General features: G+C 49.1%; 4 protein-coding genes and 1 long non-coding RNA gene across 13 annotated transcripts; 2 read left to right on the plus strand and 3 right to left on the minus strand.

Annotated features, from left to right (window-relative positions):
• Positions 1-3,847: 3,847 nt before the first annotated feature.
• LOC113918231 (core histone macro-H2A.2) lies at positions 3,848-53,912 on the plus strand. 2 transcript variants are annotated; one of them, XM_027586492.2, is made up of 9 exons: positions 3,848-5,693; positions 23,832-24,062; positions 39,886-39,992; positions 41,263-41,460; positions 42,498-42,608; positions 44,095-44,194; positions 48,796-48,885; positions 51,773-51,947; positions 53,530-53,912. In XM_027586492.2, exons 2-9 carry the CDS (start codon positions 23,891-23,893, stop codon positions 53,693-53,695), a joined length of 1,119 nt encoding a protein of 372 aa, XP_027442293.1. In that variant the 5' UTR covers positions 3,848-5,693; positions 23,832-23,890; the 3' UTR covers positions 53,696-53,912. The 2 variants fall into 2 exon arrangements, with proteins under 2 accessions (XP_027442293.1, XP_027442301.1); XM_027586500.2 differs by lacking the exon at positions 3,848-5,693 and adding an exon at positions 15,967-16,135.
• Positions 53,913-54,317: 405 nt separating this feature from the next.
• Positions 54,318-70,312, minus strand: AIFM2 (apoptosis inducing factor mitochondria associated 2). Its single transcript, XM_035724337.1, is given in 12 exon segments — positions 54,318-54,617; positions 55,860-56,034; positions 56,199-56,399; positions 57,556-57,708; positions 58,628-58,735; positions 58,820-58,821; positions 60,246-60,337; positions 61,055-61,155; positions 61,158-61,173; positions 62,667-62,782; positions 63,141-63,334; positions 70,187-70,312. Coding segments are annotated over 10 exon segments (1,119 nt in total). The 5' UTR covers positions 63,319-63,334; positions 70,187-70,312; the 3' UTR covers positions 54,318-54,617; positions 55,860-55,882.
• On the plus strand, positions 68,463-82,706 carry LOC113923809. 3 transcript variants are annotated; one of them, XR_003520420.2, is made up of 7 exons: positions 68,463-69,879; positions 76,080-76,149; positions 76,556-76,674; positions 77,720-77,908; positions 78,646-78,825; positions 79,704-79,822; positions 81,627-82,706. It is a non-coding gene; the product is annotated as an uncharacterized LOC113923809 (long non-coding RNA). The 3 variants fall into 3 exon arrangements; XR_003520419.2 differs by lacking the exon at positions 81,627-82,706 and adding an exon at positions 79,945-81,206; XR_003520421.2 differs by lacking the exon at positions 81,627-82,706 and adding an exon at positions 79,945-81,206 and having other exon boundaries at positions 76,556-76,670.
• Positions 77,995-86,849, minus strand: TYSND1 (trypsin like peroxisomal matrix peptidase 1). Of its 5 annotated transcripts, XR_003520418.2 has the most exons (5): positions 84,559-86,849; positions 82,725-82,855; positions 81,325-81,510; positions 79,416-79,581; positions 78,745-78,878 (listed from the first exon to the last, which is right to left on the minus strand). XR_003520418.2 is itself a non-coding variant. In XM_027596937.2 (4 exons), exons 1-4 carry the CDS (start codon positions 85,734-85,736, stop codon positions 78,661-78,663), a joined length of 1,713 nt encoding a protein of 570 aa, XP_027452738.1. In that variant the 5' UTR covers positions 85,737-86,849; the 3' UTR covers positions 77,995-78,660. The 5 variants fall into 5 exon arrangements, 4 of the variants coding, with proteins under 4 accessions (XP_027452738.1, XP_027452741.2, XP_027452740.1 ...); XM_027596937.2 differs by lacking the exon at positions 79,416-79,581 and having other exon boundaries at positions 77,995-78,878; XM_027596940.2 differs by lacking the exons at positions 78,745-78,878; positions 79,416-79,581 and adding an exon at positions 79,600-79,708.
• Positions 86,850-88,041: 1,192 nt separating this feature from the next.
• SAR1A (secretion associated Ras related GTPase 1A) lies at positions 88,042-103,484 on the minus strand. Of its 2 annotated transcripts, none has more exons than XM_027596947.2 (7): positions 103,357-103,484; positions 98,746-98,819; positions 98,501-98,620; positions 98,009-98,074; positions 95,386-95,489; positions 92,244-92,375; positions 88,042-90,378 (listed from the first exon to the last, which is right to left on the minus strand). In XM_027596947.2, exons 2-7 carry the CDS (start codon positions 98,801-98,803, stop codon positions 90,262-90,264), a joined length of 597 nt encoding a protein of 198 aa, XP_027452748.1. In that variant the 5' UTR covers positions 98,804-98,819; positions 103,357-103,484; the 3' UTR covers positions 88,042-90,261. The 2 variants fall into 2 exon arrangements, with proteins under 2 accessions (XP_027452748.1, XP_027452747.1); XM_027596946.2 differs by having other exon boundaries at positions 98,009-98,140.
• Between the last annotated feature and the right edge of the window lie 376 nt (positions 103,485-103,860).

Below are 103,860 nucleotides of genomic sequence, written 5' to 3' on the forward strand. Positions count from 1 at the left end.
GTACTTTTTTTATTTTATTCAAGTATTACCTATTTTTAAAATGTTTGAAAACTAAAAAATAAATTAAAAGTAAGTAAAATAAAATAAGACATTTGGGGGGAAACCTGGTTTAGCTAATTTTAAGAATGCTTTGGAAGAATGCTTGTAGGAACTGGTGTCAATTTAAGAAAGATGTTCAGAGACAAGGTAACTCCTAACCCTTGTTAACAGTTTCGCATTGATAATTTCTGTACCTACTGCCATTCCCTCGGTTATCAGATAGATGGCAAGCTTCCTGAGAATAGAAGATGCCTCTTTGTACTTCTCGTGTGACCTGGCCCGGTTTCTTGCAGAGAGTGCCCGTTAAAAAATATGAGGTTCCATTTAGAAATAAATATTAATAAATATTCACTTGAGTGCCACCTCTGTGTACAGGAGATGGGAGCAGGGGGTCTTCCCTCCTCTTCCATATCCCTCTCTCCCAGCCTAGAGTCCTTGTTCCTTTTAGTATTACTAGTGAGATCTAATTTCCAATAAGGGCCATCAGTGGTGCCTAGGGATCAAGTGGCCAGGGTCATTCAATAATGATTTGTCCCCTTGTCCTCCAAAAAGGAATCCAATGCTTGAGTGCAAGCCCATGTCCCTACCACCACCCATCACAGCAGTGAGCTACCACGTGCCCAAAGCTCTCTGCCTACTTTTATTTGGATTTTTTTTTCCCAGAAGAAACATGTGTTTTTCATGCAATAATCTTAATAAATGCAACTGGGCTCCATTTCTTGGCTTCGAGGTAATGAAAATTAATTACCATACTTTACAAGTAATAGTTTCCACTCACAGCACTCCTGTGGAAGTAAATATATCATAAATAGTTACTATTATACCAATGGCTGGTGGAATGGGCAGCCTGTCGTCCATAAATCCTTTTTCAACAGACATGTTATTTCTTTTGGGGGAACAAACAGATTTGTTTTAGATCAGAGAGTCAACTGACAGATGGCCTTTGTAAAAACACACCATTTGTATAAATAAATTACAGTTTTACTATGGTATTCTGCTTTTGTGGATTTGGAAAATCTGTGCCCCCATTCTCTAGAATGGGTCTAAATTGTAAAGAGCAATTTTGTTTGGGTGTGAGTCCACATTGCATAGATCTCCCAACACAGATGCTAAGGTCCAGTCTCTCTAGAGGCATGCTGCCACTTCCCATCACAATCGTGGCAAAGAGTTCTGCCTGGAGGTAAGGGGATGGTCTCCCAGAGGAGCTCTGGCACCGAACACAGCAAGACCCCAACTGGCACACTCCCCTTAGCTCCGGGTTCTGTTTCCATTAATAATGACACCCCGCGCCTTCTCTTCCTAACCACAACTTTGCATCTTCAGGGCTGATAACATATTTCTCTTAAAAACCTGCAACACTTAATTTTCTTTTACAGGACAGTTCATCATCGGTTAAATGCTAAACATTTGGTAGAGTCCTTTAAAATCCAAATCACCCTTAACTCTGAGCCTACTGCAGTAGCAGTCATGACCCATCTCATAACATAGCCACACATAACACACACACCAAATGTTTATAAATTTATAGAGAGATGTGTATACATAGATATTCATCTCCACACACACACACACACACACACACACACACACACATACATACTCACTCATATAAATCCCCTTCTCCCGGAACCAAATGGCCAGGGCTTAGCATCAAAAAGGACATATTTTGTTGCTGTTTTAAAAACCTGGACTATTAAGATGTTCTTTTTGTGAGGAGACGAAGATGTTCATTTTAACCAGAACTACTAAGAATAGGCTTTGTTGGCATAATAAGTGCCTATGTGTTTCTTTAAAGACATCATTCCCCTTCATAAGTGATGAAGATCCTAAAGCCACCAGTTTTGATTAAGGAAATCAAATGCTTAATTAAATGTTAATCAAATGTTCGCTATTCAAAATATAACACCGGGGAAGACTTTAATTATTTCTAGCTAGTAAAAAATCTTAATTCAGATTGCCTAGTATTTTTCAGGTTATAGGGTACATTTAAAAGCTGTGTTCGTTTCCTAGAATGGTGGGGTACTTTTTAGCCTGGTGCTTTGTCTGCACTCATAACCTCAGGCCTCCGAGTTACTATTTAGAGTTATGCCAGTTGGTGCCTTGATGGAATTAATACAGCATCTAGAATTGCCAAACTTACATTCAAAGAAGAGCTTAAACCAATGATTTCCATCTGTTTTTATGCTACTCCCCGGGAATCTCAAGTTACTTCAAAGAGGATCAGAAATTCTCAAATGAAATTAATCTGGATATATAAATCTTATACACATAATACACATACACTCACGTAGGCCAGATATAAATATATACCCACATGATACAGTCCTTCTGGAAGAGGCGAGGGTCAGGAAATTAATAGGGTAATTGCATACCAAGATCTCAGAAGGGTAAAATGATCACAAATTATAATAGGTGTCATGAACTAGATTAGAACAAATCATGGAAAATAAACATCCACTCAATTCACATAAATTGGGATCACGAGAAAATAAAACTGTTTGGGGGGCCAAAATCGATGAAGCTATTTTTAAAATAGATGTTTTTATGAACGAATGACTAGTAGCCTCCACAGAATATGAATCTAGTTGCATGGCTGGTTCTTCCCCCCCCCATCTCTAAATCATGCTACATGACTCCCTACGTGGAGAAGCAGTTCATCCTGCATCTCAATAAAATGTTTGCTAGACATCCTTGTCGCTGATGGAGTCAACTCACAATCAACCCGTTTATTCATAATGTTATCCACATATACAGGTCGGAGTTTAAGAAAATGTTTTCAGTGCAGTGGTAATCAACCGAACCTCCTGAAATTAGGTTTTTCACTGACTCCTTGAGGATATGTATTGGGAATGGTCAAGGGACTTTCCATCCTGTGACCAATCACAAAAGTTCTTTGCCTAAAGTGAATGCACACACCCCTCACACCAGATTAGCACAGGGACTAAGAACTGGATACCACCACTTCCTAACTCCATAACTTCAGGCAAGTTTTGCATACACTCTCTGCCTCAGTTTCTCCATCCATACAGAGAAGGAAATAGTGCCCAACCCATAGAGTTGTTGTGAGGATTAAATGAATTAGTAAGGGTGAAAGTATGGTGCATTCTGGAAAAATTCCTAAGTGTGAACTCTCGTTATTACTATTTATTATTCTCCTTGTCTGCGATTCCCTGAGCTAGAGGCCACTGCAGAACTTACAATTACTGATGAATTTCTAATTATGTTGACCATTTTAAATGTATTTTAACTACACAATATTATCTGGGTTAAGTTTTTGTTCATGTGTCAAATGTCCACTAATAAATATGTATAATTTAACTAGCTCTGCATGTTAGGTTGCTTATTTGTCCCCTATACATCCTCTGAAGTTTGGAGCTGGGGGAAACCGCTTTAGGCTGGGTATCCGTAAGCGCACTGGAGTTTCACCCACGTGGCCTTGACTAAGTCACCTGACCCACCTGAATATCAAATTTCTTCCTATAACATAAAGGCAGGTGAACTCTATGATCCCTTCTATTCAAGGAACAAGAAGAGTCTTATGAAGCTGACACCCCCCCTTGACTCCCTGAGTTGTGACTACATCATCTATCGGAAGAAAACAACCGGTAGGAAATGGGAGAATGCTGACCAATAAATTCTTAGACCAGCCTTTCTCAGGATAGCACAGAACAAAATGCTAGGATGAAATGAGTTACATAAAATGCACATAAAAATGACCACACGTACCATTTTTATTGCGAAGTTACAGGGAGAATGTGAATTTAATATATATTGATGAATTATTCAACTATATCTCAGTCAGCCTGGCTGAGTGGGTCACAGGGTAGGAGTATTTTTCAAGCACTCCCAGACAGCTCCTGAACCCTTTTGAATGTTGGCCTGGAGGTTATTTCTGATCAAGAATGGACACCAGAAATCTGTATGAGAAGGGAGATAGGCACTTCCTCTAGAACAGGGAAGTGGAAATCATTTGAGATGCTCCAAGGGATCATTTGAAACCCTTTAAATATATGTCCCGGGAAAAGAGGACTTTATCCTGACTAGATTTCTGACCTGGAGAGTACCTTCAAAGACAAAGAACAGTGAGGTCATAACACAGAGAGGGTAAAAGGGACAGGCAGAAGAGTGAAGGAAGTCTCCATAAACTGAGACCATTGTGTCCAGGATAGTTTGAGAAGCCATATGAGATTTAAACAAACGGAGATTTGTTTATACCTTTCTGATACATGCATGATCTTTTGGGAAGTCGATAGATTTCTCAGCAAAACACTTGTTCAAAATGCATATGGTCTAAAGCGCTATCTACTAATTCCATCAACAGCCCCCACTGACTAGTGTAAATCCAGAGGGCAGCTGGGCATTTGGGTTCTTTCCCACTCAGGCAATTGGAGGCTCTCAGTCACCCCAATATTCCCCACTGCCTAAACATTTGCAGGTTTATAGGGGCAAATGTACACAATATTACCAAATGGGAAAGGCTCTGAAAAGCACCCATTTGATCAATGTTGGAGAACTGTGTTCTCCTGTCGGTTTCTCTTTTTTAAAGAGGTCAAAATTTTGCCTCTCACAATCCTTTGACTCATGGGTGAGAAACCAGAGGAAGCATGGATGGCCCATAGCAAGTGAACATTTCTCCCAGCAATAAACACATTCCTTTGACTCACCCCCAGCCATGGAGCCCCGGGGTTGCATCTCCAGTTACAAAGGACAGCACTGGCTTCCAGTAGAACAGAGCTACTACTAATCCCATGATCACACCTGATATTGTCCGCCACATCCCTGTAAAAATACATTTCCCGGAAACTAACATTTGGTCCTTAAGACAATAGCCCCGTGCCAATCTCAATACCTGCTTCGACATTACAAATTAACACACGAGAAAGCAACAGAATTTAAAATTATGTCTCACCCACCAAAACATACATCTGCGAAAATTATGCGACGCTGGAATCTAAACTGGTCTGAATTTATAAAAAGCCAACAGGCATGGATACACATTCTCAGTTCTCGTGGCCGTGGCCATCCTATGCAACAGCCCCAGTGGCAGACACGAATGTTCCTGTACAGTATTTGTTATTATTTGAGGACACGAGACCATCGAAGGGGGCCGTTTGGGCTTTAACCTTCTAAGGCTCTGCCCAGGACTGCCCGATGATGAACGCCCACGCCGTCTTCTTCCACCAAAGGTGGATCCTGCTATCCGGAGCCTCCGGATCGTGACCGTAGTGCTTCTGTCCCCGGCTCTGGGGAAAGCCTCATCTTAGCAAGTGGCCCTCAGCGCATCCGGCAGATCCGCCCGCGACGCGGAGGCCGCGGCGGTTTCATCATTAATGCTCCTGAAGGACAATAGCTCATCAAGCCCCACCGAAAGCCCCGGACCCGTCGCGGAGCCTGGGCTGGCGGGGGATGAGGCTGAGCGACTCCTCCTAGAGGTGGTTATGTGGAGAAGGAGCAATCCCTTCTCCCTCCTCCTCCTCCCCCCGCTACTATCCGCGGCCCGGAGAACTGCCGCTTGCCGCCATTGACAAGCACCGATAGAACCCAAAGAAAGGCAAAGAGTCCTGCCCGGCACCGGCGCCGCGCGGGCCGAACCTGCGCCCCGGGAGCGGCGCGCCGAGGGCACCGGGCGCCCGGAGCAGGCGGCGCAGCACCAGGTGAGCCCGCCATGGCGATGGCATTATTGTTCAGGGGGCTCCGGGGGCTGGAGACAAAACGCGCCGCGGGGGCAGTGCCGGGGCCGGAGAGAACCCCTGCCTCTCCCGCCGCCCGGCCCCTGCGGGCGCACCCCGATAGCCGACCCTCCCCGCAAAAGAAAGACAGAAGAATTAATAAATCAAGCTGCCCAACTTGCTTCCTCGCGAAATAAAGGCGGGGGGCGGGGGGGTGCGAAAGAAGCGGTAAAATTGCCGCGGCCGGCGAGGAGCGGGGGGCATCCTGGGCGAGGAGGGAGGAGGCGGCGGGATGCCGGGTCCAGCGGCGGGCCGCGCCGAGGCCGGCCCAGGAGGGAGCCGAGGGCTCCCGGGATGCGGAGTTCGGGGCGCCGGAGCGGAGGAGGGAGGCGCCCAGCCGCCGCGGGGACTGCTCCGGGGCGGTGGGCCGCTCGGGGGTGGGGGGGGGCCCCTCCGAGGGTGCGGGGCTGCGCGCCGGCCCGCTCCGGGCTGACAATGGAAGGGGCGCGGGGGCGCCGGCCGGAGGGAAGGGGCCCGGGGCCGGGGGCCGGGGGCGGGCCGCGCCGCGGAAGGTCAGGCCGGGGACGCGGGCGGCGGGGGCGAGGCCGGGAGCTGCTGCGCGTAAGCCGGGCGCCGCGAGCCCCGTGAGCCCCCGGCCGGCGCGGAGGAGGGCTCGGGGCCGGGCACTCCCCTCCGGTTCCCTTTCCGGGGCGCCCGGTGCCGCCGCGCGCTGCGCTTTCCCCGGGAAATGGCGGCCCCTCCGCCGCTCCCTTGGGCAGTCCCCGCTTCCCGCTTTGCGCGGGAAAAAAAATATATAATAATAACAATAATAATAATAATAAAAGGAAAAAAGGGGGATAAAAGTAAAGTGGCCGCGACGAAGGAAAGGGCTGCGGCGGGCGCCAGACGGCGCGCGAGGCGCGTGCGGGGCGCGGCGGGCGGGACCGGCCCTGCCTCCCCGGCTCGCAGCCCGCTCTCCCCGAGCACCCGCTGCCAGCTTCGCCCGCCGCCTAAATCTTGCTGGTCGGTGTCCTTCCCCGCCTTGCCTCATGGGGGCGCCCTCCGCTCCTGCCCTCTTTGTTCCTCCCAACAATGGCCAAAGGACCCTGAGCCCCCAAAAGGCCAAATGCACCTCCCCTCCAGGAGTTTCCAGTCTCTGATTGCTGCGGCCGCGACCTGGGCCACCGGGGGCTTGATTTCGGCCCGGTCACTGCTGGGGTTTGGTGACAACCGTCCCATGGTGCGCGAAGGGGTGAAAAGGGCCAGAAGATGCGAGCTGAGAAACGAAAGTGCGTGTCCCTGTGTGTCTGGGGCGGTGCAGCCCCGACGGTAAAGAGGGTCCCCGCACTCCAGCGGCGCAGGTGAACTGTGCCGTGCCCGTCCAGCCCAGGGGAATTCCAGACAGGGCCCGCGCCTACGCCCCCCACGCCCCTGGAGGCGGTCAGTCCACCCTAGCAAACGGTTTCCTCACTTTCCTCATTTGTGTTTGTGTCCAAATACAACTGTACCCGACCTGGGCTGCACAGTTGCTATTGAAACAGTTCAGTGGGCGAGAGCTAGGGAAACGTTATCAAGAGTGAAATGCGCCTCGGTTTGTGCTGTTTCTTATTTAGCGACACGCAATTCTCAGTTCGTTCATATTTAACTGAAAGTTATCTCTAGCCCCTTTGGAAAACTCCTTTTTTTCAAATGAGTGTTCAGACGGCAAGATTTGGAACCACGCTCATGGATTTTTAGAATCGCTTTAGCCCAAGATTATCATATAAATAAATATAGGCTCTGCCTGGAGGAAAAGTTTATCTTGCATCCAGTAATTCACACCTCTAAAACCTCCCTTTCCTGGATCCAAATTGAAAATACATTTATTTCCAGTTCTCCACTCCAGTTCTGCTAGCCTGTCACAGGTCTTCCTCACCTGGGTCCATTTATTGCCGGGGTTTGGACATTATTAATAGTTTCCTCTATTTCAAAACTCTGTAAAAGAATTTCCCTCCTTGGATCCAGAATGTTCCAAAGAGTCTGACCTTACTTCCTCCCCATCCCATCTTCTATCTAGTTCCCAGGGATTCTGAGGCTTTTCCCAGTGGGTGGGACACCCTGCTAGCTATTGTCTGAGACAGCCAGGTCTGTTTTCACTGCCTCCTACCAGCAAGAGCAGGAGGGAATCCTGTTTTCAGCAGGCAACTTTAAATGAAAGATATCCGTAACTTGTCCAGGGAGAAGGATGTACAAAAATCCAACCAACTTTTTAAAAAATGTTTTTCATTCTTAAGAAATCACCTAAAAGATGCGCTCTGGGTAAATGTGCTTTTTTTTGCACAGAGATGAGCAAAGGTTGTAGTTGGAGATCACTCCACAAACATTTACTGAGAACCAATTATTAAACACCTCTGTTTGGGGGAAAAAATGCACATATGGGGAAGTCATGGGCCCTGCTCTCAGAGAGCTTACATTCCAAGCCTAGGAGATAAAATATATATGCAGGTAAGACAAGGTAAAAAGTGATTAATCTTGGCAAGCTGAGTGGGAAACCGGGTACTTTCTTACACTGCTAACAGGTGTGTAAACTGGTACAGCCAATTTGGAGGGCACTGTTAAAATTAATAATGTGCACACTCTATGACCCAGCGATTCCATTTCTTGGTATGTATCCTAGGGAAGCAGGCACGTGTATGCTCAGATTAGGTAATTCCCTCCCATTGTAGAGTTTTGGTAGTTTTGAAACTGAAAGCAACCTAATGGCCATCATAGGGAATGGCTAAATAAAATCCAGTACATCTATCTTCTGGATAGATTAGGCAACAGTTAAAAAGAATGAAGTAAGCCCGTATATACTGAGACAGAAAGGTCACCAAGACATATTATTAATGAAAAAGACAATTGCAGAACAATACATACTGTATGGTACTATTTATGTAAAAAAAAAAAAACCAAAATAATACTATGCATTTCTGTAAGTAAAAATGCACGCATAAATAGAGAGGAAGGTTATAAAGACACCCACTGAAAGAGACGAGCGCTGGAGGAATTGTCAAGGAAGAGTTTAGTCATACAATTATTCATACCCATCTGTAACCATTGTTACAACATTTGAAATTTTACAATTTGAATTAATTTCTGTATTACTTGCATAACTAAATACAATTAAGAAGTTACAAGTGATTGATAATGTGTAATAACAGCCGCAATAAAATGCTACAACAATTTTTAAAGGGAGAATAGAATTTTAAAATGGAAGAGAGCTGGGAGTAGGCTTCAGCAGAGAACGCAGGAGGATTGGAGGAGATGGGGAAAGGGTCCGAGGCAGGCCAAGGAAGCCTGACCACCCAGAGTTCCTCCTCTTTCTTCAACGTCATCACGTCATCACGTAAATTCCCTCGCCAGGCTGAGGTCGGCCTGCGCTGCTGAGGTTCAAGTTGAGGAGCGAACTGAACCTACAGTTTACAATTTGTTTGATCGCTATGCTTCTGTGAATATCTTAAATTAGATTTAGAAGAGAAAAAAAATGAGCCAGTAGAGGACGTAACTTCTAACAACGATATTGGAAAGTAGTATTTTAAAAAAAGGAAACTAGTGAAAGCTTCAGGATGGAGGGTTTTTTTTTTTTTCTCCTGGGTGCACACTGGAATGTATATTGGGAATTATGTTGGAGGGAAAGATGAGTGTTTGAGAGGATAATTCATTTCTCCTCCCCCCAAAAAGTCACAAAAGGAGCCCCCCAAATGCTTCTGAGTACATAACACTGCCAGGTATAACTGAGTGCAGGAAAAACAGCCCCAGACCAGGCTTCCAGAAGTGGGGGTGAGGGGGCTGGTGGTAGGTCTGGTCTCACATGAACTGTGTGGTCATGGACCAGCTGTTTACTGACCACCGCCCCTCCCATGCCACACCTTCTACGGTGGCTAAAATCAGGAGGGGGCACTAAAAATACTTGATCACTCCAGTCCCTTTCAGTCTTAGATCACGACTTTATGAAATCCTAGGATTCTAACCATGTGATGATTGTGAATTCCCAGACACGTGGAATTTGGGAATACAGGATTAGACTAGGAGGGGCCCCAAAGTGCCGCGCCTTGGGAAAAACAAAAGTACTCACTGTCTTGAAGTTCTCAGTAGATTGGGTAGCTCTCGGAGTTTCCCCAGGGTGGAAATTTAATTTCATCACCACCCCTTTATACAAGCTCCTAGGAAGATGTTGCTGAGCTCAAGCCTCGTGGTATACACAGAACACCCAGCGCTACGGTATTGTCATAGTTGCTTTTGAAATGGGAAATGCCAGCCTGCACTCCGTGAAAATCGTCCTCTAGAACTTTCTTCTGTGGAAATAAGTCACGATGGCTAATGTTTATTAAACGCCTTATTGCCTGCCAGGCACTGTTCCAGACACATTTTATGTATTCACCCCTTTCGTTCTTCCAACAGCGCGATAGGTAGGTACTATTATCAGACCCATCTCACGGAAAAAAAAAAGAGAGGTCAAGTGGGGCCCACAGCTGGAGGTAGACTTGGGACCGCAACCCAGGCACCCTCACTCTACAGCCCACATCCTCCCCTCCCTGGGGTGAGAACAAGGGGCTGCTTCCATCCCAGCGATTCTCAGATTATGTTCATTATGCAAAGTCTTATTTTAAAAACTTCCCTGCCTCACCATTTTACCTGCCTCTGTCCGATGAAAGATAAAGATTATCCGACTGAGCCACACAACACTGTACTTTAAACTGTCTTGTCACAAAGTATTAAATAAGATAAATTTGGTGGTTTCGCTGAAGCCCTTGCTGTTCATTTATCCATCCCACCATCCATCATACTTTGCCCGATTTATTTGACTGGCGTTGCCAATTTGGACTTGGAATGGAGGAAGTAATTCAAGTCAGAATTCTCATGCTTTGACAGAAGTGTGTATGTGGAAATCCGCGTCGGACCACCAGCCTCAGCACAGGGACGTTCGCTCCAGCTCATTCCGGGGACGCCAGGATTAGCTATGGCGACAATATTGTTTAACCCAAAATTGCAACACATGATCTGATCAGAGATCTGGGGCTTGTTTCTGGATAAAAGAGGCAGTCCTGATGATATAGTTTGGATACCTAAATTTGGGATGTTTCCATAACAACTGGACAAAAACGTAACAAAGTAAAATCGAACTGATCCTGGGAAACCCAGGCCCTGCGTTTACTGGCCTGGCCCTAATAATGGCATATATTATGCGACGTCTTTTTTGTGCTGCTTTCACTGTTCAATAAAGCCATTAAAATTAAATAGTGGTAGTAGAATATGAAAAGGTAAATTCCAATAGCTTTTATAATATACAACATAAACTTTAAGATCAGATGATAATTCACGGGGTCCCCCTCCAGTATGCTAAACTTGCAAATCTTCCAGTCTTCCAGAATTTCCGTGCTGTGCTAACCAACTCCAGCGTTGTTCCCTTGCTACAAAACTGGATTTCACCCCCGCTGCTCTTCAGTGAACACTGTAGATTATTGTCTTGGGGCGGAGAAGAGGCAGTTCCGGAACAAAGCAAAGTAGAATTTTCAAGTCTGGTTTTTCTTTTCTACAATTATGGATGACAAGATAGTCACTTCAAAGGAAAGATCATCTGGATATGACTTCATTCTACCGGGTTGTTCCATGTCTGTGGATGTAACAGAGGGGGGTCAGAAGGAGGGACCTTTTGAGCATCTTCATAGAATAAGAGCATCTTTCAGGGCGGAAAGGACCTCACAGGTCAGCAGGTGTAATGGCTGTCATTTCTCAGACGCCCAAAGCAGGAAAGGTGGGAACCCAGCCATCAAAGTTCTCAGGCACATCTCAACTCCATCCAGGACTGCTCCCCTTCCTTCCATCTGTTTTATATGTTGGAGCTCCTGAAAGATTGTTCTTTTTTGTTTGTTTGTTTGTTTGTTTGTTTGTTGTTTGAGCAAAGTTGGGAGGGTTGGGCAGGGAGGTTTTGAAAAAATCAATGAGTTTGCTAAGGGCCACAGGTGGTGGGTGCAAGACTGGAGCCCCCACCGCCTCACACCACACCCCCCTCCCTGCTCTGGTCCCCTGTACCTCCTATCTGCCATCGTGCTGCACCCTTGAGGTCTAGCAGCTTCCACCCATAGATGGAAAGGCACCTCATGGTTGCCCTTACCTGGTGCAGCGATACAGACTGCCAAGGCCCAGTCCGCACACAGCCATAACCAGGGAAGGACACTGCATATCACCAGCATAGAACACGGCGGTGGGAGCCACAGCCCCCCCAAGCCCCACTGCACCCACAGTGCAGCCCCTGCCTTAGGACTGGCAGTAAGGAAAACGGTGGGAGGGACAAGCAAGGGAGGGATGGAGGAAGAGGGGTTCCGGGGCCGCTGCCTCTGCCTTGAGTGCCCACAACCGTCCCCACTATGTACTCGGGCCCAGCACTCATGGATGTCTCTGGAAGCCCCTGGTGGATCAGGCAGCGCCGAGGGCTACAGTCTACTTGCTGTCTGGTACTGGTACGCTCAATCCCAGCCCCAAAGCAAACTCCCGCATCTCCTCACCCTTCATTTGAGAAGCTCATCTTGGCTCAAAGTCGGTCCCCTGCTCAGAGAAGCAAGAGGCCACCGTTGATAACAATAAACCTCACTACTAATTTGAAACTATTCGATTTTGAAGAAACAGGACAACTTGCCCACTGTTCCTGTTTGCAATTCCTAAGAGCAAAAAGATAAGAGACCAGGCTGGACCCCGTAAAGGGTTTGTTTTTTATTTTGTTTTCCATGAATAAATAGACTCAGGAAGACAATTTTCTTCTGGGCTGCATGACTAAGATCCAATAAGAATGAAAATTATTTTTATTCATTCACTTATATTCATTTCTCATCCAACCGATACCATAGGTAGCCAAATATACTTATATTAGACAATGGCAGGCTAATAACGAAGAGACTAAATATATATCAACTTGTCCTTTTGTCTTTTTTAAAAAGTAACTTGAGCTCGCGTTTAACAAAGGTAACAAAACCTGTTAAAAGTCACTGAGTACCGCCCTAGCAGCATATACCCTAAATCCACGCCATATCTGCACCCCCCACCCATGCTCTGCTCTCCTCTCCCCATCCCCTCTCGAAGGAGTTGGCCACACACGCTCTGACTCTGGATTATAAAGAATGCACTGGCAGGTGACTTCCTCCCAGATTATTCCAGGACATGACTTGAAAGACTTTTTAAAAAGGGAATGATTTGTAACCCAATAGTATAATTTAAATAAATTGGGTTAATGCTTGGTTCTAACGTTCACGGTTGGTTAATTTCGTTAATTTGATCTGTGTGTCATTTTGATGAAATTGCATTTGATATAGCTCTTTACATTATAAATTGTTAATGTGCTTTAACATATATGACGATAAAATTATTGACCATTCTCATTCACTTGAAGATGGCCTTGGATGAAAACGGTTTGGAAAGTATTACTTGTGCAATAATGATTTGCCCTTGGACTTCATAAATGGAAATGTAATAGAGCAGGTGATTTAGCTAGTGTTACTGAGAATGGTTTTTACAGCTACAAAATAATACTAACTATTATTTTAATACAGTACGTAGTAGGGTAACACATAACACACCAAAATACACTAGAATTCTATTAGGTGTGAGGCTAAGAGGGTTTTTTTTTTAATGTCCTTTAAAAATATATTTCTACATATAGTTAATACATTTGTATTGAATTCCCTTATGTCCTACCGAGTTTTATTTCATCTCATTTAATTCTCCCAAAGGAGAGTTTTGAACTGACAGAGTGAAGATGCTTCATTGCGGTGTCTACCTCATTTTTTCATAAATATTTACAATATGAGATATTCTGAAGCACGATACTACAGATTAGAGAAATATCATGGGGATGAAAAAATGAATACATCTCAGCAATTTTAAAACAGTACTTAAAGTTTTAAAAAAAAATCATTCCCATCACTAAAAAGCTACAAGACCTCTTATTTCCAGGTTTAAAGTAATATATAGATAAAGCATTTTGATTCATATACTTTTTTATGGGGACTCACTCTTCTGCTCACTTATTCAACAGAAACTTTGGGAGAATCTTCCAGGAGCCAAGGCTTCTGCTAGTGCAGGGATAGAACAAGGTCCCAGACTTGTTGATGTTCAGGGGTCAAGCCCCTCTCCCCTGCCAGCCCCAGGGTCCCACCTCACTAAAGAAGAGGCAGCTGGACCCCTGCTCTGCCTCAGATTTTTCCATCCCCCGGGAGCAGCCTGCAGGCAGATGGGCCCCCCCCAAGCCTGCCCCGTGAGCGTTTGCTGCTCCCCATCACCTTTTTGCTGCTCCCCATCACTTTTTTGCTGCTCCCCATCACTCCCTCCCTACAACCCCTGATCTGTATACTTCTGAAGAGAACAAGCTCAAAAGAGTACTTTAAAATAAGCTGTCTTGTAATTCCAGATCCTTTGTCAGGGTGGTTCTTCAGCCCAGCCAACCCTCACCTGTGACACGCGGTCCACAGTGACCGTTCCCAATCTCAAATGACTGCTCTCTCTTTTTAAAAGCCGCTTTGCGGCAGCTTAGCAGCAGAAAAATGGTTATTGAAATCAGGATTGCTGGCGGCTTCTAATGGACCGTCTTGCGGATTGGCTAGAGTGTGTCATATTCCTCATCAGTTTACATGTAATACAAATTTCAAGAAGTTGTCTGAGGCAGAAAAAAAATGGGTTCCTCTTGATCAGCTCTTTATGCTTGAGAAAGAACGTATTTAAATTAAAGAAAATACTAGTCCAAAGAAACCAGACTATTTTGTCTTTTCATGAAGGCAGGCAGTCAGGGTGTTAAGCAAAGTTTGCTGTTTCCCACCAAAAGCAGTTCATTCAATAAGGGCAAATGCTTGGGATTTTTCTTTTCTTTCTCCTCCCTTCTGGGATAACAGTATAATTATAAATATTGTTTATAGGAATCCCATATGCTACAGTCGGGCAAATACAGACACACTGAATTTGATTTGGTTATACTAAGGGGTCTCACATAATCTCTTGATATGAAATTTTATATTCCTCAATTATCTCAAGACCAATGACTCACCTGGTGATGAAAGTGATCTAAATTTTTCAATATGACATTATTATTCAATTATAAAACAGTTGAGCTTTTTCTCCTTACCAGCGTACTCATTTCTAGGCTGATTCCCAAATGATGTTTGCTAAGATGTTAAGTTAAAATGACACCTTCCACTTCCAGCTCTACATGATGGACAGAGCACAAGTGCTTCCCCTCTCTTGGAGCCCCCAAAAACAATGGTAAAGAATTTCAAGGTAAATAAACACCAAACAGCAAAGGGGCAGGGGGCTGGTGTGGATCTTCAGCAGGTGGGTGATTTCAACAAGTTTCTGAAGACTGAAAGTGCCTCGGACCATGCAGACAGTGTCGCACGGGAGGCCATGGGCAAGAGTAAAGGCAAGTGGCAGCTGCACTGAAGGTGGTTAGGGTGAGAGGCGGGGACTTGCTGAGAGTCTGCGTCCAGAACGGCCGGCTGAACTGGTCCCTCTGCCTCCCCTCCTCCCGGCAGGGTTTCTGGCAATCCCGCATTTATCCCCCCAACTAACAATCTGAGGTTTCCTCTCTAAAGAAGTTGAACAACTATGTGGGGTGCCTGGGTGGCTCAGCTGGTTAAGCGTCCACCTAGATTTCGGTTCAGGTCGTGGTCTCAGGGTCCCGAGATCGAGCCCTGCGTCGGGCTCTGTACTGAGCGTGGAGCCTGCCTGAGATTCTCTCTCCTTCTCCTTCTGCCCCTTCCCCCCTCAAAATAAATAAATTTGTTTATTTACAAAAAGGAATCTGTTAAGGCTTATTTTTTAAAAAAGAGAGAAATTGAACAACTACAGGGCAGGTCTAGAATTTCTAGGACGTCTGCAGCTCCACAAAGTAATGCTTTCTCATTCTGGCATTTGGGGGCTCTCAGTCCCTGACTGGGCGCGCAGGCAGTGCCTGCTGTATGGCAGGCCCTAGGCACGCACCCAGAGGTCCCAGGCAGGATCCATGCCTCGCTGACAACAGTTGAGAAAAGCTTTTCTATCTGCCTCTAATGATCAGCCTTGTCTTTCATTCTTAAACACGAAGGCATGACCAGAGCTCACCAGACATTGAAGGAAAGCTGACGTGAAAGAGAAAGATGAAAATAAATACATGGGATGACCGACTGAATCAAATAATTTCCAGAACAGACGATCACGTAAACACACCCTAACTAGTCTCAGAGAGACTTGAAGACATGGTGCGCTCATAAAAGAAGGGGCTGATGTGAAAAAGGAACAACCAGAGAACAAGAAAGAGCTCTTGGAAATGAATAATATGATTGCCAAAATTAGATGTTAAGAGGACTGAAAAAAAAAAATGGAAAAAGATGGGAGACTTGGAGGAGCAATCCGGGAGCTCCAACCCCTGGTTTACAGGCATTCCGGTAAGAGAAGGGACCGGCAGGAGGAATAAGGCGATGGGGCGGAATGATCAAGTCTGTAACAGAGAATGCCCGGAGTTATTAAAGACACCAGTCTTCTGATTGATTTAACAGGCTTTATCGCCAAGGGCTGAGCGGGGTGAATGGGTTCGGGGAAGACCCACGCCTAGATCCATCCTTGTGAAATTTTAGAACAGAAAGAGACAATCTAAAAAGCTTGGGGGGTTGGGGACACCACACTTATCTGTAACACTGGATGAGAAAAAACAATGGATTGATGGCTTCAAAATGTTGAAGCAAAATGATTTTGATGATAAAAATTATATCCCCTACCAAATGCTCTTCCAAAGATCATTCAGTAAAGACAGTCCCATTTGTGGAGAAACCAAAGTGTAGGGGCGCCTGGGGTGGCTCGGGCGGTTAAGCGTCTGCCTTTGGCTCAGGTCATGATCCCAGGGTCCCGGGATCGAGTCCCGCATCAGGCTCCTTGCTCAGCAGGGAGTCTGCTTCTCCCTCTGCCTGCCCTTCCCCCTGCTTGTGCTTTCTCTCTCTGTCAAATAAATAAATAAAATCTTTTAAAAAAAGAAAAGAAAGAAACCAAAAGGTACTTCCCTGTACTGTCTCTGAAGAATGACAGGAGGCTGACCCCAAGCAAACAAGGCAGTAAGCCGAGAAGGGAGGAGGAGGTTGGGTGAGGGATGAGCCAGGAAGGCAGGTCCCAGGTTGACCACCGGGTGAAGCGACCATTCCAAACTGGAGCATGAGGTCAGAGGTCAGAGGACTTCAGGATAAAAGATTCTGGGGAAGAGAGTGGCCCCTGCAAAGAACGATGACTGAGAAGCTGGGTGATTTTTAGGATGTGGTAAAGCCACACTTCTCTTTTGTCAACGAGAACGAAGGAAAGCACAGTTGACCCTCGTTACTCACAGATTCCATATTGGGGAGTCTGCCTGCTTGCCAAACTTTATTTGTCATCCCCAAATCAATGCTTTTTCAGTCTTGCAAAGACACACACAGGGCAGCAAAACATTTGAGCGGAATCACTCACCTTCCCAGCTGAGTTCTACTGAGGCTGGCCTTCCTCTTTCATCTCCCACTCAGGAAACCCGTGCCCTTTCCATGGCCTGTTTAGTGTCATGGTTTGCACATCTATGTGCTTTCCATGGGTGATTCCACTGTTCGAAATGGCCCCCAGGCACCATCCTGAAGTGCCGTCTAGTGTTCCTGAGCACAAGAAGGATGCAAATAAATGTGACTTCTGGGGGAAATACGTGTGTTAGAGGAGGTTCGTTCAAGGTTAAGTGAGAGTCGCTAATTCCTGAGTTCAATGTTGATGAATCAACAATACATATTATATCAGGTGTCTTTAAACAGAAGCACACTTAAAACAAGGTTGTGTATTGCTTCTGTTGATGAAAAAGTGGTGACCAGAGGCTCGCGGCCACCTAACCCTGTTTCCCCTAGGAGCCGTGTTCACTATTCACTAGTTCGGGGTTCCCGGCTGCTTCGTAGAACACAGCTACTGCCCTCCACCCAAGCCGACAGGGATTCGGAACTTGGGGGCGGCGGGGAGCCATGTAAGAAAGACAGGATCTAAACATGAAGCCACGTGAGATGTGGAATGATTTTTGAACAACACGTTTTCAGAACAAAGAGGATCCACTCGTTGATACTGAGACCCGAGGCGCCCAGTGCCGGACCACAGAAAGGAAATGAGAGCCAGCACCCACTCGATTCTGAAGGGCAAGTCTTTACAAAGTCTTAATCATATAAATGCTGCCTATGAGCATTTCATTTTCAACATCAGCCTAGAGCCAAAATGAAGATTTCACTGTGATTCCGGAACCAAACATAAAGCTTGTGCGTGGGACAATAGCGGCAGGGAGGGCAGAGGTAGGAATGGGGAGGGGGAAGGGAGTGGGGGTTCAGGGAGAGATCAAGGTGCACAGCCCCATCCTACATAACAGTGGCTCAGGAGGGAACACCTGAAGTTGGGGGAGTCAGCGCTTGAACTGTGTTATTTAAAGTGCCCAAGGTAGGGGCGCCTGGGTGGCTCAGTCAGTTAAGGGTCCAACTTGATTTCCGCTCAGGTCCTGATCTCACGGGCATGGAATCGAGCCCCAAGTCAAGCCCCGAATCGGGCTCCGTGCTCAACATGGAGTCTGCTTGTCCCTCTCCCTCTACTCCTTCCCCCCCCACCGCTCATGCTCTCTCTCTCTCTCTCTCAAATAAATAAATAAAATCTTTAAAAATAAATAAAGTTCCCAAGGTAATCAGCAGAGGAAATAAAAACAGCAGTATGCTGTCAGCAGCTAGAAAAGGGAGGAGAAAGTTCTTGCCCTTCTTAGGCATTGACAGACTGTCTAAAAGTGGAAATAAATCACAAAGTAAAAGGATAAACACTAGAGCTTGGGAGGTGACCACCAGAACTAAAATTATAAAACTGTTACAGAATAACCTCTGGAAGCGAGATTGGGGGTAGGAAGAGTGGGGTGGGAGACTATTGCTTTTCATTTTATGCATTTCTTTACCTTTTTGCTTTATATTACTTTGTGCAAATATTACTTAGATTTAAAGATAAAATAAACTCAAAATTTTATTTTAGATTTTATTTTTAAGTCATCTATCTCCACACCCAATGTGGGGTTCGAACTAGCAACTTTGGGATCAAGAATCACACGCTCTACTGACTGAGCCAGCCAGGCACCCCTAAACTCAAAATTTTAAATAACTTGTTTAACTTTTTTGTTTTCCTTGCTTCAGAGTGACCTTGAGCAAGTCATAATTATGTTTCAGCCTGTTGGTGATGGGCCCTAACAGGGAAGTTCCCAGACTTTCTCAGTTCACAGAGAAATTAGTGTCTCCACCATTTTTTCTCCAAGCGCCTAGGCCAGAAGAAATGCCTATCAGTTCTATTTATGAAGTGGTGACGTCCGAACAACTTAGTATTTATATCCTAACAATTAAGAGCTACTTGAAAAAAAAAAACTAATACGTGAATAAGAAGAAAAAAGAATATTTGTATCCCGTTCTTAAATAGCCACAATGAATTACAAAGAGGGTGTGTGCACCTGTTGGGCACTGCACAACTTCTCAAACCTTAGAATCAGGTTGGACACTGCCACTCTCATTTTCTGTTCCACATTGATTTTTCCCTGGCTTTTGCTTTAATCACAGCAGCAACCAAAAACTCAGCTTTGTAGGATATGGAATCATGAGAAAGAAGATAGTACAATCTGTCATGAACCCCTGGTAGGAACACTTTGACCTGGTTGTTGCAGGGTCCGACAGAGGTTGAGTATCACTCTATTTCCCTTGAAAACTTAAACACTTGCTGACTTGTCCCAGGGTACCTTGGTGCACAGTTTGGGAACAATGTCTCTAGCATCTATTTTGAAATTTTGTCACGGTCTATCTTGCAACTTCATTGGAAAATATTTGAGGACAAGGGCCGTGTATATTCCACAACTAATGTAGTTTCTTGTTCAATAATAAATGCTTCATAAATACTATCTTTCATTGAATTGATGATGTCATAGATTGGAAGATGCATACTGATTTCTAGAGATAGTAAAATGTAAAAAAAAAAGCATCATAAAATCAATGAAATACAGTAGTTATTTGAATAGGCTGGCATGAGTTTATTGCCCATGTTTGAGTCAACGCTGCAATTTAATATTTACCCTTTGTGATATCTGTAAAATCTAGCTCATCCCTGTCCTTATGGGCTTAAAACCCCATCATAGGAATAAGCCCTAAAACAACGGAGTCTGAATGTGCCCTTTGCCCAGCACACACAAAACCAGTCTTGTTCTTCCAACTGTGCTTTTGGAGGGAAAGGGAAAGGAGCAGGCAGCAAGGCATGTTCCGGCCTTCTTCCCCGAGTCCCCACTGTTAGCATGCTGAAAACTCTCCCCTTTGCTTTGCAAGTAATCAGGGGACTTTGTATCTTGGTTTTTCGTGGTCTCTCCGAGATGAAAGGACAGATATATTGCAGATCTAGGTTATCTCTGGTCTGGTTCCCAATTCCTCTTAAGGACTCCAGGATACCCCAGGATTGGCCTGGAGGGTGGGGCGGGTAGAGCTTGGCCACGTGCAGCCTCCAGGGGGCGCTCATGTGGTGCCTGTAACCACTGGGAGAGCTTCATCCAGCCATATTCTTGTCTTCAAACTTGTAAACAAACATAATGTACTGTAGTCCTTAGCTTTGCCTAATTAGAGAAGAAATTGTTATAGAGCAGAAGGTAAATAAATGTAAACATTTAAGTATTAGTCTGATGGAAACACATTTCTCATTGCCATAGTTCTTTTCTCTGTAGACGAGTGGCCCTCCACAGAGATTCGGAGATTCACAGGAAGTAGATAAAAACCCGTTCAGGTTTTTAACTGCTGACTTCCCAAGACTGGATAGAGTCTGGGGAAAGGGTGTCCTGGGAACGAAGAAGTTAGGGGTTACAACGTCTCACCGCTCCAGGCAGAGTCCAGCACGGGCTGGGGACAGGGGTGGTCTGTAAAAGCAGGGTCTTCTCTGGAGCAACGGTGGGTGCCAAGCACTTCCTTCCACCTGTGGGGTCCAGTAGGTGTGACATGTCAGCTCCGTCAGCATCCTCTGAATCCTTAGGAATTCCCGGATGTGGTCTGATTCTTACAATGTCCGGGTCATCCCAGCGTCCGGGCCCAGGAGTTGGGTGCCCAGCTTCTTAAGCTCAGCGCAGTGTCTACAAAGATGGGTTCCCCAGGCACGGTCTCCCACTGATACCTCAGACGGAGCCGCATCCCCAGCTCTAAGGCCCTAACCTGAAGGAAAGTCTGGAAGCCAAAAAGAAAGTCTGGTTACAAAACGCTATGCCTGGGGGTGATCCCTACATTTTACACTGTGCAGCTAGTATGCTCCTCTATTTGATCTGACCCTGGTTTTCCCTACTTGGTTGTTTTATCTTCATGAGTGCTTTAAGCATCAGTCCCCTACAGTCACCTGTTTTTAGGGAAATTTGTGACTCCTCTTGGCTGACATTGGGGGAGTCGCTAGGTGGCTTTATCCTGCATACTCAGTCACTCGCTGGTTATTTTCGTTTGAGAAAATATGGCAGGGTGGGGAGGGATGAGCAGGTCCTGCCCCTGGGGTATTTGTGCCCTGTGCGTCGTTCTCTCTCTCAGTATGAGAGATCATGACCATCTAGCGTGCATAGTATCCACAGGACGAGTCCACTCTGTGATGGACTTTTCAGGTGGTTTCCTTGGCAACCAGAGCTACTAATCTTCCCCCTCCCCCAACTTACCCGTAACTGCAAAAAGCACATAATTGGCCATTGCTAATACATCTTTATGAACCTGTACAGGCTCTCAACTCTTCGGAATTCATTTCCTAAAGGGACTAAAGCTTCTTTACCAGAACCATTTGAAAGTGCATTTCATGAACATTGGGGTGTTTAAGACCGGAATGACCTTCAGGATCAATGAGTCACCTCCCCATCTTACAGATGAAGCCCACACCAATGACACACAGAGCTTGCCCAGCTAGTTATGTAGAAGCGGGACCTGGCCCGGGGCTTCTTGCTCCCGATCCTGGGGGCTTTCCACTGTACCAGGAGCCACCTCCGTTATGGACACCACCACCGGCTAACAAAGCTGTCGTGTAGCGCTCTCTGGGGACAGGACCAATTCACATTGCTTAATGAGTCCCCTGTGCCCTGGGTCAGCGATGACCAACAGCAGGTACTGCAGATGTTGACGGATGCCTGACCTCGGCTTCCTTAACGTAAATAGATGGTTAGGACCTTAATATTGCAGTTGCTTCCTTTCTCCAAGGGAGGACGTCTGAGTGGCTTCACTGAGAGGTAGCAGCCTAGGACAGAGGACGCACAGAAAATGTGGAAGTTTTTAAAAGGGTGATATTGTTTGATCCCTGTGCCTTTCTATGAAAGAGATAATATTCTAAGGCTATTTGCTCCTCTTTGCTTGAACTTCACTTTGATGAATACCTGTATCTTTTGATGGCAAAACGACTCATAAAAGAGGAGTATAGTAAGTGCATATGAGCACGTAAAAAATAATGTATGTGAAGTACGTAATAAAATGCCTCAAACGCACATTATTCACCTTTGGGATAAGGAGACGTCGAGGGTGGGGCTGGCTGCCAAATCCATGGTGTTTACATAAAACTCTTCTGTGGTAACAGCGTAATCAACTACTTTAGGAACCTGAACTTTCTGTTCATTCTTCCACCCAGATTAAATAAATCCCAGCTTCATGTCTTTCCTATCAGCTGTGCCTCTGTGTCGCACTTTCTTCCATCATATTTTTCCCCACTTTCTTGGACCTTTTCATGGCCACCTTGGCTGTTGGTAAACTGGCCTAGCTAGCGTGTGAGACAGGCAGCCTCCGCAACAGGACCAGTCTCAGTTTCTTTTTGACCTTCTTATTTTGCATTCCCAAACGAAATGGCCAGTGAAAATGACATTGCCCTTGGAGCAGAGAACTTTGATTCATTAACGCATTTCCTAGAAATTTTGTTTCTTTTTTTTCCCCCTTTGGTCATGCCTGTTTGTCCTGTCTCATTTGCTTTTACTTATTCTGGAATATATCCCATCATTTGGTCACAGTACTTCCTCAACCAATGGGTGAAGCTCTATTATGACTCTCTGAATGAGCTTTTCGGAAGTATATAATTATCTTATCTTCATACAGAAGATAGCTTCCTGAAATAACAATGAGCTATAGGCGTGTCTCTCGGTGCATTGTACTTGGAAGTCTCCTCTTCAGGCTGATTCTGAAGTTTCTCCCCCAAATCAGCCTGGACTCCTCATTCCAAGGAGCAGAAGCTTGGGCTGCTCTGTAGCTTTTAATTTGCTAGGTTTGGTTACTCTGCATTAGCATGTTTAATAAACTGCATCTTCTGACGTATTTCTGTTTTTAAGAAGGCTATACGATTGGAGAATTTAGAAAAGCACTTCCATCCGAGAAACGCACAGCCCCTCTGGGTCATCAGTCAGCGCTAACCATGATAGGCGTTGCCCTATTAACTATTAACTAAGTCCTCTGAAGTCAGGAATTCTATTCATTCTCTTGCTGCTGCTATAATAAATTAGCCCCAATTTAGGGGTTAAAGCAATACGAATTTATTACCTGACAGTTCCGGAGGTCAGAAGGTGAAAATCAAGTTCTCTGGGCTAAAGTGAAGGAGTTGGCAGGGCTGGTTCCTTCTGGAGGCTCTGAGGGGAGAATCCATTGCTTCTCCCGTTACACCTCTTCCTACTCGCTCATCTCCGGCCCCCTCCTAAAAGAACCTTTGCAGTTACACTGGGCCCGCCCAGATACTCCAGGATAATCTCCCCATCTCAGGATCCTTGACTTCATATCTTCAAAGTCTCTTTTGCCATATGCAGGGGTTCCGGGCATCTTTGGGGCCATTGTCCTGCAGACAACAGCACCATGACCCCTTTCTCTAGTGACTTTCTTTGGCCTCTCCGCTTGAGGTTGGGCTGACTCAACAGGGTGGGGAGATGTTTGCAGGGTGGCTGCCGATGCCCTGCGAAGCCCCCATGCCCAGCTCCCAGCCCTCAGTGGCCTGCGGTGACAGCCAGGTCTCAGCTGCCTCCCCAGGACCACCAAATGTGTCACATTGTGTCCTGGTGCCCCATCACCATTCCCCAAATGCTTGCCGACCCACCTTCCTCACCCTGCCTTCTTTCCTTCTCAGCATCGTGTTAGTGCCGGGAGGCCTCCGTGTCAGCAAGCTGAGAGGGAAACTGAGGCAAGATGTCGGGCCGGAGCGGGAAGAAGAAAATGTCCAAGCTGTCCCGTTCGGCCAGGGCCGGTGTCATCTTCCCCGTGGGGAGGCTGATGCGTTACCTGAAGAAAGGGACCTTCAAGTACCGGATCAGCGTGGGTGCTCCCGTCTACATGGCGGCAGTCATCGAGTACCTGGCAGGTAACGTGTCACCCCTCCCGGCTCCCCGCCCCTGCCACCCCAGGACAGGGAGGATCGCTTCCCTCGGCAGCTGGCTCGAGGCTCCTGGGGGTGCTAATGGGGTTTCCGCTTGCCTGCTTGGCTAAGATTCATTTTACAGCCTTTAGGGGAGGGCGTAATGACAGGTAATCAACATGGAAAGAAGAGAACACGCCATCAAATGGCTTTTCTAGACCAGCCGTGGAAAAGGTGTGTCTTGCTTTAGGCAAACACAGCCTGTAAAAGTCTAGGTTCCTGCAGAAGAGAAACTCCAGGGAAGATTGGGGGTGGAGGATGCGGGGTGCTACTCATTTTGTAACAGGGGGTCTTTACTTTGCTTCGAGGTCCTCACTGAGCATTGGGTGTCCTGGTGTATAGGAACTAGGGCTTGTTGTCCGTAAATAGTGTTGACCCCACATCAGAACCAGCTCCAGCCGGGTCCATGAAGCCCATAATGTTCTAGTTGCACTCTCCTTTGTGTACAATGGTCCATGAGAAATAATTTCCCATATTGGTTGTTAACATTGTTTTTTTACTAAGATGAGATTTTTGCTGTGTGTGGTCTTTATATATTCGAGTAACTTCCTGTTTAGCTTTCTTTCTTTTTTTTTCTTTCTTTTATTTGATAGAAAAAGAGAGTGAACACAAGCAGGGGAAGAGGGGCAGTGGCAGGCAGAGGGAGAGGGAGAAGCAGGCTCCCCGCTGAGCAGGGAGCTTGATGCGGGGCTCGATCCCAGGACCCTGGGATCGTGACCTGAGCTGAAGGCAGACGCTTAACTAACTGAGCCACCCAGGTGCCCCTAGCTTTCTTTCTTTTTTTTTTTTTTAAGATTTATTTCTCTAAATAAGGAGAGAGAGAGTGTACAAGTGGGGGGAGGGGCAGAGGGAGAGAGAGAAGCCTCAAGCAGACGCCCCGCTGAGTGCAGAGCCTGACACGGGGCTCAATCTCAGAACCCTGAGATCGTCACCTGAGCCAAAACCAAGAGTTGGACACTTAACCGACTGAGCCACCCAGACACTGCCCCCTGCACCGTTTAGCTTTCTTATTGTTGTTCTGTCACAGTTAAACAGAAACCATACTTCAAAATCTCAAGGATGCTTTTAAAAGATATAAAAATATATAACATACTTATAAATAAAATATATAAAATATATAAAAATAAAAATATGAATAAGTAAGTGTGATTAGTTCCTTGAGGGGTCATTTTAGCCATGAGCAACAATGTCTTTGACTCTGCCCAAGGTTAACAAATCCCCCAGGTGCCAGGTTTAAATCCCTTGGGCAGTCCTCCGGGCAAAGCAAACCTCCCCAAACTGTTTCTCCCAGAAGCCGAGCCCCCTGTAGCCACAGCATGAGCACCCATGGGCGTGGCAAGGCTGGACCCAGTTTCTGGTCCCAGGTCCCTCTTCCCCTTCTGCTTCTCCCTCAAGAGCAATCTCTTCTTCCTCTTCGATGCTCGATCCTGTTCTGCCTTCTTGGTCCCCCATCTGTCACCAAGCAACGTTAGCAATGAAAGGTTTGCTTTGATCCACCCGTGGAAGCCTTCTCTCCCTGGAGCTTCCTCAGGCAGACCTTGGCATCTTAAGCCTGTCCCTTATTGTGAAATGAAAGTCTTGTCCCTGGGCTAAAAGTTGTTCACTGGCACCCTTTAGGAGGTTGGAGAGAAGGGGGGGAGGGCTGGGTAAGTTGGTCCAATCAAGTGTGAGAGAGCAGTGTTTTCAAAGCGCCAGCCGTCCTGGGGATCTTGTTGACAAGGTCTGGGGTGGGGCCTGAGACCCGGCCTTTCTAATGCGCTCCCAGCAGATGCTGATGCTGGTCCAGGGACCGCTCAGAGGAGTGAGACTCTAGCCAGGCTTGTAGTAGCAGCAGCCTAAATGCTCGAGGATGCTTGTTTAAAAGGCAGGATCCTGGTTGCACTCCCCCACCTCCACCCCACATACACATCCTGTGGTCTGATTCACTGGGTCTGGAATGAGACCTGCGAATCTGGTGGAGAAATCTGCCGGCTCAGAGAGGGAAAGGTGAATGAAGCTTTAAAACTACCTGTTAGGTCCACATCACCCAGTGAGACTGGGAGACACCGAGTAACCAGAGATCCTATAGCCTCCAAGCAGGAAGTGGGGGTTCCCTGAGGTCATTCGACCCTAAGCCACGGACTTCTACTACACTACATTGCCCCATTATAATGCTGGTATATGCAAACAATAGTTAAGTATATCCCTTGCCCCCACTCGGTGAAGGTCTAAACTTGGTGCATAACAGAACCAACTTTGGCCTTTTGAATCACTGGCATCTCTTAGTCTATGGTTCTGATAAAAGCTGATGTTTTCCTTTCATTCATTTAACAAATATTTGTTAGGCATCAACATGTCAGTGTACACAGCAAGTCCTTAGACTCTTCCCCGGTATTAGAATCAGATCACTGATACGATTTTTAATTTATCTCGGATTAGAGCCACCGGACCCCATAGCAATGCATACTAAAGCCCGAACGTCACACTGTGGACTTGGAGCCAGCACATCTTTAAAGATTTATAGTATCTCCCAAAGTAGAACCAGTTTTTCAAATTGATTACTCATCACCCTCCATTCACTCAACAATCTTTTATTGAACACTTCCTATATGCCCGGTGTTCTCGATGCTGAGGCTACAGCACAGACCCAGACAGGCGGGAATCCTTGCCCTCGAGCAGGTGCATTCTGGGGAGGAGAAGCAGCAAACAAATAAGTGAAGTGTGTGTGATTCTCAGATGGTGACAAGTGCTAGGGGACAAACAAAGCCAGGAAGGAGAGAGAGTGTTCCGGGAATAAGGGGGCGAGCGGCGGCTGGCACTAGCGAGTCGGAGGCCCCGCTGGGCGCCGGGCGCTGGGCCGGGAGTGGGCATGCGCGTGTCTGCGGGCCGGCGCTCCAGGCAGGGGGAAGGCAGGTGCAGGGAGTTGGAGGAGCGCCAGTGGGCCGGACTCGGGGGCCGAGGGAGGGCTTGGCCTGTAGAGGAGGCCCGAGGAGAATGGGCGGGTGGGGGAGAAGAGCTTGCCGTGGGAGTTCTGGAGGGTTTCTAGCGGACGTGGAAGTGACGTGACCCTGTGGGGAGAGGGTACCAGGGCGGAAGCAGGGTAAGTAGCAAGAAGGCTCTTGCAGAGATCCGGTGAGTGGGCAGCGAAGGTACCGAGAGGCGGTCAGAGTACCGATCTATTGTGAAGGCAAAGCCAGCGGGGTTTGCCAGTGTGTTGGACGTGAACTAGGTGAGAGGATGAGCAGCTGGAAGGAGGCCGTTGCCAATAACACTGTGTCCCAGGGGCCAGTCCCAGCAGCCAGCAGGGTCCTGGGCCAAGAGTTGGAGGTGAGGTTGGTCCTCTGAAGCCCAGGCCTATTTTCTGCGTCCCTTGCTTCCCTTCCTGTCAGTTTAAACCTGGTGTATCTGCTTACCAGCTCTGTTACCTTGGGCTAATTCCTGAACCTCTCTGAGTTTCAGGTGTTTCCAGACCTAACTCATTTAACTCCATTCATGAACCAACGTATATAAAATGCCCGGTGCATAGGATACACTCAGTAAATGGTCATTCTTCTGCTGTCCCTTCTGTTAAAAGCTGATGAAATCATTCAGGGCAAAGATAATGACCAACTCCTTTAACGTGTTATATTTTGGGTCTGTACTTCATTTTACTGAAACAAAAAGTTTTAAGCCAAACGAATGAATCATTATTAGTAGAATTGCAGGCCATTGTTGGGTAAGTAAAAGGGGGGGTTGTTACTTTTGGGGTGGGGTGGTGGCCATCAATTGACTTTGTTTAGGAAAGGAGGTTCAAAGCATGAGAGCGTCCTGTCACCCTTGAAATGACCATCAACATTCATGACACAAATCTTAACTGAGCTTCTCCTTCAGATCAGGCCTTGAAGATGCAGGAGAAAGCAGAGAGACTGGGTCCTGCCTCGGAAGGCGGGGCTTGCTGACCAGCAGGGCTGAGGAGCATTAAGCACAGCACAATAAGTTGGCATGCATGCTGGGCAGGGAAGTGACGAGAGCTTTGGAAAGCGTGTGTGAGGTGGGGTGCAGGGGGCTACCCCTTGTAAAGTAAGAGTTGTTAGGACCGAAACCAGGTTTGCAACCCTGGTTTTTCTTAAATTGATTGGTTTCAAATCCTGAGGACTAAGCTCATCTCCAGAGATTCTGGGGGTATGTTTTATGCATCAGGATTTTTTTAAAGCTCCCCCAAATTATTTTGGTGGCAGGCAGAGTGGAGAATTAGTAGGCATTAAGTAGATTCTGATGGAGGATTGAGCTAGGGGGAGATTTTCAGGTGGGGTAAAAACGAGGGTGAAGACCCGAAGTTTAGAGGAAGTATGTGGCCCCTTCCAGAACGTGGAGGAGTTTCTTACCTGGAGCAGAGCTGGGAAATGGGAGGGGGTAACAGACGAGATGGGTAATGGGCAGGCAGGTCCTTGAGGGCCGTGATGAAAATGTATATGTTATGCACACACATGTACACATGGGTATAGAAAGGAGGAGGTAGCATCTGGGAGACATCACTTGGGCTTTAGGTGAACGGTTGGTGGGAAGCAAGATCAGAATCCAGGAAACCATTGAGGGCTGTTTCTGTTTTTGTGTCACTTATGAGAATTGATAGTGGCCAGGACAGGGGTATGCAGAGGGGATGATGAGAAGAAATGGACAAATTGGAGAGATACGTGGGGGGCTAGAGTCATCTCTGCTCAGTGATGGATTGGATGGGGGGGGGAAAGGGCATCAAGGAAGGCATGAATCTTTGAGGCTTGGGCTGGCTCCTTTCTTCAAGCCAAGCTGCTATGGGTTGAGGAGTGGAGGTGGGGACTCCACTCTAAGAGGACTAGCCAAAGGGACGAGAAGAGGAAAGTAGCTGGTCCATGAGAATGGTACCTGTCGCTGAAGCAAGAAACAATGGGAGAGAAACAGGGTGCAGGGCGAGGGGCTCAGTGGGGGGCCCATAGGTTTCGGGTCTCTGCAAGGTGCCCTAGAGGACAAATTCTGGCTCTGCCACTTATCAGCTGAGGACTGTGAGGTGTGTCATTTTACCCTCATAGTGTCATGGTGAGGACTACATAAGACAATGCACGAAAGGGGGCTAGCACTGCTTGGAGTACATGGTAGCAACTGGCCCCTGGGGCTAGTGCTGTTATTGAGTGAGGCCCTACTGGGCGTGTCTGGAGCCAGCAGGGAGCTGTGAGCTGGAAGTACAGATGGGGCACCGTGGGCAGACTGCAGTAAAGGCCAGCAGAGCGAGTGAGGCGACTGGGCGACAAGACTGGGGAGCCTGGGACCAGCCGAAGCAGCACCTATGTTGCACAGGTTTCTGGGCCAAGTCGGGGAAGCGCGGCAAGGGAGGCTGAGGAGGGCAGCAGAGTTAGGGAGGAATGGCTCACGGGAGAGTCGGTGTCTGGGAAACCGAGGAAAGGTAACCATCAGTAGTGATGCCAATAAAACCAGACAAGGACAACAGATCTAGCCACCTCAAGGTCATGGTGACCCTGATGGGGACGGTGTGGGTGGTCAAAGCCAAACTGCAGTGGGTTGAGGAGCTGGACGGGACAGGAGACAAAGGGAGTGGGGACTCTTTTAGGGAGTTTGGCTCAGAAGAAGGGAAGAGAGAGGTTGACAGCTGGTGATTTGGCAGGTGGGAGAGGGTGTGACACGGAAGAGGCTTGAGCCTGGGGTCTTCACATTCAATCTTCAGCTTCCCTAACCATACCTGAACTTCAGCATTTCCTTCCTTTATGAATGTGGGCGATAAACCACGGTAGTGTGTCAGCAACACCTGGGACTTTTTGACCAATTGAAATCACTGATGTTTTCTTATTATAGTCACCTTGTTACAGATACATAGAAATATCATTTATACATCTTACTTCAAAATCACAGTAGTTATTAGACCTGCCACTAGATCTTGTTACTTAATGTGTTAATGAAGAAGCACACAGACTGCTATATTCCAGATTTTTTAATACTTTGAAAATTACATTTCATTATCATTGGTTTTCTTTGTCATCCTATGTATTTTATTTTATGCATTTAAAACTTTATCCTAACACTCATTAGGATGGTTATTAAAAGAATTCCAATTGTTGATGAGGATGTAGAGAATTGCAACTCTTGTGCATTGCTGGTAGGAAGGTAAATTGGTATAGTTGCTGTGGAAAACAGTGTGTGGTTCCTCAAAAAGTTAAACAGAGAGTTCAGCCAAGAAATCAAAGAAGAAATAAACAAGTACATAGAAACAAATGAAAATGAAAATACAACAGTGCAAAACCTTTGGGATGCAGCAAAAGTGGTCCTAAGAGGAAAGTTCATAGCAATACAGGCCTAACGCAAGAAACAAAAAAAATCTCAGACAGCCTAACCTTACACCTACAGGAACTAGAAAAAGAAGAACAAACAAAACCCAAAACTAGCAGAAGGAGGGAAATAATAAAGACTAGAGCATAAATAAATATGATAGAGAAACTAAAAAAACTTTAGAACAGATCAATGAAACCAAGAGCTGGTTCTTCAAAAAGATCAACAAAATTGATAAACCTCTAGCCAGACTCATTTAAAAAGAGAGAGAGAGAAGACTCCCATAAAGAAAATCACAAATGAGAGGAAAAATACCAACTAACACTACAGAAAGACAAAGGATTATAAGAGAGTATTATCAAAAACTCTATGTTGGGGCGCCTTGGTGACTCAGTTGTTAAGCGTTTGCCTTCGGCTCAGGTCATGATCCCAGGGTCCTGGGATCAAGCCCCGCATCGGGCTCCCTGCTCAGGGGGAAGCCTGCTTTTCCCTCTCCCTCTGCCTGTTGCTTGTGTTCACTCTCTCGCTGTCTCTCTCTGTTAAATAAATAAAATAAAATAAAACTATATGCCAACAAATTGGACAACCTAGAAGAAATGGATAAATTCCTAGAAACTACAACCTTCCAAAACTGAAGCAGGAAGAAATAGAAAGTTTGAACAGAACAGTTGCCAGCAAAGAAATTGAAGCAATAATGAAAAAACTCCCAGCAAACAAAAGTCCAGGACCAGACGGCTTCACAGGCAAATTCTACCAAACATGTAAGGAAGAGTTAATACTATTCTTCTCAAACTATTCCAGAAAATATAAGAGGAAAGGAAACTTCCAGATTCATTCTATGAGGCCAGCATTACCCTGACACCAAAACCAGATAAAGACACCACAAAAAAAGAGAACTACGGGCCAATATCTCTGGTGAACATAGATGCAAAATTCTTCAACAAAATACTAGCAAACTGTATTCTCCATGATCAAATGGGATTTATTCCCAGGATGCAAGGGTGGTTCAATGTTTACAAATCAATCAATGTGATACATTGCATCAGTAAGAGAAAGGACAAGAACCATATGACCATTTCAACAGATGCATAAGAAGCATTTGATAAAGTATAACATCCATTCATGATAAAAAAAAAACCCTCAAAGAGTCAGTTTAGGGGGAACATACCTCACTATAATAAAAGCCTTACATGAAAAATCCACAGCAAACATCATACTCAATGGGGAAAAACTGAGAGGTTTTCCTCTATGGTCAGGTATAAGACGAGTATGTCCACTCACCACTTTTATTCAACATAGTAGTAGAAGTCCTAGATACAGCAATCAGACAACAAAAAGAAATAAAGGGCATCCAAATTGGTCTGGAAGAAGTAAAACTATTTGCACTATTTGCAGATAACATGACATATATATAGAAAACCCTAAAAACTCCACACACAAAAAAACTACTAGAACTGATAAATGAATTCAGTAAGGTCGCAGCATACAAAATCAATGTATAGAAATCTGTTGCATTTCTATACACTAATAATGAAGCAGCAGGAAGAGAATTAAGAAAACAATCCCATTTACAACTGCACCAAAAATAATAAAGTACCTAGGAATAAACCTAACCAAAGAGGTGAAAGACCTGTATTCTGAAAACTATTAAACATTGATAAAAGAAATTGAAGATAACAAAAAGAAATAGATTGGAAGAACAAGTATTGTTAAAATGTCCATACTACCCAAAGCAATCTATAGCTTTTATGCAATCCCTGTCAATACCAACAGCATTTTTCACAGAACTGGAACAAACAACCCTAACATTTGTATGGAACCACAGAAGACCCTGAATAGTCAAAGCAATCTTGAAAAAGAAAAACAAAACTGGAGTTATCACAATTCTGGACTTCAAGTTATACTACAAAACTGTAGTGATCAAAACAGCATGGGACTGGCAGGAAAACAGACACAAAGATCAATGGAGCAGAGTAGAAAACCCAGAAATGAACCCAGAATTATATGGTCAATGTCCAACAAAGCAGGAAAGAATGTCCAATGGGAAAAAGACAGTCTCTTCAACAAATGGTGTTGGGAAAACTGGACAGCCACCTGCAAAAGAACGTAACTGGACCACTTCTTACACCATACCCCAAAATAAACTTGAAATGGATTAAAGACCTAAATGTAAGACCTGAAACCATAAAAATCCTTGAAGAGAACACAGGCAATAACTTCTCTAAAATCGGCCATAGCAACATTTTTCTAGATATGCCTCCTGAGGCAAGGGAAATAAAAGCAAAATTAAACTATTGGGACTACATCAAAATAAAAAGCTTGTGTGGCACCTGGGTAGATCAGTCAGTTGAGTGTCTGACTCTTGATTTCAGACCAGGTCATGATCTCAGGGCCCCAAGATGGAGCCCCATGTCTGCTCCACACTCCGCGGGGAGTCTGCTTGAGATTCTCTCTCTCTCTCCCTCCCCCTCTGCCCCTCCCCGACCCTGTGCACTTGTGTGCACATTCTCTCTCTTTCTAAAATAAATACATCTTTTAAAATAAAATAAAAGCTTCTGCACAGCAAAGGAAACAATCAATAAAACTAAAAGAGAACCTACTGAATGGGGGAAGATATTTGCAAAGGACATATCTCATAAAGGGTTAATATCCAAAATATATTTAAAAAAACTTAGACAACTCAACACTCAAAAAACCAATAATCCAATTTAAAAATGGACAGAAGACATGAGTAGACATTTCCCCAAAGAAGACATCCTGATGGCCAATAGACGCATGAAAATATGCTCAACATCACTCATCATCAGGGAGATATAAATCAAAACCACAATGAGATATCACCTCGCAATCAAAAACACAAGAAACAACAGGTGTTGGCCAGGATGTGGAGAAAAAGGGACACTTGTGCACTGTTGGTAGGAATGCAAACCGGTGCAGCCAGTCTGGAAACTAGTATGGAGATTCCTCAAAAATTAAAAAAGAACTACTCTACAATCCAGCAATCGCACTACTGGGTATTTACCCAAAAAAATACAAAAACATGAATGCAAAGGGATACATGCACCCCTATGTTTATTGCAGCATCATTTGCAATAGCCAAATTATGGAAGCAACCCAAGATATCTATTGATAGACGAATGGATAAAGAAGATGTGGTACACACACACACACACACACACACACACACACACACACACACACACACACACACACACCATGGAATATTATTCAGCCATCAGAAAGAATGAAATCTTGCCATTTGCAATGTTGTGGATGGAGCTAGAGAGTATTATGCTAAGCCAAATAAGTCAGTCAGAGAAAGACAAATACCATATGATTTCACTCATATGTGGAATTTAGGAAACAAAACAAATGAACAAAAGAAAAAAGAAAGACAAGCCAAGAATCACTCTTTTTAAAAATTTTTTAAAGATTTTATTTATTTATTTGACAGAGAAAGACAAAGTGAGAGCAGGAACACAAGCAGGGGGAGTGGGAGAGGGAGAAGCAGGCTTCCCGCGGAGCAGGGAGCCCGATGCGGGGCTCGATCCCAGGACCCTGGGACCATGACCCGAGCCGAAGGCAGACGCTTAATGACTGAGCCACCCAGGCGCCCCAAGAATCAGACTCTTAACTACAGAGAACACACTGATGGCTACCAGAAGGGAGGTGGTTGGAGGGATGGGGGAAATAGGTGATGGGGATTAAGGAGGGCACTTGTTGTGATGAGCACTGGGTGTTGTATGGAAGTGTTGAATCACTATATTGTATACCTGAAACTAATACTACACTCTGTTAACTATATTGGAATTAAAGATAAAATGCTTAAGGTAAAAAAAAGAAAAGTTAAATGTGCAATTATCATATGACCCAGCAATTCCACTCCTGGGTATATGCTCACCCAAAAGAATTGAAATCAGAGACTTAAACAGATATTTATACACAAATATTCATACGGCATTATACACAGTAGCCAAAAAGTGGAAACAACCCAAGTGTCCATCAACAGATGAATGGTAAACAAAACGTGGTCTGTCCATGCAGTGGAATGTTACTCAGCCCTAAAAAGGAAGTTCCGATACCTGCTCCACGTGGCTGAGCCTTGAAGACTTTCTGCAAAATGAGATCGAAATACGCAGACAAATTTTACACGATTCCACTTTGATGCAGTATCAGAGCAGTGAAATTTATAGAGACAGAGCATGGAGAGGCAGTTGTAGGGGCCAAGGGGGATGGGCATTATAGTTAATGGGCACGGAGCTTCCATTTAGGATGCGGAAGTGCTGGAGATGGATGGTGGGGACGGTTGCGCAACACTGGGAATGTAATTGATGCCACTGAGTTATTCACTTAGAAATGGTAAATTTCATGTTCTGTATATTTTATCACAGTTTTAAAAAGCCCTTTATTCTGAGAAGGTCCATAGGCCTCACCAGACTACCGAAGGAGTTCCTGGCACCGACAAGGGTGCAGCATCCGTGGCAGAGGGAGAGAAGCTAGAGATGCTGGAGACAAGTGGCCCACTGGGGAAGTGGGGCCCCTGGGGCCTCTGGAGCTGGCTGGAGGTTCTGGCTGAAGGGGGTAGGTCCCTCCTCTGGCTTCCAGAAGGAGAGGAGCAGCTGAGTACAGATGAGCACACCACAGTGTCCCCATATAGGCACATCAGCCTCTGGCCGACACCTTCCTCCTACACACACAGAGCATCACCTTCCCTGTCTCTCCTTACTGAACCTCATAAAACAGCTAATGTTCTGGGACCCGCCGGGCCTGGATGGGTAATTCCCTGTGGCCAGCTTACGTCTCCCTTCAGTTCATGACTGTGGGCTCTGAAGGTCCTCTCTCCTCACTCGGTGCCTTGAAAGGGGGGCCTCGAGTCACAGGCATGGCCAGTAAGAGGAGGCTGGGGGCTACTTCGCTAAAAAAGAAAGTCGCACAAATTTTCAGCTACTCTGGGTGAGAGAGAGCAGTCTGCCTTGCGTGATTTCTCTGGACTGGGCCCGGGTTCCACGATGTTAAAGCCATGCAGTGTTTCTAGTCCCAAGAAAGGGGGAGGAGGTTGTACAACCTGGTGGCAGATGCATGCTGAACTGCTCATCTAGACTGTCCCTTTCACCTGAGACAGCCTCAAGCCTCCCAGAATGGACATCACATTCATACTTCAGTTTGTCGATCTGTAGTGTTGGTCCAGTTCACATCTCGAATAGAAGTGAGGGAAGATGGACTGAAAAAGCAAGCCCCCAATTCTGGAAAATAGTTTTGTATTTACCAACAATAGATATAACATAAATGTAAGATGTTGAAAATGAATAATTTAGATCATTTTTGTAGTGAGGAAACGTTCTGTAACATATTTTTAATTGATAGGACAAACAGGTTTTTTAAAAAGCTTGAATTTCAGGTCATCTTCAGTCATTGTGTCACATAGAAACCCATCATTTACATCATTTCCAGACAATCGGGTCTCTCCATTTAACAGCAAGCATTTCTTTATCTGCTAATTTTCATTTATTACATTTATGTCTTGAAAAGATCACTTTGGCATCCAGGGCCACATGTACGGTTGTGCAGCTTGTACACTGTGCAAGGACCCGCAGTGAAGGGAGTATCACTCCACTCATAGACCTCCAAGATTTGTATATTTATTATGAGCACTGCCAGCAGATGGCAGTAAAGGGTGTTATTCTAACGAAATCAGGGAAGTAAAGTATCTGGCAGAAGGGACATCTAATTTGTACAGAGGTGCCTATGGGCCAACAGTGGCCTTGTTGGCATGGATCTGGAGGAAGACAAAAATGGGGGCGGGGAAACCATTTGGACAGCCATGACAACTATCTGGGCTCAAAGAGAAGAGGGCCTAAACTCAGGTAATGGCAGCAGGTGTGGAGAAGAGGGGCAAAGGTGTGTGACTCATGAAGCCAAGAGGAGGTGAGAAGGGGAAGGGGAGGGAAGGACTGCCAGGTCTCTGGGAGGAGCTGTATGTGGACAGAGCTGCCACCCCCAAGGAAATGATTTGGATTTGGGGAACGTGGTGAGGTCGATTTACCTGTGGAACACCCAAGGGAGGCTGTCCAGGTAACACCACATCAGGACTGGAGGTGCAGATCTGGTGACATGGGCACGTGGGAAGCTAGAGCCGTGAGTGGATGGGGTTTCCCGGGAAGACTGCATGGCCTGGGCAGACCAGAGGGCCCAGACAGACCCCTGGGGGCACCATCACCTCACGGGCAAATGGGCAAGGAAGAAGGGGTTGAGGAAGAAGACAGTCTTGAAGGCGTGGCCACTCTGTGCCCTCTGTCCCAGCCCGACAGTTACCCCACTATTTCCCGTCTCCTGTGGGCTGGGGTATCCAATGTTGGTTTAAATTGTGGACAAAATGAGAGGACCAACTCTTCCAAGATTATGTGCATGATGAGCTTTCCAACATGTTCCCTTTTGGCTACAGAAATCATTTTTTTATGACCAGATTCTAAGCTGTATTCCAGATGGTTCCTATTGCTGGAAGTGTGACTTTCAAGAATATAGAAGTCTATAGACTTCCATGGAAGTCTCCACCACTTGACAGAATAATAATCTTCTCACAAAATTTTCAGCAAAACAAATTTGTGCTGTATAAATCCATTTTTCCTACTGACTGCCAATAGAAGGATACTTATGTTCTCAAGATCAATGAAATCACTCAAGAATGTAACAAACATTTATAGTTCGTGTGAATATATTGATCATAATAACATTTGAAAATATTAATAATAATTAATGCTATTTCAGACATTTAAACCATGAAGTCCTTGTCATAAGGAATGGTCAGACCAAATATCCAACAGAGAAGTCCTTGGTCTAGATTTTCAGCTGTGTATTGTTAAGAAGTTTTTCTCTTTCTAGAGCAAAAGTCTACCTCTGCTTTTGCACTAGAGCACAGAACCAAGGTTTTTCTCTCCTCTAACTGATTTGGGAAGGGCTAGTACAGGAGCCCAGTGGCATGCTGGCCGAGCCTTGCCTGTGTGCCCTGCGCGGGACTGCCTACTGCATCTCTCCCTCAGTCTTTGGCTGGGCAGCTTTGGATTCCGGCGGGCTGTCCATCTGTGAATCCAATGTCCACGCATCTGTCTGTCTGTCAAGCTGAAAGTAACCCGAACTCAGGCGCTTCCTGAAGGGTCCAAGTCTGTAGGGCTTCCCATTTAGCCCAGCCTCCCATGCTGATAGCTAATTTGCGGAATTTGGCAGGACGCTCAAGGTCCTCTAAGTGCGAGTGACATGGGCAGGAAAGTGGTAGTCCAAGATGCTAGGTTAAATTCTGTTGCTCAGAAGCTTAAAAGTGGGAGGCTCCCTGACCCCCCCAATCTAGAAAAAAGAATGAGAGGAGTACTCCTTCTTCCCAGGTGTGGGGCCCCCAAGATGAGCAGGTGCAGGCAACTCCTTTGTGTTGTACACAATGGGGGGCTGTACATTTTAACCTAGAGTCGAAAAAGCCCGCCTATTAGTGAAAGCTTTATAACTACATTTCTTTGTGATGGGTACCCTTCTTGTACGGGAAAGAAAGGGTTGGGCGCAGCTTGAACGCAGCCAACCAGATGACCTAATAGGGCATGAATTTCAAATACTCTATCCCATTGTCCCAACAAATGTGCTCATACTTCCCAAACTACAGTCCCCCAGCCTTTGATTCCAAAAACACGGCCACCATATAAATGGATTGTTGGTAAACGCAATATTCATTGCTTAATAACCTGGAAAAGATATTGTGAGAATGAATTTGCAGTGATTTAGCACTTTTCATTATGGAAATTCTATATAAATATTTAACTCTAATGTGTATTTTATTCTAATTTTTTGTTAATCACATTTGCTTAGTTAATATGGCATACTTATGCAGTTTTTTTTATTGCCATAGATTTTTATGAGTGATGGCAATTTCATGTGCTATTTATTTGAAATTAGGTTGATTGTAAAGACTCACACAGAATTGCCTGTTAATTTTAGAGCTTGGTATTTATGCCATTGTACCAGCAAATTCTCCCAACACACACACACACACACACACACACACACACACACAACTCTGCCACCACATTATCAGTGAGACAGCACATCAGCACATTGCCTCTAGCTTTCTAAGGGAAGGAATTTTTCTTTGAAGCCTCATTAATACTTTTGAAGGTGGACAAATTTGATTAGCAGAACATCCCTCCGGAATTGAGGAAGAAAGAGACAGAGGAGGAGGGGAAAGCATATAGATGGCATGAACCAATTCTATAGATTTTTTTTAAATTTTTTATAGATTTTATTTATTTATTTGAGAGAGAGAATGAGATAGAGAGAGAGCACGAGAGGGAAGAGGGTCAGAGGGAGAAGCAGACTCCCTGCCGAGCAGGGAGCCCGATGCAGGACTAGATCCCGGGACTCCAGGATCATGACCTGAGCCGAAGGCAGTCGCTTAACCAACTGAGCCACCCAGGCGCCCTAGATTTTTTTTTTAATTTTGACTAAAAATTTTGATGACATGTAAGATAGTTTTAGGAAAATTCTTCTTTATCAGCCCTTTTACATTTATCAAATGACATGTTTGTTAAAGTCAGATCCTGAAGGATATGTGGAAACCCCCCAAATCCCAAATACCTTCCTTCCTTCCAAATTTACTTTCCGGGTTAAGCATTTCCTCACCCCACAATTTAGTTCTTCCCATCCACTTTCCTTTAGGACAGGAGGGACCTGGGGCATTAAGTGAAGAGGAAAAGGAGATTCTGGAAGGTGTCCCATTGGGCACCAAAGACAGACTTTGCCTACATCACTGTTCTCTTCAGAGATGGCCCTGGTGTCCTAAGACTGGAAGAGACACAGGTCCTGTGTTAGGTCTCCGTATTGGTCAGCATTAACTCCTGCTGACTGTGGCTTACACAGGAGAGCTTGCTTCTCTCTCATACAAAAGAAGTCTACAGCAGACAGTCCAGGAGTAGGGACAGGCCAGTCAGGAGCCTCCACCGTCATAAGAGACTCCAGTTCCTTCTATCTTGTTCTTCCTCTGGGCCGAATTCCAGCCATCACGTCCTCAGTCGGCCAGCAGAAAGGGAAGGAGGGCACAGTCCCACCATTGATGGACACTTCCCAGAAGTTCTGTACAGGAGGACACCTGCCTTTCATTGGCCAGAATCTAGTCACATGACCACCGTTATCAACAGGGCAGGTTGGGAAATACCCTTTCCTCCAGTGATGATGGGCTCCACAAAAAACTCAGAGGTCCAAACGCTAAAGAAGGTGAGGAAGAATTAATGTTGAGGGCCGCTAGAAGGCTGCCACGGGATCATAGACCCGGTCTTGCTAAACCATCCTCCTCGTCTGTAACCTGAGTTCTTTCCAGCTTTCTGGAATTCTTTCCAGGCCCGGCATTAAAACTCACAAAGGAATCAATGTGATTACATTCAAAGACCATTTCCAAAGAAAAGCTCCAGAAAGCTCAGACCCCATGCTGTGATTGCCTATTAACCCCCCATTGTGATTTCAGCGGAAATTCTAGAACTGGCTGGGAATGCTGCAAGGGACAACAAGAAGGCCCGGATCGCGCCGAGACACATCCTGCTGGCAGTGGCCAATGACGAGGAGCTCAATCAGGTACGTCTGTCTGCAACATCTCGACCAGACACAGAATGGGTTTGCCGGACACATGACTGCATGTGGACCCGGTTGGCCATAAATCATTTTGCTACAATTCCCAAGCATATTAATACAAAAACAATTTTTCAGATCGTGTAAGAGAAGAACCAATTCTGCTAGTTCTATCATTCAGATAGAAAATTGCCTCTGGAATAGACCTGTTATCTACTCTGAGTCTTTCCAGACCTTCTTTTCCTGTCTAGAAGCGAGCTGTGTGTGTGGCTGGGGAAGGTGCAGTGCAGAGATGTTATTCACGGTTTCTTCACCCGAATTTTGTTGACGATTTATTCTGATGAGGGTAGGAGAATCTTCTTCATAGCATAGAATTAATTCCCTAGTGTTGTAATTCCCTAGTGTTGTGAATGCCTCCCCCAGGAAATGTGAGATGGATGGTAGATGGTATAAGAATTTTTATTCTAATCTCTTTCTTTTCAAGTTGTGTGCAATAAAGAATCAGTTCTTATTCCCAGTCCATCATGGACTGGTAATTTCCAAAAATACAATAAAAACTAATTGCCAGAAAAAGTTTTAAAAACAAATACATACAAACCACAATTCTTGGCTATTTGATCCAGTAGATATACAGTACCTCTGTCAGCTTGCTCTACAAGTTTCTGGACTCTTCCTTGCCATTTCTGTATTTCTCTTGTCCCGGACAGTAACTGCCTGTCTGTGGACCAGCCCCGGCGGCAGCCCACACTTGGAACACCCGAGCTGCTTCGGGATGTGACCACTATACTAATGTAGTGGCACATGTCGATTATGTACAAAATAAACATTAATGGAGAGGCACACAGCCAAACCTACTTTACTGATGGAATAGTGATCACAAGAGCGTGGAGACCACTGGTCTGTTGTTAACTGGGTCTAGCCCTAGCATGGACCTTTGAACCCAGTTTTGTCAAGCTGTGCTCCCCACCTGGGAGGCTCTTTAGCCTCTCTTATGGCTGGAATTCCACAGCCCCGGCAACATCCCTGGCTGCAGCCTCTATATCCTTTCATTGTGCCTTACTCGTTTTGCTTTTTGTACGAGACCATGGGACGCCTTGCTCCCTACAGACACACACTCTACTGGTGAAACAGGAAAGCCAATTAAACCACCCATCATGCAGTGTCTCTGGGAAAGCAAAGACCAGATTTAACACTTGTTTTGCCATCAGTTAGAACTGTATGAAATCCAGAACCAGCAAGCTCTTTGCTGCCTGAGTTCACGCATTTCTCTTTCTAGCTGCTAAAAGGAGTGACCATTGCCAGTGGAGGTGTCCTGCCCAGAATTCACCCCGAACTGCTGGCCAAAAAGCGAGGGACCAAAGGCAAGTCGGAAACTATCCTCTCCCCTCCCCCAGAGAAAAGGGGAAGGAAGGCGGCGTCAGGCAAGAAGGGAGGCAAGAAATCCAAGGCTGCCAAGCCACGGACGTCCAAAAAGGTGAGCCTGGGTTACCTGTGTGAGCCAGGGACTCTCAGAGAACAGGAAAAGGTGGAATGATCAGACGATGAGGGTGTAGTCAGCATTGCTGACGGGCTGGGGACTCTCCCCGCTGGGAGAAAATGGCAAAGGGCCTCTGGGACGAGAGCTTAAATCACCAAGCAGGGTCTACTAGAGGTTTCCAAACTCAAAGCGTGGGTGGTCTTCACGTTGCCAGATGCTTCCCCTGCTCCCATCAAAATCTTAAGTGAGAGATGATAGCCTGGAGCTCTTCATTTCTCTTTAGAGCTCAGCATCGCGCACAAAAACGTCTCTGTCTCCCAGACTTGTGTCTCCTATAGACAGTCCCCTGGGTCCAGCCAGTGGGGTGTGGATAGCCTGATGTGCTAGGTAACCACAGCTCGGAGATGCCATTTGCAGGGTAAGACTTTCGTATGCGGCCCCGTACGATAATCACTAACCACATGTGGCCCTTTGAATTGGAATTCATTAAAGCGAAATCAGATTAAAAATTCAGTTCCTTGGTTGCATTACCCACATTTCAAGTGCTCACTAGGCATAGGACATTTCCATGATCGCAGAAAGTTCTATTGGACAACGTTCTTCAGGGGCTGTCAAATTTCCATTCCACAGACCTCCTTGATAACACAAAAGATTTGTAAGAGTCCACTCCACTGCCTCCGTGCCCCAGGGAGATCCTGGGGAGAAGGGGGGTCGAACAGTGGGCTAGGTTCTGATGCTTGCCATCGTAAGCTGCAGGCATTGCAGAGGACAAGAATAACATACCTGTGTCCAGGTTTGAGTGAGGAATACAGGTACCTGGGAAGCTCTTTAACACTCTTTCTTTTGGGCGGCACCCTTTTTTCCCCCCTCGTATTGCTGTCCCTTGCTTCCCTCCATCGAGAACAGCGGAACATTAACACCTAACCACTTCCTTTCACATCCAAGGTGGTGGTAGCCATAGGAAGAACTTAATAACACCACTTGGGGCTTTTTCTGGGTTATTTCCCATCTGTCCTTCTGATTTCTACCAACAGTCCAAACCAAAGGACAGCGACAAAGAAGGAACTTCAAATTCCACCTCTGAAGATGGGCCAGGGGATGGATTCACCATTCTGTCTTCTAAGAGCCTTGTTCTAGGGCAGAAGGTAATAAAGACCATTGTAATCTGCTTTCGTAAAAATGTTATTGCATTTTTATAACCTCCTGTTCGCAAGCAATGATGCTTCCTTCATCCCTTGCTCCCCTAAAAGGACTTTCACTCAGGTCTGAAATTATTCACATTTAGACTAAAGAGCTTTGACAGGGTCTACATTGTGAGCGTCAACAAGCTCTTCAGTGCTGAGAAGTATTCATGCTGACATTGGTCAGACAAAGATAAAGTTAGAGAATCTTCCTGGTCAGGCGACAGAATAGCATCATTGCCGGGAACTCCCTGTGCCCCCCTCATTCCTGGGCCCCCCCAAAACATCCTTCGCTAACTTTCTCAAACAGCTCTGGGAGGCCAGCCTGACATGGTCCGATGTGATTTATCAGAAAAGGAAAATAGAAATATATGTTTCCTGAACATCCCCGGTGTTACAAATGAATTATTTGCCAATAATTCAGTCTGCTTGCCTTTCTAAGACTGCCGAAAGAAAACAAACAGGGCTATACGTTTGAATAGTCTGCAGCAGCCCAGACAGACATGCAAATAATTCATTCCCACTAGTATAAATTTTACGGAACAGACCATTTATCTATCATGTCAAACGGGGCTGAAGTAAGACACACACAGGAAAACAGTCAGTGAATCTCATCTCCGGTAGCTGAATGTTTGCAGCCTGGTAATAGGATCCACCTCTACTGAAGCAAATGGGAAGAGCGTGTTAGGGAAGAGTGTACATGGGCCGGGTTCCTCATCTTTCACTGATGAACACAGGGAAACAAAGAGGTGGAACTGAGGTCCCCTACGGGGGCTGGCCACAGCTGCATGACGATTAGCTTTCTCTCCCTTACGTAGGGGGACATGGCTGTCATGCTCACAGGGGAGACTATGGAAAATGCTCTGCATTCTGCTCAGCTGTGAGCACCTAGGGCAGCATTTCACAAGTGTAGCCCCAAGAACGTGGTCCCCAAAAGGTAAGGTGGCCCGACGTAGGCAGGTCAGAATCCCAGAGCCCATCACGTGTCTTGAGCAAGGTCCATCGGCCACACACCCCTGCCCCCAGAGGTCTGGGTTGCTCCAGGAGGAATGCGGGGTGCTGAGGGGAGGGTGGAGAGCCAGCCCAGGCTTCCCTCCTAGGAGATGCTCCGACCGTGTGTCACCCCACACCAAGTTCCCCGGGCCTGGGAGACGGAGGCGTAGCTCTAGGGAAAGGAAGAAGAGGGGAGGGCCCTTTCCTGCTCCTGGAAGAGGAGGCAGATCTGTTGCACGCTGCCAGAGTCACAGTGAAAATCAAATCCACTGAGCTCCGAAGAGCCCACCGAAGACCAAACACCTGGCAAACTTGACAGTCGCTCAATGCCACAGCCCTGTGTGTGGACATTCGCTATAAATAACTGAGAGAATTAACAGATGGGAGGTAAAATGTGAAGATTTTTTTAATTGGATCTGATCTTTCCCGCCCTCTCCATCTTTCCTTCCTGACGCAGCTGTCCCTGACCCAGAGTGACATCAGCCATATTGGCTCCATGAGAGTGGAGGGCATTGTCCACCCAACCACAGCCGAAATTGACCTCAAGGAAGATATAGGTAAGGTTCTGAGACTTGGGTAGAGGTGCCAGAGAATCACCCACTGCTTCGGCAAGTCCTTCGGAAGTGGGTCATTGTCGACCAGATACCCTCTGCTGGGGGGGCCGTGTCACACTCTGCATGTCAGCGAACAACATTACTAGAAAATAACGAATTTTCTCTTTAATCTGCATATATTTCTGAAACGTGTATTGAGGTACTCTATAAAAACAGATCATTAGTGCACACCTTGATGACTTTTCCTCTAAGTGAACACAGCTGTGTAACAGGCACCTTGATCACGGAGCAGAACCTCCCCGGCACCCCAGAATTCCCCCTTCCTGCCCCGTCCCGGGTCCCCATTCCCTCCAAGCGTCGCCCCTGTCCTGTCTTCCCATGGCACAGATGGCTGTCCTCTGCTTTGGATTTTATAGAAATGAAATCATGCAGTGCGTCTTCTTTTGTGTCTTTTGCCCAACTTTGTGTCGTGAGACCCACTCGAATTGTCGAGCGTGGCAGAAGTTGGCTCATCTTGGCCGTGTAGTATTCCACCGTGGGACTGTACGGCTGTGTGCCGACTGTCCCACCACTGGTACCATTCACATAGCTTCCAGTTTGGGCCACAGGGAGTAGTGCGGCTGTAAACATTGCCATACGTGTTTTGGGTGAACCTCCACATTTATTTTGAGCTTAAAAATTAAGAACACCTTTGGTAAAAAGGAAATGGACACCCGGACGAAGTTGTCTGTACGGCTATACGTTGAGTCACTTTACCGAGGGACTCTGCCACCTACCCCACGGGTAGTGGAGGGAGCTGCTCCGGGCTGGGTGGAGGAACCTGGGAGCGCAAGCTATCGAGGGCACTAGACATAATAGCACACTGGATGGTCACCATCTTATCCTTTTTTTCTAAGACGGAAGTGCCTTAAACTTGCACTGAAAAAGTAAAGTGAGCAAAGAAAGAAAGGGCTTTGTCCCTGGGGTTCTGGGCTTGCTTCTGAGGTCGGGATTTAAGGCAGATGGTAGCAGCTCAGCCTCAGGGGGCAGCACCGGGGACCCCGCGACTCCTGGCACCCTCAGGTTTCCTCTGTGACATCAGAGGCCACTTGCTTTGCTGAAAAGGAGATAGGACAGCCTCGGGGGTGGGGGCAGGTGAACCACAATGTGGAGAAACAGGACTTCTCTTGCACACAGAAATAGTGAAAATTTCTTCTTCGTTCTTCAGACCCAGCCCCGGTCCTACCAACTGCCCTGAACCCCCCTTCCCCTCTGGAAAGATGCCCCCCCACCAATAGCCTTAGCCTTAAGCTCTGTTTTGACGTGTATCCTAGTTTCTCCGAAAAAAACGAGTAGCAGTGTGTTACTTTATTTCTATAGTTGGCATTTTTATATCAGGAAAGTAATCATGATTTTTTTATTTTTTTTAAGTGGCAACAGTGTGATAAGGTAGAAAGAACACAGGTATTGGAGCAAAAACTCAGGCCCAGATCCCAGGAGTAAGGCTTCTGGAGTCAGGATGGGTCTGTGTCCTGGATTTTACCAATCACCTCCTAGCTGTGTGACTTCAGGCAGGTTTCTTAAGCTCTCTGAACCTCAGTTCCCTCCCCTGTAGGTGATGGTAACAATAACGCCTGTGTCATAGGGGCGCTGTGAAGAGTAAATAGGGTCACACACAGATGAGGCTTAGCACAGGGCTGAGCTCATCAGCATTCGATAAATGCTGGTCTTTTTTACTGTTGCCGTGCTGTTTAGAGGGCGTCCTTCCCGTCATGATTCCATTTTCTACGACCATCACCCAAACTAATCACTCCCTGTAGATGACGCCCTAACTTATTTTTTTTAAGATTGTATTTATTTACTTAGCATGCTCGCGCAAGTTGAGGGGTGTATAGAGGGAGAGGGAGAGAAAGAATCCCAAGCTGACTCCATACCGGGTGTAGAGCCCAACGCAGGGCTCAATCGCACAACTCCGAGATCGCGACCTGAACCGAAATCAAGAGTCGGACACTTAACCGACTGCTCCAGCCAGGCACCCCTTTGGTTTATGTGTTACTAAAGAAAAGTTCGGGCATACACAGAAACAGCAGCAGAGACTGACAAAACCCTACACACCCTGTTAGAATAGTATCAACCCACGACCAAGGCTGCTTCAGTGCCAACCCACCCCACAGCCCCCTAGACCTCACACCATCGAATCCGTGGGTATGTCAGAATGGTAAGGGCTAGCTTTTTGACAGCATCACCACAGTACCATTATCACAACTGGAAAAAATCATGTCGTCAAATATCAGTCACCATTCAAACTTCAATCATGTCATTAATATCAACTTATTTTTTTTAATGTGCTTGCTTCAGGATCCAAATAGGTCCACATATTGCAATTGGTTGATAAGTCTCTTATAACCTATAGGTTCCTCTTTCATATCTTTTCCTCCTTTCTCTCTCTCTCTTTTTTTTTTTTTCCAATTTATTTTGTTGAGGAAGCTGGGCTGTTTGTCCGGTAGGGTTTCCCAAGTCTGGATTGTACTGACTTCATCCTCCTGATGCCGTCAAACGTTTTTCTTCTCTGTTTTTCTTATAAATTGGTAGTTGGATCTAGAGTCTCGATGAGATTCAGGCTCAAATCTTTTTGGCAAGACTATTTGGTCAGTGATGGAATGTTCTTCCATCAGGAGGCACGCGACGCCCGGCTGTCTCTCACTGACGTTCCTTGTCCTGGTCTAGGCTTGTCTGTTCACTGGGGGTGGCATGGAGTAGGGGCCGTATCCTAATTCCAGCCCTCCTTCCTTTCTTACTGGAACGCTCCCACAGGGAGAGACTCCCCCTTATCAACATTGCAGGTTGCGTTATTCTTGGTAGTCTTCAGGGAAGAGGGTGGGCTTGCCTTGCCCTTCACACGGTCCCACTCGGCCCCTTACGCCTGCTTCCCCTGCTGCTCGGCATGAACGGGGCTGCCAGCTGTGGTTCCTGGCCTTCTCCGGGCTTCTGTGACCCAGCAGATCAGCACCGGCCAGGAGTCTGAAGGCCAGAAAGGAGACTTGAAGGCCCGAGATGAGCATTTCCAAATGATGTCCCTGAAATCCAAGCACATTCGTGAAGAGATGCCCTCCCCTTCCCAACCCCAGGGGACAATGGCTGCTGGAATAGACATGATGCGCAATAACCTGCACGACGTCCTGTGGCTCTCCAAATACGCTTGAGTGTCCCACTGGGGAGTGGGGAAGTTCCCTCACCCAGCTCCCAGGGAAGCCCCTCAACCGACTATTAACCACCATCATAATAACGCTGAAGAGAGAGAGCTGAGGCTGGCCCCAGACACCAGATCACCAAATCCATTAGAAGATGAAAACGTGGGGGGATAGGCCTCATCCCCCACCCAAGAGTGGCAGCCATCTAGTGTAGACACAGCGCCCGCACGCCATCTCAGAGGCAAGAGGAGCCCCGGCGTGTGGACGTGGGCTTCCTGCTGGCGTCCTGCCATCCCTTGGGGCTTCCTCTTGGCCTCTGTGGAAGCACGACCCTGAAATATTGAGTAGAGGATTGTCCTAACATCAGAGACTCAAGGGAGCTCCCATCAGGAACGTCCTTAGAGTTTAGCCTCCAAATCTACATTTTTCTGTTGAAAACCACAGCCCGGTTTGGAGGAACGCCCTTGCAGGCTGCCCTGGGCCTGTGTTTGTCCTTTGACCGCAGGACTTACCGCACACAGGTGGTGAGCTAGAGTAAGCCCCCTGAGCTCCCTACCCCGAGGTTCCTGCTGAGTCATCTGTCACCGTGGGCCTGGGGCCAGGCTTAGGACCTGGTGACAAGTGACAGGCTGCAGGGTCTGTGAGAAGGCACTGCCTTCAAATCACCAAGACACTGAATTTAGCCAACCCAGTGTGGGGACTGAACCCAGAGATCGGAACACTGGAGCCCCAGTTTCTTTTAAAAAGCTCACCTTTAGTACAACACAGGGAATGACATAGGCAATGGTATTATAACGGCACCATACGGTGCCAGATGATGGATCCCCTGGTGGTGAGCACAGCGTAACGTGTAGACCTGTCCGAGCACTGTGTGGTGCGCCTGAAACCCGCGTAACCTCGTGTGTCAGCTGCACTTCCATTTGGTAAAAATCACCTTTAGGATTCATGTCTTGAGACTGCTTATGACCAAATCACTCCCTCAAAGGTCCCTTAAAAGAGTTTGCTAGAGGGGCACCTGATTGGCTCAGCCGGTTGAGCGTCTGACTCTTGATTTCAGCTCAGGCCATGATCTCAGGGTCGTGAGATCGAGTCCTGCATCGGGCTCCACGCTCCGTGAGGCGTCTGCTTGAGATTCTCTCTCTCCCTCTCCCTCTGCCCTTTGCCCACTTGTGTGCAAGCAAGCTCTCTCTAAAATAAATAAGTAAAATCTTAAAAGAGAGAGTTTGCTAGACTACAAGTCCTGTGGGACAGAAACCTAGAGACCCCGGCCAGCAGTGACCACTGGCAACCAGGATTCCCATTGTGAAGTGTGATTCCTACTTTCTCAGTATGGTCGGGGGATTTGTTCTCTGGCCTACTAAAACTATGTGGAACAGTGTAGCTAACGACTTTGGAAAGGACAACAGCAATGGCTTCCCTTGTTCTCCTCCGCAGGGAAGGCCTTGGAAAAGGCCGGCGGCAAAGAGTTCTTGGAAACAGTAAAGGAGCTTCGCAAATCCCAAGGCCCTTTGGAAGTTGCTGAAGGTAAGCGTGGCCCTGGGCCCGTGTTCCTGCCACAGCCTCACCCTCCCCCCACCAGCGTCACTCACTTCATTGCACAATCAGCGTGCCAAGCAAAATACACCACAGTCAAGATGAGACCCACTTGTGCTTCCCCCAGAGAACTTGAGCAGGCCTGTGTAGACCATTTCACACACCCTGGGGATGACAAAGTGTCTGGATAGTTCAAGTCAGTTTGCACACAATCAGCCAGAGATGAAGCTATTGGGTAACTTACACTCATCATGGGGCTCCACCATCACCACTGCCGGGATCCGGAGCGCTCCTGTCGCCTCCAGTGAACACCCCTCCCCCCTCCACCGGCCCCTGGCCACCACCAGTCCGCCTTCTGCCTCTGTGGATTTGTCTGGTCAGGACATTGCACGTAAGTAGAATCCTAGGCTCTGTGACCTTTGGTGCCTGGCTTCCTTCACTTCATATAATCTTTTCAAGGTCCATCCATGTTGTAGATGCCTTAGTGCTTCGTTCCTTTTGATGGCTAATAGTCCATTTTGTGCATGCATTCACCAGGGGGGTTGTTTCCACCTTGGGCTATTGCGAATAGAGTGGCTATGAACATTTGTGCATAAGTTTTTCAAGGTTTTTTTTTTTTTAAGATTTTATTTATTTGACAGAGATAAGCACAGCGAGAGAGGGAACACAAGCAGGGGGAGTGGGAGAGAGAGAAGCAGGCTTCCCACTGAGCAGGGAGCCCGATGCGGGGCTCGATCCCAGGACCCTGGGATCATGACCTGAGCCGAAGGCAGACGCTTAACAACAGAGCCACCCAGGGGCCCATCAAGGCTTTTGAGTAATTTGTTGGCAGGTGGCTCCAACTTCAGATCTGTGTCCTCCCCATATGCACACACACCATCTCACATGGAGTCGGTGCCAAGTGCTGCCCAGATGCCAGGGCTCTAAAGACAATGAAACCCACCCCTGCCCTCAAGCACGGGACTGTCCAGGAGGAGAGACAGACAACAGAAGGGCACAGGGCGGGAGCCCCGCCCTCTCCTCAGGGGAGCTGGGGAGGCTCCAGGGAGGATGTAAGACCCTGCCCTGGGGGCAGGGACACTGTGGGCAGTCAGGCCATCGTGTGTGAGAAGGCCCAGGTCATGAGCCAGCATGGAGCCGGCAGGCAGGAGATCCTATATAAACAAGAGGGGCGCCTTTGAGAGTTTAAGCTGGGGACTGTTGTGCTCAGATTTGATCGCTAGAAAAGTAACGGGGTTTCCAGTCGAGAGAAAACATGAGTCCACACTTTATAATCTGCACATCCCATTCCCCATACAGATAGCAATGATAGAATTTCACATTTAAAATTGGGAGACAGAGCCGCGCTGAGAGATAAGACAAACACACGTGTGGGGAGGGACAGAAGGGCAGCAGGCAGCGGCGGCAGGGCAGGTCGAAGCCAGCAGTGGGGCCAATCTCCAGGGTCCCGGGTTCTGTGCAGAACAGCCCAGGCTCCAGGCCCCGGGACACGGTGCCCCTGGTGTGCCCACGTACACGGTCAGAGTCAAGCCCGTCATGCCCACGGCCTCCTGTGTTTATGCGGACCAACTTCACGCAGCCGGCGCTGGGAAGGCAGCTGACACGGGGGTATACAAAGGCTGTCCACCCGCCCACCCTGGCGAGTGCAGCCATAAGTTCTCCAACACCGGACGTCACTAGGAAACACTTCTCAGAGACTAGGGGGGCATCATATTATTTCAAATCAATCTTTCAAACCAACCGCTCACACTGCTCCGGAACGCAACAGACACCCATTTGTGTTACAAACACTGTCCCTAGCGGCCATGACCTGCCCAAACCGCCCCAGGCTCCCAGAGCAAGGCCGGGACCCTCGCCACACCCCGTCCCTTGACGGGCACAGAGCCCCAGCTCCACAAGGAGGCTGGCATAGGGCGGCGGTGCTCGGCTGCGGCCACCACGGCCCCAGGCAGCGGGAGAACGGCCAGTGGATCCGACTGGACGGCTGGGGACCGGCCTGGGGGCCTAGAAAGGAGTACGAACGGGAACAATGAGACGAGGCTGGCATTACTGAACTGCACAGCCCGTTTTGAACCCCTGCTCCCAAGGGGGGCTCCTCAGGTATGTCGAGGCGACCAGAAGACGGTCCCCAGCCGTCGGGGGGGTGGTGCGACCAAGCAGCACAGCGCTTCTCCGTTTACGGAGGGCCCTAAACCACTCGTGCACAAGTCCTGCACTAGACCCACTGAGCCGGGCCCCAGGGTCAGGGCCGGGCGGCAGGGCTTCCCTATTTGCTGAAAGCTGCTGCAGTCCTTTCCTACCACCGCTGTAACGAGTCAGTGTTACTAACACTACAGAGCAGCTGCTGGGCTGGGCCAGGCCTGGCTCCTGGCCGTGTCGCTCCCCGCTATGCTCTGTCCCCCCATCACCTGCTCCTACCTTTCACCTTCCTGCCCGCCCCCCTCTGCCCCGCTTAGAAGGACCCAGGTGATTACATTTAGGGCACGCCCCCATAATCCCGGATAATCCCCCCATCTCGAGAGCCTTCACTAAATCACCTCTGCAAAGCCCCTCTTGCCATGTAAGGCAACGCTCCCAGGTTCCAGGGATCTGGACGTGGACATCTGGGGGAGGCCATTCCTCAGCCGTCAGAGATGATTCTGATGGGTACCTCTCCCTGGGAACCATGGTCACTAGGTAGCCGGGTGCCCACTGTCCACAGCAAGCCCAACAGGGCTCCCGCTCTCCGGCAGACGTCCGTCGCATCAGAGGTGCCCAGCCAGCCACTCTCGCTTCCCCGTCCGCACACATCTGAGAGGCCTCCGTGAGGTCAGGCCTCAGCCCCTGGCTGAAGGTGAAGGTGTGGGAACTAACCCGCAGTGTTTCTCTCCTGTCCCAGCCGCTGTCAGCCAATCCAGCGGACTTGCAGCCAAATTTGTCATCCACTGTCACATCCCTCAGTGGGGCTCCGACAAATGTGAAGAACAGCTTGAAGAGACCATCAAAAACTGCCTGTCGGCGGCAGAGGACAAGAAACTCAAGTCCGTGGCGTTCCCACCGTTCCCCAGCGGCAGGTAAGACGCGCTCCTCCAGGCGGGCGGGGGAGGCCGGGAGTCCCTGAAACCCAGAGAAGGGCAGTGTTGGAGAGGAGCGGGGGGCGGAGCTTCTCCGAGAGGCTGCCATGGTCAGTGCCCACATCCCCAGCAGCTGCCCCCGTCAGAACACGTGATCGGAAAACCCCAGGCTCGGGGCTCAGCCGGTTAGGCGTCCGAGCCTTGATCACAGCTCAGGTCATGATCCCAGGGTTGGTCGTGAGCCTCGCCTTGGGCTCCACGCTGGTTGAGGAGCCTACTTAAAAGAAAAGGAAACACCAGGCTCAAAGGCCTTGCTACTCCGAGTGTGGTCCGTGGCCTGGCCTCGGTGACTCAGCTGTGTTAGAACATTGGAGTGCGGAACCCCAGACCCCCCTCCCCCAGCACTCCCGCCCCCGAAGGCCCGGGGGTCGTGGGGTGCCAGGGTGGAGGGGAGGAGGGCCTGGAGGCCGAGGCCCTCACAGACACACCCAGAGAATGACAGGCTCTGCTCTGGGAGTTAGGAGAAGCAATGGTTCTGATTGTCAGGGACCCCGGCTGAGGGCGAGAGCCACAGCAGGCGGGGAAGGAGGTTGTCCGTCCTCACAGGTAGTCTGTCCTCTCCCGTCACACTCGTAGTTAAAGCGAGCTATCGCTTCCATTTTGAACACGCTCTCTCTTGAGAGGTGCCCCTCTGCAACATAGATAGGGCTTACACACTAAAGATGTTCTCGCAGGGGGAGGCTCGGAGGGGAACCGTGAGGCCTAGCTTCCTGCTGTCATCCCATCTCAAGCTGAGCAAGCAGCGCGGGGGCTCTGCAGCCTGGCCCAGAGGCACCGCGGGCTGAGTTCTTTGTGGAGCCGGGACCACGTGTCCTGGTGGGTTCTGAGCTGGGACACTACATACGAGCGAGAATTCCTGTCAGGCAGGCTCATCCCGCCCCCACCCGAGGGGGCTCGGTGGCCAACTCCAGAGGACTACGCTGGCTGTGTCCCCGGAGGCGGATGCCGTGGCCCAGCCCCCTGGCCCTGTCCAGAGTCCCCCACACTCGGATCACAGCTGCACGTCCCTGTGGGTCAGTGGGAGGGGCACTCGGCGCACACAAAGGAGTTAGGAGACGCACTTCTGAGCGTACATTTTTCCCCTTTCACCAACGACCTGACACCCTAGAGCGGTTTCGAGGGAGCTGTGCGTTTTTGAACACCAGTGATTTCAGACGCCGAGCTGGTCATGGTTTTAAAGCCCGGCTCGACTTGAGGCCGGGGACAGCGATTCATCCGAGCACGAGCGCTGCTCAGCGGCCAGCCCCATGCCTTGGGCTGAACGTACCGTGCCTGTCAGAGCCAGCGTGGCTCTCGTAAAGCAGGGCCTGCCTGCCGCGTCCCAGGCTGCCCCTCCGCCTCGGGGCAAAGGAGGTGGCACGGGACCCCGCCTGCCCACGGTGAGACCCCGTGAGACAGAACCAAAAGGCCTGGTGCTGAGATCAGAAGGCACCGAGCTGCCCCCGCCCCAGGCTGAGGGCCCAGTTACCCCGTGGGTCCTGGGAACCAAAGTGACATCAGCTCTTCTTTTCCTCCGGCACAGAAACTGCTTCCCCAAACAGACGGCCGCCCAGGTGACCCTCAAAGCCATCTCGGCCCACTTTGACGACTCGAGCGCGTCCTCGCTGAAGAATGTCTACTTCCTGCTCTTTGACAGTGAAAGCATTGGCATCTACGTGCAGGAGATGGCCAAGCTCGACACCAAGTAGCTGCCCGCCCGCCCGGCCGCGCTTGCCCTCGGAGCAGGATCCAAGTCACGGGAGTGGGGCTTTCTTTTTTAAAAGGAGAGAGGAAGGGTGACGGCAGGGGAGTGGAGGGCAGTTGGCAGGGCAGCGGGTCACGGGGGCCGCGGGAGCGGGGCCTGCCCACAGAAGGAGCCCTCTGCCTTTTCTATTCTCGTTTAAAAGAGCCTCCATCTGTAATTAACCAGGTCTCCACGAGGGGTTTCTTTCCATGTGTTCTCTTCCTGTTGTTTTAGAACTTTTTTAAAAGACAGACTTCGTTTTAGATTTATAGCATTGACTTTTACACACACACAAAAAAAAATCCTTTCAAAATTCTTAAAACCTTGTTTCTCCTTTTTGCAAGGGAAGAGGGCGTAAAAGTGGCTTGGGCTTTTGTTTGGCTGTCTGTGTTCGGTGGCGGCGAGAAGAAAATGAGAAAGGCGTCTCACTGGTGCTTTCCTTTTGTTTTTAGTGCCCCCCCCCCCCCCCCCCCGCCATGACATCTGTATCTACTCCTAAAAAGATTTTGCTTCAGGCTTTTGTTTTGTTTTGTTTTTTAAAGAAAAAGAAAATGAAAGGAAAAAAAAAAAACAGAAGATCCAGTGTCTTTTCTTACAACACCATAGTCTTTTATTGCAACATTTTCCTCAGTTTAGAAAACTGTGTCCCCACGAGTGGACGCTTGTAAAATGTTATAAACAGAACAAGGCCTGTCACGCATGGGCTGAGACGCCCACCCTGCTAGGCCCCAGGTCAGACAGCATGGAATGGTCTGTGCTGCTCAGGCAGCAGGTCCTGCTTCCAGAAGGGGAGCCTGGTTGGCCTTGGTCCACAGGAAGGGAGTCCTGGGTGAAGCCTCCGGTGGGGCAGCCATCCTACGGCAGAGTGGCACAGGTCTCACGTAGGCCTAGGGAACAAATGGAACTGACCTGGGCTACAGCCCAGACAGGGAGGACTGAGAACCCCAGGGAGGCGGGGGTCCCCAGGACTCTGGCCAAGGACCCAGAGGTCACCATCAAAAGTGAGCAGGGCCTGCATTTATTCGGATGAAATCACCAACCACTTCCACCATGGAGATTTAACCTATGTCTTCCAAAACAGACCCCCTCCGATGGAAGTCCTCTCCCAGATAGAGGAGTCATTTATGTACCTTAACACGGAGGGTGGCAGGCTGGGCCCCCACAAGTGTCCCTGGGGTTGGCCAGGAAACCAGAAGCGCAGAACCCCAGAGGTTCTCACAGGGTCCCCCGCCCCCAGCATCAGCTGGAGTTTTGTCCCTTACAAAGTCAGCTGAGACAGCAGCCTAGAAGCACACAGGGGTTCACCGGGAAGCCCCCCTCTACTCCCTGAATGTGGGCCCAATGGCAACCCACCCACGGGTCCCGTTAGCTCAGCTGCCTCTCCTTAACTTCTCCAGCGGCTGGCAGGCAGGCCAGGCTTCAGTCTTAACCCACTAGCTTTGTAAAAACTCACTCTCGGTTAGGACGGGCTAACCGGGAGGGGAGTCTATCTAATTCTTCCTTCTTGAATATAACCTATGGTATATAAGCAGGACCTAGAAAAGGAAATATAGAAAGTTTCGTGAAAATGAAAGACTGTAGGGACTAATAGTTTGAAATTAGGCTCCTATTAACAACCTGAGTATTGCGGAATGCATGGGCTTTCCCTCCCAGGATGGGACAGGAGAGGCCAGGATGCAGGCCATCTCTACCCCAGCTCCCCTTCCTTAGCTGGGCTCACCATGCAGGCTCCGCTTCCTGCCCTAACAGACAGCATGCCAGCCACCAGAAGACCCTGCTCTCTCCTGCTCTGAGAGCCTTGAACACCAACACACGCGCACACACACAAACATGCACGCACACGCACAAGGAGCCTGGGGTAGAGAAGGCCGGCTATACCCTCCCCAGGACCAAGTGAGCCCCTCAGCCAGCACAGCTGCAGGCCGAACTCTCCAAACCCAGAAAGAATCCTCTAGGAAGTGTCTTTTTTCCAATGGCTCTCTCTCTCTCCCTCTCCCGGTTTTGGCTTTCTGTAAGTTGTGTGTCTGATCAGTATACCCCTGGCGTCTTACTCCAGGAAAAGGGCTCCTGCCCTTTGGCATTCGTCAGGCGGGTACCGCTTGTCAAGCAATCTGTCCCCCCGGCAGTACCTTGTCTCCCGCCCCGCTCCGGCTCAAGGTGGAGACTGCCGCATGGTCTTCCAGCTTGAGGAGACGAACAGGTCCCGGCTCTTGGCCAGCCGAACCATGAACCGCCCCACGTAGAAGCCACTGATCTGGCCCACGCCGTCGTTTCTCCCCATGGCCAGGAGGAACGTCAGCGCCCCTGTGGAGCAGACACGTGCGCACAAACCAGATCCCCGCTCGCCATCCGTGGGCCTGCAAGTCCCAGGGCACAAACCCTCCCGGGGCCTCCCATGTAAGGACAGGGAAAGGCGTAAGACTTTTGGGAAGATGGGCGAGGCCCTGAGGTACGCGGGGCTTCCTTACCTGGCTTGTAGGCCTTGAGGGGCCTCTGTTTCATGGAGTTGACGATGTTGGCCACGGCAATGCTGGCATGGAGGCCAGCGTGATAAGCCATCTTGGGCTCCTTGACATCTGCACAGTCGCCAATGGCGTAGACGCGGCTGCAGCCCTCCACCTGGAGATGCTCGTTCACTCTCAGAGCGCCGTTGCTGGCCAGGTGACTATCTGCCGGGCAAAGCCAACCCAGAAACCCTGTCACGTGGCCAGTAGAACACGGAGAAGATATCCCTCTGGTGCTGGGTAAGCCACCCTCCAAAGGCACATCCTCAAGAGGCAAACATCCACCAAATTTAGTTCTGCCTCAAGTCCCCACCTCAGAACTCTTCCTGCAAAGTCAAGGTTACTATTCCAGGATGGAAACCGGCAGCACGTGCCATTTTATACAACATGTATGACTCTGTAAAGTCACTGCAGGACAGTGACTATGCTGCAACTCAGCCAAGTCTTGAATTTCCCTTTGAACATGGATCAGATTTTTTAAGTCAATGCAGGGCTCTAGTAAATGATAAACTTTTTAAGGGACTTAAAAGAATTATTTTTGAAAATATAACATTAAGACAAAGGGGTATAAAATTCTGGGATCTCTGGCCACTATAGGCACTCAATCCCACCCCCACGCATGGCCTGGACTAGCTTCCTTCTTCTGGGATCCGCCAGTTCTTTCCCGCAGGACCCACACAGGTGCTCCTTGTCCAGGAGGGTGCTATGGAGTAAACGATGGCGACCTAGGGGACAGAGCAATCATGGGGCCTGAGGAAGAGTCACAGAGTCTCCAGCTCACACACGGAGGCCAGGACTCCACCCCGCCCCCCCCCCAGCCTCCAGTTAGCTGGGGAGTTCACTATTGAACCTGAGGCCACATTATTCCTCTACTCCCCCAAATGGTCATTCCAAGCTCAGTGGCCAAAGGTCTGGATCAGGGTCTGGGGAAAACAGCACACCTGTGAATAAAGAGTAAAAAGCCTAACCCAGGAATTTCGTCCCCCTCCATGTTCACAAAAAGTGAAACAACGGATCTTTCCTTCGCTCTGAACCTGTTCCCTGCTGTCACCACGAGGGGGTGGGCTCCGATTTTTGAAAGAACTGGTCACTTAGGCACCTTGGCCTAAGTCATGGCCACAATGCAGGAAGCGTAGCAAGAGTGGACCCAGGCCTGAATGTAAAGTTTGATGTCACCATTCAGAAGAGAACCTGAGCTGTTTGGGAAGGAGTGGGGAGGAAGGCAGGGCGACGCTGATTCCCGGGGGCAGAGGCCCGCAGGGCCTGCAGCGGCCGGACAGTGAGAAGGCGGCCTGGGGAGCGGGCCCCGGCTCCTGCTTACCGAATGCACTGTGGTAGGCCGAGCTATTGATCTTAATACCGTTGCAGACGATCACCAAGTTGGTGGCCACCTCTGTGCCTTTGTCCGTGTGCACCTGGATGCACTCTCGATACTCGTTAAGAGGCAGATCCTCCAGGTTGCTCACCCGCTCACCTGTCAAGTGAGATCCATGAGCTGGAGGCCGGCAGGGGGTGGGCACGGCATCAAGGGGCCCAACAAAGCAATCCTTCCCTCCTGCCTTCCTTCCTGCCCCTCTGCCAGTCCACCCTGCTGCCCCAAGAAACAACAAGGGTGGACATCCGACCCCCACAGCGGATCCAAAGGGAGGAAAGTTCCCAGAAGCAGTGTGGGGAAGCGAAGCTGAATTTCCCAAGAAGTTCTGGGAAAAGCTATTTGAAGAAAACTTCTACCACACCTCCCGGAATGTCAGCCACACCACCCTAACCAGGCAGCAAGACTCTCCAGGCGCACGGCCAACTAAGGTGAGAGCAAGGGAAGTCCAGAAGCTCGCCTACACTCTACACTGCCTCAGGGTAAAGGTGGTTGGTCACAGTACTGCACAGCCAGATACAAAGAGACCAAGAGTGGGGAGGGGTCTGCACAGGGGCAGAAACGTCACCCCCTCCCTGTGGAAAGCGCAGAGGCTGAGCCCCAGTGAAGTGTGCCCGTCACGGCGCCAGGTTTAGGGACCCACTGCCTAACCAAGCGGGGTGGTGCTCCCCCCCCCTGCTCTCGACAAACCACACACGCCTCAAACAAAAAATACAAACCAAAAAAGCAAAAAAAAAAAAAAAAAAGCCAGTCTACCACAGAGACATAATTCAGGTCAAATCCTTGAGGTGATTTTTTAAAGCACTCAGCAAAGTGGTACCACCTCCGCAGGACAGTGTGCCGCCTCCTGGCCTGGGGAGGCGGTGAGTACCAGGGCCTCTGCCCAGTCTGCAGACAGACACAACCTCCAACTGGACAAGACTCAATGCTCAACCCCAGGACCCCAGAGGGCCCTCAAGCTGGGGCAGTGAGCCTCTGAGCCCGATCTCACCGGACCAGGGAGAGGGGCGGGGGCACGTACTCAGCAGGAGCTGCACGCCTTTCTGGAGCAGGATCTCCTTCGCTTCCTGCCGGACGCAGGGCAGGAGCTCCTTGTCGGCAAGGGCCACTTGGGAGTGGATGAGAGTGACTGGACAAGCACCACGGGGGCAAAGAAAGAGCCACTGAGTCTTATAAAGAGAGGCTTACAAACGCGTCGGTCTGTCTCCCTCACCTCTCTCCCCACCCGCGCGGTTTACTGAGGCCCCAGAGAAGTCATCTGCCCAATGCCGGAACCAGGTAAGGCGAGCTGGGCCGGAGCCCACATCTAGTCTAGGACTGTCTCAGAAGGAGCCAGTGCTCCACAGCCCACAGCCACCCATCCCAGAGCCGCAGGGGGAATTATTTTCAAGCATTTCGGGCACTGATAATTACAGTCTATACATAAGCCATTGCCATTCTAGCTGCAAGTCAGGCTGGCGTTTATATTGCAGCCAGCTCTAACACTGGCACTTCCAACACGTCTACTTGCTGTCTGGGTTAGCACGGGGAAGCGGGGGCAGCCTGGCACGATGCTCGAAGCTCGGGCTTTAAAGCCAGACCGTCTGAGCAGAAGTCTCCTCTCAGATACTCACTCGGACACCTCCCAAAGAGTCCGTCAAACAGGGATCCAGTGCCACCCACAGGCAATTAGGCAATTTGTGACGATGAATTGAGAAAACATGTAGAAAGCACATACCTCAGCACATACTGAGTCCTGAATAAAGGGTGGACTGTCCACCAATGATAGACGTATGCAAGTCCTACTGAGTGGCTTACAACTTCAGCCTGGTCGTCACCCCATAAATCCAAATTTAAAAACTTTTACATCAATCACTCATAACAATGTCCAATACTTGGTCAGAGAACAGCCATATAATTAAATTAGCCCATATTAATCTTTTCAAAACCAACCTGCCATTGCCTCGGGAGAAAGAACCAACCACGGCATCCATGTGGTTCTCAGAAGCCGGTCTAGCATCAGCTGCAAGCAAGCTCTTGCCTCAAGGACCCATAATTACCGCTCATCACACGGCCCCCTCTGCCGAGCCTCTACCTCCTGTGAGGACAGTCTCTTTCTCTCCAGGGCTGCGGGCAGGTCCTCCATCCCCCCATCATTCAAGGGGGCCCTCCTGCCCATGGGCGCTGGCCAGTCCTTCCCCCGCACAGGCAGTGAGGGGGGCTGCATGGCAGGGACCTCCCTGTGGCTACTCAGGCCAACGGTCTACCGTCTCGTGAAGACCAGAGGGCTGCCGCTTGCCCCAGACAAAATGCCACCTGTGGGTTGTCTCTGACCAGGCCAGCTGCCACCAAACAGAGGAATCAGTCTACGTTTATGTCTCAAGAAGCTGAACACTGCAGGGATGCGAGCTCACCTTCTGTAAGGTATCCCTCCTGGGCTCACTGCCCCTGGTTGGACCAGAGGGCAGGCCCCCCTCCCTGAATGAGGACCGGCCCCAGCTCTGCGGGACATCAGGGGACTCCCCACTGCAGAGAGTGGGGCCCGGAAAGCACGCGATCCTGCTCTGCGATCGTGGATCGTGGCCCCGAGCCAATCCCCCGTGCTCCTTGCACAGAGACGCCCAGCTCTGAGAGTCCAAAGGCAAGGCCGCGTGCCCCACCTCCTTCTCAGGAATTCGGTTTTAACCTCCGCTGCCATCTCCACTCCGGCAGAGCCGCCTCCTACCACCACCACCGACTGTGAGCGCTGGACCTGGAGTGGAAGGAAGCGTGAAACGCACCCTCGGACCCAGCCTGCCCTGTAGCTCAGCCAGGGTGGGGGCTCCTTGGCCCAAGAAGAGCCCCAATTTGGGGTCCAAACGTGCTTCCTCAGGGCCAGGTCATGCTGGGCGTCTCCCCACATGTTCTCGCTTGGTTCTTGCTTGGCCACCACCTGCCCACCACTCAGGTGACCACGGCCCAAGTCTGTCTGAGTTCATAGCCAGGATCCTAACCTCCACACTCACATCCGTTCACGATGGTGCAAGAGGCTCCCCAGGCTTCTCAGAAGCTTGGCAGGGCGGGCAGGACCCGGCCATAGTCACGCAGTTGCACTCGCCGTGGGATCCTTCTCTGGGGCTCCACTCCCCATCTTTCAGCAGTGCCAGACCCTGCCCACCCCTCACTGAAAACTGCTTGAGGTCACGGATCCACGCCCGCTCCGTAAAACACAAAGGCCTGTGCAAACGGGACCCCAAGAGAGACAAGTTGGGGATACGCCAGTCACTACATGAGGTCTGGGGTGCTCCTATCCAGGCTTCGATGAGAGACAAAGGTCCCCACCAGGGAGTCTCTTCCTACTAACTCTCTATCTCCACTGGCTGCGCCCAGGGGTCTCCTTGCTGCCACCCCACATGTCCCCACAGCGGTTCCCCTCTCCAGGGGCCCCACCTGACCCTCGCGGCCCCCCGCCGGCCAACAGGCCACTCACCTGCTTCACCATGTCCTCATAGGCCTGGATAGCAGCCTCCCGGCTGGAAACCTGATTAAACTTGCCTGGAAAGAGCCCGGTGCTGCCAGTGGCCAGGATAGGTGTGAGAAGGGCAGGGCCTGTGAGGGCAGGAGAGAGGAGGTAAGGGCAGGCCTGGGCTTCTGCCTGCAATCGGGCCCACCGGGCAAGCAGCACTGGGTGGGAGAGGCCTGGGCACATCGCGGCCACCCTCCTCTGAAAGGAGCAAAACCATCACGCTGAGCAGGCCAAGGGGAAGCACTAGAACCCGGGCCATACCTAAGGGAGCAGCTGCGCGTCCTGCAGGGGGCCGCCACGCACAGAACGTTGTGCTCCCACGGCGGCGGGCAGGCCGGGCACGGGAGGCTGCTGTGCAGACAAGCAGAACTCTTAGCCTCCTGTGTGCAGTCCGTTCGGAACCTCTTAGGTATTTCCCAAGAAACTTCCCCTGCTCCCACAAAAAAAGGAAGGGAGGGAGGGAGGGAAATTCTGTTTGGAGCCTAAATATAGAAAAGTTGACAAAATCAGCACTGCTCTGGTGGGAGGGGGAGCGAAGGGGCTGTAGCCCTCTCAGCCCCTTCTCTGTGGGGCCCCAAGATGCCCTCATGGTCCCTCTTAGGGCTCTGGAAAGCACCACCCGAAGCACAGGACAAGCAGACTCAGTCATCTTTCCAACTGAGAGATTCCTCAGCCCTAAAATTAATTCAAGGAAGACGGATTCGCACGAAGTCACTGAGGACAGAAACTGTGTCCCCTAGGGCCAGGCTGGAGGTGGCCCTTACCACGGCACATGGCAGCTCCCTGAGGGATCCCCAGTCACTGCAGGGGTATGCCAGGCTCTGGGCTCTTCCCAGGGCTGGGGAATGCCGAGATGAGTGACAGCCTCTCTGCCCCAGCGACCTCCCAATCCAGGGGATGTGGAATCATGTGTGTGCCCAGCCTTTGATTCCACACAGCCAGGAGGGCTGGGGCCTGGTCTGGGACACTAGCTTTCAGAGTGTAGACTCTGGGGTGAAACTGTGTGGGTTCAAACCCTGGCTGAGTCTCTTACCAGCTGTGGGATCTTGAGCAAGCCATTTAACCTCTCGGTAAAGAGGCTATACACCTCCCCACGGAGTCATGGTGGGCATGAAGTGAAACTAAGTAAGGCTTGGGGCGCCTGCATGGCTCAGTCACTGGGCGTCTGCCTTCGGCTCAGGTCATGATCCCAGGGTCCTGGGATCGAGCCCCGCGTCGGGCTCCGTGCTCCGCAGGAAGCCTGCTTCTCCTCCTCCCCACTCCCCCTGCTTGTGTTCCCTCTCTCGCTGTGTCTCTCTCTCTGTCAAATAAATAAATAAAATCTTTTTAAAAAAAAAAAAGAAAGAAAGAAACTAAGTAAGGCTAAGACAGTGCTGGTGTATAGGAAAGGCTCAGGAAAAGTCTGCTGGGGCCAGGCCTTTGCTTATAAGGAATCTGCTATCCGGCCAGCACCCATGGGGGCTATGGATGACTCTCCACCCTTGAGAACATCCAGGTCTCATCCCACTAGCAGCTGCGGCCCCCTGGGGGCCTCCTGAAGCCAGCTGAGGATCAGGTCAGCCCCCACCATGCTCACCTCACCATCCTCGAGCAGCACCGTCTGATTCTGCAGGTCTATCTCTATGACCAGCCCCTGCCGGAAGTTTTCCTTGAAGGTCACGGAGTAGGAAATGAATGTCTTTTTGGCAAACCCTGGGGAATGGGTGCAGAGGAGGTCAGAGAGTAAAACTGGGCTGCCTGCAGGAAGCCAGAATAACTCAACACCTTTCCTGAGGGGTAACCTTGGCCAAAGAGCTGAGCCGGTGGTATTGCAGACATACCACCGCCCCCTACGGCACCCACCGGGGCCTCACCAGGTCCCCAGAAGCTCCAGCTCTTACTTCTACAGCCTTGATACGGTAGCTGCTTAAGGCCAGTGACCTTAAGAATCTCCAGAATTTCTCTAAAGGTGGAATTTAGGCCTTGCCCTAAGTGGCGAAAACCACCCCCACACCCACAGTGGTGACAAGACCACTCTCACAAAGAAAGCCCCAGAAAAAGAGTCCATTACCACTTTCCACGGAGGCCCGGAGGGCTGCCACATTGTGATGAAAGGAGTCCTTCATGTCCACCAGCATGAAGGGGATGTTCAGAGCCTGCAGCTGGCTGGCAGCAGCTATGCCACCAAAGCCCCCACCCACGATCACCACGCGCACAGCTCCCACGTCCACGGACACCTGGGACCCCATCTCGAACCAGGCACTGCTGGGATAGGAGGAGAGACCACATCAGAATCAGGGGGCACAGGTGCCGGGGAGGGGGACACAGCAAGAGAGGGCTCAAATGACAAGACTCAATCTTTTAATTTATTATTTATTTTTATTTTTTGTAAACTCTACACCCAACGTGGGGCTCAAACTCATAACCCCAAGATCAGGAGTCACATTCTACTGACTGAGCCAGCCAGGTGCCTCATGACTTAATCTTTTAAATCATATAACCGTCCATTAAGGAAATTCCAATTTTGTAATATGTGAATTGAATTCCAAAGGAGTAAGGTGTACCCTAATTCTACCCCAACCACCAGTTCCCTTCTCGGAGGCATCCGCTATTACCCAGTGTACATGAATCCCTCCAGATATTCTGTGCACCCACAATATTACTTTTTGCACACATCAAACAAATTGTTGTGTATTTTTTTCATTCAATATATTTGTTCCCTCGACAACGTGCATTAACTGAGTTCCTGCTTCTTGGCGTGCTCTGTGCTGTGGACATGCCATAATCACAGACGGACAGAGAGATATGAAAGGCAGGACTTGCAGACTTGCAGGGCCGGGTGGCTGAGGCTGATGAGGGGAGCTGTACAGTAACAAGAGGTGGGGGGTCATGCCCGTGGGGAACCGGCAGGCACAGACCATGTTAAGGGAACAAACCACACTTCTCTAAGTGCTGCACTGGGCAGACACTGGACTCCGCCCCGTACACAGGCCACCACCTTGAGCCCTAGGTTGAAGAGATCAATTAGCAGGTTATGCCGATCAACCCACAAAACAGGATGTGGTACCATGAAGGTCATGAGAGTAGGGTGGGGAAGGGGGGCCTGCGGTGGGCAGGTCACTCCACTGAGCATTCCTGGGACAGCAGAAGAGCACCAAGAGGGCTGAGCCACATCCCCCAGGAGAGGGGGGAGAAGGCAATGTCTCCCGGTAAGAAGGAGGGTGGGGGAGAAGCACTGATCACGCAGGCTCCGGTCAGAGGGAGTGGGGTGCCAGGTCCTGCCTGATGCCTCCGACAGGGGAGCGGTCACCTGCAAGAGCGTCTGCAGAGGGCAGAAGCCAGATCTGCAGGCCAAGTGTGCCCCAGGCTCACGCTCACACAGGGACTGCGGCAGCCTGACCAGTTCCTGGCAAACTGAGAACCAACTTTGGCTGAACCCCTAAGGAGCTAAAATAAGAACCACTGCCTGGCCCCAAGCTGGAAGCTGAAGGATGTTAAGGCAGAGGACAGCATTGGCTGGTCACTAGACGCTGAACCGCTGAGCACAAACGAAAAAGACAGTAGCAGTTTGCCTGGGCTTTCCTAGCCAGGCTGGAGGCTGCCCACCACGAGGCTCAGCCTCCCGAGGGCCTGGGTCATCTGGTACGTCCCAGACTCTGCCTCTAGGGAGGGCGGAGGGGCTGGCCCGGGGCCTGCAGTGAGGGGCCCCGTCCCCAGCCCAGCTTAGCCCCAGACAAGGGCACTCGTGGTGCAGGCCTCAGGGCTCGCTGGGGTGGGAGACCCGCTGCCTGAGGAGCTGAGACCCTGAGAGCATCCTGCGGAGAGATGCTGGCTCAAGGCAACAGCAATCAAACCTCCTCCTGGCCTGTGCCAGGCTCCAAGGAGAGGCAGGAATAAGCCAGGCCGCCGGAGAGCAATGCTAAGGCAAGAAAGCTTCCCCTGCACAGAAAGCAGCAAAGAAGCTGATAGCTGCTGTGGGCTTCAGAGGGATGTTCAGGACGAGGGGTGGGATACAGAGAGGGGGAGGGCAAGGAAATAAGAAATTGAACTTCACCTTTTTTTTTTTAACTTATTTAGGGCGCCTGGGTGGCTCAGTCGTGAAGCGTCTGCCTTCAGCTCAGGTCATGATCCCAGGTCCTGGATCGAGCCCCGCGTCGGGCTCCCTGCTCACTGGGGAGCCTGCTTCTCCCTCTGCCTCCCTCTGCTCATGCTCGCTCGCTCTCTCTTGCTCACTCTCTCTCTCTCAAATAAATAATTTTTTTTTAAAAAAGGATTTTACTTATTTGAGAGAGAGTGAAAGAGAACACAGAGGGAGAGAGCAGAGAGGGAGAGTGACAAGTAGACACCCCTTCCCGCTGAGCAGGGAGACAAACACAGGGCTCAATCCCAGGACCCCAAGATCATGACCTGGGCCAAAGGCAGACGCTTAACTGACTGAGCCACCCAGGTGCCCCAGAAATTGAACCCCAACCTTGAAGGTCAACCTTGAAGGACAGACGGCATGTTCCAAGCCATCTGGGACCCTCTCAGACAGCACTACAGGGAAGGGAAGGCCACTACTCTGTTCTACACCATCTGTGTGGCCTGGGGCACAATGCTTCCCCTCTCTGGGCCACCATTTATCCCCTGTAATGGGAGGGGACACCCTGAGATGTCCTTGCACACGTAAGTTTCCAGGACATGGTGACCCCCCCCAAGATGGCTCCCAGATCTTCCCCCACTTATACAGGCAGCTTAGGACCTCCAGGAACCTTTCTCATTGGTATTCAAATTCCCATTGTTTCATTTCTCCCCTGCGGGAGAGAGAACCTGGGGATGGGGCGGGGTGGAAGGGGTGGAGATTTGGCACAGGAAATTAGAAGACATTTAACTTTGTTTCTCATTAGCTAAATGGTCCCCAGGGCATTGAGGCTTGTACATTCTACGCATTTTACAAATGAGGAAACAGTCCTCAGCAGGGCTCCGACCAAGACAAGTCCCCAGCAGTGCCACTTTCACGGCGCCAGGCCTTCAGAAAGGTAGTCCAGAGCTGGTCCCCTGAGTGTTCATCAGGCTGAATCTGCCAATTGGGCCAGAAAGAGAGTATTTCCTCGGGCCAGGACCCAAAAGAGGGCCCAGGGACCCAGCCAGAAGTCAGGAGAGGATCCCGGGAGCTGAGCAGAGCCTGTGAATGCGGAGGGCTATGGGAGAGGTGCATTTCACCTGCCCCCTTCAACACAGCCCCCTCTGTGCTAGCAGCCTGAAAGGAGGTTGGGGAGAACCCAGAGAACTCTGTTTCCCAGTTGGCTGGGCATGGGCACTGGAGAGGATACACAGCTTGCTGGGGAGACAGGGTCCACCATGGGTCAGGTCACTCCAGACCACCAGGGCAGCTCAAGGAGGAGCCCTGAAAAAGAGGGGGACCAGAGGCCTTCACCACCGAAGGCAAAGCTTAGGCCACAAAGTCCAGTGGCAGGAAGGGAGGGGTTGGAAGTTCAGGGAACGAGGTGGGGAGGCCAGGAGGGCAGGTGGCAGGGGCCAGCAGACCCATGTCACGCTGCCAGGGCCATTCTCAGGCCTACCCCCAGGCCGTAACCGCCAGGGTCTCCTTCCCAGGGAAGAAAGCCCCGCAACCCTAGCACAGGCCTGAGGGACAGTGGGTTGGCCAAAGGAGTTGAATCCCTGCCCCCTCAGCCCCCAAGGATCATCAGCTGGCTTCCCCAAAGGGCTAACCCTGGCCTCAGCTAACCCCTCTATGAAAGCAAACTGCTTCTCTGGACTCCCAGTGGAGGGACTGGGGCCTTAGGGCAGAGCCAGGCCCCTGAGGGGCTGCCATAGCTAAGCCAGGGGAGGGGAGGTGCTTTTACACTCCAAGCCGCCTGAGGCCTCTCCTGGAATCTGTCCCTCTCTCTCCCCTACTAGCCTCTGACACTCCCACTTGGGGAATGGGGGCTGGCAGCTCTCCAGCCCAGTCTACCCTTCCTCCTCAGCAGCCTCCCCGGCCCAAGGCTCTTGGACACACCAACGCTCCCTTGGCTCTTCCAGTGCCAAGTCTTGCCTGGCCCTGAGGGCGGCTAGACTCTGCTAGGCCACAGCCACTTGGTGGACACCCGAATCGTGGGCTTAAGCCATAGACCTGCGTTCCCAGCTACATACCCTAAAGGCGCTCTCTTGTCAAATAAATATATAAAATCTTCTTTAAAAAAAAAAAAAAAGCCTAATCCCACTGTGAACGAGCAGACACTGACACCCAGCTACACAGGCACACAGACACGTAATGACTCCATCGGCTAGCATTCACTGTGCTTTCATCCAGACCTCTGTGCTGAACAGCTCGGGATTTCTGTCCCCATCTTGGAAACCAGTTTAATAATTTGTCTAAGTTCCACCCTCAACACTGACCGGAACTGCACTCCAAACCAAAATGCTAATGGTGGTCACCATTATCACCAGAAATATCACCAGGTGATATTTCTACTTTCCTCTTTAAGCTTTTGTTTTGTTTTGTTTTTGTATTGCTTGAAAATTTTTAACTGAGTATGTCCTTTTTATAGAAATAATAAAGGTTTAAAACCAGGGCAGGCCTCCTTACCATCTATTTTTATAAGTTGAGATATTCCTATATTACACTAATTTAAAGTATACAATTCAGCGGTTGCTAGTACATTCATAAAGTTGTGCAACCATCACCACAATCTAATCCCAGAACATGTTCATCACTCCCCAAAATCACCTCTTACATTAGCAATCACTCCCCGTGCCCTTCTCCCTCCAGTCCTTGGCAACCACTCATCTCTGTCTCTACAGATTCACCTGCTCCCTACCTTTTGCGTCTGGCCTCCTTCCCTTAGCATAACGTTTCCAAGATTCATCCAAACTGCAGCATATATCAGTATTCCTTCCTTCTTATGGCTAACATTCCATCGTATGGAGATACCACATTTTGTTTATCCATCCGTCAGTTGGGTTGTTCCCACCTTTTGGCTGTTATGAATAATGCTCCTATGAACATCTGCGTACAAGTTTTCGTGTGGACATTTGTTTTTAATTCTCTTGAGGGTATATGCCTAGGCGTGGGATAGCAAGGTCCTACGGTAACCCTAGATTTAACTTTTTTAGGAACTGCCAGACCCGTCATCTGATTTTGAACTGAACATCAAGCCAGAGTGACCCCAGAGAATCTTAACTACATCAGTCTAGACTCAGAATGTTAGCATGAAAGAAGATCCAAGAGAACAAATCCTAATTGTCCAGCAACTCTTACGGAATGCCACCTTTGCCACCTCCCCAACACACACACACACACACACACACACACACACACACACACACACACACACACACACACACACACACACACACACACACACACACACACACACACACACACACACACACACCACACACACACACACACACACACACACACACACAATCTGGTTTACACTTGTATTTTCTCAGTAAATCCTGTTTTCTCTGCCAAAGACACCAGCCTGACTCCAGGAGGGTTCTTCTCCAATAATACAAGCAAGGGCCTGTTAGGAATCTACTGAGAAGTGAGGAAGTTACATTTGTGCCAAAGCTGTTAAGAGGTCATGCCTCAGAAGACAGAAGAACCATGTGGGCTCTGACCAAAGCGAGGACATGGCCCCAGCATTGCTTCATAGAGATTACAAATAAAACACGCGATTTTTTGAGTCATAACAGTTACACCAAGGGTAGATTTCCACAGCCAGGCTTCCAGGTGGCTGTCAGAATGTGGGGGCCACTAGAGTGTGGCTCACCCTGAAGGTCCTCTCGCCACCTTGGGGAGGGGAGGGGCAGACAGCCACACTCACCGGTCAGGGAAGAGGGGGGCAGGCTAAGAGTTGCCATTCCATGGCCAGCCCTCCAGGAGATGCACACCGAATAACCAAAAAAGACTGATTTCTGAAGGAAGACAAAGCCTGAAGAGGGAGCTGTCCTTTCATGCCCCAGGAGGGAGCCGCTCTGGGCAGACAGACTCATTCAGGTGGCACATACACACTCACAGGGAAAACCAAGGCCCTGGAACTTGGACACCCTCCTGGGAGCAAGTCACTTGTGGTTCCCTCAACACCCTGACAAGAGTCTGCTCCCCACCTGTGTCTGGACCCTGGCTTTCTCATCTCACCACCAAAGACCAGGCTGGCCCTGGAGGACAGCGACTCAGCCCAGCTCCACCCAGTACCCGCTAAGCAGTCCTGAACAAGACCAGGCCCAAGTCTCCTCCCCTGAGGTGGAAGCCCTCCAGATGCTGGCTTTGGCCCAGCGCTCCTTGGAGGGCTCCTCTCTAGGCGCAAGGGCGAGGGCAGGGCGGCCTGGGAGTCTGGGGTGCTAGAGTGGTCATACACACCTATACACACCAGCCTGAGCAGGCCTCCCGATATCTTACCTACAACCCGGCAGTATGATTTTACCCGCTGGCCTTCGAACACAAGGCACGAGCTAGCCGCCACACCTAAAAAGCCCTTTCCCAAACTGTCTGACCCTCTGTCCTGTGCCCGTCCCTCTGAGGGATCACCAGCTCCCCAGGGCCTCTCCCCTTCCCACCCTGACTGTACATCCAAAGGTCAGAGGGGCTCTTCCTGGAGGGGAAAGGCGGGTGTGTTTACTGGGGTAGGGGTGGGGGGAAAGGAAAGCGACCGACATCAGCCACTGGAAGCAGCTCCGTGTGGACTTCAGGCTTCCTGGCCTTCCCCAGCCCGGCCAGACTTAGTTCAGGACCACTGGCCTTCGTCCCCTTGGAACCTGGGGCTGCGTGGGGAGAGAAGCGGACCTCCTAGCGCACCCCGGAATCGGCAGGCACTCGGGTAAGCCCAGGTATTGACCCCCCACAAACGGGGGCTTTCCTCCTGCCCGGTAACCCTAGTTTCCACCCAGCGGTGACCCTCGAGCCGTCCCAGGGTGGGGGCGTGAGGGAGGGGCCGCCCGTCTTACCCGGGATGACTTCGCGAAAGTTTCGAGGGGCGGATGGGGAGGGGGCGAGTTTGCCCTACCGTCGCCGTGACTAAACCTCCCAGTTTTCGTGTGCTGGGGGAACTGGGGTGAGGCAGGCCTGGCCTCGGTTACCCCGCACGAGCGCCCTCCCCCACGAGGGCCCAACGCCGGTGCACCGACCTCCGACGCCGTCCGCCGCGTCTTCCAGGCCCGGCGAGCCCCCTCCAGGCGTATGCGGGGCCGAGCGGGCGCAGGGACGCGGGGCCCCTAGACCCCGCCCCGTGCGCCACCCCGCCGGGCCGCCCCCGCCGCGTGCCCGGGGCTCCTCCCGCCGGACGTGGGCGTGGCTCGGCGCGCGCCCGCCCCCCCGGCACCGCTCCCCGCACCCCCAGAAGGCGCCGGGGGCACTGCGGCCGCGCACCCGACCCTCCCCCCCGGCACCGTCCCCCGGAGGGCGCCCCGGACACGCGGCCAGGCACCCGACCGCCCCGCCCCCGGCACCGTCCCCCGGAGGGCGTCCCGGGCACTGCGGCCGCGCACCTGCCCCCGGCCGTCCCCGCCCGCGAGAGCCCTAGCAACCAGGAACGCCTTCCGGGTGCCTCCGGCTTCGGCCCGCCTTTCGGCCAGGCCCCTCGGAAGCTGCGGGAGCTCGGCGCGGCTCCGGGGCACTGGCGGAGCCACCTCGGGCGGCGGATCACCAGCCTCCGGCTGCACGCATGTAAATGCCAATCCGGGAGACCGCGCCGGGCACACCGCTGTAAGCCGGCACTGTGCCTGGTGCGGGGGAGGGCCAAGAGGGCAGGATGGAGAGCCAAACAGGCGCGGGTCGCGGTGTCCAGTCCGGGGTAAACACACAAAACTCGTATCGCTAACCGCAGTACCAAAGACCGGGGTTGCGCAAAGGAAGCGTGCCAAGGCCTCTCGCCAAGGATGAGAAGGGGTGGGCCCGGGGGAGGGGAGAGGCAGCTGTGCTCTGGGTATGCAAAGACCCAGAGGCAGGACAAAGAGCTGAGAAGGGGCGTTGCAGAGGCGGCCACGGGACAGAGTGGCCCCGCGTGGACAGGGTGTGCAGACCCCCAGGCCCTGGTGGAGATTGGCTGTGTCATCCCCAGGGCAGTGGGATGCCACTGCAGGGCTTTAGGCAGAAGAGTGACAGATCTGACCTATGTTCTCTAGCGAAAGGATGGGGGAGTGGCAGGGCTGCCTTGAAATTGGGGAACTAGTTAGGAGGGCAGTCCTGGAGACAAAGGAGCTTGACTGGGATCTGGAGAGAAGCGGACTGGTGCAAGCTACAGCCCACAACCTGGCAGTAGGATGTAGCCAATTTGGTGATGGATGAGCCATCTTCATCTATTTAATGCAAATATTAGCACCTACCCTAAGAGTTGTGGAAAAGATCCCATGAGATCATCTATGTGAAGTGTTTAGCTTGGTGCCTGGCCCACAGCAGCAAGCCCCACACGGCAGCCCTTTCTTATAGCTGTTTCATGTGGGCATATCATAGCCTGCCCAAGGCTACACGGTGTGTTGGCAACTTCGGGGTCCCAGCCCAATGCTCTTTCGAGTACTGCCCTCCATCTTCCCGGTTTTCACAAATATTCACATTAGCAGTGTGAACTGTTCTGTACCTTTTCCAAAATCTGTGGCCAAGGACCTTGTATCCCCTGGTATACCCCTGGTGAGGGGAGGGTTGTGATCAATGCCACCTAGAAGACGTTGGTGCCCAGAACCATCCTGAGCTGGAGGGAAGCTGGTGTCCTCCGGTGAGCGCCCTACTCACATTATTAGCCCACACAGTCCAGGCTTCTTTGGAATCCTTGCCTTTCCTATCCTGGCTGGCATCCTGCCCGCTGAATTTGGGCCGAAGAAGGGGATTCAGTCAGAGATATGGGAGTCTCTACCTCCTTCTCTCAGCCCCTGGGGCCCCAGGGAAGCGACCCCGCAGAAGGCTCATGCCTTCAAGGAACCTTCAGAGAACCACAGCGTGGATGCCCCAAGCCTTACATTTGTCCTGGCCTTTGCAAACTTCCAAATAGCTTTTATGTCCTCTTTTCCCTCCTGACACCCCTAGGGAAAAGTAGGGCTGAGGTTTCAACTCTGACACCAAGGAGGACAACAAGCATATTTGACCCACTTTTGGGGGCAGAGATGCTTTGCTGGACTGTGGATCCCCAGCATCTGGCATCAACCCCAGCACCTGGCTCCCTAGGAGTTTACTAATGTTTGTGTAAATGAATGATTTTTTTTAACAATTAAGGTATAATTCGCAAACCATAAAATTCCCTCTTTTAAAGTGTACAGTTCAGTGGTGTTACACTGTGCAACCATCACCACTATCTAACTTCGGGACATTTCGTCATTCCAAAAAGATACCCCATACTCAATTCCCCAGGCCATTCACCCCACACCACTCCTCTCTTCCCACCCAACAGGGCCCAGAGCCGTGGGACTGAAAATCAGGGCTCCCTGCCTAACGGAAGACTTTTGTCTTTGAATTTGCAAGGGCCAGAAGTGGTAGGAAGGTATGGTCTGGGTGCCGAACCCTGGCAGGCGTATGGAACTTTAGTGATTAGTAGGAATGGTGGGCAGATTGTTTAACATCACAGAACCTAAGAGAAGGAAGCATTGCTGGCTCTCAGCCACGATGAGCCCACGTTTCCTGACAGACCACAGGTGGCTTTACAGCCAGGTCAGGGCTGGGGGGAGCTCCAAGGTACTGGGGTCAATTCAGGGGCCAGGAGAAACTGAGGCAGTACCCCCACTCGAGGAAGAAGCAACCCTTAAGTCTGGCGAGCCTGGTAAGCACCTTCCTTTGCCTCCTGTACTTCCAGCTACATGCATAAGCCTCAAAGGACAGGGGGAATCTCCCTGTTTCCTCTTTTCTCCCCCCAAATGTGGTTTGCTTATAGTGCTTCCATCTAGGGAAAGACTATATTCACGAGGATAGGTTCTACTACTGGGCCAAGTAGACCCTCGAATCGAAGGGCCCAAATACAACAGGAGGGCATTTCTTGCTGGGTATCAGTACCAGGCCAGTGGATTGGTTCATGAAGCTGCCCCCTGCACACAGCCACCCTGGAACTAGCCAGCCAGAGGCCATCTTTAACAAGTGGCTTCCAATGTCTCTTTTAGAGGTTGCCTCCATTCCATCAAGGGGAGGGGGTGAGAGCGCAGAGGTTGTTATAGCCAGGCCTGGAAGGGCTACCCCTCCCTTCTGCTCTCACTCCGGGAGCTGGAACTCATGGACACAGCCACTGAGAGAGGGGCCAGGAAATGCAGTCTAGCACAGACCCGGGAGGAAGAGGGACGCTGGTAAGCTGGGTCCCAGCCTCCCTGGTTTTCTCCCTGCGCCTCTGCTTGTTTCTTCTTGGCCCCCTGGCAGGCTCCTGCTCTGCCTCTGTCCTGTCAACACTGGCGGCCCCAGGCCCTTCCCTGCTCCTGCACCCACAGCTTCAGGTGGCAGCACCCACAGCCTCATGGGCAAAGCAAACAGCTGTGCGGGGCTCCTGCCAGCCCAGGAACCCACCTCTGCAGGCGCGGCCCCAGCCGTAGCAAGGCATGAGAAGATGATGGGCCCAATCAGACATCTGGTCTCTGGGGCATTTTTTTTTTTTTTTTAAGATTTTATTTATTTATTTGAGAGAGAGAGAATGAGAGAGAGCACGAGAGGGAAGAGGGTCAGAGGGAGAAGCAGACTCCCCGCCGAGCAGGGAGCCCGATGCGGGACTCAATCTCAGGACTCTAGGATCATGACCTGAGCCGAAGGCAGTCGCTTAACCAACTGAGCCACCCAGGCGCCCTCTGGGGCATTTCTTGAGGGAATTTGAAAACGGGGCATGTGATAAGGAGAGCTAGAGATCAAAGGGCATGGACAGAAGGGCCACAATGTGGTTTGCCACATGTGGTTACATGCACGCTGTGCTTACAAGGAAGGAAAGACCCTGCATGCAGAGGAGGCCAGAAGAGGGGGAATGAAGCAGAGAGGATGCCGAGTCCTCAGGCATCCCTAGTGGCCCCTAGAGCCTCCCCAGGTCAAGGAGGTTTCTGGCACCTGTCCACGAGGTTCTGAACACTAAACCTGTTTTTATTTAGGTAACAGAAGTGAGTCTTTGTTCCTAAGATCCAGCTTGGCAGGGTCCGCCAGCTCTCCACAGAGGTCATTCTATGGTGTGGGCGTCCTAGTGGGAAGCATCTGCCCAGCCAGGGACATTTCCCACCGCGCCCCTTGCTTCTGGGTGGGGCCAAGTTCTTGCAGAAGGCTGAAGGACCGTGAACAGGAGTGATATGCATCACTTCTGGTCTGATGCAGTTAAGAAGCAAGGGTGGCTTCCTTCCCTCTTCCTAATTAATATGGGAAACGAAGGCAGAAGAAAAATGGTTAAATTTCCTTACTACCTACAGCCCATTGACAAGTCCTTGAAATAGGCAGAGTGACCTTCCTCTAGGGACTCAACTGCCTCGATGTTAATACTTTGCTAAGGGCAAAAGGCAAGCCTATCCCAACCGCCCCCCCAACCAGTCCTAGATCCTGTAAGTCTACTTTAACATATAAAAATCCCTTTAGAAATTTCCTTTATCTCTAAACCCCCCAGATACGTGTTGGCAATCAACCCCCCCCCCCCCCCGCCGCCGGCAGGTATATGGCCCATGGATATACATCTGAAGGGCCTCATGACTCAGGTTTTATTAGACAGTAATAAAAGACTTTTTCCTAACAATAGCTAGCCCTCTCAAGGTCCTGGAAACCTTGCTTCAAAATTCCTTAGAGACTCACACTATCCCTAACCCCCTCCCAACCTGAAAGTATATAATGGGCCACTCCTCATGACCCCAGTACAGCTATTTCTGCCCACGGATCCTGTTCCCGTGCTGTAATAAAACCACCTTTTTGTACCAAAGACGTGTCAAGAATTCTTTCTTGGCCATCAGCTTTGAACCCTAACGTCTTTCCTACATCACCAATGAAGTAAAAAAAAAAAAAAAAATCACTGGGTAGGCTTGTGGGGAGTGGTGACGGTGCCCCGCGCGAGAAGAGCAGCAGAGGCAACCCAAGGGGGTCAGAAGATTGGCCACACACAGGGGATGGAGCAAACAAGTAAATAAACCGAGGATAATGGCCTGTGTTTCTCACCGACAGGAGGGAGAACAAATAGGAAGACGGGAAAGTGAGAATGAACCTCGTGGCAGTTAATACAAATCCATACTCTTGGTGGTGACTCAAGGCTTACCACATACAGAGACAGAAACAAATATAGAGGTAGGGTCTCCTGAGAGGGCCCAGGAGCAGCTACACCTCAGAACAATAAGCACACCTTGTACCTAGATCTTGGCTTCGGAACACCATTTTCCGGTAATCAGAACCCTGGAGAAATGTCTGGTTCCAGGAAAAGTATAAGGCAAGCCCAGAACATTTTTGTTTTGAAGGCAGCGCTCAAAGAATGATGGGGAGATGCCAAAAGAAGGAACAGAGAAGCTAGTTTGAAGGAGCTCCCACCAGCCAACAGACAATTTTGGCCTCAACGTAAATAGACAAAAGCAATAGACAATTTCAGCATCGAAATAAATAATGACAATAATAGATTATAATCCATTGAAGAAAATATGAATCCATGAGTTCAAACAGATACAATTAAACAAATGGAAGTTTCAGAAAGCTCTTACAACATAATGCCAGCTAATAAATGTAGGAGGAATAATGAAAATAAAGAATGACCATTTCACAATGATTAAAGTTATCCAACCAAGAGACATAATGGGTGATAAACATCGTGGGTGAAAGTGGGATAAAGAACAGTGTATTTATATTGCCTCAAAGTGATTCCACACAAAATATTTACTAATTACAAAGGGGGGGGATCCCACCTTTATAGCGGAGAAACCTAGCACCATCTTACTCAAATGATCAACATTATCATCTGTAATAGGACAAAGAAACATCATGTACCACCCAGTAGGTCACAATAAAAAGACGACATCATTAATGTGATATCCCTGCCGAAGATGCATATCCTGAATCTAATCAGGAGGAAGCTTGGACAAACTCAGGCTAAGGCACATTTTCTGTTACCTTTAGGAAGGTCAAGGACATCAGACTCTAGGAAAGACTGAGGAACTGCTCCAAGCAAAGGGGGATCAGAGCCATGGTGAGTGGGTGTAACTCAGGACCCCAAATCGGACCTTTCTGTTACAAAGACCATCACAGGGGCATTTGTCAAAAGTGGAATGGGGTGTCTGGGGTAAGGGTGTCTGGGGATTCTTGCAATTTTTCTGCATGTTGAAATTATTTCAAAATAAAATTATTTTTTGAAAAGCAGGAATGGGGGCGCCTGGGTGGCTCAGTTGGTTAAGCATCTGCCTTTGGCTCAGATCATGATCTCAGGGTCCTGGAATCGAGCCCCGAGTTGGGTTCCCTCTTCAGCGAAGAGTAGGCTTCTCCCTCTCCCTCTCCCCCCTGAGAGCTCGTGCTCTCTCAAATAAACAAAATCCTCTAAAAATAAAAAATAAAAAGCAGGACTATCTCCTCTGTCTCTTCCCCCACCCACCCGCCAGTTGCAAAAGACGTGGCAGAGGACTCTGCGGTCCCAGATCCAGTGACGGAACCACCAGAGGGAAGCAGCCTCGGTCCCTCGCCCACTCCTGCACGAGAGCCCCACTTCCCTTCCTGGTCGGTCAGTCTGCTACTTTGGACTTGACATAAACTTCCATTGTCCGCAGCCGCTGAGCTGGGGGAGGGGGGATCCTTTCCTGCTTTATCCTGACTCACCCACTTACTCAACAACCCGCTGTACTTCTCCACTTGAGGTCTCACACACACCCCAAGGAAACATCTTGCCCCAAAACTCGTTAGCCAATATCGTCCTCGTCAGAAACGCAGGTGCATCTGCCCTTTCTCTCGGCGTTGCCCCGCCTCCTGTGCCATCACGGGGCCTTCTCCATGCCCACCCATCCTGCTTCAGCTGTCTTCTCCCCAGCCTGGCCCCATGGGGCCGGTCCTTCAGCCCGCCGTCCTGCTGCTTTCGAATTCCCCTCCACTTAGCACTGCCAGAGTGCACATGGGCTCACACTTCCTCGTCCCGGTCCCTACTGCTCTCTACCTGGAACACCCTGCCTGTTTCCAGGCCATTCAGTACATACCTACTCTCCTCTCAGGGTTTAGCTCCTAAGACACCTTGAGGAGGCCTTGCCTGATCCCCCCTCCCTAAGGCCTTAGGACACAGCCTTCCCTCTGAATGGACAGAGCCGCCCTGCCCGTCGCACTCATGGGCTGACACACCAGTCTCCCCAGAATGCCGAGCTCCTTGGTACCCACTGGAAGAAATGTTCCCCTCCCACTCCCAGCCGCCTGCCTCAGCCCTGACCCCCTGCTGCCCGCCATTACTTTACTATGGGGTTTCTCTAGAGCTAGCTTTGCCCTCTGGACCATTCCGAAGCTGTAAGGGGGAGAACATTCGTCACAGGAGTGTTTGGTCACCGAGTTGGCACTCAACAGATAGATGTTGGAAACAAAGGACTCTCAGCAATTCTCTCAGCTTAGGATTAGTCCCCCAGTCGCAACCCTGCCATGACATTCAACCTGTCAGTGACCTCGCAGGGTCATTTTTCAAGGGTGGACATGGGTATGCAGTGCGTGTTCTTGACTTGCAGGGCTGGTCTTAGCTCCTTGGGGCTGCCGTGGTCTCATTCATAACCTTGAACTCCCCAACCCACGCCCAGGGCCTAGTACAGGCGTGGACACAGCTGGATGCTCTGGAAGCACTTACCGCCAGGCCAAGACCACCACCTTCTGGGGGCTGCGAGCCCCACGCAGTGCTGACCGGCACCATGACCTGAGGCCAGGCCCAGTCTGGCACGAGAGTATCCCACGGGCTCACACCCCCCCACCGAGAAAGCAGGACAGAAAAGGTATATTTCTGTGCCTGGTGGTTTCCTATTCCCAATTCAACTTTTGAAACCGAGAAGAAAAAAGAACCTGATATATAGAAGTAGAGTTTCTCCTAGACATTCTCTTTATTCCCAACCCGCAACGAGACACATTCTACCCAGTGAGATCCCTGAGGCCCATTTTATGGGTTGGAAAGTAAAGGCACTGTGTCAGAGTGCTCCTGGAGGTCATCGACACCCGACTTATGAAGACCCACAAATCCTAACCTTCAGGGACTCCACCTAGAGATGTAACAACCAGAAAGACATCCTTTTCGTCTTTTCTTTGGTCTTCAGAGCAGGCCTCTCTGCTGAGGGTTTCTGAGGAAGCTCCTGCCCCATGAAGCAGTTGCTCCGTGGCCGCTGGCCATCAGGAGACAGGGGACAGATGCAAAGCCAGGGCTGGGCCTGCCTTCCAGCCTGCCCTGGCTGTCAGGACCAGGGCTATTGTGCACTGACACGGGGCTCCCCAGAAGGAGAAATAACACAGCTGAGTTTAGTGCCAGTGGGCAGACAGAGTTGAGGGCTCAAAAGAGCATCCCGAAACAGGCTGCCAGGTTGGAGACCCATGGGGCCGAAGGGAAGTCTGGTCCGACTGCAGAGCCGAACAAGGTGGGGCTGAAGGGGTGGCGGCCCAGCCGGGGTGTGCCCTGTCTGGATCCTGAGGCTGCTACCCTCAGCGCTTTGCTGTGGCGTAATATGGTGGTTCTTCTCTCCAGAGGATTGATGCAGCCTCAGAGCTTGCTCCGCGGGGCCTCTGGCAGGGGCCGTTGCAGCCGCCATACCACCCTCACGGGCTCCGTGGCACTGTCCAGCTCACGGAGGCCGCCCAGGTCACCCGTCCGCCTGTACCACTGCAGAGCCGGCTGCAGCACCGTGATGGGAATGCTGAAGTTCAGGTGAGGGTAGGTGGCCCCTGTGTCATTGTCCCGGGTGTTGCTGGCCACGATGCCTGTTGAGGAGTCAAAGAGGAAAGGGGGTATGAGCCAGGGGACAGATGGATGGGGGCTGAGGCCCATCTCCAGCCCGGAGGCCCTAGGACCGCTGGGGGCTTAAAGCCCCCTCCTAGCGTCAGACGCCCAGCTTCCCTCCTGGCCTCTGGCCCCCCTGCCCCCCTGTGCCCCTTCCCGCATCTACTTTCCCCTTCACGCCGTCACTACCTAATACACGGTGTCTCACTGGCTTTGCTACTGTCCTCTCCAACCAACCAGCGTCGGCTCCGTGGGCTCTGCCCACCCAGGCTCCCCAGTACCCGCATAACAGTGCGTGGCCCAGGGCAGCGCTCACCAAAGTCCTTGCTGCCTGAATGGATAAACGAATACTGCTGCCTGTGGGCGTCTGCGCATGCATGTGTGCGCACAGGGATGTGCTTTTTTAGACAGTTTCAGACTTACAGGAGCCTTGCCAAAATAGTAGAGGTCCCTGCCTGCCCTTCGTCCAGCTTCTCCTCATGTCACCGTAAAACAATGATCAAAACCAGGATAGTAACCTTGGGGCAACGCCAGTGACTGCAACACAGGACGCCTTCAGATGTGGTCAGTGATTCCATGATGCTTTCTCTGTTGTCGGATCCCATCCAGGGCCGTCGTGCCCTCCCCGAGTGTTCTCCAGGCTGCACCGGTTCCAGTCTTGCCCTATCGTTCATGGCCTTGACGCTTGGAAGAGCACAGGTCCGCTGTTCTCTAGGACGTCCCTCAGACTGGGGTCACCCGATGTTTTCTCACAGTAAGCGTGAGGTTCGGCGTGCTTGAGAATAGCAACCTGTGCCCTTCTCCAGGTGGCCTATCAGGAGGTGGATGATGTCTGTAAGCGTTTGTGATGCTAGTGAACCTTGACCGCTCGGCTACCGTGCTATCTGCCAGTCTGCTCTGTTGTGGGCTTACTACTTTCCTCCTTGTAAGTATGAACTCTTTTAGGATCGTGCAAAGATCCGATTTCTACTTTCCATTCATCGGTGGCTCCTGTCCACAGCAATTCCTTCTGTGGTTTTCCACTTCCCTCATGTCTTCTGCACTTAGAAACTGGAATTCTCCTGTAAGGAGCAGCCACCACTTGTCTCCGTTTCAGAGCGTCCTCGGTTACTTACGTCGGTATGGACTCGGCCGTTCTGTATTATCACGGGTACTCTGCAGCTCAGCCCGTCCTCCTAGGAGCTCCTCCAAGTCACCTCTGCGTTCTCTGCTCATTTGCTGCACTTGCCATTTTGTTGTTGGCATTTCCTTCCCCTTGGGCACCACGAGGTGCTCGGGGTTCGTCCCAAATGTTCCCTGCCCAAGCCCCGGAATGAGTCACTTCCTGGTGCCTCTTATTAGAGAAACCATGATCTGGGCTCTCGGTGTGCTCACTGCAAGTGGGGTGTCACTGCCTCTGGCCTCTCTCAGCGCACAGAGCTAGATTTTATACACACACACACATCTATACTTATCTCTACACCCACTTCTCTGTATATGCACATACTGGCTCTAAGCGTATTACCAATGAATCACTAACTGCCCTCCAGCGGTTAGGAGAAGAAAGCAGTTGCCCTAAGAAACTTGGGAACACAGGGTTTCGCTGGGACATGTGAAGGCTCCAGACAAAGAGAACCATACACACTTAAACACTATACTCTAGTTGGTAAATCTGAGCCTCGCAAGGGTGTGAGGTAGGGATTCTGCAAGTACTTTATTTGTGTCCCACAGTTGAAGAAATAAGGGAATTCCACTCCTGCCAGCAAAAGCAAGGCAAGGTTTCTCACCATGTCAGAAGTAAGGGAAGGGGACGCATCGCGTAAGCCGTGGCGGGGAGTGCAGTTGGAGGTATCCACGTGCACTCACAGTTGGCTTATTTTTTTTTTAATGGACAGACTGTTTTTATTTTTTTAACCAGAATTAGTTACCAAAACCTTCAAATGGAAAGATTTAACAACCACATATTTAAAAAAAAGGGGGGGGGTCACAGTTGCTAGTGTACAGCTGAGGAATCGGGCAGTGTTAGGCGCACAATCCTTTGTCAGGAGGCACCACTGTGCTGGAGCGGGGTGCTGTTCACCCCGGGTCACCCCTGACCCGCTACTCCCTACTGTCTTCACGCCCTCATTCATTCACTTGGACTGTGACTCTTGTTCTGATCCAACTGCTGAGTTTCACAGATCCAATGAGATTAGGTGACTTACCTGCGGTGGCGTGCTGGCAGAGAAGGAACGGGGACACAGATCTCTCCTCTCCCTGCTCAGCGTCTGTCTCTCTCCACTCTAAGAGCACAAGTACCCAAAAACCTTGGCTCACTACCTCTTGGGCATCAGGCCCACCATCTTCCCAGGCCCAGGGTGGCTCCTGGGGTGGGATGCCCAGCACTCACTAGATGGGACCGAGGCTCTGGCAAGGGGAATGCTTGGAGAGGGCCACGGAGCTGCTTACCCAGGAGGTTTCCTGTGCGGGGGGAGAAGAGGGGTCCGCCACTGGAGCCACCATGCACGGCACATGTGGTCTGGAGCATCACCGCTGTGTCATCCACCCGCACCACAGCTGACAGGATGCCTGAGGTCACCGAGGGCCCGCAAGCCTGGCCAAAGACCCCGAAGCCCACCACACTGACAGCTTCGCCTGCCCAGGAAGAAAGGAGGGTGAAGGTGGGGAGTCACCTCTGTCTGACAGGACTCACACACTCCCCAACCTGCTCCCTGCCCTCTCCGAAGTTCCAAACCTTCTCTGCCCTTCAGGCTCCTGCCTCCAGGAAGTCTGACCCAGGTCCCCACAGGAAGAGGCCAGGACGTCCACTGAGCTCCCAGCACCTGCTCACCACTTGTTCTTGGCATCAGGCTGTTCTCCGGCCCTCATTTCCCTGCTGGACCGGGGAGTTACTTTTCAGGGTCCCTGGCACCCAGCCCCGTGCTCAATAAATGTTTGTGTCAGTTAAGTGTCTGCCTTTGGCTCGGGTCATGATCCCAGGGTCCTGAGATCGAGCCCCACATCAGGCTCCTTGCTCCGTGGGGAGCCTGCTTCTCCCTCTGCCTGCAGCTCCCCCTGACAAATAAATAAATAAAATCTTTTTAAAAAATGAAAATAATAAATGTTTGTGACATTAACACCCATCTCCTCCTTGGACTAAGAAGTTTCTTGGTGAAAAAAGGTGGTAATGATGATGACCAACTACCTGCCAGTAACTTCCTTTAGCAAGTGCTCTGAATGTACAGGGCTAAACGCTTTGTAGGCAACGTCTCACCCACTCCTCATAATGCCCAGGAGTAGAGAGCATTATTCCCATTTTACAGATGTGGAAATTGAGGCAGAGAATATGGAGTTGCCTGTCCAGGGACACAGGGCTAGCAAGTGGCAGAAGAGATGCCAACTGAGAGAGCTCACGGTGTGCATCCCCACAGTGAGACCTGTGGCACTCCCAAGGCAGCATGCCATGCCACCGGAGCTTCCAAAGTCTAACACTGCTCTGGCCAGCCTGCAGTGTTACAAGGAGCCACCAACCCACACTCAGTCCCTCCACATTACACTACTGCAGGGCCTCAGGGAAAAAGGTGTGCCTTAGCCTTCACCAGGGATCCCACCTGCAACCTCTGCCCCTCGCCAGGACCTGGGGCATGCTGGGCACAGCAGGAAAGCCTCCAAGAGCAACCCCAGCCAAAGCGCTGAAACCAGGCTGACTTCACCCCAGCCTCATGCCACCCTGACTCATTACTCCAGCAGGGCTGGGGCAGGGAGCCCGCCTAGAGGACTGGCCCCCTGATCTAGAGGGTTAAGAGGGCTCAGCACTGACTTTGCCTCCTGAGCTCCCCCCCCAGACCAGAGGGCCCCTTGCCCTTTACCTTCATGGAAATGCTCAGCCGGCACCGGCAGGGGGACACCGTGTAGGTCCTTCTCCAGGTTCACTACCGCTACGTCATAGGGGGAGGTCTCCTGAGTGGCAAATGCCACACGTCCCCAGATCGTGGCACTCCTAGGAGCAAGGGAAACAAAGTGACGGGCTAGCTTTCTGACCCTTTAGCACTGGGAGGAAGCAAGGGGATGAGAGTGACTGTAGAAGCCACGGACTTGGGGGTTGACGGGTCTGGCAACAGCCCTGACACGTGCCAGGCAGGCATCTCTGGGCACGCCCTCGGCCATCCTGTGGTACTTCCAAACATGCTTCATACTTCTGTGTAAGCCCCCGGCGCCTCCCCATATTCCTAATGCCTGGCACCTGGGGAGCACTGTGGGCCAGGGCAGGTGTTAATGCTCTACGCACACCCTTTTCGTTCTCATCGAAGCCTTAAGAACCAGGCGCTGGTGTTACCGCCATTTTAAATGGTGCATGTGAGGGCCAGAGAGGTTGAGTAACTTCCTCAAGGTCACACAGTAAGTGGCAGAAGCCAGGGCACACATTCCCAGTGTTTTCTTTCACTGCCTCATTTCGGGCAAACAATCCTGCCAGTTGGTGAGGCAGACGTAGGATTTCGATCCTGTGTCCCTGTGTTACATAAAGGCCAGCACTTCTATAGCTCTCACTGTACGCCAGGCTCTGTTCCAAGACTTTACAGGTCAACTCAGGGAGAGGGAGCAGAGACTGGCTTGCCCAGGACCACACAGGGGCTCCCCGCTACACTCTGCAGGGACACCTTCCAACAGACCCCGTGGACTCCCTATAAGCAAGTGTGTGTGTCCTTGGGCCGGGGGATTGGGCACCACACCCTCGGGAAATCCTCATTACCAGTCTTCCTTATAGAGCCATGGCCGTCCTGCTGGCTTCCAGGGAGACACCCCACGGCAAAGCCAGGCTGGGTTAACACTGGAAATTCAGGAGAGGGATTTGGAAAGGCCTGGGCTGCAAGGCTAGGCTGAGCCAGGCACAGAACCTCAGGCATTAACACCAAGGTGCAATAACCCCTCTGCTCCTAAGTTGAGCACCTGGAACTACCGCAGAAACAAAACGGGTACTAGAAACCCAAGCCAGGAAGCCAAGGCTTTTGTCCCTGCTGCCGGGCAAATGGAAGAAAAGGGGCCAAGAGTGCTTTCCCTGCAGAGACGTAAGTGACCAAAGTCCCAACCTGGCTGCCAGGATCACCCAGAGATCATTCCAGTACATCTGTGTGCTCGGCCCCACTCCCACGTTCTAATTAGGTGGAATTCCACACTGTCATTTTTATCCGGATGGGAAGTTCCGCTTAAGGTCTAAGAGAGCAATCAAGTAAGAGTAAGAGGCCCCTCTCCTGACCCCAGGAAGGCAGCATTCTGGGCCTCTGAGACCCCACTACCGCTCTCAGGGGAGAGAGAACAGGGCGGCGAAGTCTCCATTCAAGGGGCCTAGTGGAGTGTGGGTGCAGGGCTAGGAGACAGAGCAGTCAAAGTTCAAAAGGAATTCAGGCTGGGAGGAGGGGGTGTTCAAAGACGCCCAGTCAGGGATGCTGGGACTCGCCACAGTCCCCCAGTCCGGAGTCGCTTGGCATCTTGCCCAAGCCCCACTCACCCCCTGCCAGGAAGGACGCCCCGTATCCCCTACACTGGGGTTGAATGCCGAGGATGAGGGGACTGACTCAGATCTCTATCCGCACTACACCATCAAAGCATCAGCATGACGCCAGAAGGCCTCCATTTTCCTCGGTTACGATCTGAGAGCCTGGGGGCGGGAGGCGGGCAGAGTTGGGGCAACCTTGCGGGCCTTACTTGGGGGGCGTGGTGCGCACCAGGACCCTGGCCGCCTCCCGAGGGGCCACATGCCGGCAGGTCACCACGAGGCGGGGCCCCACGGCCACTCCGGAGCCCCAGACGGTGCCGCACTCCACCAGCACGGCCGCAGCTGCCCACGGGGGCCCGGGGTCTCGGAGGGGCAGGCCCCACGGGGCGCCCATCTCCTGCGGCAGGAGGGCGGCCAGGGCGTGGGTGCCGGGGCCCAGGCGGCCGAGAGCGGCTCGGGCGGCGCGCAGGAGCGGGGCGGCGGCGCAGAGCAGCGTGAGGCCCACCCACTCGCGGGCCTTCCAGCAGAGGGGCGCGGCCACGAGTGCCACGAGCGCCCCCGCGGGCCGCGCCGCGAACACGCCGCCGCCCTCGGTGCCGGGCAGGCAGCGCGCGTCGGTGAGCAGCAGCGGGCCGGCTGCGTTGCTGAGCACGCCGCGGCTGAGGGTGTTGAGGAAGATGTCCGGGCAGAAGGCCCCGAACGGGGAGCCGCAGGCCAGCAGCGGCGCGCCCTTGGGCACGGCCCCGGGAGACGCCACGGCCACAACCGGCCCACGCTGCTCCTCTGCCGCCGCCTCCTCCTCCGGGTCGGGCCGCAAGCGCAGCAGCGCGAACCAGCCCAGCGCTCTCAGCTGATCCTCCTCCTCCTCCTCCGACACCTCGTCGTCCGGCGCCGCGCTCGCGAAGCGCCACTGCTCGGCCGCCTCGCCCCCGAAGAGGCGCGCGAAGTGGGCCCGGAAGGCCGGGCAGCTCAGCAGCAGCAGCAGCTCGGCGGGCCGCGGGGGCTGCAGGAGGCGCCCGCCGCCGGGTCGGGCCGGCGGGCCGGGCTCTGGGCCGGCGCACTGGGGCGTGCACAGGCCCGGACGGCCCCGCTCCGCGCGGCCTGCGAGGCTCGCGGCTGCCGGACCCCACTGCACGTGCAGGCGCAGGTCGTCACCGCAACTGTCGCCGGGCAGGAAGGCGGCGCCGGCCGCGGTCAGCGCCGCGCTCCCGGCCCGCAGGAAGGGGGTGAAGATGCCCCCGTGGCACAGCACCAGGTCCGGGCAGCGGCTCAGGATCACCCCGCTGCAGCTCCACGAGCCCGCCTCGGCCTGCCCGGCCCGGGAGGCGCTCACCACGCACCCCGCCTTCTCGGCCGCCCTCATGGAGGGCCCCCACTGCCGCGCCATGTCCTCCAGAACGGTGCACACGGGGTTTTCAGAGGAACGAGAGAGACAGCGAGAACCCCGGTCGGGACCCACGGGTCCCACGCAGCGCCACCCAAAGCTGGAAGCGAGAGGTGCAAACACTGACTCAGGTCTTCCTCGTCGGGCCCGATTGGCTAAGCCCCAACTTGCCCGGCCCCATTGGCTGGGCTTGGGGCCGAGCCCTGATTGGCTGCCTAGGCTGACCCCATCCCTTTCCCCGCCCTCGTTGGTTCGGGCCACCTGTGCGACCTCGGCGCCGAAGCAGTCCGGGACGATAAGCTCAGGGAGTGGGGTGGCGTGTGGTTTTACCGAGAGACCGGGCTTGGGTAAGGCGGAGTCCCCTTTCTGTTCGTTGGGCTGCAGGAAAAGGAATAGAAATGAGGGCCGTCGTGGCTAGACTTGCCCAGGCAGTGATAGGACCTGAGTATCTAGATGCTCAAGTCTAAACCAGCGGTCTCTGACCCTTGGCATGATAAGGGCAAGGAAATCCTTGGCCCCTTGGCCGAGTTAGTAACTTGAAATTTTGTGAATTAACCCTACAGCAATCCACTAGGTGGCATGCAGCTCACAGGACTACACCTAGGACCTTTTGATGCCAAAGCCCGAGACAAAACTGATGAAAACTGGGTTTGTGCAAAATAAAATTGCCCTTTAAGACTGATGAACAGTAACCCGAAGTCAAATTTTTCAATTCTACAACCCTATACTTTGCAGTGTGCACATCTCATAACCATGTATAACATTTGTAACCACACCTAGGATTTATCTAGGTCGGGGGCCAAACACTTTTTCCGTGAAGGGCTAGAGCCTCAGTGGTTCAGGTTTTGCGGGCCATATGCTCTCTCAAATACCCAAGTGTGCAGTCGTAGCAGGGCAAAAGCTAAAGGAATGGATTGCTGTGCTCCAGTAAAACTTCCCTTTGGACGCTGAAATCTGAATTTTATGTCACAGGCAGCATTTTCCCCCCACACAGGCCATACAAACACAGGCAACAGCCCAGATTATTGTAGCGCATGTCAGCATTAACAAAAATTATTCAATTACTACTTAAATTACATAACCTTTCTGCCTCAATTTCCGAATAAAATTAATGCTGTTCCAACAAACCTGCTGGAGAAAGTTAAATGATGACCCATCATAGTATGAGGTGGGGCTGAGATTAGCAGTCTTCCATAGCAGGCACGGCCTTCTTTTGGTTCTGTGACACAGAAGCTGTCTCGATCACAGGAAAATCTAATTATCCCAACTTCCTAGCAATTAAGAGTTTCTTTCTCTCTAGAGTCCCGTGATTGTCCCTTAATGACACTCAAGCCTCCGGCACGAACCGTTCGTTATGCATCAGGTTTTTCTGCTTACAGCACATTAAAGAGTCCCCAGTCACAGCCAGCAGCCAAGGTGAGACCCCTTGAGTGCTGGGCTCATTGACTCAGTCTGTACTTCTCATGTGCCACTCTAACTCAAACGACACAGACATTACTTATAAACATAGAACCCATGGCGATAGAACCCAATTTTGTTTTAATCCAGCTCTGCTTGCTAACAGAGGAAAGGCATGCTCTCCCCAGGTTTATCCTTCACTGAGCCGCTGCATTTGGTACCTGGCAGTGAGAAAGTATGCTTTCCTAATAGTGAGAAATCCATTAAAGGGTAATACTCTCACTCACCCCTGGAGTGGGTTATCCACACTTACCCATAGAACCCATCACTTTAGTAACAGGGACATTAGTTTCAATCACAAGATGACTCTAACACTTTTAATGCTTGGTCAAAAAGGACCTGTTGCATTTTGCTTCCCATTCTATTTGTCCCATTACTTTAGTTTTAGAATCTCATTTGGGTTTTCTAAAAACAAGGCTTCCTACAAACCTGGTAAATGTACAGGCACACATTTCATCCCTTTCCCTATTTTATCAAATGCAGCACACAACTGAAGCTCTCCAATTTTGTATAAAATGATGAATGGTAAACAGCTAAACTGGACTCATTCCTTGCTAGCTAGCATGTTAATAGGAGATTTTGTTTAGAAAGTATACCACCAATCCTGGGATCACATGTTTGAAGCCTCTCAAATGGTACTAAATTTATTACTTTGAAATGTGTGAATTGGCCTAGGCTTTTTTTTTCTCCTGGTAGCAAAACTTGTCTTTCATATCCTTTGTATTTCTTCTCCTAGGAAGGAAACAACTTTTGCTTCCCCACCCCCACCACACACACAACAAACATCAGGAGATGTTCAAACTCAGAACCAAGCAACGCAAATAAATGAAAAAATAAATGGCAGAAGATAGCAAGTTTGTTTTAACTTTTTATTAAAATGCTTAGGATACAGATTGACTTTCTTTTGTAAATGACTTTTAACTTTTCCTGAAATAGGACATATATGCACTCTGATAAAACAGAATGAAAAGTTTCAATTCATGGGAGTTCCTGTACAAAGCTCTGATCCTCACTGTTAAGAGCCAAGCTCCTCACAGCAGCTTCTTTTGCTATCTTTTTATAGAACAGTGTTTTCTGTGAAGAAATAGATGCCAGCTGACTTTTCAATCCCCTCTTTCTCCAGTGGCCAAAATAAACCACTTTCACAAAGAGCTGAGCTGTGTAGAATCCAGTTTTCTAGCTTGCTACGAAATGATTAGGGACAAAGAGGAAAACACAAAAACAAAAAACAAGAAAACTAGCACTGCGTTCATACTTCTCAAGTCTCTGGATAAAGAAGTATGGGTTACCTTTAGCCAAAGGAAATTAAAAGTGTGCAAGTTAACTACCTAGTTCATTCACCATTAGCTAGATTTGTTCATTTAAGGCTTTCACCCCTTTCCAAACCAAAAATTTTGTTTTAATCCAGCTCTGCTTGCTAACAGAGGAAAGGCATGCTCTCCCCAGGTTTATCCTTTACTGAGCCGCTGCATTTGGTACCTGGCAATGAGAAAGTATGCTTTCCTAATAGGTCAGTACTGAAGACTAACAGTGAGAAATCCATTAAAGGGTAATACTCTCACTCATGCCTGGAGTGGGTTATCCACACTTTCCTTACCCTCACATTAGACACAGAATTCCACTGAATTTAGTTCAAACCTTTGCATCTTCATCACAATTTTCAGTTTTGAGGAAACTACTTCTAATCTCTCATTAAAGAAAAAGGAAGACATCCCCCCATTTTAAGAAAGGCTCTAATATTGGTTAAGATCATGAAAATCCAATTTTACACATGGCACTAAGAAAAAGGAATGCTATGAAAATGATCCTCATCACACTACTGGGCATGCTGAGGCTTTTTATACTGAGCTCTTAATGACAAGTGACGCTGGCTCAAAAAGAACAACACTACACAAAGTTCTTAGAGATTCCCCAGCTTATTTCTGGAACGGAGAAAGGCAATTTCATACCAAAAAAAAAACCTATAAAAAGAGCTCATGAACAGTCCCATAAAAAGACCAAATCCTGCAAGTGAGAACTTTAAAGCCCACCAAATAAATCCTTCCTGGATCCAAACAAATGCTACAAATGCCAGATTTTTAAGTTCTCAACTCACAGAATTAAAAGCCCTTCAGCTGTTAACTGTCCTGTGTGACTCACCTATTCAGAAAATCTTCCCCTAGAATCTGTGCAAAAGTAACCGACGCATGCCTGCAGTGTAGGACAACATGGGGGATGTTCTCTTTTATGAGGCAAAAGTCAACTGAAAATTAAAGAGGTGCTATGGAGAGAAACAGTTTCGTAACAGTATAAAAGCAAAGACTGTCTGAAATCTGTAGCTTTGAAAGTAAAAATAATAAAATAACCACTCTATACTGAACTCCTCCCACAGTGAACCAACCATCTGCTCTACACACCACCGTGAGGAATGACCCTGGCTGACCACAGTGGAAGCCTGCCGCCACCGCCAGGCCAGGCCCTGCCCTCCCCTGCTCCACTGTGCACAGGTGGCGCCACCTACTACAAGGCAGTCAGAGAGACGGGGAGCTTCTCTCACTAACCTGCTAACTCAACAGGAGTAACTTCACTTGACTGAGCTCTGGCCTCCAACGTTTCTGTGCATAATTTTATGAAGAATCTAAATGCCATTCACTAGATCAAAAAGAAAAAAATAGAAAACTCTGGACCAAGTAAATTTTGAACTCAAAAAATTAGGAGGGACACCAATTACATTAACAACACTTTCTTTAAAAAATAGAATCACTTTCTTTTGAAATCAACCACAGTGGTGAGACGTGTTTTTCTTTTCAGGTGCCCCATGATGGCACACAGCTGTACCCAGCAAATCCTGCCAGCTTCCGAGTCCCGGGATGCTGCCCCGCACTAGCACATGGGGCAGCGTTACCTCCCGACAGTGTGGAGAAGAGCACATGTCACCACTGGGCGATGGGAGAGCTGACAGAGACTCTTGGCTTCTCAACGCCAGACACGGTTGAAGAGCTTTCCTTGTTCTATTAGAAAAGTTCATGAGGAAGCTGTGAATAGGATCAGTCCAGAGAAGTAAAACTCTTTTATTTTCACTGTCCAAACATCAGTCAATGTACTGGGAAAGCCAGCGGAAGCCCTCGCCGTAGCCTTGCCTCTTGAGCACACTGCACATGAACACTTCCATGGGGCGGGCGTTCAGCTCCTTCAGGGTCACATTCCCCTAAGGGAGGCAAAACCAAGAAAGGCCTGTTAGCATCCACATGGTGGAAAAGCTTGAAAGGGTGATCACAAATCACTCTCTTTATTCCTCAAAAGCAAAGGAAGTAGGAATTAATTATAGAAACGTAGTCAAGGCCATGCAGATAACTTCCCCAGAGCTTCATGCTTTCAGCACAGTTCTATTCCCAGATTCTCTCTGTAAAGAACCTTTACTTTGAACACACCATCATCTGAAAAGTTATGACAGCTAACCAAGAAAAAGGCCACTAGGACCCACAGAACCAGCATGCTCTTTGATGGAGAGAAGTCCAAGACTCTTTGGAAATAAGGACATTCTTGGGGCACCTGGGTGGCTCAGTCAGTTAAGCATCCAACTCTTGGTTTCGGCTCAGGTCATGATCTCAGGGTCATGAGATCGAGCCCTGTATAGGGCTCCTCACTCAGTGGGGAGTTGGCTCAAGATTCTCTCCCCCTCCGCCCCTCCCCCCACCACACATGCCTGCTCTCTCAAATAAATCTTTAAAAAAAAAAAAAAGAGGGGCGCCTGGGTGACTCAGTGGATTAAGCATCTGCCTTCAGCTCAGATCATGACCTCAGGGTCCTGGGATCGAGCCCCAAGTGGGACTCCCGTGCTCAGCGGGGAGTCAGCTTCTCCCTCTCCCTCTGACCCTCCCCTTGCTTGTGCTCTCTCTCTCTCTCTCTCTGCATGCTCTCTCTCAAATAAACTCTTAAAGAAAAAAAAAAGGACATTCTCATTAGCACAAGCATTCAGAAATCTATACTAATAACAAATTATATCAAGGAAATTAAGAATTCATGTTGTATAACGCTCATGCAGAAGAGGGGAAACTAAATTAAAGCAAATGTTTCTAGAAAGAAATCGATAATCAAGAAGAGGTAAAACTAAGAAATAAGAAACCATATAAAAAAAGTCAGAAGGTTATCAGAGACCCCAGAACAGGGAAATTTTTAAAACTGACTATGCCAAAACTACAAGCTGAAAAAAACAGAATTCCTGCTTAACTACAGTTGATCTCGATTTTCTCTCTCATAAGCACTTCTGCATCAGAGTTCTCCTTCCAGCTGGAGACAGCATATAACCTACTGATCTGAGAGACTCAGGTTCTATTCCTGGTTTTATCACTGACTTGGCTGTGTAGATCTGAACAAGTAACTCTCAGATTTTCCTCATCTTCAAAATGGGGATTACAGTCCTACGTCTCTCAGCAGAGAACACTGAGGATAATCCAGTGCTTGGGTTTCAGTGCTTGGAAAGTGATCATGAATGATCACTCTTCTTCATAACCTGAAATCTCCGGCCAAAAACAAGACTGACTTCTGGTTAAGAAGGCCTCCTTCAGGGCGCCCGGGGGGCTCAGTTGGTTAAGCGACTGCCTTCGGCTCAGGTCATGATCCTGGAGTCCTGGGATCGGGTCCCGCATCGGGCTCCCTGCTCGGCAGGGAGTCTGCTTCTCCCTCTGACCCTCTCCCCTCTCATGCTGTCTCTCTATCTCATTCTCTCTCTCAAATAAATAAATAAAATCTTTAAAAAAAAAAAAAAAGAAGGCCTCCTTCAAAAAAGATTTCTCTGATTTAGAATCAAAAGAGAGTCAGAAAATTCTTAAATTGGTAAGTTTGCCTTTCCTACCAATTTCTTCATCCTCATATACCTGAGGAAAATTTCATCAGAAAACAGTGAAAGAATAGGCCCCTGCCTTCTGAATGACTACAAATCACCTATGGTAAAACCAATCCTAGGCCCAGTTAAACTTTTGAAAGACAAGTAAAATCTAGATAGCAAAATATGAATGTCTCAACAGCTGTGAATTTCCTTAATAATATGTCCCCTGATGATTTTTCTCTTACCTTTCCTGTGGTCTGTCCATAAAGCCCAAATATCTCACGGAGTTTTTCTTCACTGATCGCATCTGTTCTGTCAATCTTGTTACCCAAGATAAGGATTGGCACATTGGATATTGTTTCATCAGTCATTAGAGCCTAAAGACAACATAAAAGAGCTAGGTGAGGAATCTATGAAGGCCCACCAGATCATGAAAACCACCCGGACTTTCACTTGTCTACAAAGTATCAAATGTAAAGAGAAATTCTGATCATCTTTATACCTGAGTGATGAACTAAAAGTCTTCACGTTATACAACACTCTTAATATTAGGTAAGAAACTCCTCAAAATTACCTTGACATTAGGTAAGAATCCCTTAACAGCCTCAAAACAATTGCAACTTAAGGCTGTGTCCATTTACAGGGCAGCAGAACTGCCCCAACCTTAACTCTGAGATAAATCACTCAGCCACAGACCATCCTCAGGCTATCCACTGAGCACAGTCCTAGAAGACTGAATGCTCTGGCTACAGAGCCTCAAAGATGGCGACAGGAAGTCCCCGCATATACAATGAGTGCCCAATGTGTGCAAAGCACTATCTCAGGCACTGATAGGGATACAAAGAGATAAGACATATCCCTGGCCTCGAGAAATCCTCACTCTATGTTCATACACATCTGTCAACAAAGCAAGGCAAGTGTATGATTGTCACAATGAATAGGGACAGAATATAAATACCAGAAGACATTCGGGGAAATCAAATGGCAGGGGAAATGGTGGACTTAAGGAAAGTCTTAGCAAAGTTGAGGAACCCAAACTAAGCTCTGAAAGAAGGGCAGGTTTTGGACAGGTGGAAAGGAGAAGGAAGAATATAAGCAATGCTTTACAGTAAGAAAAGAATTCAGAAAGCCACATGGAGAATTGCCTGTCTTTATATGTTGACACACAGTAAAATAGAATGGGAAGGCATGATCAACATTATGATGCCTGAGAAGTTAGCTGCAGTAGATCCTAAAGACCCCAAATCCAGAAATTACTGAATAGAATCTGTGTGTAAGGGGGCATCTGGGGGGTTCAGTTGGTTAAGCGTCTGTTTTCGGCTCAGGTCATGATCTCAGGGTCCTGGGATAGAGCCCCATGTCGGGCTCCCTGCTTCTCCTTCTGCCCCTCCCACCCCCACTTTCAAATAAATAAAATCTTAAAAAACAATCGTGTAGAAGAACACATTGAATTCATACAAAGTATCTACGTGTGCTCAGATAAGAGACAGTGACCTAGCCCAGGATGGCAGCATCCAAGGAATAGTGCCGCAGGCACTGTGGAGAAAGAAGTGAAGAGACTGATGTCTAGATGATAAGACAGGTAAAGAGGGGCCTGAGCTGGCACAGATTTCAAGCCTGGGAATCCAGTGCCCACTGACAGGAAAAGCTTGGAAAGGAGAGTAGAGCTGAAGGGATAAAGGGGAACATACTTTCGACCATCTTAGGTTCCAGGGATTATTAGATAAAATCAGAGTAAGGATGTCATTCATTGATTAAATACTAACCAGATGCCTACTGTATGTCTGATGCTTTGCTAAGTGCAAGGGTTTCAAAAAGAAACAAAGGTCGGTCCCTTCTAAGTTCACAGTCTGATGAAGAGACCTACAAGAAAACCAGTGAGGACCACAGACACTGATAAGGTGGCGAGTCTAAGTCCAAGAGGTCAGGGAAAGCTTCCTAAAAGAGGTCATGGCTGAACTCCGGGATCTCTGAAAGGACATTTTTTTAATTTACCAGCAAAAGTGGGTGGGGGTCCGATGAGAAAGCCTACAGCAACTTGTGCATACTGAAGGAAGGACAAATTGTTCTCTATTGTTTGGAATGTAGTTCAAGGTAGGCAATAAAGAGAAAAGAAGCTGGAGAAATAAACAGAGGAAAGATCAGGGAAGACTTTATGCAAAGTCTTTGCTGTGCAAAGGATTTGTGGATTTTATCCAGAAGGTGATAGAGATCTATTAAAGGATATTAAAGAGGCCAATGGTAAGTCTGAAAAGTTCCTTCTAGCATTACAGAATGTGGCAGGGTGGTACTGAAATCTACATTCACAGGATCTGGACCACATGTCCAGGTAGATGGTGGGGAATGGTTCCATTCTGGGAGACTGGAATTGGTAGGTGGAGTTCTTTAGTAGATAGCATTATGTATGAGGCTGGAGCTCAAGAGAGGTTTAAACAAGAGAAATCCATATGGGAGTCACTGGCCTGTGGGTGGCAGATGAAGGAATGAGAGTAGGCTGAACTAGCCTAGGATAAAATACAGACCCTAGGGAACACCAAAATTTAAGCAGGGGAATGGGTGCTTGTGCAAGAATCTGAGAAGTATTAGCCAGAGAGAGCACACCAAACCCAAGAATGCAAATGGGAATTCAACGAAAAGAGAGAATGCCAATGCCAAGAGGTCAAGTAAGGGAAGGAATGCCCTATAAGCGATTCTACATGAGACCAGAGCTATAGATTCAAGAAACATACTCACAAACTCACAAATAAACATGGCACAGGTTCAAATTGCCAGGAACAAGAATGCAGAGAGACAGTTACAAATCAAATAAAAAGAAGAGGTGCAGGGTGACCCAGTAAGGATTAACAAAGGCAATATGACAAGAACTATGAAGCCAAGAAAATGCAATGTTGAGAAAGGAGAAAACATGACAGTATCAAATGCTGCCTGTGACCCAAACTGAAGACTGAGAATAGACTGCTAACTAAGGTCTACAAAGTCATTCAGTGCAAAGGTGGGCAGGCACAGAGTGAGAACCCAGATTCAAACACATAAAGAACCCTTCATCTCTCTCTTAAGGTTTCACTCTCCCAATGCTTCAAAAACGGGGACCATCCATGATATGGGAAGGAAAAAGGCGTTCATTATGCTGGGGCAACAGGCACATACTGGGGAGTGTGGGAGCAAACTGGACAGTCACCCTATGATAGATATAAACAAAGTTAACTTTCTGGAGTTCAAGCTGAGTTTCCTCAGGACACTGAAAAGCAAGGGCTTAGATTTTAAAACACCTTCTTACTGTAACTAGGACTTTCATCAAATGGTAACTGGAATGCTGAAGTATTAGCGCTACTGACCTATATTCCTTAAAAGAAACAGAGACCATAAAAAGAAAAAATATAATCGTACATTTAGCTCAACTTTGGATTCCATGAGGCGAGGATGATCTGCACAGTCGACCAGAAAGACAATCCCGTTAATTGCTGGGAGGTAATTTTTCCAAACCCGACGTGCTAAAAGACAAAGTTTGTAGTTGCATTAATCAAAAAAAAAAAAAAAAAATACATATTTTGAAAAATTTATCTTTTTTTTGCCCTAAAATGGGCAAACCTTGGATAGGTTTCAATAGCATTCAATTCCATATAGATTCCCCAAGTCCTAACCAGTATTAAATCAGAACAAAGGGTATACACTAATGGCGTATGAACTGAATCTGATTTTTTCAAATTAAAAAATCAAGGTTTTCTGCCTGATTTTCGGAAAAACTGCAACATCTGGCAATCCCACACATACCTACCTACATGTCACTAATCAGCTGGAACTGAGTGGTAGCGACCCCTTTAGATGAAGTCTGGGCTCTTCCATTTGGCAAAGTTTCCACCACTCCCTACTGTCTGACACCCAGTCACTTTTACTCAGTTAAATGACCTACCTCACCCCGAAAGCCAAATTCATCAAGATGCAAATTACCTGTCCACATACCATTAGTTCCAAGTCAGTTCCTAACTAACCAATGTGTACGTGTACTGAAACACCTGCTCCGTCCATCCTCAGGAGATTGGGCCTGACAGGTGGTTGAAGTTGCCAGGCAATTACCTCAGTCTCCCATATTTAACCCAGGAGGCCTTATAAATTTTATTTATTTTTTTGTTTATGCCATGAAGTGATAATGGTTTGGGAAGCAATACTTTAATTTCTAAGTCATTCATCTCTAGTTACTTTCACTGGGATGAATAACAAAGCATCTCTACATCAAATAGTTAATAATGGTTACCTCTAAAGAGTGGGATGGGGAAGGAGAGGCTGGGGGAATTTCCACCTTTTACCTTCCATATTCATATGCTGTGTGTGTATTCAATTTGTTACATGGAGCTTGAACTACCTTTTTTTAAGTAATCTCTACACCCAATGTGGGGCTCAAACTCACGACCCTGAGATCAAGAGTTGCATGCTTTGTTGACTGAACCAGCCACGCGCCATGAGCCTGGCCTACTTTTAGAAGTTAAAATTTTTAAGTTTTTTTTAAGAAAAGGAAATCTCCAAATATATAGCATTTTAGTAATTTCTGTAAAATGGTGGCAAGTTATTGTGATAAAGTAAGTCTGTTAAATAAATTTGCCTCAAACAAAACAAAACTACATGTAACACACCCCCCCCTTCTTAATCTATCAAAACCTGAAAGCTAAATTTATCACACCAAATAACACATTAAGTCTCAGTTGAGGGGTTTAAAAACATCTTTCCTGCTGCATTCTCCAAATGGTCTCAGTTCAGTTCTTACAACTGTATTATCTCTGAATTTAAATTTGTAAACAGTTACAAATCCTTTTGAAAGAAACAGAAAAGCCACCATACACCCATTCCTACCCAAATGAAAATACAAGCTCATTATAGAAAAAAAAGATACAAGATCATCTATAATCCTCCAGAGAAACACACCTACTGCTAATGTTTTCCTATATATTCATTCAATCTTTTTTCTATGCAGGTATTTTATGTGATTGTGATCATACTACATATGATTTTTGTGGGATATAAATATTAAAGGACTGAAATAAATGTAATTATATAATGAAATCACTGACTATAAAATCATTTGGATCACTCAGATTTCTGGTTAAACTTACTTGGCTAAAAAATTAAAATTACCAATATTCTGTTCTTTTAACTACGCTTTTAAAAAGCTGTATTAGATTCAACCTAATATAATGAATGCTCCAAAAGGAGACTTCTCAACTCAATAACAAATGAATAAATCTCACAAAATTTCAATAGTTTCTTTTTCCTACTTCGCAGAATATTTATTTTCACATCTTAAATGTTTTACTCCTAAGCCTAAAGTCTTGCCAAATGTGAAGTAAGTGTCCATCAGAAAAAGATGCCCCATTCTATGTATCTCCAAAACCCACACAAGATACCTGATAGGAATCTAGGAACCAAATGGACATGGCCTCCATAAGGCAAAATGTACTACAAGAACAATAAGGTAGAAGGAAATGTTCTACCAACCGCTCCACATGGATAGAGTATAAAAAATAGATCAGAGTGGTCACAAGTATATCACTGTATTATTTTTGCAACTTTTGACAAATCTGAACTTACTTACAAATAATAACAATTTTCTACATACTTACACTCCATTGACTAAGGGATATAAAAGAGACATGATTAAATTTGATATTGTACTAGATCTTGTTCAAGAGGAAAAGTGCTATGAAGGAGATTATGGAGACAACTGACAAAAAGAGAAATATACACTACAGAGTAGATAAAAATAAAACTTCCTAGGTTTGATAACTTAATATGTGTTACATAGAGACTAATAAATTGGGGCAAAAGGTATAAAGGAGTGGAGTTCTCTGTATTTATGCAACTTTTGACAAGTTTGAAAGTACTTAACAATTTTAAGTGATAAGATCTCAACCATAATTTAATCACCATTTAAAAGGTAAAAATGTCACAATGCTTAAAAAAAAAAGGGTATAAAAAGAACCATACGTCAATACCATTCTTCCACTGAATCATCTCTTACCTTGCTCATGCCCACCAAGATCAAAAGTTGTAAATGTCATTCCAGCAATTGTAAGCTCTTCTGATGCTGAAAAATTGTCAAAATAGAAAAAAGACATAAACTCTTCCATCCAACAAGGCCCAGCTCCCAGTACTGTAAGTTAATACAAACACAAAATTTAATGAAGCTTTTACCTTGGAAAGAAAAGGATACAAGGGTGAAAACATTTCTTAAATTATTCTAAAAAGCCAACTTTCTTTTTCTCCAAAGTGTCTACTGCTTCTTAGAAGTAGACATGGGAGATGTGTCCCCTTACAGAACTAGTGAGAACAGATACTGACAGAGTCCCAGAGGGTTAGATTTAGGGGTATATGACCTGAATGTCGTACAGATAATTTTTTTCAAGTGAGCTGTCTTTTGAGACCTCAAGAAATCAATCAACTGGGGATTCATCCCCAAACCGTGACATTGACCTTCAAATATCAAAAGGTCACCTGGTATTTTCAAACCTACTTGGATGTAATGTTGGAACATGTTGGCCCAATCGGTCATCTTTGAGCATGTGTAGAAGAGTGGTTTTGCCTGCATTGTCCAAACCCAAAAATACAAGTTTTCCAGATTTCTTGTAGAGTCCTAAAAAAGAAAAAAAATTTAACATAACTTTGCTTTCTGCTTACCAAAGGCTGCTTGTATTTAGATTGCTGGAGGAAATGTACAAAGTCTGAAACCTATGATATATTTCAAGTAAATGGCTTTACCTAGGAACTGGAGCACACTGCTGAAGCCATTGTAGATCCACTCAAAGATGAAAGACATTATTAATGCTTACTACCTGTAGAAAATATGAAAGCGGCAAACATTAGCTTTCTGAATCCTAGTACAGCTCTGGAGAAGTTAACCCTTATTCGGTAGCCCTGATGCATGTTTATTGTCCCATGTTTTCAGGTGTAAGAAAATAAAGGATTCTGCACCCTGGAGGGAAGTCTCTGGGGTCCTCAGATCTGCACAAACTCCTGATTTTCTATCAGTTTTCAATCTATGATACTCCAAGGACTAGGAGTTAAAGATATACTTTCCTCTTTTCTCCTCCAGGCAGTTGCTCATTCACATTCCCTAGATACATGGCTGCTGTCTATACCAGTTAGCAAAACCTCTACGAAATCAGTCCCATCAATAATCTAGATCAAAACATCACATCAATACACTAAGCAGAAAATAAGAATGAAAGCATATTGACCCTTCCTTGTAAACAGCTCTAAAAAACAGTCACCAAAATCCTAATGGCTGACATAATTTGCCCTGCCCCACTTACCAATGACTATTATTTTTTTTTAAAGATCTATTTATTTATTTGAGAAAGAAAGAGAGCTCGCGGGAGCGGGGAGGGGCAGAGGGAGCGAGAGAATCTCAAGTAGACTCCCCACTGAGCAGGGAACCCCGAGCTCATGACCTGGAGCTGAACTAAGAGTCAGAAGCTTAATCGACTGTGTCACCCAAGTACCCCACTAATGCTATGTTTCTTAACAATATTTATTTAACCCCTCTTACAGATTTGTGTGTCAACTTATAAAAAGAAACGATATCACTATTATGGAGAACCATGAATAAGAGAATCTTTTCATAATGTGAGTAACCAAGACCTAACCCATTTTACAAATAGGGATTTCTTTAAAATAAGAATACTTGTTCAGGGCATAGAAGTAGGTTCCTAGCCAAGTACACACACTAATTAGTACTAATATTAAGACCACTTTTCCTACTGTTTTCCATAAGCCTAGACAAAACAAAAGATGACCCAAAGCTACTAAAAGGTCTACATACACTGGTAATGAGCAAGAGGACTCTGAAAGGAGTTAAGAGGGTAAGATCTAAAGCCAGTGGTGGTGTCAAAGTTTCTCAGGTTCAACATTTTCTGGTCTCTGAACTTTTGCCTCAGTATCTCAGATTTGGTGCAGGAAAAAAAAAAAAAAAGATCCCCATCAGCAAGACTCTCAGGACTCAGTCCCCATCCCCCTTCACTCTCCATCAGCAAGAGCATGTGAACACAAGGCTACACTAGATGTGACCAACTGCTCTCAAATACAACTTTCATGAACTTTTGTTTTAAAAAGTAAACAAAAGTTTACTTTTGTTACTTTTACTAGTGACCTTAACAGGGTTACCCACAAAAACCCACCTATATTCTTTACTCAAAGAATGCTAGATAAAGAAGTTGAAAAGTCGAGGCAATACATGTTAATTTGAGGGCTCCTGGCTGGCTCAGTCAGAGGAACCTGTGACTCTTGATCTTAGGATCATGATTTTGAGCCCCACATTAAATGCAGAGACTACTTAAATAAGTAACTAAATAAACTGAAACATATATATATATATATATATATGTATGTAGGTATTTTTTTTCTATCCAGTGATTGAGTTTTGTTTTGTTTTTAAAGATTTTATTTATTTTATTTGAGAGAGGAGAGAGAGCACAGAGGAAGAGGGAGAGGGAGAAGCAGACTCCCTGCTGAGCAGAGAGCCTGATGCGGGGCTTGATCCTAGGACCCTGGAGTCATGACCTGAGCCAAAGTCAGACGCTTAACTGACAGAGCCACCCAGGTGCCCTGAATTTTTTTTTTTTTTTTTTAATCAGGCCTGGGCGGCTGGGTGGCTCAGTCAGTTAAGCGTCTGACTCTGGCTCAGGTCATGACTCCAGGGTCCTGGGATTGAGTCCTGAGAGTCCTGCATTGGACTCCCTGCTGCCCCTCCCTCCTGCTTGTGGGCATGTGCACTCTGTCTCTCAATTAAATAAATAAAATCTTTAAAAAAAAATAAGGCCTTACCTATAAACCTTAGGGACTGCTTAATGCTTATTTTCTATGGGTCTTTAACATGGAAGGCCAAATGAGGCTTGGTAGTTTGGGTGAAAGTAGAAGCTAAGGCAAAAGCTTTTCTAAAAAAAAATACTAACTATGGGGGTTTTTTTTTTGCCCTTTTCAGTAACATTAAAATATATTTTGGCAGGGGCGCCCAAGTGGCTCAGTCAGTTAAGCGTCTGCCTTCGACTTGGGTCATAATCCTGGGGTCCTGGGATGAAGCCCCTCATCGGGCTCCCTGCTCAGCAGTGAGTCTGTTTCTCCCTCTCCCTCTGCCGCTCCCCCTGCTTGTACTCTCTCTCTCTCTCAAATAAATAAACAAAATCTTAATATATATTTTGGAAGAGACCAAATTTAGCATGTTAAATAATGTGGTAACTTAGTCGGCACTTTAAGAAGTTTAATGACTTAAATACACTTACACAGCTCCTGTTTTTAGGTTTCCTCTGTAGATAAGTAAAAGAACAATGTGTCTCTTCTCTGCAATTCCCCCAAACCAGTCATCTTTCCCTACTTTTCTCAGTCTACAACTTGGAGAAGTCAGGCTCACCTTTACAGAGAACCTCTCTTTAAGATCACTCCTACTCTGAACTCTTTTAAAAAACCCATTGTTACATATTCATGTGTACTACACAGGGTTACAACCAATACTTTTATAGACTCTTTGTGAAGTTTTACCACATCGTTTTAGAATTCTTCCAAACTCAATGAATTCTCCAATGGGAAAACCCCTCTTTAAGGAATTTTTCATGGTAACTGAATTAGTTTGACTTTTCCAATTTATCTCCCCTTGACATTCTTGCTCCCCTCCAAAATGATCTATGGAAAAGTGCTCGGAGAAACTCTTCAGGTGATGTTAAAAAAAATTATAAAAACCCTTAACAGACCCAAAGTGTTACACTGCATTGCTACCCAAAGTTAAGGAAATGGCTTCAGTGGCTCCTCCATCCTTGAGATCTTAGGATCTGTACCCCTCATGAGTAGTTTTACAGTTTTATACAGTGCCTGCACATACATCTCGTTTCAACCTCACACAAACCCTACTGGGCAGGAGTCCTTAGTTTTCAACAACAAGGCAAGGATGCTGATACTCCTAGGTCAGCTGACTTAACCAAAACTGCTCAGCTAAAAAAGTGTCAGTGCCAAAACTGAAACCTTCCTTTTTAAATGCCAAAGCCAAAGCTCTTCCTGTTAATATTACATAAAATTCAAATCCAACTCACAAAACTGCTTTTAAAGAAACATAAAACTTCTTTAACCCACCAGCTAAACAGATAATCTTCTACAGTTTTCTTCCTTACAACTTACCATGTCTTCTGAATGGTATTTTAATAACTAACATTCTATTTATTTCCTATCCTTGATCCACTCTACCACCTTATGGCATCTTGTGGCAAATTAGCGTCCTCTAAAATTTAAGAACTCTAAACTACCACAAATTAAGAACTCTAAACTACCACAAAAGCACTGCCAATGTACCCCAAACTAAAATTTGCAAATTTCAGGAATGACATCAGAATGAAGTAAATAAAAAAGAGAAGCACTAGCCAATACTGACCATTAGCCAGTAATATATGCATTACTCTCTCTACATACTCATTTCTTATGCATATCATTACAACTTTGAGACACCATTCCTGGGACACATCTGGGATAGCAGGCTGCTGGTTTTTAGCTAAGAAACTATGCTTAGCTGCAGGGTAAATATCAAAGGTCAAGCAAGCCCCCAGGCAAAGCACCACAAGTACCCTGTCGCGACCTAAGCAGAAAGATCGAGGTAAAGGAGAAAAGACAAGAGCAAGGGAGATAGTAACAGAGACAATTTAGTGCCAACCCTCCCAAGTGCACTCCTGACCTCTAGGCTAGAATCATGAAGAAAACACTAATCTATACCAAATGCACACGAACGAATTTTTCCACGCACTGAAGAGAGGGAGTAAAAGAGGAAGGTGGAAGAAGAAAATACGGGGTTCGACTCAGGGCATCTGACGATAACACAGAGCTGAAAGTCGGGGAGGGGGGTCCGCACTGGACTGGGAGTCAAGAGATCCGGTTCGAACACTCCTCTTGCTATCGGCCGGGCCTTGGCCAATTCACTGCCTCGCGAACCTTATTATTCCCCAGGATTCAAACCAAGGATAGTCATCAAGGACTCCCACCCGCCCAAGGGCTGAGGCTCATCCGAGACGGGATATGAAACCGTTTCGCAAACCTGAGCACACAGTACAGACAAGAAAACTGTTATCCCGCCCCACAGCTGCGGGACCCCCGAAGGAATGCAGATCGACCCGATACCCCAAGGGCTGTCAGGGAACGAAGCCGACCGGCCAAGTCGGCCCGTCCCCACCCAGAACCAGCCCCGAGGCCCCACAGAACCGCCTGCGTGTCACTTCCCCCCCCCCCCCCACACACAGCAACCCCGCCTGAGCCGGCCTCCGCCCCGACCCTCCCCGCCGTCCGCCCCAGCCCCACGGGCCCCTCGGCTCCTTCCTTCGCAGCAGCCCCCCGACTCACGGCCAAGGGGGCTCCTCCGGCGGCGGCGGGCGGCTTCGACCCTCCCTCACAGAACACAGCCCAGCAGCACCCGGGACCGCCAGCTATTCGCCGGATATACGTAACACCCCCTCCCCCGGGACTTCCGGGCACGCGCTTGCCCCCGCCCCCTCGTAGCGTCACGGCGCTCTGAAACGCCGGAGCCACCTACCGACGACTCGGGCCGCGGAGGGCTGGGCCTCAGGCGCGCAGAGCGATCCCGGGGGCGGGCCAGACTTGGCTCCGCTTCCTCCGGTACGGAGAGCACGACGCGCGAGACGTGGCAGCGCCGGGATTCCGGGGGCAGGGCAGGAGCCTGGAGTTTCGCAATGCACCTAGACGCTCGGGATCGCCGCTTTTAGTCCAACTGCCGTCGCACACGATCCGGCAAAATCCGGAGCGGCGACAGGTGGCTAGGTAGGTTCTCGGACAGAAGAGTTGCCCCAACAGCCCTCCACCTGGGGTGGATCCCAGAAGGCCTTTGCT

This window comes from Zalophus californianus, chromosome 15 (genome assembly GCF_009762305.2).
Source record: "Zalophus californianus isolate mZalCal1 chromosome 15, mZalCal1.pri.v2, whole genome shotgun sequence".
Classification (NCBI taxonomy): domain Eukaryota; kingdom Metazoa; phylum Chordata; class Mammalia; order Carnivora; family Otariidae; genus Zalophus; species Zalophus californianus.

Bases quoted from the DNA above. Each gene is read 5' to 3' on its own strand.
- TYSND1 (XM_027596937.2), bottom strand. From the start codon at position 85,736: ATGGCGCGGCAGTGGGGGCCCTCCATGAGGGCGGCCGAGAAGGCGGGG. The intron at 81,511-82,724 runs GTAAAGGGCAAG...CTTCCTGGGCAG, and splicing joins GGCTGAGCATTTCCATGAAG to GCGAAGCTGTCAGTGTGGTG. The intron at 78,879-81,324 runs GTAAGCAGCTCC...ACTCCTCAACAG, and splicing joins CCGCACAGGAAACCTCCTGG to GCATCGTGGCCAGCAACACC.
- SAR1A (XM_027596946.2), bottom strand. From the start codon at position 98,803: ATGTCTTTCATCTTTGAGTGGATCTACAATGGCTTCAGCAGTGTGCTC. The intron at 98,141-98,500 runs GTAGGTTTGAAA...ATTAACTTACAG, and splicing joins TGTTCCAACATTACATCCAA to TACTGGGAGCTGGGCCTTGT. The intron at 92,376-95,385 runs GTACGATTATAT...TGTTGTCTTTAG, and splicing joins AATCCAAAGTTGAGCTAAAT to GCTCTAATGACTGATGAAAC.
- LOC113918231 (XM_027586492.2), top strand. From the start codon at position 23,891: ATGTCGGGCCGGAGCGGGAAGAAGAAAATGTCCAAGCTGTCCCGTTCG. The intron at 24,063-39,885 runs GTAACGTGTCAC...TTGTGATTTCAG, and splicing joins AGTCATCGAGTACCTGGCAG to CGGAAATTCTAGAACTGGCT. The intron at 42,609-44,094 runs GTAATAAAGACC...TTCCTGACGCAG, and splicing joins GCCTTGTTCTAGGGCAGAAG to CTGTCCCTGACCCAGAGTGA.